The 144,179-nt window shown below is 36.0% G+C and overlaps 2 protein-coding genes across 2 annotated transcripts; both read right to left on the reverse strand.

Annotated features, from left to right (window-relative positions):
- Positions 1–30,986: 30,986 nt before the first annotated feature.
- Sytalpha (Synaptotagmin alpha) lies at positions 30,987–92,216 on the reverse strand. The gene is made up of 7 exons (XM_073966359.1): positions 91,623–92,216; positions 38,578–39,231; positions 38,403–38,516; positions 38,217–38,337; positions 32,620–32,810; positions 32,250–32,553; positions 30,987–32,163 (listed from the first exon to the last, which is right to left on the reverse strand). The coding sequence occupies exons 2-7, from the start codon at positions 39,160–39,162 to the stop codon at positions 32,012–32,014; spliced, it is 1,467 nt and encodes a 488-aa protein (XP_073822460.1). The 5' UTR covers positions 39,163–39,231; positions 91,623–92,216; the 3' UTR covers positions 30,987–32,011.
- Positions 92,217–107,726: 15,510 nt separating this feature from the next.
- On the reverse strand, positions 107,727–109,046 carry LOC141393357 (cytochrome b5). Its single transcript, XM_073966357.1, has one exon. The coding sequence runs from the start codon at positions 108,679–108,681 to the stop codon at positions 108,280–108,282; it is 402 nt and encodes a 133-aa protein (XP_073822458.1). The 5' UTR covers positions 108,682–109,046; the 3' UTR covers positions 107,727–108,279.
- Between the last annotated feature and the right edge of the window lie 35,133 nt (positions 109,047–144,179).

Genomic DNA, 144,179 nt, shown 5'->3' on the forward strand with positions numbered 1-144,179 from the left:
AAATCCGTTGACCAGTTAGAGTGCTATAGTGCGCTCCAGCCACTACACATGGTACCATAGGGATTTTTACAACTTTCGGGCTATTTTCTCAAAAAGTATTTACTTGCCCCTTGGAAAAATTCTACCATAGTAAAGGGGGTCAGTGAATGCTAGTGTCTTCAACAAAAATTGAAGTGATTCGAGGGCAGGCCTTAAAGTGAACTTATCCGAAATCCGAACCTGATCTATACCTTGTAGATATATTAGGATGTGTAAAGTATGGACTAAATCGGTCACTCCCTTCAAGAGTTATCGTGCGCACAATTTTTATACCCTCAGCCTTTAGGCTAAAGAGGGTATTTACACTTTGATAAGGCAAAAAATGTGCCTCATCGAAATTATGGTTTTAGACCCCAAGTATGTTTGTACGATATTCGTTTCAGACAATTTTGAGTCGATCTAGCAATGTCCGTCCGTCTGTCTGTCTGTCCGTCTGTCTGTCTGGCTGGTGCGCACGACAACTCTCGAACGGATCAATCGATTCGGTTCAAATTTTGGGTATCGAAATATTTTGTCCAGATTTGATTTAAGTTCGCAGATGGGCCATATCGGTCCACTCCTTCAGGTACCTCCCCCACAAAAGTTCAAAAATGTTCGGAAAAATTGTCCGCACGATAACTCTTGAAAGGAGTAACCGAATTAGTCCATACTTTGCACATCGTGACATTTCTACCAGACATAGATGAGGTTCCAATATGGACCCTATTGATTCACTCTTTCGGGTACCTCCCACACAAAATTTTGATTAAGTGCAGTTTAAGGCCTGCTCTCGAATAGCTTTGATTTTTGTTGCAGCCACTTGTATTCACTACCCCCATTACGACGATATAATTTTTTTCAGGAGCAAGTCCATATATCCTCAGAAATCAGCACGAAAACTGCAAACAACCCATATAATACCATGTGTCGTAGTGGAGTGCACAATAACTCTCGAACGGATCAACATATTTGGTTAAAATTTTGGGTCTTTCAATATTTGGTCCAAACTTAGTTTAAATTCGAAGATAGACCCTATCGGTCCACTCCTTCCGGTACCTCCCCCACAAAGGTTCAAAATTTGTCGCCAAGATTGTGGGCATGATAACTCTAGGAGGGAATAACCGAATTGAGCCAAACTTTGCTATTGGTAATATTACTTTCAGGCATAGATCGAGTTCTAATATGGACTATATCGGTCAACTCATTTGAGTACCTCCCACACAAAATTTGGAAAAAGTATAGTTTAACAACTCCTCTGATCTTATTAATTTATGACGCAGCAGGTTGCACTTGCGGCCCCTGTTACGACGTTGTAATTTTTTTTCGTGGGAAAGTCCATACTTCCTGAGATAATGACCCAAAAAGGTCCAGAAAATCCTACCGGCACCACCTAGACTGGCTAATGTGTAAAATAACCCTTTAAGAGAGAAATCGATGTAGCTCAAACTTTGTAAATTGAAAAGTAAAATTGTAATATATTTAAATTCAGAAAATTAAGTACAACATATTTAATTATAAAGTCTGTAAGGAAAATATCCATAGACTAATAAAGAAAAAAAATATTTCCTACAGATTTGTATTAGATCCGAATATGTACTACATCGGATCACTCCTATGGGTACACCCTACCCAAAGTTTGGAAAAAATGAACTCGTCTTGGATCATTCTGAATTTTGTTGCAACATGTAGTTTTTTGCGGCCCTTTCCATCCTGGAAAATTTTCGCAACAGCTAAAAAACCTACAGAAGTATTGTGTTAACTTTTTTTCTTCGGGTACGTGGCTGAGGGTATATCTCTGTCGGCTCAGCTGACTGATACTTTCTTATTTGTTTTTAACATTTTTGAACTTTTGTGAGGGAGGTACTTGAAGGAGTGGGCCGATATGGCTTATCTTGGAACTTAAACTAAGTTTGGACGAAATATTACGAAGGCCAAATCGGCAGATCCGTTCGAGAGTTATCTTGGGCTCCAACAACTACACACAGTGTCATAGAGGTTTTTTTGCACCTTTCAGGCTTTTTTGTTAGGAAGTATGGAACTTGTTCCGTCGTATAGGGGCAGTGAATTCAAGTTGTTACAATAAAAATCAAAGCGATTCGTGAGCTGGTCCTAAACTGATTTTTTTCCGAAATGTTGTGTGGGAAGTACCCGAAAGAGTGGTCCGATTGATATTGGAACCTTATCTAAGTCTGGTAGAAATTTCACGATGTGCCAAGTATGGACTAAATCGATTACTCCCTTCAAGAGTTATCGTGCGCACAAATTTTCCGAAGATCTTCGAACTTTTGTGGGAGAGGTACCCGAAAGAGTGGCCCAGTATGGCCCATCTTCGAACTTAAACTAAGTTTAGGCAAAATATTACGATGCCCAACATTTGGTTTGAATCGGTTGATCCGTTCGAGAGTTATCGTGCGCACCAGCCAGACGGACAGACATTGCTAAATCGACTCCAAATTGTCTGAAATGGATTTCGTCCAAACATACTTGGGGTCTAAAACCATTATTTCGATGAGGCAAATTTTACCCGTATGAATGTGTATATACCCTCGTTAGCATAAACGCTGAGGGTATACTTAATGTATATAAATAACAGCATTTGACATCCATCCGGGGATGCAACAAAAATTCTAAAATTTGTTTTTATTAAATTATATTACCTCGGAGACAGTATAAGCCTCTATATTAAAAGTACGTCCAGAATCTAAACAACGCGTATAAAAATATGAAACCACAATTATGAGGATTGGGTTTATAATATGCATATTACAGCAACAATAAAAGGGGAAAATTTATAGCTGCAAATATATGTTTTGGTTTTATTAGAAAAATAAAAAAAAACATGTAAAAAACGTTAAGTTCGGCCGGGCCGAACTTTTTATACCCTCCACCATAAAATATTCTAAACTTAAACGGAATAATTATTTTCTTTCCTGTCCACAATTTTAGGCGGAGATATTTTGTGACCACTGATACCTAAGTAAGGTAAAAAAGCATAAAAAATGTATTAAACCGGTAGGTACCCTTATATAGGGCTATATCAAAATGAAAATCGGGAGGTACGTTTTCGAAAATTGTCTGCAAAATATTTTTTGAAAGACAAATTAGGTATTTTTTCCAATTATTTATAGTTCAATGCTTCAAGTATAAGAAAAAAAAAAGTTTTAAAAATCCTCTCAGATGAGAATTTACCGTACACATTTTGTGTGTATACATTTCCGGGAAGAGCACATGCTTCCCAAAAAAAGAAAAGATTTCAACACAAAAAGTAATTTTGATTTGCTGAAAGCTAATTTGTCAGGGGTAGTAGTGGTCGGCCCTGTCCTCTATAGCCTGAGCTTACTAGTTTTCATAAAAAAGTGACAACTTTGGTACTGCACCAATTAACGGCAACTAACGGTATTTACAAAAACTAATTACTTTCGGTTGATTTGAAGTGTTTTTTTATTATTCTGCGCAAAAATAAATTAAAATTTTGAAACTTCAAAAAATACTTTTGGCCAAAAAATTCCTGCTTGAAACCATAGTGCAATGGGAAGTTCAGTTGAAAGAGGCCACCTATACAATAAACATCAACACTGCAATATAAACTCAGTCCCTTAAATAGTTTACAAACAATTATATTCATTTAAATTTCTTTACTTTTGATTGATGCTCTTTTTAAAAGATCCTCTAAAAAGTTTCACAAAAATATGAAGCTCTACTCCAACTATTGTCATTTTGTTAGGTCTCTTTGCGGAAATTTCCTCTAAGTAATTCCATTGCTACTTCATCAAACACATAATGTCATGGCTAAGGTGTCACCCGACGCAATTTCCCCCATTAGTAGAAAGTGTGGGTGGTCCTTTTTCTTTGGTCTCTGTATGAAGCCATATCCAGCTGATTGTTTGCATTGACAATGGCTTTCGAAAGATATCGGAAGGTTGGATAATAGAATTTCAGTTGTTCATTCACTTGGATAAGTGCTGATTCGCTTTTCATCGTTTGTTTGCATTGCTGAATGGTTGGCTCTCGGTGGGTAGCTGGATGATGGCTGACTGGTTTGTTGGCTATGAAATGAATGCAGTTAAGTCCTTGGGGTTACTCCACGGCGTTCAATGCTGTTTATCGAATTGAGTTACCGAATGAGCATTTGCTTGAAAATATTTTTTCTTTGTTGGCCAAATAACAACAACAAGAAGGAGAGGAGAATCAAACGCATCTTTGAATCCTTTCTTGGTATTTTAGGCAAGTGTGTTTGTGTGCATCTGATATTGACAAGGTTGCAAAGGCAGCCAACATCTGCCACTTGGTGTTTTTTGGCTACTCCCCGCAATAACACAACCACATGCATGTGTCATTTGGTGAACGTCATTTGGTTGTTAATGCCATTGCCAACCAGTTTGGTACTTCGGTCGCTCGGTCCTAGTCCAAAAGTCAAAGCAAAATAGAAGAAGAATGACGACCATAAAAAACTTTTGGTTTCTTGGCTTTGGTTTTTCACTTTGAAAAAACTCTTCGACTGCTGTGTCGCACCACAAAAAGAAGTCGAAAAGGATGAACACTAAAAAACGCCAAGAGAAACCAACTGTTTGTCGTCTGTCTAAGATTGTAACAAAAATTGAATAAAATCACGGATGAGTTCTTTGCTGAACTATGTTCAGCTAGCTGTTCCAACTGGTATGATGGTAGCAGCTGTACTCGTCTTTGCTTTTCTAGCTATCAGTGACGTTTTTTGTTGTAACTGTTAAACAATTTCAATCAATACACAAAAACTTTTGCCACAACTGAGCTCAGTTATTTTACCATTCCATAGATTTGGTATAAAGGGAACCCAGAACTTGGCTAACAAAGTAATCGAGACGACAATGTTTAAAGGCATTTAATGTCAGTAAGTCATGCGAAAAATTTTCAAGTTAACAAGATTGAAAAATAGGTTATAATAACACACAACTTAGTGGATAATAATATTTATTTTAAAGGGAGGCAGAACGTTTGTTTCAATAGAGGAGCATTGAATAGACTTCCTATATTTTTAGATAAAATCACATATTCCGTGACCTTTGATAACCACGTGAAGTGACAAATGCCTTCTCAAAGGGGGCATCAACATTCGTTCAGTTCCTTACTTGTAGAGCTGTTAGAACTTCGATTATTACCGTCAAAACAAATTGGTTTATTGAATTTTCGAAGATTTATCTCTCAATCACACCAACCAAGATGAGTGAGTGGTGTTCGGTCTTTGTACGACAGAGTTGGTATTACCCTAGCATAGAATGGTTTCGGGTTTGCCAATGAGTTTCCACATTTTCGGATCAATCTTTTAGTCTAATCATAGGGTACTTACTTAGAACATTTGTCGTATAGGCCGAACTAAGAAATTATTCCCATTTCTCTCTATTCGGATCCGTTGGTCATTATATTACCCATTACAAAGTAATGTAAACAAAAACTACTATATTACCCCTTACTAAGTTATGAGAACGGTGGCACAGAGCGTGTGTGTCCGACTACAAATCCTAGGGGTGTGTATTTAACGGTCACCGCCGGCACGCGATTTTTTTGTTACGAAAATTAAGAACAGAGGGTGAACGCGTTACCGAGTGTGTGGTGTGTTCGGCTACAAATCAGAAGTTCGCATGATAAAATATTGCAGAGAGCGAAATAAAATAAAATATAATTAAATAAAATAAAATAAAATAAAATAAAATAAAATAAAATAAAATAAAATAAAATAAAATAAAATAAAATAAAATAAAATAAAATAAAATAAAATAAAATAAAATAAAATAAAATAAAATAAAATAAAATAAAATAAAATAAAATAACATAAAATAAAATAAAATAAACAAGTAAGAAAAGCGTTATGTTCGGCCAGGCCGAACTTTTTATACCCTCCACCACGAACTGTATTGAAGTGAATAGGAACAATTAGTTTTATTTCGTTTATGAGTTTTATTTCCCTTCAAAAATTGGGCAAAACCGACTAGACCTAAACCTGGATATTCTGCATTTGGATAGTTAACAACATCGGGAGCAACGTTCTATGGAGGCTGTATAAAACGTTAACCTGTACCGATAAATTTCTGGAGGAAAGTTTCGTAACTCCAGCGAAGACTAAATACCAAATTTCAGTTATTCCCATTGAATATTGTGGCTAAAACTTTCAAAATACCGAAAATTGGGAGGAATCTTTCTAAGGGGGGTATATAAAAACATGAAACAATACCGGAAATGTACTGGCGGGAAGTTTTATACCACCAACGTAGATTAAATATTAAATTTCATCCGTTTCGATGGGATATTAATGACACAACCTTAAAATACCGAAAATCGGGAAGTACGCTTCTATGGGGGTTATTTGAAAAAAGGCTTAGGGCCATTATTACATGTTGTCTTTTACTATTGGATGGATTTAAAATAGCAAAATAAACCAATTTGGAGGACTTGGAGATATAATTTACTCATTAAAATTTAATGCTTACAAGGTACTCCTTTAATTTTAATGATCACTTTTAATTTTGAGTTAACCGGAACCCTATAAATCTGTTCGAAAAATCCAATAAATAATAAAAGAAGACTTGTAATAATGGGGGTTATACTGATAATTCTCTTCTGCAATATTTTGTACACACATTCAAAATATCTTAAAGTGACGCATACTATATATGGGGCGTTATATGGGGGCTATACCAAAACGTGGACCTATATAAACAAACTTTGGTAGAAAGGTTTTTATACCCTCAGCATTTATGCTAACGAGGGTATATACACTTTCATACGGGCAAAATGTGCCTCATCGAAATAATGGTTTTAGACCCCAAGTATGTTTGGACGAAATGTGTTTCAGACAATTTGGAGTCGATTGAGCAATGTCCGTCCGTCTGTCTGTCTGGCTGGCTGGAGCGCACGATAACTCTCGAATGGATGCACCGATTCTGTTAAAATTTTGGCTTTCGTAATATTTTGCCCAAACTTAGTTTGAGTTCGAAGATGGGCTATATCGGTCCACTCCTTCCGGTACCTCCCCCACAAAAGTTCGAAAATGTTCGAAAAATTTGTGCGCACGATAACTCTTGAAGGGAGTAACCGAGTTGGTCCATACTTTACCCATCGTAAAGTGTGTACCAGACTTAGATAAGGTTTCAATATGGACTCAATCGGTCGACTCCTTCGGGTACCTTCCACACAAAATTTCGGAAAAGTTCAGTTTAGGGCCATATTTCGAATCGCTTTGATTTTTGTTTTATCAACTTGTATTCACTGCCCCCCATACGACGGTGCAAGTTTCCTTAGAGGCAAGTCCATACTTCCCGTGAAAATAGCTTGAAAGTTGCAAAAACCCCCTATGACACCGTGTGAGGTGGTTGGAGCACAAGATAACTCTCTTAGTAATATTTTGTCCTAACATAGTTTATGTTCGAAGATAAGCCATATCGGTCCACTCCTTCAGGTACCTCCCCCACAAAAGTTCAAAAATGTTCGGAAAATTTGTTCGTACGCTAACTCTTGAAGGGAGTGGCCGAATTGGTCCATACTTTACACATCCTAATATATTTACTAGATACAGATCAGGTTCAAATATGGACTATATTTGTCCACTCCATCCGGTACCTCCCACACAAAATTTCGGATAAGTTCACTTTAAGACCTTTTATCGAATCACTTTGATTTTTGTTGAAGCAACTTGCATTCGCTGCCTCAATTATTATGGTGAAAGTTTTTTCAGGGGCAAGTCCAAACTTCTTGAGCAAACAGTCTGAAGGGTGTAAAAACCCCCCATGGCGCCATATGTAGTGGCTGGAGATCCACTTCCATAATGGTCAATGTCGATCCATTCCTTTTAATATCTCCTCCTCAAAACTTTTGATATTTAATCCTAATCAACATTTTTGTCGGTTCAAACGGCCAAAATTTTTAAAAACCCCTAAATACATAGGTTTTTGGGAAAAATTTGTTTCAATTTATACAGGCTGAGGGTATATCTCTGTCAGCAAAGCCGACTGATACTTTTTTACTTGTTTAGCCTCTGGAGACACAAAATACCAAATTTCAACCAATTCAGTGCTCAAGTGGGACTAATACATTCAAAATATCTTAAAATGACGCGTACTATATATGGGGCCTTATATTGGGGCTATACCAAAACATGGACCTATATAAACAAAATTTAGTGGAAATATTTTTTTTGCCTCCGGAGACACAAAATAACAAATTACAACCAATTCGGTGGCCATATGGGACAAATATCTTAAAATTTCCTTAAAACGACGACGCGTCACGCATCACATTGTATGGGGGCTATACGAAAACGGGGACCTACATAGTCCGCTTTCAATACCAAAAGTCATCTATATATATAAAAGAACTTTGTGATGACTGAGTGAGTGACTGACTGACTGACTGGCATATCATCGCCCAGACGAAACCGCTGAAGCTAGAAAGCTGAAATTTTGACTGTGGGTTGCTGTTGGTGTGTAGGGGTGAGATAAGGCTGGGTTTTTGGAAATTCGACCTAGAAGGGTACGGAAAGTACAAAAAGGTACTAAATATGGTACCCTTTGTATTAGGCAAACGGGAAAAGCTAGAATTCTGAAATTTGGAATGAGCATAACTGATGGAGAGTTAGAAAGATGTACCAAAGGGTTTTTCGAAATTCCACCGCTAAGTGTACGAAAAGTACTAAAAGTTACAAAATTTAGTACCAGTTGTATATTTTGAACGGATTTAGCTAGAAACTTGGAATTTGGTATGTAAATGAAAGTTAGGAAGTGGTGTTATAAAAGGAAATGGTTTAGGAAATTCGTACTCATGTGTACGAAAAGTACTAAATGGTACTAAATTTAGTACAATTTGGATTGGGGTGAAAGGATAGAGCTGGAAACCTGAAATTTGGAATTCAGATTACTGACGGAGTATAGGATTGCGATATGGGGGTAGTTTTGGAAATTCGTACTTATGTGTACGAAAAGTACTAAATGGTACTAAATTTAGTACAACTTGGATTTGGGTGAACGGATAGAATTCGAAAACTGAAATTTGGAATTAAAATTACTGTTGGCGTGTAGGATTGAGATAGGTTTGGAAATTCGTAAATTATGTGAACGAAAAGTACTAAATGGTACTGTATTTAGTACAACTTGGATTTGGGTTAACGGAAATAGCTGGAAACCTGAAATTTAGGATTAAGATTAATGTTGCAGTGTAGGATTGAGATATGGGGTAGTTTTGGAAATTTGTACTTATGTGTACGAAGAGTACTAAATGGTACTAAATTTGGTAGAATTTGCAATTGATTGAACGGATAGGTCTGGAAACCTGAAATTTGTAGTTAAGGTTACAGTTGGAGTGTGGGATTGAAGAAGATTTAGAAATTCGTAATTATGGGTACGAAAAGTACTAAATAGTACTAAATTTGGTACAATTTTTATTTGGTGGACGAATAGAGCTGGAATCCTGAAATTTGGCATTATGATTACTGTTGGAGTGTAGGATTGAAGTGGTTTTAGAAATTAGTACTTATGGGTACGGAAAGTTTTAAATGGTACTAAATTTCGTACAATTTCGATTTGGGTGTAAGGATAGAACTGGAATCCTGACATTTGGAATTAAGATTACTGTTGAAGTGTAGGAGGATTGCTGTTGTTTTGGAAATTCGTACTTATGGGTATTAAAAGTTACAAAATTTAGTACACGTTGTATATTTTGAAGGGATTTAGCTGGAAATTTGGTATGTAAATGAAAATTGGGAAGTGGTGTTTATAATAGGAAGTGGCTTAGGAAATTCGTACTTATGTGTACGAAAAGTACTAAATGGTACTCAATTTGTTGTTGGGTATGGGGACGGAGCTGGAATCTGTATTTTTGGAGTTAGGGTCAGTATTGGTGTGTAACATTTGTATATTTACGAAGAGTACTAAAGATGTCTAAATGTTGTATCGGGTGTAGGCACGGGTGGAATTTTAAACTTTGTTTTTAGAGTCACTGTTGGTATGTGGGGTTAACATATTGAGATGGTTTTGGAAATGCATACTATAAAAGGTAGTAAGTAAGTGGTATAGAATTCGATATAATTTGTTATTGTGTAAAGGGGTTAGCAGGAAGTTTTGGAATTTTAGGAGGAGGTTTCGGAAATTCGTTCTTATGTATTTGTAAAGTACTATAATTTAGTTTGGGGGAACTGATAGAGCTGGAAATGAGAATCGCGGTTGGTACAAATGGTTGATATAAGAAAGTAATTTTATGAGGTTATACTCACGTGTATGAAAAGTACTAAATTTGGTACGATGAACGATCACATAAGTAGTTTTTTAATGCGTACAAATTCTGAAATTTGGTATGGGGGTCGTTGATGGCTGAAATGATATTGGAAATATCTAATATTAGGTAACAAAAAAGTACTAAATGGTACTGAAACTTGGAATTGAGATTACTGTTGGAGTGGAGGATTTAAGTAACCTTTGAAATTCGTTCTTATGTGTACCAAAGGTATTAAATTACACTGTGCAACACGAAAATTATTAACCATATTCTGACACCGCAGCGTGATAGAAGACCAAAAAAGAGAGGACACGTGTCTCGCCGTTTTTTCGTATCTCATCAACTTTCGCTGTTAAAGGCCTCCAAAGGTTTGAGGCTTTGATGTAAAAATGGTCATTTAGTCAGGACTATATCTTCGAAACCGTTTGGGAATTTGAATTCATCTCAGAGGCAAAGTTGTAGCTCTTGTCTTAAAGAACAAAAATTGCGAATACATATAATCCATCAAAGTTCATCTGCAAGGTCAAAATCGACATAGTAAAATTTCTTTTAAAATTTTTTCTCAAGTTTTGTTATACAGCTATCAAACCGATCAAATTTGAAGCAAACAACCAACTACAAAAATGTACCTCAGATCTCAATAATCATCTTTCTAGAACATACAAACTTTGTAGAAACGGATCTTAATGGTCAAAATATCAAAACAATTTCGATTTTTATCCTCTTTTCTCGGCTTCTGCTCCATAGATATTAAACCGTTCAAAACTCAAGAAAACAATTAACCACAATAGTGTAGCAAAGACATCAATAAACAACTTTCTGGAACATACGAAATGTCTATGAATGGTTCTTAATGGTTAAAATATCAAAAATCTTTTGAAAATATCCAATTTTTATACTTTTTTCTCCGACCCTGGTCCGAAGACACGCAACCACCCAAAAATTAAGGATACAGTCAACCACAAAAATGTACCTAAGATTTCAATAAACAACTTTTTAGAACATATGAAGATTCTAGAAATGATTCTTAGGGCTGAAATTCACGAACAATTAAATTATTTTTAACATTCCCCTGCTCAGGTTTGGAAATAACAAACTGTTAAAAACTCAAAGAAATTTGAAAGGCTTGTTATTTACGGACCTGAACAGGAAAGAATGATCTAAAATAATCGAATTTTGAGCTTGAAGAATCGTTCTTAGAATCTTCATTTGTTCTAGAGACTTGTTTGTTGAAATCTAAGGTACATGTTTGTAGTTGACTGTATCCTTAATTTTTGGGCGGTTGCGTATCTTTGGACCAGAGTCGGAGAAAAAAAGTATAAAAATTGGATATTTTCAAAAGATTTTTGCTATTTTTAACATTAAGAACCGTTCATAGACATTTCGCATATTCCAGAAAGTTGTTTATTGAAGCCTTTGCTATACTATTGTGATTGACCGTTTTCTTGAATTTTAAACGCTTTAATATCTATGGAGCAGAAGCCGAGAAAAGAGGATAAAAATCGCAATCGTTTTGCTATTTTGACCATTAAGATTCGTTTCTACAGAGTTCGTATATTCTAGAAAGACGTTTATTGAGATGTGAGGTAAATTTTTGTAGTTGGTTGTTTGCTTCAAATTTGATCGGTTTGAAAGCTGTATAACAAAACTAGATAAAAATTTTAAAAGAGATTGGACCATGGCGATTTTGACCTTGCAGATGAAGCTTGATGGATTATATGTGTTCACAATTTTTGTTCTTTAAGACATGAGCTACAACTTTGCCTCTGAAATAAATTCAAATTTCCCAACGGTTTGGAAGATAGAGTCCTGACTAAATGACCCTTTTTACATCAAAGCATCAAACCTTTGGAGGCCTCTAACCGCGAAAGTTGATGAGATAGGAATAAACGGCGAGACACGTGTCTTCTCATTTTTGATGTTCTATCACACTGTGGAGTCAGAATATGGTTAATAAAACATGACTCAAAAAATTACACACAGTGTTATACTTAACGTGATAAAATTTGGATTTGGTTAACGCATCGAGCTAAAGTCGTGAAATATAGGACTAAGATTACTGCCGGAGTGGAGGATTGAGTTAGTCATTGAAATTTGTACTTTCGTATGAAAAGTATTAAATGGTACTAAATTTTATATACGGAATTCGGAAATTTGGAACTATAATTGCTGTTGGTGTGTAGGTTGTAGTTATGGATGTCATTGTGGATATACGTACCATAAAAGGTAGAGCTAAAATTGTGAAATTCGGCATTAGGATGGCGGTTGGGGTATAGAATGGAGATAAGAATCATTAAATAGGTATCGCTGTTGCGATAAAGTTTTTGATATAGGGATGTAAGTTTTGAAACTATTACCTATCATTAGTACTAAATTTGGTACCGCTTTGTTGTTGCATACAGATATAGCTGGAATTTCGCATTTTTGTTTAGGTTCAGTGTTAGTTTTTAGATAAGGAGGTTTTTTATATGCGAAATTAGGTATGGAGGTCACTGAGGGCCAAGGTATTGAGCTGTTGTTGGAAATGCGGAAATACATTTTGATATCACAAATTCCGAAATTACAACTACTTCGGTTGGAAAAAGTGGATACAACTACCCGCACCGTTGTAATGCGACAAGGTTTTCTTTTTTTAGAAATTGGAACTAAAGGTGTACGAACAATATTAAATTAAATTAAAAACAAGTAAGCAAAGGCTATAGTCGGACGGGGCCGACCATGTGATACCCTACACCACAACCTGTAGGAATTAGCTATGTGAAACCGCCTTCACGCTGAATGTCCGGTTCGATTTCCATCAAATTGTCAACGGTGGCAAAATACCCCTTAGTAATGTTGGCAATATTTCCTGAGTATTTCAGCCATGAAAAACGTTTCTACAAGCCGTTCGGACTCGGCGATAAAAACTAGGTCACATATCAATAACTTAATATGAATCCATTGATATAAGGGAAGCCTCCCTTGTCTTTACTGGGATGTTTGTGGAAAAATATATAAATTATACATTTCTAAAAAATATTCGAAATTTGGAAAATTCACATTGATTAGCCCCTCCTGCTACATCTTCAAATTGTCTTTGAATATCAAGTTCCTTTTTGGAATACACCTTAAATAAATAAATATATATATACCATGCAATTTGGCATATTTGATAATTGGTAACTGGGAAAATTGCGAGTTTATTGAAGATCTATCGCCCACAAATTGTGCACTTTTACCTCACAAATGCTTCGAAAATAGTTCATTGTGGGCATATATTGTGATATCAATAATATATTTTATACCGGTAAAAATAACTAACAATGAATAGAATTTCAAAAATTTTGCTTTCAAACAAATTTATAAATCCCAAAATTATTCATATTCAATTATACAACAAAGAAGATAGTATAAGTCAGCTGCGTTAACGGTAATATACCTTCAGCCTCTGCCGTATAAAAATATATTTATTTTGTAACACGAGTTTGCTTCAAAATACGTGGCATCTGTAGGTATCGTAATATGGGGCTATACCAAATCAATTTTAGTAAGCTAAATTCTGAGTTTTGGAAATATTTGAGAATTATTTTTCAGATTTGTAATTTTAGTTGGAGCCGGCAGGGGTTTTTGGAAATTCTGGACTCAGGAAGTATGACTTACCCCGGGAAAGGGACCGGAATAGGGACCGTAAAATAACCTTCTCCAAAAAAATTCAAATAGATCCGATACGGGTCCTCAAACTGCACTTTTCCCAAATTTTGTGTAGGAGGTACTCGAAGGACGGACCGATATAGTCCATATTCCGACCGGACACATGACTGGATGAAATAATACGATGTGTAAAATTTCGAGCAATCATAAAATCCCCTTGAGAGTTATCTTGCGGATTTGCGGCGCAAGTACAATCTGTTGAAAAGAATTCAAAACGATTCGATAGGAATCTTAAATTTCCATTTTCCGAATTTTGTGTGGGAGGTACCCTAAGGTGTGAACCGATCTAGTCTTATCCGATCTATATCTGGAAGGAATAATAATATATGGACAAATCGATTGCTCACTTTGCTAGTTATCGTTCACACAATTTTTCGAATACAATTTTGAACTTCTTTGGGGGAGGTGTGGACCGACATAGCCTACATTCGAACACAAACAAAGTATGGGCAAAATATTACGTTGTATAAAATTTGGTTCTAATCGGTAGATCCGTTCGAGAATTATTGTGCGCACCAGCCAGCTAGACATTAAGAGAGACAGATGAACGGACAGCGCTAAATAGACTCCAAATTGTCTGAAACGAATTTTATTCAAATATACTTTGGGTCTAAAACCAATATTTCGATGAGACACATCTTTGGTCTTATTTTGTTTGTATCCCCTTTACCCTAAATCCTGAGGTATAAAATATGTGCCGAGGCAACCCAATGTTGCAATATTTGTATAAAAATCCAATTTGACAACTGAACTGAAAATTTCTCTGTCATGATAGAGACAATTTGTAGCTTGGGAGGAAATTGTGGTTCTCTACACAAAACACATTATATAACAGGCAGTAGGTGCGTTTTCTAGCTGACACATTATTGCAATTTGCATCAGGGGAAAGATCAGTAGTTATTTTTCCATATGTAGGCTATTTTGCCGGTATATCCCCTCCAGGAATGAAAATATGGTCCAAAAATAAAATTTGTATATTTTTCATACAAAAGTAATGGTTTATGTCAACCGCTAAATAGAATCAGATCATCATGCAGAATTATAGGCATTTTCTTCAACTTAAACTCTTACCTCGTGCAAAATTTCGTGACTATTGAGCTATAATTGCGACCTCTAGCGGGTTTATGATTACACTACAAACAAAAACCTGGATATATTAGGCTGTAACTCTGTTATCTGATCACGTACATCAACATAATTGACATCAATTGAAAGGTCAAGAGATCGTCTTCCAAATATAGCTCACGAGTGGAGAATGTGTCTTTCAGGAACAAAGATATAAGCTGTTTATTAAAAATTTTCACAATTTTCACACAAAAGTTCTGGTCCATTTAACCCTCTAAATATTATCTGATCGCCATCTCAAATCGCAAGCTTCTTCTTTGTCATATACTCTTACCTTATTTAAAATTTCGAGGCGATCGGACTATTATTGCGACCTACAGAGCAGCTACAAAATCGGATAAAAATTATGTTTTTGGTCCATTTCACCCGCTAAATATTTAACGATCATCACCAATAAAAATAGGGATCTATTCTGGTCTGAACCCGACATCCATGCAACATTTCGTGACGACCATAATTGCGGCCTGGAGTTTAATTACAATTTATAATGGACAGACGGACGGACGGACACACATTGGGGGTCTTGGGCGAATATTTCGCGGTGTTACATGATTTTTTTTTTTTCAAAAAAACAAACTTATAATACCCTTTCCACATAGTGGTGTAGGGTATAACAAAATAGAATTATTCTTTGGATTTTATTATTTTTTTCAATTGTTGTCTTATAGTTTTATTATTATTATGATTTTTAATTATTCCTTATGTTGCTGGTGGTTAGTTACAGTCTGTCGCAAAAGTTAGTATACACCGTTGAAACCAAAATGTATTAGGGATAAAAAGCACAATAACTTATTGAAAACAACAGACAATTGGTTTTATTTGATAGACAAGAAGGTTGTCTTCCGTAATAACAATTAAAAGTGCGCAATATTTGCATACATTAGCAAATGTACGGTTCGAATCACAAAAAGACCAAAATTTATGTCACAAAAGTTAGTATACAACGTAGAATCCTCGTGGAACTGTATAAACAGTTCTTGATATTTTTGAACAAAATGAAACTAAATCTGTACTTAAGATCATAACGAGTATATTAATTGGTTTTAAAGGCAGCTATAGTACTTATAGTGACAAGTCCAACGTACACTGGATCGTAAAATCCACAAAAATTGGTCATCTACAAATACAACAACTGTAGCGACAAAATTCCGAGTGTTATGTCCTGTTTATGAATTCTAAAGCCATGAAATGCTCAGAAAAGCTCTAATGTTTGAATATTGGGTGATCTTGATAGAGCTTCGACTTGTCCTGTTGGAAAAACCAGGAATTTCTTGAAGGAAACCCATATTTTTGAGGCCATTGTCCTTTTGAAACATGTATTAATCCTTAATCCTTACACATAAGGACTTTCCTTTTCAGTTAATTTTCTCACAAATTATGTCCCCTTTCACATTCCCACCAAAAATAAATAGTAGGAGAATCTCAAGTTCTGGTGTAAGCCCTACAGTGATACTCCACCACCACAGAAGGATATGATAGCTAATTTAAAATGTTAATACAGAGCTTTCTCTGCTGTTATAACGCGTGGATTGTGCAAAAACGTTCTGAAAAGCTGAATTCGCTTCACTTAGGACCAAAATACAACTAACTGGAACAGTTAGAAGTAGTTCATTAGACATTAGTAGTACATTAGACGCTAGGGACACGAAAAGAATGTCCGATACTGCTACAAGGCCGGTAGGACAGTATATCTGTAGGGCTTACAACGGACCTTGAGGTTCTCCTACTATTTACTTTTGGTGGGAATATGAAAAGGGGCAACATTTGTGAGAAAATTAACTCAAAAGAAAAGTCCTTATGTGTAAGGATTAAGGATTACTACATGTTTCAAAAGGACAATGGCCTCAAAAGTATGGGTTGCCTTCAAGAAATTCCTGTTTTTTCAAACAGGACAAGTGGAAACTCGATTAAGATCACCATATATTGAAACTTTAGAGCTTTTCTGAGCATTTCATAGCTTTAGAATTCATAAACAGGACATAACACTCGGAATTTTGTCGCTACAGTTGTTGTATTTGTAGATGACCAATTTTTGTGGATTTTACGATCCAGTGTACGTTAGACTTGTCACTATAAGTACTATAGCTGCCTTTAAAACCAATTAATATACTCTTTATGATCTTAAGTACAGATTTAGTTTCATTTTGTTCAGAAATATCAAGAACTGTTTACACAGTTCCACGAGGATTCTACGTTGTATACTAACTTTTGCGACATAAATTTTGGTATTTTTGGGATTCGAACCGTACATTTGCTAATGTATGCAAATATTGCGCACTTTTAATTGTTATTACGGAAGACAACCTTCTTGTCTATCAAATAAAACCAATTGTCTGTGGTTTTCAATAAGTTATTGTGCTTTTTATCCCTAATACATTTTGGTTTCAACGGTGTATACTAACTTTTGCGACAGACTGTATATTGCTTCCTCATTCATTTTGTTGTCTTTCGAGTTAAACTCGGCAAAACTTGGACATGTGTAATTCTCATAATATTATGCGTGACATTTATATCAAAATTCTGCCGAAAGTGTATATGACAATTATATACACCCAAATCAAAAATGTCAGTGGCTATAGGTGCTAGCTATAGGCGTAGCTATAGAGTCATGATTTTTTATATTTCAACTATTATTTATTTCCGATATTTCGATTTGAGTCTCCATTTATCTTTAGGGAATTAAAGGAAGTGGTTTAGTGTCCAAACACTTTCTTTGACTTCAAGTTTACATTTTTAATTTCTAAAAATTTAATAACAACTAAAACTGTATCTCTTAGTACTTAACGAAAAAATCTTTACTTAATTTTCAATGCATCTTGGCCCAACTATAAAAATATTTCGAGACGCTTTGATTGACTTCCCGTCCCGAAAAAATGCATTAAATTTAAAATAAACAAAAATTCGGAAAGGATATTTTAACATTTGTCAACATTACATCATTTATAACATTTAAAACATTACCAAGCCAATTTTTTCTGTTTGTTCCTTTTTTTTGTTTCTGGGTGGTTTTCCCCATACAGAACACGAACTGAAAAATCACCAATGGTTAAAAATAGTTTTTTTTCTTTTTTCTTTTCCTTCTTCCGTTTTCCAATGTGGAGGAGTGTAGTTTTGTTGAGTGATTTTTATGTCTTTCTTATTTCAGCGTTATATTGTTTATTGGTTAAAGTTACCTCTTGATCGCCACCACAGAGGGGTTGTTGCATTATGTCAATGCTGCTCTGCTGCTGCTGTCACTACTCGCCGTCCAATTGTTAAGCAACAAAGTCATGTCAACGGAATGGGAGTTGCTTCATGTTCGGTTAGCAAATGTTTGATTTTTTTCTTCCATTGATTTCTTTCGTGCTGAATGTGTCCCCCTGTTAAGAGCAAGACAAAGCCATTCGTACATACGGTCGACAAACTAATGTTTACCCAACTTTTATGTCCAATATGTGTAAAGAAGAAGTAGAAGAAGAGAAAACGAAAAACTAAATGAACTATCATGAAAGCTGTTTGAAAAACTAGCAATTTTTACATTTGGTTTATTCATGCTTTACACGCTACTTTTTATAATTTGGTTATGTGAATTAGTTCTCAGGGTGATATAGAGGTTGATTGGCACCAACGACCTTTTCGCATTGGCTTTAACATTGAAAAATATAGGATTTTCTTGGACCCTCTTTCGTCTCATGTGGACACATACCTCCCATTGCCACTGACTATCTACTTTTTACACTCGAATAAGGTGGCGAGATAACAGGGTCCTGCAGAGAAATATTCACATATACCAACTATAAACACGTAGTTTCTGAAATTAAGCTATTGAGCTAAAAAACGTGGTGCAATGCTTTGTGAAGTTAACTGCGGTGGCTACACCCCTCAGTTAAACGCTATTAACATTTATTGTTTTTTATTACTTAAAAAAAATGTTCTCTAAAAAGTTGTACCGCTTTAAGGTAGCGAACACAGAAGTCAATTTGATCTGCACATAACATAATTTTCACTTTCGCCTTTCATTCTTTATCTTTGTTGATATTTCATCAACATGACTTAAGCCATTTTCTCTTCTATAGGTTTCTTGTCACTTCTTCTCCTGCTTTTCGCATGCTCTACATCTTGAAATCTAAAACTCATCGCCAGTTTTTTTTGTGTGTTGAAATCAATTTCTATTGAACAGAAGTGTAATGATTTGCGGATTGATATGTGGACATGATGGTGTTGCTTTTAGTCTGCGCCAAATGAAGCAAACGTAAGGTCATAAGCAAAAAGTGTCAATGTAATGAATACATGTGAATTGTAATGGTAAATTACAAATACAAATCTACGTGTGTAATTGTAATTCTATACAAGAGATGGACGTTGTGTATTACAAGGACATGTCTTGTTATTGTGTGATTATTTTGTACTGATGCTGCCCATAAGAAAAACTTTTAACTACATATACAGATTTTGTTGACCAACGGTTCCAGAGATTTCTCGCCTTGAAAAAGTTGAATTTTGTAAAAACTGTATGTATTTAATATTGATTCAAATGGAAAAAATCTGTGGATTTCGATGCGATTTAATATTCCAAATCAATTTTTTTTCAATGATTGTACTCTTCGATTTTCTTGAAATTCTTTCATTTAAACTACGATTATTACAAAAATTTGGCTATAAATTAATAAATTTTATACAACAATTTATGAGGCGCAATAACTCTGGAACCAGTGATCAAAATTAGAACCCGATCTATGCCTGAAAGTAATATTACTAATAGCAAAGTTTGGCTCAATTCGGTTACTCCCTCCTATCATGACCACAATCTTGGCGAACAATTTTGAACCTTTGTGGGGGAGGTACCGGAAGGAGTGGACCGATATGGTCTATCTTCAAACTTTTACTAAGTTTGCACAAAATATTGAAAGACTCAAAATTTGAACCAAATAAGTTGATCCGTTCGAAAGTTATCGTGCGTTCCAACTACGACACATGGTCATGGACAATCCCGCGACGGCCTGTTCTATGCACCGGATTGACTCGGAGGAATCTTCGACCAGGGGCCGTCACCTCAACAATTATGTGTTTGTGTTCGTGTATTTTTTTTCACCATGGGAGCGGCAATTTATCCCGGAATGTCTGCTCCGAGCTCTTCTGGTCCGTGCCGGGATAGAAATGAACCCCGGGCCAGTATGGATCTGTTCCGTTTGCCAGATCCGCATCCACCACATGTCAACAATGGTGAGATGTAATGGATGTATGGAATGGGTGCATTTTCGTGGGTGCTCTGGCCTTAGTAGCACCCGGGATTACAGCGACAGGTATGTTGCTGCTTGCTGCGTCAGCGCATCACCCAGTGCGTCTTCTACGTCGTCGTCTGACTCTTCGTCGTCGTCGGAATACGAGACGCCCCCGCAGTCTCCCCAACAACAACAACAAATGCAGCATCTAACACCACATGTTGTTGTTCAACGGCCCGGAAATGCATCATTCCTGCAATTCAATTGCAACGGTTTCCGCAATAAGGTCAGTGAAATTGTGGACTACATCATGGTCGCCGCGATCCAGGAAACAAAGCTCACCGCCACCTGTAGCTTACGTTGTGATGGTTACAACGTTTTGCGGAAGGATCGCACAAGAAGCGGAGGAGGAGGACTTGCTTTCCTAATACACCAGTCTGTCCAGTACAGACCTATCTCGCTTGAGCTTGGCTGTAGTGACCCATACATGGAGTGTATGGGGGTAGCAGTAAAGTGTGGTACTGCCGAGGTAGAGCTGCTTAATGTGTACATACCGTCGATGAATAGCTGTGCCCGACGTTATATGCCCAATATTAGTTTGCTGTTAGAGGGCGATAACCGTCTGGTGCTAGGGGACTTCAATGCTCATCATGAGCTTTGGCACTCCGTCCTAGGTAATGACCAGCGGGGTACAGCGCTGGCAGAGCACATCGATAGCTCCAAGTTTTGCACCAGGTCTGATAAATGACGTAACCTGGCAATCCGTCATTTCCCTTAGTTCGGACCACCTCCCTATCATCGTCTCCGTAAACAGACCACCCGACTTCATAACCTCTGAACGCCGTACTTTCCTGAACCATGGGAAAGCTGATTGGCAAGGTTTCAGAGAATTTACCAATCACCGCTTCACTCAATTGCCCACCCCCTCAGATCCTCGGGTAGCTGAGAGAACTTTCCGAGACATCATCACTAAAGCAGCCGCTCGCTACATACCTGCTGGTCGAATACCCGATATAAGACCAAATTTCCCAGCAGAGGCGATGGGACTAGCAAATGAACGTGATGAGCTTCGTCGTACGAACCCCGAAGACCCAAGAGTTAGAGAACTTACTCTTGAAGTCAACAGGCTAGTGGGCGAACATAAGCGGAAAAAGTGGCTAGACCATCTGAAGCAGTGCAACATTGGTGCAGGAATAAGTAAATTGTGGGCAACGGTTAAATCACTCTCGAGTCCGGAAAATAAGGATGACAGAACGGCTGTTACTTTCAACGGCGTGACAGTAACTGACCCAACGAGGTGCGCGTGTTATTTTAACCGGCAGTTCATAGAGCACCCCGAGAGTGATAGGGCGAAGAGAAGTGTGCTACGCCGTATAAGAAGAACTCTTCCAGCCGAGGAGGTACCACCACAATTTACGATGAGCGATGTTGCCGATGCCATCCGAAACGCTAAATCATCCAAAGCGTTGGGCCCGCTCCGAATATCGATGGTAATGCTTAAGCAGCTGGATGAACCTGGAGTTGAGTATTTAACAAGTGTTCTCAACCTATCGTTAGCCACCCATGTTGTACCGGATGCCTGGAAAGTTGGCATGGTGGTCCCGCTACTGAAGCCTGGCAAGGATGCCAGCAGAGGTGAATCGTACAGGCCGATTTCACTCCTGTCGCCAGTAGCAAAGACCCTAGAGGCGCTACTCCTCCCCACGATGAGAAGGTGTTTTCCAGTTGCCTAACATCAACATGGATTTCGGAAAATGCATAGTACTACAACAGCATTAGACGCCATATCCACACATATCAGTAGAGGACTGAACCAGAAAAGGCCGTGCGACCGAACAGTCATGGTGGCTCTTGACCTATCGAAGGCCTTCGAAACCGTCAACCATGCCAAGCTGTTCGAGGATATAGAGAAAACTAATCTCCAGCCATGTTTGAAACGTTGGGTAATCAACTATATGTGTGGACGCCAGTCGTTTGTAGAATTCAGAAACAAGAACTCCAAAACCCGTAGAGTGAAACAGGGAGTTCCCCAAGGAGGGGTGATATCTCCAGAACTGTTTAACCTCTACCTTTCAGAAATTCCACACCCTCCAAACGGCATAGAGATCGTGATGTATTCGGATGATTGTACGATCTTGGCGTCGGGTCCTATCGCCGATGACATATGTGATAGGTTAAATGTCTACATAGCTGACCTAGTGCAGTTCTTCCATCTGAGGACCTTCTGAGAGACCTTCATGATCTAGAGAGAGAGGTCCAAAGGTATAAAAGAGAACCGCTAGATCAACGAGCCTATCAGGCAGGCTTGAATCGCATTCACACCAACATGGTTGCGCAAGCAGTACGAAGATACAGTGTGAATGCCGTACTTGGAAACCATCCCCCATCCATCGCAGCAGAAGAACGACAGCTGCCAAGGCAAACACGAGTGGTTTTAGCTCAGTTAAGATCCGGACGATGCAGCCGCCTCAATTCGTATTGGGCCAGAATTGACGCCACGATACCCAACATATACCCAGCATGTGGATTGGGACCACACGATACTCTGCATTTATTCAACTGCCCAGCTAACCCCACTCACCTGTCTCCTCATTCTTTATGGACGCAACCAGTCCAGGTTGCAGAATTCTTGAGTCTGGATACAGAGGAACTTGATAACTGAAATAATACACGAACGAACATATATGCGTTGTTACAACAACAACAACAACAACAACGACACATGGTATTATATGGGTTGTTTGCAGTTTTCGTGCTGATTCCTGAGGAAATATGGACTTGCTCCTGAAAAAAATTATATCGTCGTAATGGAGGTAGTGAACACAAGTGGCTGCAACAAAAATCAAAGCGATTCGAGAGCAGGTCTTACACTGCACGTAAGCAAAACTTTGTGTGGAGGGTAGCCGAAAGAGTCGACCAATAGGGTCCATATTGGAACCTCATCTATGTCTGGTAGAAATGTCACGATGTGCAAAGTACGGACTAATTCGGTTACTCCCTTCAAGAGTTATCGTGCGGACAATTTTTCCGAACATTTTTAAACTTTTGTGGAGGAGGTACTTGAAGGAGTTGACCGATATGGCCCATCTTCGAACATAAATCAAATCTGGACAAAATATTTCGATACCCAAAATTTGAACTGAATCGATTGATCCGTTCGAGAGTTATCGTGCGCACCAGCCAGGCAGACAGACAGACGGATGGACATTGCTAGATCGACTCAAAATTGTCTGAAACGGATATCGTACAAACATACTTGGGATCTAAACCCATTATTTCGATGAGGCACATTTTTGGTCGTATCAAATTCTAAATACCCTCTTTAGCCTAAAGGCTGAGGGTATAAAAATACTCTGAAATGTTTCGGTATTGAGTAGCAACAACACACCAAAAATAATGTGAATTTTAAACCACTTCTTGCAAAACTGTCCGATCTCACTTACAATTCCCCATATAAAAGTAGCTTTTGTAAAAAAATATAATATTGAACATTATTTGTAGGGAGCCTGATTCGATTTAAGTATTTTCGTTGCCTTATTTGAAATTTTATGCCACACTTGCCTTGCATTCTACATGCTCAAGTTCGATTCCCAGACCAGGATACACCACATTTTTAATGGTGGCAAAAATACCTCTGATGGCTTTGGTACAGGCACATCCTCCTGTAGAGATCACAAAGGTAATTTGGTATTTGGTAATCGATACAGATAGTGTGCTCAAGATAAAGAAAGAGCATTTTTCCCAAACTCTTGGTGTCCAATAGTAGCGAAGACGACGAACATACCACAGATCCAATCCCAGAAAATGTATTGAATGTATATCGCCCAGCCAAGAAAAGGTAAACCGACTTTAAAATAATAAGGCAGCAGGAGCCGTTGGCTTACCGGAAGATCGCGTACCCGACGATTGAAACCTGAGTATCCTGTGTCCCGTCCACCAGAAAGGAAATACGACTGTATGCTCTAACTATAGAGGCACAAGTCCACTCCCGATTGCCTGCAAGATCATGTCAGGGCTATTGTGCGAACGACAAAAGTCTATGGTGAGCCTGATAATTGGACCATACCTCGTCTACCTCGGCGCCGCCATAAACACAACAAACAACATCAGTTGTGAAATAAAGAGAAGAATTGTATTGGCCAACAGATGCTACTTTGGCTTAAGTCCAAGGCCACATCTCGTCAAACAAAAACAACGCTTTACAAGACACTGATACTACCAGTGCTAATGTATCCGAAGCCTGGGTACTTGCGCAAGCAGATAAGTCAGTGTTTGGTGTGATTGTGTTTATGTGAGAAACGCTACAGTGGCATCATTGTAGAATACACTGAACATACCTCACATAAACGTTGTTCCTCATCACCACCTTTTTCTTATTATCTTTCTCTCTTGTTATTATCGCACTATTATTAGTACAATAACATTGTATAAATATCATAACAGGGAGAAAGAGCAATAAGCAAACAGACATTAACTTGCTCTTGCAAATATTGAACTCGTAAAGGAAGAACCTGTTTTGAAACCGAGTGACGTAGATTACCTTACTTTAAGAAAGAGTCAGAATACAGTAAAACTAGAATAAAGTAAAACTAAATAAATTGTTGGAAATTGCTCGACGGGCAAGATTATTTATTTGGAAATAAATAACATTTGTTTTGAATAAATCTGATGTGATTGCCGTGTACAATTATTGCTGGCCCGGAGTGCAAGTGACGTCTCTGATTAACTGGAATTCCACTGGTTGTTTGCCCATTGGGGCAATTCATAGTCTTGCTCGATTCGGGAAATTTAATGTCTTTGTTGCTGCCTCACGGGTAAGCATTGTTGTTGCCCTATTGCCTTGAGGAGAAGCTGTTCGTTTGTCCCCAGCCAGAGACGGGAAGTTTCAATTGCTCATTATCGGTAATTCACTGCAGGCAAAACGAGTTGGCCAGGGATTGTGAATCCGTGGTGGTCAACTTTGGAAGTGTTGGTGAGTGCCCCCAACAGATTGAGAGAACAATTCTTCGAAAGATCTGCAGGCCGTTCCTGGTTGAGATTGTGTAGCGTGAAGACGTCTTGTTTACTATTCAGAGCTGTAAGGATATAGAAGAGAAACTAAAATTTGTAGTGGAAGATTTGGATTGTTGTTGCCTGCTTGCTGTTTGGTGTGGAGCTGTGAAGAATTGTGTGGTAAATTTAAGAGTGGTAAAAGAAGTATAATTGAAGAGGGTCATTTTTGTTGAAGATCCTGGATGGAGGCCAAGAATTTGGAGGTTAAGGGCGCCATGATGGTGTCGACATCTAATAATGAGTGTGAGATGAGTGTCGATTACAATGATAGTTCCGTGGAAATAAAACACCACTAGAAATGCCGTATCAAAACCTGACAGTGGCACTCGTTGCAGTAGTGTTGCTAATAATGACGATGCACCAACAGTTGCAGAAATGCAAAATGGCATGTTGAAGAAGAGGCGCTTTGATGAAGACCCTGTGTTGTACACAGAAGATCATAAAGGTGAGTTCATAGTGTTGGTTGATACAAGCAGTGCTGAAAATATGAAGAGTAAGAAAATTAAAAATGGCTTATACCTTATGGATAAAATTAAAAATATAAAGGCGGAGGAAATTGAAAAGATTAAGCGTGTGGTAGCGATTGGGCTCACGCTATATAAGCTATTTTTTGATGACGTGGTGTCGGCAAACATGTTTGTGGGCAATGTTGAGTTGAAGGAAAGATATTTGTGGGGCTTTGTCCGAAAAAAAATTTTATTCAAACTTTTGGGGTGATTAGAAACATTCCTTTGTGTTATTCGGAGGACGAGCTTATGGAAGGAATTGTATCTGATAGAAAGGTGGCATCAGTTATGAGGTTCAGGAGAAGAGATTCAAATGAAGCTTCGAGCTTTAAGGAGACAGATACAATTAAGATTGGTTTTTATGGTGACAACCATCCATCGTAGGTCATTTTTCATATCGCTGTTTTGGTGGTAGACACGTATTATCCTGCTGTAAGACATTGCTATAACTGTGGACGTTTGGGGCACCCAATCTGGGATGCAGGTCTAATCCCAGATATCTGGATTGTGATAAGAGTGATTGCAACACTAACTGTACAACAAAATTATGTGTGTTATGTGGTGGAAATTACCATATATACAAAGACAAGATCAAGTCCCCGAAATGGAGTAAGGAAATAGAGACCAACAGGATTATGACGAGGAAAAAGTTGTCGAAGAGAGAGGTGCAGTACATCTATAATAACCAAAATAGATTTGATATTTTGTGGGATGATAAATATAATTTTCCGCCACTTTCGAGAGGTAACAGGAAAAATAATGCAGCGGTTAAGAAACCATCCACAAATAGCATTGATGAGGACACCAATACTATTCTGACACTGACAATAGATTTGATATTTTTTGGGATGATAAATATAATTTTCCGCTACTTTCGAGAGGTAACAGGAAAAATAATGCAGCGGTAAAGAAACCATCCACAAATAGCATTGAAGAGGACACCAATACTATTCTGACACCTAATTGTATAGTGCTGTAGCCAAAAAGCCGAAAAAAACATATGTTCACAGACCAGGTGTACGAGGGCGGTTCGGAAACTTCTTAGCCCATCAATGAAAGAGAATAGTTAGTTTTTCAATATCAATATTTTTATTTTTCAATATAATCTCCTGAAACCTAAATACACTTAGTCCAATGCTTTTCTAGCAATTCTATCCCTTGATTAAAATAGTTTTCCTCAAGGTCTTCAAATAGTGGTTTACAACTGTAATTGCATCTTCATTTGAGGTAAAACGCTTGCCAGCAAGGATTTTTTTTTAGATTTGGGAACAAGTAAAAGTCACTGGGAGCTAAATCAGGAGAATAAGGTGGGTGGTCAAGCAACTCGTACTTTAATTCGTTGATTTTAGACATTGTTAAAACACTCTTGTGCGCTGGTGCGTTGTCTTGATGAAAAATTATTTTTTTGTGTTGTAAGCCAGGACTTTTTTCTCAAATTTGTACATTTAATTGATCCAAAAGGTTGCAATAGTACTCTGAATTTATTGTTTTACCCTTTTGCATAAAGTCAATCAATAAAATACCTTTGAAGTCCCAAAAAACCGTGGCCATAACCTTACCAGCCGATTGAATTGTTTTTGCCTTCTTTGGGGCACTTTCTCCAGCTTCAGTCCATTGTTAGGATTGATCCTTTGTCTCTGGAGTATAGTGGTGGATCCATGTCTCATCAACTGTTATGAAACGACGCTTAAAATCCATTTTATTTTGCTTAAAACGATCCAAACAATCTTGAGAAATGTTCATTCTTATGCGTTTTTGATCGACTGTTAACAAATGCGGCACTCATCTTGTAGTTCTTCATGCAAAATTAAATGGACTCGATCATTTGAGATGCACATAATATTAGCATCTTCACGCACTTTTATTCGTCGATCATTTAATACCATATCATGCACTTTGGCTACAATTTCTGTTGTTGTTGCCATTTTTGGACGTCCACTACGTGGTTCATCTTCAATGCTTGTACGACCACGTTTAAATTCAGCAACCAAATTTTTTACTGTTGCATATGAAGGAGCACTTTCACCTAACACATTCAGCATATCATTATGAATTTCTTGTCCCGATAAACCTTTTTTATGTAAATATTTAATGACAGCACGCATTTCTAATTTTTCCATTGTAAAAAAATTTCGGATGCGTCTTTTTTGAACACCTGTTTCTATATAAACGAGTTGCCAGATCGAAACAAAACATGTGTTCATAACAGAGATGGAAGTTTCCAAAACATTTAACTTTTTTCTGTTTATACCGCGCCTTTTGTGCTAGGCTAAGAAGTTTCCGAACTGCCCTCTTACAGATGGCTAGTTGGATGTTATCAGAACCTAAGCCGTCGTCGTTATTAAGGTATTCCAATTTAATATCCAATCATTTAAAAATCACAAAAACTTTCTGAAATTCTTTCTAAACAAATATAAATATGATGTTGTCATTTTTTCGGAAATTTTTGCTGAAAGCAGAAAATCTATGAACAAACTAATAAATTTTAACCTGATAAATTTTAACCTAATAAATTTTAGACCAGATGGCTATGGTGGTGTGGTAATCGGTTTTAAGAATTGGTAAAGTTTGCAAAAATTGGCTACGAGACAGATCAGGACATTTTCATTGTCAAAACGATGAATTTACGTTGCAATTTTGTTTTTGTTTCCACATATTCCCCCCTCAGTAACATATAATTGCTTCAAGGAAGAAGCTTCTGTGCTTCTTGGATAAATTTGAAAATGTAGTGTTATGTGGTGATTTTAACTCCAGAAATTAGAAATGGGTTGATCATATAACAACAAGGAAGGGCAAAGAGATGGAAATTCTAGCGGTTGAGGCTGGAATGACTTGTTTAAACAATGGCAAACCGAATTTTAGGTGAAATAGAGACTCTGATCTAATATTTTGTAGCAGTGATTTTGGATGTAAATGGGTTATTTTAGAAGGCCACTTTGGTGGAAGTCCTCACTAGCTTATACATTTTGAGATTATAGCTGGTTGTAAGAATGCTGAAATGTTTTTACATAAACAGAAACTGTTAAACAACTTGGAACTGGAGCCGGATCTCTTCAGTATTAGGGAAGCCATTGCGGATGAGGTAAAGGCTGCCACGAGCAGACAAACGGGTAAACGGACACCAAAATATTGGTGGAATGAGACACTATAATTGGCCTACAGAAAACAGCTAGCAGCCGTCAAAAACCAAGAAAGTATTCAAACTATCACAACCTTTTGGAGGCATCGAAGGAAGTGGAAAAATGGAAGCAGTTGATGGCGAAAGTAAAAAGTGAAAGCTTTGCATCCAAGATTGAAGAAGTAAATTCCACGGGTAATATTAGAGAAGCATGAAAATAATGAAAATAATGAGGCATATTTAAGGTTCCTGAAAGAGCATGTACCAGTGTCCCAAGACAGTACAGATGTTGTGCTGTATGCAAGGTTGATAACCAAGAACCCAATCACTTTCGAGTTTGAACATTTGGAGTCCATTTTGGAAAAAAAAAGGAATGGTTCCGCTGGAGGTTATTATGGTATAACATATGAAATGCTGAGGGCATTGCCGGGTGTGTCTCAAAGGTCACTCCTAACGGCCATGTACAACATATTTTGGAAAATATAATTCAGGATGATTTAGGAATTAATATCGTGCCCATCCCAAAGCCTAACAAGGATCTAAGTATCATGGCCAACTTCAGACGAATTTCACTTATATCATTGTTTATGAAATGTTCAAATGTAATGTTGAAAGATATGCTTGTCAAATTTCTAGATGAGAACAAAGACTTGCCAACAAGATCCTTTGCATACAGAAAAGGTATGTCTACATCAACGTGCCTAGACGAATTTTTGCACAGGATTGCCTTATTAAAGCGTATAATTACAAAGTCTTTGTGCTCTCACTGGACATAAGCAATGCTTACAATTATGATGTGAATAGTCAAATAATAATTTGGATCATAAATTTCCTGTCAAAAAGGATTTTAAAATTGGGGAATAGCGAGATTATAGTGACGGATGGCATCCCACAGGGTAGCTGTCCTCGTTAACATATACATATACTACCAGCCGACATGAACTTGAAGACAACAGGACTTTTATCTTTCAGTATGCTGATGATTTTCTAATGATGTCTTTTGATAGGGATTTTGAAGTGGCCCTAGAGAATCTTCAGAGCAAAACTGTTAACACCGAAGGAGATACTTAAGATCAAAACAAGTAATGATTACCTTTTTAACATAATTTCGGACAATGCTCCTGTGCTATCTACAATGAATTTGCAGACATCATACAAAATGTTAGGTTGCTACCTTTCACCCGACAAAATAGTTTGAATATTAGGTTCAAGCTATTGCCTGCAACAAAACAACACACCCCAGATGAAGTCATTGTTTTTGTTTATAATTATGAAATCATGTTTTACATGCAACATGATTTTGTTATATTTGCCACTGATGCTTCGGTGAATGACTGGACCACTGGTTGAGGTATCCTAAATGTAACAAAAGGGCATCGGTTTCTGTTTAAACTGAATTTTAAATCCTCGTCTGTGTTTGGCGAACTTTTCGCAATACGAAAGGCGCTTGAAATAGCGAACGAGGATAGACATGATAATGTTGTCGTTTTCACGGACAGCCTTGTGGCCTGTAAGGCTTTGGGCGCGGATGAGACTGACAACTATTTGGTGGTGGAATGTCATGAAATATTGGAAAAATCGTGTATTAGAAGATTCCATGTTGTTTGGACACCGGGACACAGAGACATAAGAAGTCTAGCCAATCGACTTCTTATGTCTCTGTGTCCAAACTGGGTGCTCAAGTTGGGGCTCCGGTAGAAGTTGGTCTGACGCCAAATGCAGACTGAAACTCGAATAAAAGCTAACTGAAATGAAGACTTTATTACCCAATCTGAGACTAAAGGACGATACTTTTTTCAATTTGTTAATAATATTTTTGACAAGCCATAGTTTTTTAAGGCATATTTTAGCCCTGTGGAAACCAAGCTGAAGCCATTCTGACATAATTTAGGCATTGGAGGTATTCGTGTCAAAAAAATATCTCCACCTAACCTAAAGACAATCTAAAGATTTTTATTGTTACGATTAAATTCGTGCACAACAAATTTACTTACCACTCACTTCGAATACTAGGCCACATAAAAACCACGCAACCACGAATTTATTTTCAATATAATTTTATTTAAACAAATTTCCGTTTACACATTTAAGAATATATAATAATATTATTATTGTTATTTGTTTAAAATATATATTTTAAATGTATGGAGTTTTAGGATAAATGTTTCTAATTATGTGTGTATGTGTATGTATGAATGTAAATACTTAAGGACTGGCAAATATTTGTTTCATTACTTTTTTTGAAAAATATAATTAAAAATCATTCCTAATATTTAAATATTCCTTTAAAAAAAATTATTATAAATTTTACTATAACATCGACAAAAAATACTGAAATTGTTTCATTTAATTTTTGTTTTGTCCCTTCTTTTTCTCTAAAGTTTCAAAGGAAGTTTTTGATTCTACATCATAATGTTGACGTTGACACTTGTGTATGTAAACGTGAGGTACATATGGACATTTAGATAAGCCATTAATAGATTCCGAGTTGAAGTTTATATTTATTTGGTTATTCGATTTTTTTCTACCATATAATAAATATAAAACATTTATATTGTTTGTTGGTAATTGCCTTTTTCTTTGGAAACATTTTTTCAAACACAATATTGGAGCATACTTCAATTTATATAGATTTTATTTAAAGCACATTTATTAATTGGTTTTTTAATATTGCTTAAGGTCAGTGACCACAAATATAGAAATAGGGGGTTTGGTTAAATTGGAAAATTCAGTTTTTCCTAATTTCGCATTTAGTTGACATTTTCAAATATTTTTTTGCTTTTCACTAGAATATCCCTGCAAAAACCTCGCATATTTTTAACATAGGTGTATGTTTTCAAAATCGTTCTTTAAGATACAAAGATTGTTAACATTTCACTGTTACCATCTACAGTTGCTGTTAGTAACATTTATTGGGCCGTAACAACCTGTGCCCATCAAACTGTTTGCGATTAATTTGGATTTTGTCTTTACTTCGAGTCACTAGCAAAGACACCAACCAATTGCTGTGGATTATGGCTTTTTCTTCTTCTGCATCAGCTACAACTCTCCACACGTTTTAACATTTAATTGGAACGTGCTGTATTAACATCCTGTAATGGCACCCATTGCGCTGTGGCATTTTTCGAACGGAACATTTCTTCGAAGAAAATTTTTTCATCTGGACGTACATCAGGACCACTGCCCAATAGGGCTCGACCCAAAATCTCATTGGAACCTTAAAAGAAATTAAAAAAGATACAAATAAATTAAAATTTTATTCCCTAACTTTAAGGGATGACTTCTTATTAATCTTCAACTTACCCAATAACCCATCATGTACCACAGTCAATTCAATTGTGGCATTCTTTAAAGCTTCCTTGCCAACATCGAAAGTCAACGCTTCATTATAGACGGGATTTGTTGTGTTGCGCAAAACTCCAGTTTTACGTTTCTTATTCTTTTTACCCGGTATCATGAGCACCACTTTTATATAGGGATCCGATGAATTACGCGAATCATCAACAATACGTAAATTTCGAGCTTTTATAATAACCACCGTCAGACGCTCAGCTGAGGGTAAATATGCCAAGCTAATCATAACATCACCCAGATCAACTTTCATATCCTGGAAGAAAAAAAAATGAATTCCAACTCAGAGTATTACTCAAATGTTATAGAGAGATAGTCTTACTTGTTCTGCACATGCTCCCAGCGGAGTCCAGAATTTCTCCTTTTTGGTTAAATCCAAATTGGCCAGTGGTATTTGTGCCCCACCAATACAAACGTGTCGTGAATAAGCATCAAAATCATAGATGAGTATTTCTATGGTACGCTTTGCAATCATTTGTGGACTTTCTTCGAAAACGAAATCTTCATCGAAAACTGCAAAACGAATTTGAAAAAAAGGAATTATTTCGGAAAATAAATTAATTTTTGGCCCTTAAAAATACGACTAAAAAAAAAGATAACAAGAATAAAGAAAAAAATCGGTCGAACTGTTTATAGACTCCACCATAAAACCACCTTTATTGGTCTGATCCATGAAAAATATTCTTTGAAAAACACTATGCAACACTGAAAATGCAAACCACTTTTAGTATGCATATTTTTAAAGTACATATTTAGACTACAAAAACCCTAGTAGGGTTTTGTCCTGTCAGATCCAGTTCGGATTTTATGGCCTCATCTAAACCGGGCTAAATCTACACTTTTTTGCATTAATCAGGCCTTTATCTCAGAAACGAATAGGAATTTGGCCTTGCTGTCTTCGGCAATATTGTAGCCCTAAACTAGTAGAACTTATCTTTTGAACAGACCACATAAGAAAAACTCCACCTAGGACATCAAAATCTATAAAATATAGACAATTTTACATAATTGCTGAAAATCTGGGCAGAATCGGCTAAACTATTGGGAGTTGAACAAAGTAACCATCTGCAAAAATCTTCTACATAAAGTTCTCAACAATTCTTTAGAACATTCAGAAACTCTAAAATGCTTACTTCATGTTGTTTCAGCGGTATTTTTCATCATACTTTTACAACACGTATTTCAAACAAAGTTCACACCAACAGTTTATCACCGCATTTCGAATTTCACTACATTATTGACATTTTTATTAAATCGTTGTTGAAAAATGTGCTGACAACAACGGCACAGAGGCATTTTACAACAATGGTATGTTCTGAAGAGTTGTGTATTATATTCCAGGGAATATTTTTCCGAAAGAAAATATTCAGATAAAATTAACGGTTTTGGAGATACGGTGCGAAATGTATAAAAATTGTGGAATTTTTGCATATATTTTGAAATTTGAGGCAATAAATGTAGTTTTTGAGTTCATTATTTCTCCAAATATTTTATTCTTGTTCTTATCTACAAATTTGCTTCAGAGGTCAGAAGAAGATTCACATTGGTTTCAGAGATATAGCCCCGAATTTCTTTAAAAACTCAATATTTAACCATGTTTAGATGGGACCATAAAATCCGAGCTGGATCTGACACAACAAAGCCCAACTAGGGTTTCTTGTCGTTTGGGTCTGTACTTAAAAAAATCTTCAGTTCGAATTGTTTGCACAAGATCACCTTAAAAATGTTGCACAGTGAAATTCACCTTTATCGGTCTGATGGTCCATGAAAAATATTCTTTGAAAAATCCACGTTTATTGGTCTGATGGTCGTTGACAAATATTCTTAAAAATCCACGTTTATTGGTATGATGGTCCATGAAAAATATTCTTTAAAAAATCTAAGTTTATTGGTCTGACGGTCCATGTTAAAATTTGTAATCCTTAAAATACCGAAAAACGGGAGGTACGTTATATGGGGGCTGTACCAAAACATGGACCTATGTTGACAATTTTTAGTGAAAGGGTTTTGCGACCACTGAAGAAACTCAAATGTCAAAACCTAAAACCCTCAAAATACCCAAAATCGGAAGGTTCCGTTCAGCTATATTGCTATATTAAAACACACACACACACACCTATATTGACAATTTTTGGTGGAGAAATATTGTGACCTCTAGAAACCTGGCAAAGCCCAGGATTTATCTTGGTCCCTCTTTCATCTCCAGTGGACACTGACCTCCCCGTGGTGTCACCTGGGGAACTGCGTTTAACACCCGTTAAAGGTAGTGAGCTAATATGGGCTGCGCGTTCACCCATAAGAACGTTAAAAACTTGGGTTTGGGCGTCTGGCTAGTAACCCTCCCCTAGAAAAAACAGCCTACTATGAAAAAACGAAAGAAAAGAAAAACAAACCCCTCTAAAGTTGACGAACCCCGCAAACGTGTTATGGACTATGACCTGCGAATCTGCACCTGGAATGTTCGCACTCTTTATAGAGAAGGTGCAGTCTTCGCATTGGCAGACGTACTTGAAAAGTACAAGGCCGATATTACTGCCATACAGGAAATACGATGGATTGAGAAAGACGTCACAAAAACACCTAAAGGTGACGCACTGTATTATAGCTGCCATGACGTAAAGCATGAGTTTGGTTGCGGATTCGTAGTTAGTCGGAGACTAAAACATCTGGTATCCAGCTTCAACCCAGTGAATGAAAGACTTGCTGCAATTCGAATAAAGGTTAAATTCTTCAACATCAGCTTTATTTGCGCTCATGCTCCCACTGAAGAAAAGGACGATCAGATCAAAGATATATTTTACGAGTGCTTAGAAGGAACATATGACCGTTGCCCTGCCCATGACATTAAAATCATTCTAGGCGATTTTAATGCCAAAATTGGAAAGGAGAATATCTTTGGCCCAACAGTCGGGAAATTCAGTCTCCACAGCGAAACATCTGGCAATGGTATGAGGCTGATAGACTTTGCAGCTGCAAAAAACATGGTAGTTAGCAGTACCAGATTTAATCATCTCGATATTCATAAGGGCACTTGGCTGTCTCCAGATCAAAGAACAAGTAATCAAATTGATCATGTTGTGATAGATGGAAGACATTCATCCTGCGTGTGGGATGTACGATCGTTCCGAGGCGCAAACATTGATTCGGACCACTACCTTGTTGCAGCAAAGGTACGTACCCGTCTAAACGTTGCAAATAAAGCACGAACCGACACAGCACGGAAGTTGGACATCGATAGGCTGCAAACACAACAGATAGCCACAGCATATTCCACTCAACTAGCCCAATTGCTTAACGCGAGCACTCCTTGTCCCGATAACATAATAACACAATGGCAAAATATTGCCCACTCCATGCAAATAACCGCAAAATCCATACTAGGATTCCAGAGACCTCCACAAAAGAATTCATGGTATGACCGGGAGTGTCGTGCTGCTGCCGAAGAGAAAAATGCGGCATATAGAGCTACTTTACAATCAATAGCAACGCGTATCGCACGAGAGAGATATCGGGAGAAAAGGAGAGAAGAGAAACGTCTTTTCCGCAAGAAAAAGAGAGAAATGGAAAAGCGGGAGTGTAAAAAAATCGAGATGTACAGGAGCCAGAATAAAGTCCGAAAATTCTACCAAAGAGTGAAACATCAAACAGATGGCTTTGGTACAGACACATCCTCCTGTAGAGACCAACAAGGTAATCTGGTAACAGATACAGATAGCGTGCTCAGGATATGGAAGGAACATTTCTCCAATCTGCTGGTATCCAATAGTAGCGAAGACGATGATACCACAGATCCAATCCCAGAAGATGGTATAGAATGTATACCGCCCGGCCAAGATGAGGTAAAAACAGCAATCAACCGGCTGAAGAATAATAAAGCAGCAGGGGCCGATGGCTTACCGGCCGAGCTGTTTAAAACCGGAGGCGACGCGCTGATCAGGTGTATGCATCAGCTAGTTAGCACCAGATAGTTAGCACGAGATAGTGTCAGGGATATTGTCCGAACGACTGAAGCCAATGTTCAACGAAATAATTGGACCATACCAATGTGGCTTTAGACCTGGCAAGTCCACCATTCACCAGATATTTACCCTGCGGCAAATCCTAGAGAAGACCCAAGAGATGCAGATCGATCGATTATAAAGCAGCCCCCTCCGATCAAAGGTATTCCATGCAATGTCTGAATTTGGTATCCCCCCAAAGCTCATCCGGCTTTGTATGATGACTTCTACAGATACTAGGTCCTCAGTTAAAATTGGAAAGAACCTCTCCGAAGAATTTTGTACTAAAAGAGGTTTGAGACAAGGAGACAGCCTTTCGTGTGACCTATTCAACATTTTGCTGGAAAAGGTAATACGAGATGCAAATGTCAAAAGAAATGGCACAATCTACACCAATAGTCACATGTTACTTGCTTATGCTGATGACATAGACATCATAGGACGATCAGTAAGAGAAGTAACTGATACCTTTAGGATGGTCGAAGCAGAATCTGCGAAAGTGGGTCTGGCGGTAAACGGCGAAAAGTCCAAATTGATGGTGTCGACTCGCAAAGCGTCCATAGAGCTCGCACCAACTGTGGAAGTTGGTACCTACAATTTTGAGGTAGCTAAAGACTTCGTCTACCTCGGCACTGCCATAAACACAACAAACAACATCAGTTGTGAAATAAGAAGAATAATTGTATTGGCCAACAGATGCTACTATGGTCTAAGTAAGCAATTTAAAAACAAAGCCACATCTCGTCAAACAAAAATAACACTGTACAAAACGCTGTTACTACCCGTGCTAATGTATGGCTCCGAAGCATGGGTACTTGCGCAAGCAGATAAGGCAGTGCTTGGGGTGTTTGAGAGGAAAATTCTTCGAAAGATCTACGGACCGATTTGCGTTGACGGTGAATATCGACATCGTATGAACCACGAGCTATATAAGCTATACAAAGACATGAATGTAGTTAAACGTATCGAGATGCAACGATTGCGTTGGCTAGGCCATATCATAAGAATGAGCGATGATGGCGGTGCACGCAGAATCGGCAGGCCTAAGCTTCGATGGAGCATAGAAGTGGATGAAGAAATGAAAAGTCAAGCGAAAAACAGAGAGGAATGGACATCTTTTCTTAGTTCGGTCTATGGAACAAATGTTCTGTAATGGGCCAACTAAGTAAGTAAGTAAGAAACCTAATGTTGCAAATTTCAGGTAGTCCGGTTAAAAAGTTTAGCTAAAACCATCAAAATACCGAAATGGACCCATGTTGACAATTTTGGCAACGAAGTTTTGTGACCACCGGTAATGTAAAATTACAGGTAGTTCGGTCATAACGTGAAGCTAAATTCCTTAAAACATCGAAACTCGGGAGGTACCGTTATATGGGGCTATTACAAAACATGTCCTGTGTTTGGTGTGGAACTTCATATGTCAAATTGCATATAGTTCGGTCAACTAATGTCACTAAACTCTTCAATCCCCATAAATCAGGGAGATCCGAACTCGACCCCATATTGACAATTTTTGGCGGAGAACTGATGTTCGTCTAAAAAATGTAGCAACAATTCGCAAAATAGCAAAACTCGGATCTATACTGACAATTTTTGTAAAGAATTTTTGTGGCCTCAAGGAACCATTCAATGTCAAATTACACATAGTTTCGTAAAATATTGTACCGAAAATCGGGAGGCACCACTATATGGGAGCTATACCGAACCATGGACCTATATTGGACCAAAATATTTACCTAATCGAATCTTACTAGAGTAAAACAAAACTAAATTCTTGTCATGTTCTACCGTAATCTGATGGCTGATATAGAACAGATTTCTTACGTCCTCGACCTTTTATAGTCGTTAAATATGCGTTGCTAATGTTATGCAAAGTTTGCTGGTGACCTCAGTACGTGTTTTACTCGACATGTGCTTTTACCTGGACATAGTGTCTTCTTGTGTATCCTGGTCTGCCAGAAATTCTTCTTCTCGGGTAGCAAACGTATTTTGGCATAAGGATCAGCGGTACCACTGTGATGACGTGATTGCAAATCTTGGGCCTGTTGCAAAAGAAAAATCCATTTTAAGATATACCCACAAATTATATAATCACATCTATACTCACCTCAATTAAGCGCACCGACAAAATTCCCGCATGGGGATCATAGATAATACTGACATGGATGCTGCCTTTTTGTTCATCATTTGCCGATGTAGAACCATCTTTTTGCAAAGATTTCTAAAAAGAAATAAATTTTTTATTATTTTTCTCGATTAAGTTCAATGTTCTGCCTACTTACCGTCCTATACAATGACATGTCAATTTTTGTGTGATCCAATTTGGCATTCATGGAAGAAACCTTGGGACGACTGGGACCCATGGCAAGCACAACATGTTTATCGTTGCGAGCAATGGGTACCGATGTACACGATGTTATGGAAAATGTATTCGATTTCATGCTACCCGTTGGTGAGGTGGGTGTTGAGGGTGGTGATTCATCTGCTGATGTTGAAACCTGTTGTTGTATTGTCGTCTTTGAGGGGGGTGGTATCCAAAATGATGTATCATCGGTGTTTATTGACGATGGTGTTATATTGCCTTTTCCACCGCCACCAACGCCCCCGGCTAGCGAACGTGAACATTCACTAATATTGTCGACATTGTAACCGGAAGCTGCGGCCACCAAGGAATCACGACATTGTTCATCGCCGTCCTTGGCATCGGCAGACTCTAGCAGGGTTTTTTCATACCAATTTAAACGATAACGTCGCGAACAAGTGGCATATAGGCCAAAACCTATGACCGAAACCACTAAAAAGGATAAGGAGGCATAAACGCCTACTTGCGCCAATGAAATGTCTTCTTCGCGTATTACAATATCCATATCGGTTTTTGGGTGGTTGTTGTCTGTTTCGGTTTGAAATTAAGCGTTGTGTTGTGCGTGGTTGGAAACCTGAAAGTGGTATAAGAATGAATTGTGGATGTTATTAGACAAATGGTTTGAAGATTGGCTAGGGCAATATTTGCTAATAAACAAATTGTACTGTACATTAAGTGGATTCTTGTTTAAAAGTACAGTGATGTGCTTTAATTATTGTTCGTGTCTTGAATAACAATATACCAGTTCTGGGGCCACTCTGGATGGCTGGCTGGCTTCGTTGAATATGAAACATTAAATTTAAATTTGTCACTCTCGAACCCTGGAAAGAATTGATGACGTAACACTGAAGACAGATGGATGATGTTGCGACTGTCACCAGGAAGGCTTAATCATACAAAGCATTGGGCCATCATGGAATATTCATGGTAATACTAAACAATCCGGATGTGCCGGGAGGCGAGTATCTCAATAAAGCTCTCACGCTACCGAAGCCAGGCAAGGATGCCATCAAAGGTGAATCGTAAAGACCGATTTCGCTTTTGTCGCCCCTAGCAAAGACCCCTGAGGCTTTAGTAATCTCCAGCATCAAAAATAGCTATCCAGTTGCGATCACCAGCATGGGTTCCGTAAGCAGTACAGCACGACAGCAGCGCAGCACGCCATCTCCACGCATATTAGTCGAGGACTCAACCAGAGCAACCCGTGGAATTCAAGAACAAGAATTCCAAGCCCCAAAGTGGGGTGATATCTCAGGCACATGAGGTTTCTAGAACTTACAGTATTTCTCCACAATTGTCAACATAGGATTATTATACGGTACCCCCGATATTCGGTATTCTAAAGATTTTAGTTATATATTTTGACAGAACTACCTGTAATCGGACAATAAAGGTTCCTACAGGTCACAATTCTCCACCAAAAAAAATATTCGTGGTTTGATATTGCCCCCATATAACGGTACCTGCCGATTTTCGGTATTTATGGTAATTTTAGCTATATTTTTGACCGAACTATCTGTAGTTTGAGGTTTGAGATTCCCAGTGGTCACATAACTTCTTCACTTAAACTTGTCAACACATATCCATGTTTTGGTATAGCGGTACCTTCCGATTTTCGGAATTTTGAGAGTTTTAGCTAAAATATTTAACCGAAATTTGAGATCGTAGTGCGAGGTCACAACACTTCTCTAGCAAAAATTGTCCAATCCCGCTGAGGGTTCTTCGATACCGGATTGCCCAGGAACAACACAACAGCCGTATTCCGGCCAGATGCTGCCACCTCAGTGTAAACATGTGTGTATTTGTATTGTTGTTCTGTGTTGGTAGCAGCATATCCCGAAATGCCTGCTCCGGATTCTTTTTGTTCTTGCCGGGACGGAGGAAAACCCAGAAGTAACTTTGATGTACTCAGTTTATCACATCCGCATCCTCCACACTCAAATTGTCCAAGAAGTCCAAACCCCGTAGAGTTAAAAAGAAGGGTCCCCAAGTAGAGTGAAACAGCGAGTTCCTGTATTCCGCCCCTTCCAGACGGAATTGAGATCGTAACGTATGCGGATGATTGTAGGATCTTAGTGTCGGGTAGCTTCCCTAATGTCATTTGTGAAGGGCTGAATTGAAATTTGACTACTTTTAGCAACTTTTTCCACGCTAGGAATATGCAAATATGCGGCACTAAATTTACGACCACTTTATCCACCACATGGACAGCAGAGGTGAGAACATAGTTGAATGTCATAGTCGATGGTAGCAGCATTCCAAACACAAACTGCCCCAAAGTCCATGCCACATCTATCTGTGACAAGCTGAGATGTAGGAACAAAGTTGTCAAGTCCTTGCAGTACTTGCTCGGGTGTTAATGAGAGCCATCCCAATCGCCTTATGGTGGATAGGACCTCCCACCTAGGCATGTCAGTAGAGATCTTCGTGAAAGAGAGGTGCAACGTTACAAGCAGGTTTAAATAGCATTCAAATGGATGCAGTCGCGGATGCCATAAACAACTATCGTGTAAATGCGGTCCTCAGAGAATATACCCCATCTTTCACAGCGTCAGCTGCCACGACAAACCAGAGTTATTTTAGTTCACCTACGACGCTAGAGATGGTGCGTCCATCTCAATTTCTACAGAGCAATGATCGATGACACCGCGCAAAAATCTGACTTTTGGAAAGAAACAATTAAAAATAAATTAATAAAGCATAAATGGTATTTTCCAGAAAAAGTCTCTCCTCCCCGTTCGTTACATTTTGTTCTTAGAGAACCCTACAGCAAGCCGGGTTGTAGATCCCTACATATTTTCGTCACTAAACAAATTTCCAAAATGTTATAAAATAACAAAATTATAAAATAAAAGTAATCTACGAAATAAAAATACTTAAAGGACTGCAGTTGGAGTCCATGTCGAAATCTGAACTGGTGATGGGAAGATAATAGAAAAAACCTTTTGTAAGATGAAAGAATATCAGTTGCGGAGAACGGAGGAAGTAATCTTTTGCGTTACAGCGGTGGTATTTCATTGCAATTTTGGATGTAAACTTTTTGCTGATCAATTAATTGTAGTTATTTCGCGAATTCGTTTGAATTAATAAAGGGTTTTGTTTGTCCATATTTCAATAGAGCATTTCCATTTTCCAAACAAGACATGAAAATATCATGCCAAGGGGTTGGTGTAACTGACATGTCAAAGCATTGGTTAAAATGACATGTCAAAAAATGGGTGAAAATGACGTGTCAATGCATTGGTTAAAATGACATTCCAAAGCATTGGTGAAAATGACATGTCAATGCATTGGTTAAAATGGCATGCTTAGGATCCAAAAAAGAACGTCATCTTTTGGGGATCACGCTCATATAAAATTCATGAGTGAAAATGACAAAAAGATGACATGCCAGATCACTTGCACCCATGATTCAACTCATGATTTTTCATCGAAGATTTTACTGGGTTTACATCGTCAATTCCTCGCTCCTTCAAATCACATCCAGGCAAACACAGGTCCCCTTCAATTTTTACCACATTCCGACCCTGGTCACGGTAGATCACCCATTCGTGCATTATAATAAAGTCGATACTCTCGTGAGCCGCAAAGAATATGAAGATATTCAGAGAAATTATCCCCAAACCGACAACGCCCTAGATTCCAGCGAGTAGGATATCTCTCATGAGATCTGCTATAGACTACAGTAGCATTCTCCATTGAGATGTCAAACAGTGTGAAACTCAGGTTTGGCAGTCAATTTGGTCCAGGAAGTAGAAGGTTTTGCTACTTGGCACAAGTAGAAGGTTTTGCTACTTGGCACAAGTAGAAGGTTTTGCTACTTGGCACAAGTTTTGAAATGATAAATATCCCAATTCAAATTCTAAAGATAGACAAATCCGATATCAATCGAGAAGGGTGCAGCTCGATCTCCTTTCATTCATCGGTAGCAAAGGTGCATTGGTCACTTCAATCCACACCTGTCGCGCTTGAACCTGAACCTCCATGTGTGGAACTGCCGACCAAATATCCCGCCAACAAATTTCTGCACTATAGATTATAAGCCCGCTCTTAGAAAGTCAAAACCGACCGGCCATAGGTAATGACAAGAAGGGTTTAGCGCTGATTGAGCAGATTAATAGCTCTTCGTTTTGCAAGATCAATGAGAACGCCCCTACAGCTATTACTAAAGAGTGCAAATAAATTACGTCCCTTTGCAACCTGTCGTTTATCTTGGGTTGAACCATCTCCCTATAATCGTCTTCATCAGTCCACCCCCCAAATTCGTCACGTCTGATAGCCGCTTTTTAATCAATCTTGGTAAAGATAATTGGCCTAAAATTCACTAATCACCACTTCAGAGAACTGCCCAACATCTTTTGTTCGGGCAACAGAAATTAATTTTTGGGACATCGTCAGTTGCAAGCGCTATTTATATATGTGCTGGTCGGATACCCGATGTTATACCAAACTTTCCAGCAAGTGAGCTTCGTCAAGTCAAAGTCAGAGAGCTGTTTTTGATAGTTGAAGATTGGTCGATGAGTCCAAGTGCAACATTGTAGCCTCAAAGTTAATATTTTGTACATTGGCACCTACCCCTCGAAATGATACCGAGATGCATTTCTGGCTACGTCCCTGTAGCCTGATTATGTGAATTGTGCGCAACGATTAAGTTATTCGCAAAACCTTAGAAAAAAGGAAAGTGAGACATCAATCAGGTTACTGATAATACTACGTCGCTCTCTTCTATCCCCTTTTAAATATTTGAGGGATAAAATGGACCAAAAACGAAAATTATATAAATGAGACTTCACCATTCCAACTATGCCAGAATCTTAAACTGTTGCGGAGGAGGTATATAAAGGAATGCCCGACATAGTTTATTTTGGAACTGGATCTAATTTTGGGAGTATGTCGGATTTGGTCTTTACCCTTGCAACGATAATAAAGACTGCATTATCAGCTTTATACGTTCCAAGTACATCTGTTCCTAATAAGTTCCCCGTTTATTCAACATTAAAGGGTTTATGCGCCCACTCCTTCGTCACCATATTTTATACCTTCTACCATAGTATAGAGGGTATATTAAATTTGTTTTTCCCTTTGTAACACATTTAAGTTATAACGTGCAACCCTATAAAGTATATAATCTTGATCAGGATAAAATTCTCAGTCGATATAGCCATGTCTGTCCGCTGCAATCACTCTAGCCTCCACAATAATTGAGCTAGAACGCTATATTTTTGCACCAGAGTGTATTTTTTGACATAGGCAGATCAAGTTCGAAAATGGGTTACGTTTTGGTATAGCCCCCTTATAACTGTACCTCCCGATTTTTGCTATTTTAAATATTTTAGCCACAATTTTAACAAAACTGCACCAAAAATCGTCAACATAGGTCCATGTTGTGATATAGCCCCACTATAAAAGTACCTCCCGATTTTCGGTATTTCGAGAATTTTAACTACAATTTTTAACCGAACTATCTGTAATGTGATATTTGAGTTTCTCTGTTGTCACGAAACGTCTTCACTATAAATCGTCAACATAGGCCCATGGTTTGTTATAGCCCCCATATAACGGTACCTTCCGATTTTCGGTATTTTGAGAGTCTTAGCTATATTGTTTGCCGGAACTACTGGAAGTTTAACATTTGAGGTTCCCTGCAGTTACACAAATTTTCCTTCAGAAAATTTCAGGATAAGTCCAGATTATGATATAGCCCCATAATAAGGTACCGCCTGATTTAATACATTTTTAAGATTATATTAAATAAATAATAAGATTATATTATATAATATAAATGAAAGCTCTTGGTGAGTATATACAGAACCCAGAAGGTCCGCCGTGAGTCGAACTTTTGAGATATGGCGTGATGAATATCTTGCTGGAGACGCTATAAGCCCTCAGATATTAGCGTTATATTTTTGTCCGCTGTTGTTTTAGCTTATTTTTGAGATCACATTTCTTCAGCCAAATTAAATGAGGATTATTTTCGTGGAGCATTTTGACCTTCTATCTCGCTTCCTTCAATGTCCTTTTCGTCCTTTATTATAAGAGCCGCTATAAAAGTACCACGAGATGACGTTTTTCAGCTTCGAAATGTTCTGCAAAAATGTCGGCCAGAAAATTTTAGGTACGGCTTTCATTGACAGCAAATCGATTTTGTCGCGTTTTCGTGGTCGTTTTGTGCATGTACCCTGTTTTTGTTCAGAAAAAGACTATATCTGTTTTTTTGTGTATTCGTTACAGAACATACAAAAACACAGAACACAGTTTTTTTCTGAGCAAACAGGGGTTAATGTAAAAAATGACTATGAAAACGAGACAAAATCGATTTGTTGTCAATGAGAGCCGTACCTATAAGCCCTCAGATATTAGCGTTATATTTTTGTCCGCTGTTGTTTTAGCTTATTTTTGAGATCACATTTCTTCAGCCAAATTAAATGAGGATTATTTTCGTGGAGCATTTTGACCTTCTATCTCGCTTCCTTCAATGTCCTTTTCGTCCTTTATTATAAGAGCCGCTATAAAAGTACCACGAGATGACGTTTTTCAGCTTCGAAATGTTCTGCAAAAATGTCGGCCAGAAAATTTTAGGTACGGCTTTCATTGACAGCAAATCGATTTTGTCGCGTTTTCGTGGTCGTTTTGTGCATGTACCCTGTTTTTGTTCAGAAAAAGACTATATCTGTTTTTTTGTGTATTCGTTACAGAACATACAAAAACACAGAACACAGTTTTTTTCTGAGCAAACAGGGGTTAATGTAAAAAATGACTATGAAAACGAGACAAAATCGATTTGTTGTCAATGAGAGCCGTACCTAAAATTTTCTGAGCGACATTTTTGCAGAACATTTCGAAGCTGAAAAACTTCATCTTGTGGTACTTTTATGGCGGCTCTTAAAATAAAGGACGAAAAGGACATTGAAGGAAGCGAGATAGAAGGTCAAAGTGCTCCACGAAAATAATCCTCATTTGATTTGGCTGAAGAAATGTGATCTCAAAAATAAGCTAAAACATCAGCGGACTAAGGTAAACCTTGTTCCACAACATCCCATAAGGGACAAGGGAGACTTCTCTCATATCAATGAGTGCACCCCGATTCATATTTAGCTCAATGATATGGGACCTACTGTTTATCGCCGAGTCCGAACGACGTGTCTTAAGACACCACTTATGGAGAAGTTTTTCAAGGCTGAAATACTCAGGAAATGTCGCCAACATTACTGAGAGGTATTTTGCCACCGTTGAAAAATGTTTGATGTTGCTTGGCCGGGGAATCGAACCCCCGACCTTCTCCGTGCAAGGCGGGCGTGCATAATATTTCAGAACGGTGGCACCCAGCGGACTAAGATATAACGCTAATATCTGAGGGCTTATAGGGTCTCCAGCAAAATATTCATCACGCCATATCTCAAAAGTTCGACTCACGGCGGATCTGTTCTTCTGGGTTCTGTATATACTCGCCAAGAGCTTTCATCCCCAAAAGGAATTTTCCACCCCCCAAAATTTCGGTTCACAGTGTAATTTAAGCATTGGGATATCCGAGGTCGAAAAATGTTTGCACCTATTCATTATTCCAATTTAGTTAAGAATATTTTATGGTGGATGGTCATGGTAGAACAAACAAGGTAAAGTAAATACTACTACAAATACATCTCAGCAACAACCACATAGAAATTTATTTTTGTTTGTAATGTTAGTGTCATGTAAACAAAACAAGGATATGTCTATAAATTATTGGAATTTAAAAAACTAATAATTTTTGACATGAATGAAAATCGTTACATTTTCAATGTTTCCATATCATTCCACTAAATGCATAATTTCTCACAGATAGTAGAATTCTGGCAAAAATGTTTGCGATCGCTGGAAATCAAATGAAAAAGGAGACGCTGCTTCAAACTTTTGTCTTTGAAATCAAAGTACCAAAACCATTTGGTCCTTATGGCTACGTTATTATTTCCATAGGTTTGGTTCAATCAGCTGATTGATATGGGCTTATGGCGTTATGGTTATGCCATAAATTATACCTTTAAGGTATGCCGTTCGGTCTCGGCTATAATAGAAATGTCCTCTCGGCTATGTTGGTGGGAACGATAATATAACAATGTTGATATTGTTGCTGTGTGTAAATGTTTTCTAAGAAAAAAAAACATAACAATTGCTGCCCAAAATCGTAACTTTTTTACAAAATTGATTTTCAACCCAAAATCTAATACATAAATGTTGTCAATAAAGTTTGCTTCACTAATGAATTGATTTTAAATCATTTTTTAACATAAAATCCTTTCATCCTTTCTCCAAATTTAATATATTTTGAGTGTTATTTACAATCCTGTTGAAAGCAAACCACTTTAATCTGTGGCCTGATATCTGGCACACAATTCAATTCTACAACAGAAAATTCCATCACATAACGTTGGCCATATTGAAAAAGGCCTAGCAAAAAGCAATAAAAATGCAGAACAACACACAAACATGCATTGGAGCATAGATAACACATTCAACCAGCCAAGCGACCGACCAAGCAGTCATTCATTGATTTTCATCTACCACCAACTATCGCTACTCAACTGTAGCAGCAATTCTGTTAAAATCAAAATTTAATTTTAGATGAATGCTTTTGCTGTTTCTGCTGCTGATGGATATTGACTGTCGGTCGGCTAGTCAAATCCTGGCACATCTATTTTTCAATCTCTTAGCTGTTTTAATTGTAACAATTTTTCATTCTTGTTTGTTTCCTCTTGCTTTGATTCGTAGTAAAACAATGTTGATTTTTTTCCCTTGTTTCTTTTGTTCTGCCAATGATGGGAAACCATTTTGTGCGCAAAAAGAAAGAAAGTCAATTTCGTTTCTATGCTGAGAAATTACTGCAGATGACAGAATTATGATGCGATTAAAAGGAAATCCAAAAGTTTTCTATGAACAAAGAAAGACAATTTGAAAAGGATAAACAATGTATCCTTAACGATTAAAATAAATTGCACTTGAAAATTTATGATGTTGTTAAAAACTCGTTACATGTTGCAAATTACACCAGCAATTCACAATAATTCTGTCTGAGAATTTAACTTTGAAAGAATTTTTTATATTTCAAATAACTTAGAAAGAGGATAAGTAGTTATTTAATGAGACAGATTAGTGATTACATACATATAAAGATGCAAAAGATTTACGTGGAATCTGTGTTGGCATCAATATAGAAAAATGAGTAAAAATGGGTTGAAGCCAACAAGTTTTTTATATTGCCTTCCGATTTCTGGCTTAACCCTACCTTTATAGACCTATGCCCAAGGAAAGAATCACGGAATACTGGTGTATGATTTTCCGATATATGCACTGCATCCACCTGAAATTTATGCTGACATTTTGAAACAGGAATTTCAGGGCTTTTTGATTTTTTTAATAATCCGGACGCGAAAAATATAATATTTAAAACTCAAAATAGAATTATAGAACTCGTGATTTTACGTCGTTTAATGCATATCTCTTGAGTGTGCTCCTTACAGCATCCTAGTAATTGGAGTCTAAAGGCCAGAATTTGATGTGTGAATTTTCTCCAAAACCTATTTTTTGAGTGTAAAACCTACACGTGTTATTCAATTTTTTCAGTTTCTTACGCAACGGATCTAATCAGCCCTTCCGCGATCTAATCCATTCACTAAAACCAAAAAAAAAAAATAAACTAAAATAAAATAAAAATAAATGACAAATCCAAATACATAAATGGAATGCTTTATACGCGATTATAATATTGTTGCGCACCAACTGATTTTAACCTATTAGCGAATGTCAGGCTTTTTAGTTTTCATATTTTTTGAATGATTATAATTTCAATATTACTCTTAATTTTCTATCACAGTAAGCAGTTAAAATTTCGTGATGGTAAACCGTATTTCTTAATGAAGTTTTATCAGCATACATTAATTATTGGATGGAATTTTAGCGAAATTCTTGGAGAACTACCAAATATGTTTTCTAATTTTTCTAATCGAACCAAAAAATATATTTGGAATTATATTTTAACAATAAGTTGTTTTCTCTTTTGTTGTTGCTATAAGATGCAATTTATATGCCCAATATCTCTGGGGCAGGATAATTCGGATTTACTTCAAGATTTTTTTATTATTTTTTGACTTTTCGCGAAAATAAAAATAAATTTAGTAAATATTTTAACATCTACGAATAGATATGGAATGCTATTAGCGATTTATACATGAATTTTCTTATTAAAATAAATAAGACATTTTAAAATATTTTTTCTTTAAATGATAATGAAAACCGTTATAACTTTTGCTCGCATCGGCGAAATTTGTGAACGCGAACAGATTTGAAACCATAATTTTTTCTTAACTTCTATACCAAAAATCGTAGATGTGCTCACAATTTTTTTTTAATTTTTTTTTTTTTAAATGGGGTTGCATATCCATATGTATATGAATAGTTTCTTGCTAGTAAGTTTTCTATCTATTTGGAACGCAAAATTTCATTTAACAACCAATTCGGTAGGAAAATAAGACTCACATCTTCAAAAAATGTTAAATCGGGTTTAACCCTTACATGGGCCTTTAGTGTATCTGTCTAATTTTTTCAAGAGGTGTTTTGTACCCCTGGCTAAAACTTTTAATATCGAAAATCCGCTAGTGCCGTTCTATGGGGAATTTATGAAGACATATGCCCATAAATTTCTTTTGGAAGGTTTTGTACCCCCAACGAAGACTAAATACCAAATTTCAGCCCCTTCGGTGGAATATTGAGAAAACAACTTTCAATATACCGAAAATCGGAAATTACCGTTCTATGGAGGCTATATGAAGACTTTGACTTATGCCGACAAACTTCATGTGGTTTTATACTCCCAAAGAAGGTTAAATACCAAATTTCGTGTATTTCAGAGGGATATTGAGGCTAAAACCTTCATTCCGTACCATTCTATGGGCCTACAGGAAGACGAGGACCTGTACCGACAAATTTTTAGGTAGAAAGTTTTATACGCCCCAACGAAAGTAAAGAAAGACTAAATACCAAATTTTAACTATTTCGAAAAACAGGAAGTAACATTCTGTGAGGGCTATAAAAAAGCGTGGACCTATAGTTAAAAATTTCAGGTGGACTGTTTATACCTCGCAGGAATAGTTTATAACAAATTTCAGTAATTTCGGTGGGGTAGTAAGGCTATAACCTTCAAAATACCGAAAATCGGGAGGTACCTATGAGAGCTATATAAAGACGTGGACTTATACCGACAAATTTCGGGTGGGAAGTTTCATACCACCAACGAATCCTAAATCGAGAGTTACCGTTCTAGGGGGCGCGCTGTATTTTGATTTCAACAGATGGATGGACGGACAGACATTTCTATTTCGATTTTATCGGGTCTCCGACGAATATTTCGATGTGTTACAAACGGAATGACAAATTTAATTATACCCTCCATATTATTGTTGAGGGTGTATAACAATAAAAAAGCGTTAAGTTCGGTCGGTCCGATTTTCCCTTTAATACCCTCAGCCATGTCCATCCGTCTGTCTGTCGGGCACATCGGTTTTTCCTTGCAGCTCCCTCTACGACGGTACAATCTGTTTCATCCGCAAGGCTGTACTTCCTGAGGTATTGGCCTAAAAGCTCCATGAAACCTTGACGGCACCAACCAAAATCTCACAGAGATTTTCTGAATTTTGCAAACTTTGCACATCGTATTATTTCTGCCAGTCATGTATAAGGTTGGAATATGGTATTATCGGTCCGTCCACTCCTTCCGATACCTCCCAACAAAATTCGGATAAAGTGAAACTTAAGAGCTTCTCTCGCATCGTTTTGATTCTTTTTTCAGTAGGTTGTTCGGCCGTCCTCTTTTTCATTGGTACTTTTTCCGGAGTAAGTCAATACTTCCTATTATAATGGCATAACTATTGTGTTTGGTTTGGTTTTGTGGTTTTTTGGTCAGTGGCTGAGGGTATATCTCCGTCAGCACAGCTGACTGATACTTTCTTACTTGTTTTCTTATTAAAATTGTATACCTAGATATATTCTGAAACTCATAGTGAAATTTTGTTTTGAATTTTTCTTCATTTGACACTTTTTACCTACAACCAGGTTTCATATCACTTCCATATATCAACTCGAAAGAAGAAGGAAGAAATTTTCATAAAAAAAAAATTGGGAAATATTTTCATGTATTTTCAGCGAAATTGATACTGATATTTTTATGATATATAATGTAAATAGACATTTCATTTCTTTGATGACCCATAGTGAAATTTGTCGAAAGATATTTTTTCTTTGACGTCATCTCTCTAAAATTATGCTTTGTGCGACAAGTTTGAATAAACTCAGACTAAAACTTTAAACCTAGAACGTGGTTTTAATTTTTAGAGATTCCTGACGATTAGATAAGATTTACAGAGTTGGTGTATTCTGAGACCTATAGTAAAATATTATGGCGAAAAATTTTGTAGAATATTTGGATTTGATATGATCACTTTTTAAAGGAGTTTTTGAAAAATTTTCGATGAACCGCTTAGGGTTAATATTTCTAACAAAAATATTCCCCTGTAAAGTTGCCAAAGACACTATATATCAAAAATGCACGGATTCTAAGATATCATAACTCGAATATTTCGAAAAAATACTAGAATTGGGCAGTACTTGTCCCGCCTACTTTGGTTACTTTCCGATGTAAACTTTAAAAACGCCGATGCAGATGTCTCACAGTTTTAGCTCTACTTTCATAACTTACTCAGTTTTTTCCATAATTTTGAAAACAATTGAACTTTGTTGCACGGTATAATTAACTAAATTTGTCGGAAAATTAACTAACCCCTATCAATCCCGCAGGTGTTGTCAATTTTTAATTCAATTTTTCATTCATAACTTTGCGTTTAATTTTACCGATTTTTGTCAGTAAAGACAAAAAATGTTACCAAATTCCACTACAGGTTGCGGAATTTTTGAATCTGGATACAGAGGAACCGGGTAACGAAATAAAACATACCAAAGAGCATTTTTGCGTTCCTAAAACAACAACCCCTTTAAAATACATCAATATTCTTTAAAAATATATTTTCCTCAAAATCTTAAATACTGTATTTATCTTTAGTTTTTTTATGACACAACAAGAATCACATTCAACCCTACAAACTGTCAATATGTTAATTTATTTAAATATATATTTTAAAGGTCTTCATTAAATTTATTGTTTCTACACACATAATTCACCAACAAACCCTTGTTATTGTTTCTAACCGTATCAAGAAAACAACAACAACACATAACAGACCACTTGTGGATTGGGTTAGGCGACAATCTTAGTTAAAGTGGCGCCAGTCTGCCAGACAACAAAATGCAAAATAATATGTAGTTGATTTAAATTCTCTTCTTCTACCGTGCAGTGCTAGAATAACGTCTTAACAACTCTCGGCTTAAATCCTGGCAATAATTTATAAAAACAAAAAAGGGTTGATTTTCCTATGGAAACCATTAGCAATTCAAAGGACTTCATAAAAAAATGTTTTAAAATATTTCATAGAGAAAAAACTTACAATGGATTTGATTTAAATTATAGGGATTTTGTATGTAATGATAGCAATTATAAGATAGGAAAGTTAGGTTAGAAGTGGTATTTAATGCTAGCAAGCAATGTTGTTGGGAGGTAATTTGCAGCAACACAAAGTCTTTTTTGGAGCATGAATGTATATTTGCCATTCGAAATAAATAAATCCTTTCTGTTTATATGTATATGTAAATAATTTATATTTTCTCCTCTGCCTACCTACATTGTAATTTCCTTGGGCATAAAAATCTCACCTGAATAAATAATCAATGAAGTTAATTAATTTCTTGCTCTCTTCTCCCTCTGTTGCAATTAACATTCGATTTACATAGCCATAAATTTTTATCACTTTTACAGTGGCCTGCACGTGCCATATTTGCGAATATATCGATTAATGTCAATAAAGTTTATTTTTGCAGAGGTATGATTCGGGTGAACCATATTTCACAATGAAAACCTTTTTATCATTTTCTAACAACAAATACTAAAAACACTATGCCTATCAATTACCCTGTGATTTTGTTTTCCTTTGTTATCAACGAAATGCCAAATTAGGATTTTTATGGATAAAATGTTAATAGAGCCCAAATAACCTTTGATCTTTAGATAATGTTGACTCGAATATGTATGTATATTCACATACACACTTACACAATGAGAAGGGATAATGATGTATTATGAATGTACGTGACACATAATTGGGTAGATAGATTATTAAGATGTTAACAATACTGTTCAGGTGATTGATGCTAGCGATATATGAACAGATATGTATTACTTAACAGTGTTCACACACAGAGGGGGTGACGTAGGGGGATGAATGATACCAAGCAACGGCCTTGGCCGGCTTTAACATACATATTGAGAATTCGAAATACCAAGTAACAGTCGCTACAGTGACATCGAGCGCAATCGTTGTAGCTTCCAATCTGAGAACCCACGATACCTCATCTATGTGGGCTATATCAAAATGTGGATATGTGTTGATCATTCTCAGCGGGGTCGTTTTGTATCCAAACGAAAACTAAAATGTGGTTAAAACCTTCAAAATACCAAACATTGGCCTATACCTAAACATGGTCATATACTCACAAATATATGAGGGATGCCCCAAAGAAGACTAAGTACCAAATTTCAGTCATTTCGGTGAGATATTGAGGCCACAACCTTTAAAATAGCGAAAATCGGGAAGTACCGTTCTACGAGTGCTATATAAAGGCGTGGACCAATACCGACAAATTTCCAGTGGAAAGTTGTGTACCCCCAATGAAGACAAAATATCAAATTTCAGCCACTTCGGTGGGATAATGATGCCACAAACTTCAAAATACCATAAATCGGGAGGTACTCTTCTATGGGGACTACATTGTGTGCTCCAAATTCTTAATCAAAGCACTCTTTGTCCCGAAAAGATATCAGCACAGTGTAACGTGGTTTTCTCGTCGGCTGGGGTAAGTTCAGTTGCGTCCAGGTTCTTCATAAGGACCCACTAAACCTTACGAAATGAAAGACTAGTATTCTCTCTTTCCTGGGAGCTAAATCGGGGATTTATTGATTAAATACTAAATTACAATCTACTTGTGTTTAAATGCGATAAGAATGAATTCGATGGGTATATACTTTGATTAATAGTTGGCATAAGGATTACGTAGACGCGATGGGGTTTGGCAGCTGGGGAGCTCGTGTTGAATTAGCGGGTTCTTATTCGAGGGAAACGGTGTTGTTTGTGTTCGGGTGTGAATGATCAGGAATACGATATATTCTGTGTTCGGCTGTAGATAATCGGGAAGACGATGAATTTGGTGTTCGGCTGCAGATGATCGTTAAGGCGATGTATTCGGGAATACGGCATTCGGGTGTTGATTCTCGGGTACGGGTGTTGACACGCTGAATTCGTCGTTCGGGTGTTATTCTAGGGCTACGGTCTAGTTTCTACAGTGTACTACTTGTACCCAAACAGTGGAACAACTGACCCGAAGGCCCTGTAGAACTGAAAAACCCGAAGGTCAGGTGCCGAATGGAACAGATGACCCGAAGGCCCTGTAGAACTGAAAAACCCGAAGGTCCAGTGCCGAATGGAACAGATGACTCGAAAGTCCTGTTCAACTGAAAAACCCGAAGGTCCAGTGCCGAATGGAACAGATGACCCGAAGGCCCTGTAGAACTGAAAAAACCCCAAGGCCCAGTGCAATTTATTAGCCACCACAATTTAATGGGGAGCTTACAAAAGGTTTTCCCAGCTCGGTAACACCAAGGTGTACGTTGGCGGATGTAGAACAACATTTAGTTCCAACCCGTGTAGCTAATTCTCTGCAGTAGCCAGGTCACCATCAGCAACCAACTTTAAAATATATGAGTTAATCGAAGTTGAAAGTGAATGCAAATTATTCGCCTTAAGCACTGACTACGATGGTTGCAAAAATACACTGGGTTTAAGTTTACCAGAGTGTGGCATGTTATACTACTAGTCCACTAGTGTCAGGTAGAGACAATGTATTGTGGAGTGTTGTCAAAGCGCTGTTTACCCATGACTGTAAGGTGTTTCTTGGTAGTAGTTGTTGTGTTATGTACGTGTTGCCCACTCCATGCAAAGAGCCGCGAAATCCATACTTGGATACCAGGGACCTCCACCAAGGAGCCCATAGTAGGGCTAGGAGTGTATTGCTGCTACCGAAGAAAATGTGATATATTTGACTACTCTACAATCTGTAGCAACGCGTAGCGCAAGAGAGAGGTATCGGAGAAAAGGAGAGAAGAGAAACGTCTCCTCCGAAGGGAAACGAGAGAAATCGATAAACGGGGTGTGAAAAAAATCGAGGTATGCAAGAGCCAGAATGAAGTCCGAAAATTGTACCAAAGAGTGAAAAATTGTAGAGAGCAGCAAGGTAACTTGGTAACTGATACAGCTAGTGTGCTCGGGATATGGAATGAACATATTTCTAAATTTTTGGTATACAATAGTAGCGTAGACGACCACAGATCCAATCCGAGAAAATGGTATTGAATGTATACCGCCCGGCCAAGATGAGGTAAAGACTGCATTAAACCGGCTGAGAAATTTTAAGGCCATAAGAGGCGTTGGCTCACCAGCCAAGGTAGTAAAACCCGGAGGCTAGTTAGCACCATCTGGCAGGAAGAAGTCCGTTGAGTATATTCCATCCACAGGAATGGAGATAAAATTGTGTGCTCGCACTATAGGGACATAAGTCTTACCCCTATTGCTAACAATATAGTATCAGGGATATTGTGCGGAAGACTAAAGCCTATGGTCAACGCAATAATTGGTTCATATCAATGCGTCTTTAGACATGAAAAATTCACACCACTTACCAGATATTTACCCGCCGGAAAATCCTAGAAAAGACCCAAGACACTTACCATATTTTTGACGATTATAGAGCAGCCTTCGACAGCCGCTTATGTTTAAAGGTATTCCCAGCCATGTCTGAATTTGGTATCCCCGCAAAGCTCATTCGGCTTTGTAAGATGACTTCAGTTAAATAGGAAAGTACCTCTCCGAGCCGTTAGTGGGGTTATTCGTATTCATATGAATATAGGAATTATGATTGTTGTCTTGCTCAATATTGCTTATACGTTCGAAGTTTTGTTTCCATAGATGGATTTGATCCTCCGGATTGGTGATTATTTCGCCGTTAAGATCTTTTAGCCCTCGACTAGCTCGTAAGTTGTTGTTGCATAGTCGGCCTATTACCTGGTGGACTTTCCTGGCATCGTTCGCTCCTGCTGCAGCCTCAGCTTCTATGGCTATGTTTTCAAGATATTTTCTTTTATCGATTCTGGCTGCTTTTTACTGCCTTTGCTTTTATTTTGTATTCCTGGTTGGTATTGGCGTCTGCGAGTAGTTTTTCCTTTAAGGTATTCCTTTCCTGTATTAATTTCCAGGTGTTGTCAGATATCCAGATCTTTCTTGCCTCTTTTTGTCTGTATCCTATTTCCTTTTCCGCAATTGTTTTCAGCACGTTCACTGTTTCCTCCCATGGTTTGTTGTTGGTGGGTAGGCATGTTTCCAAGAGTTCACTGATCGTCTCTCTCTTCTGATTATTGTTGTTGAGTACCTTCACATCGAGTTGCCTATCTATCTTTTTCGATTTTCCTTTATAATTACGACGAAGCTTTATTTTAATAGTACCAACTAAAAGTTCGTGGTCTGTGTCAATATCTGCTCCTCGCTTTGTGCGCACGTCCTGTAACGAGCCTCTCCATTTACGACTGATGCATAAATGATCGATTTGATTACGGGTTTGATTATTTGGGGATGTCCACGTGTATTTGTGTATGTTTTTGTGGGGAAATATAAATCCACCAATTATGAGATCGAAAGTTTGGCAGAGATCTATAAGACAATAACCGTTGTTGTTCTTTAAGCCTAGGTCGTGTTTTCCTATTACGTGCGTAATGCCCTTATTTTCGGTTCCGATTTTTGCATTAAAGTCTCCTATGAGCACAATAATGTCGCGGTTAGGGATGTTTCGTAGTGTTGCGATCAGTTGGTTGTAGAACTCGTATTTTATTGAGGAGTCAGCATCCTCTGTCGGAGGTAACATTGTATGGTGGAGACACTTTTTTTGAAGTAGCTTCGGAATCTTGCAGTAATTATGCGATCTGATATGGCACGCCAGGAGATGAGAGATGTTTGATTTTGTTTTGACATTACTAATCCGACCCCGCTTTCGCCTCTAGACTCCTTACCGCAGTATATAACCAGATTCCCTTCTTCAGTTATTAGTTGGCTACTTCCATTCCATCGCATTTCACTGATACCTGTGATATCCAGTTTGAACTTAGCAATTTGAGCTTCTACTCGTAATTGTGCTAGCCTTGATGGCTCCCGTAACGTCCTTACATTCCATTGAGCGATTCTTATCCGTTTCCGTGTGCTTAAGGTCGTCACCGTAATTTTGGTGTTGTTTTCTGTATTATTTGAAGTTTCAGTAATCGATTAAGTTTCGGGTAAGAGAGTGATTGGCCCTCTGTACCCTATGACGATGTTGGGGCTGCCAACTTGCAGGTGCCGTCCCACATGTTTTAGTGAGCACTCTTGTATAGCGAATCGCTTGATCCAAGCAGACATCCGCTTTCCGCTGTACAGAAGCCGTAGATGTGGATCCCACAACGCCAACTGTTTTTCAAACGCAACCAGCTTTCTAAGCCTCTGCCTGCCATTTGTACTAAGGAACAGCTGTCGTCCCTTAGGCTAAGTTTTGGTCACCCTCTGGTATTTTATTTCCCCGATGTCCGCCATAGAGAACTATGATGAACGTTCCCCAATTCGCCAATGGGAGGGTCCCGATGGAGGATGTAGCAAACCCCACACGGGGGAAAAGGTTATACGAGATGCAAATGTCAAAAGAAATCGCAAAATATTAACCAATAGCCCCATGTTACTTACTTATGCTGATGATATTAACATCTAAGGTCGATCAGTACGATAGTACCTATACCTTTAAGATTGTTAAAGAAGAATTTGCTGAATTGGGTCTGGCAGTAAACGGCGACAAGACCAAGTTGATGGTGTCCACCGGAAAAGCGCCCTAGAACTCGGACCAACTGTGGCTGTTGGTTCATATAATTTTGATTTAGTTAAAGAGTTCGTCTACCTCGGCACCACCATAAACACAACAAACAACATCAGTTGTAAAATAAGAAGAAGAATAGTCAAACAAAAACAACACTTTACAAAACGCAGATGCTCCCCGTGCTAATGTATAGTTCTGGCGGTACTCGTAGAACTGGAAGGCCAAGACTTCAAGTGGAACAACCTGAAGCAATGCAACATTGGTAAGTAAATTAATCCTTCTTAAACTTTGAACATTATTACCGTCTCTCACATTGCAATTTTCATTGACTTTCATCTTTATTATGCAACAAGTATCTTTATTTATTTACTTGCAATATCGTGCTAAAACTAACTATACTCTGTGTTTTCAATTATTTTCCTCAGATCCCCATTGGCCAACAAGTTAAATGTTCTCTTCATTATCCTTTGCTATCTACGCTATCCAATTAATTGGTATTTGAAAAAAAGTGATAAAAATTTATAGTTTTATTTTCCTTCAGTGAACGTGTTTAGAATTTACAAACAATGCAGAGCTTAATCATATCCTCATAAACACATTCGTACAAACTAACACGATGCAGAACAACAGCAACAAATGAAACTCTGAAAAAATAAAGACACGTAAACAAATTGTGCTTATTTTTGCCCTTTTTACATTAGCAAAACACAGCAATTAAAAGTAACATAACAATTTGACAAACTAATACAATGGCCACTACTATAAACATGCATAGGTAACAAGTAGTTATATACATATGTAAACTAATGTATACCCAGATATGTACATATGTATGTATATATCGGCGCGTTTGTAAAATAGTACATATGTATGTATATACTAATGTTTATCACGTCCATGCAAACATTTATTTGAATGTGTGTCAGAAGTAATTGTATGTGGCAGGGTAATAAGATTTCGCACAGTGTTTCGAACTCTAAGGCATGTTGGATGTAACAACTAAAAAACTATTTACCACGTACATAACCGAAAGGAAAAAAAGAGATTTATGTATTTAATATTAATAAACGCAGTTCGCATCTATTTTTAGCTCAATTATATGGGTCCTCCTTTTTATCTCCTCTCTTTAGTGATGTTATACACATACAAAATACTAAACAAAATGTGAATGCTGACGGAAATATCGGAAATGCCACAACGCTCACAGCCGTTTCAACAGAAGGTTAGTGTTACAAAAGGCCATCTTGGGCGCGGCTGTATGTTTCTAACAAAAACACTAAATGTGGGTATTTTAAAGGAAATTTATTTTTGGAAGACTATCACAGACAACGCTGTGAGCCTTGCACAGAATGCATTTCAGAGTTCAAAATTGTTTGTTTGTGTGTATAGAATTACATTCAACCGCATACAATTACAAGTGTGTGGCGTGTAATTTGTAAGCTATTTGGCAGCTGATGCAAACAAAACCGCATTTTGTAATATGCCGTAATATGCTCAGAGATGTTACACAAAGATGAGTATGTGTTGTATGTATTGTTGTGTAATGTCGTACTTCATAACATTTTTCCATTTGCCGGCATTATGAAGGTTATGTGTATTTCTCTAGAGCCTATCGGCAAAAATGTAACAAAACAGGATTACAAACATACATACATATGTATTTTCTCATGTTTATGAACGCGAAAATAACAAGCTCTAAAATTATATATTTGCAGCCAGTTTTTTTGTTCGTAGCACAAAAATGCTTTCATCAGATATGACCTTGAAAGTTTTCTTTTCTCATTTTACAATGTATACCAGACTTTGATTCAAATCAATCAATTTGATTCAGTCAATTGACACAAGCATTTATTTATACTGATTGTAAAGAATATATAAAAAAGGATAGAAAGTCAAAGGAAGAAAATCAATAAATGTTGACAATTTAATTACCATAATAAATGTAGCCGATAAAAAAATAGTGAACAGCGGTAATAAATGTTCACATGACATTTAACTAGCAATTAAGTGCAAAAAACATTAATATTTCAAGGGGGTGCAAAATGCTAGGAGGGTGGGCAACTATAATAAATTATTAAAATAATAATAGGATTTGAAGCCAACGTGGTCTAATGATTAACATGTCAATGTTTTAATTATAAAATAATAACTATACAAAATATCTATATATATAAAGTAGAAAAATTTTTGTTTGCAATTTTTGGACTCAAAAACCGATCTTGCTGAAATTTTCAGGGTATATTACTACATCGCCTGAAAGTAACATATGCTGTAAAAAATTTTGGCATACCGCTCTGATCTGGAGATATAGCATCAGAATCGGAGGTACCTCCAAAAAACTTAAACTTAAATGCAAATATCTATAGAACGGATACAGTCTCCAAATTTAGAATGTGTGACGGAATTTGGCCTATAACTAAATGTGCCAAAATATATTGAAATCGGTTCAGATTTCGACATAGCTCCCATATATTTTTTCGTCCGAATTCAAGTATTTAATGCACCAAAAACGCTATTTCAATGAAATTTGGAATGTGTGTCGGAATTTGGCCTATAACGAAATGTGCCAAAATATTTCGAAATATTTGATGCACTAAACACGTTATATATGCCCGTTTACAATGAAATTTGGAATGTGTGACGGAATTTGGAGTACAAGTAAATGTACTGCGGGGTAGCGAAGTGCACCGGGTTCAGTTAGTAAAATAAAACATATAAAATTCATCTTTTTTAACTTCGTTCGGCTCGAGGTCATGTAAAATAAAAACAAAATTTTTGTTTTTAAATTTTCAGATTTTTATTTTGCTTATATTCCGATCGTAATCTACGATCATCATCAGGGCGTTTGAATTTTGAAATGAAAATAATAAAAAAATTGTATATAAATATATTAAATATATTAGCAAAAACTTTTTCACATTAAAATAATTACGTTGGTTCTTTTTTATTAGCAGCACATTACGCGTCTTGTTCTTTTTTGATTCAGAATTCAACTAAATTTTTGATGTTTTTAAATTGTGCTTCTGTATATTTCATGCGCTTTCGGCAGAAATATTTATAATATGCAGCATTTCCTGCATATATCTTCTGTCTGTAGTTGTTTTCTTGCGTTAAGATTTCTACTTCATCAAAGTTGGGCGTGTGTCCTGTTAATGAACAGTGAGCTGCTAAGGCTGTTTTTTGTTCTAGAGGTTTGTTTTTGGCTTTTTTGGTCCGATTTATGACCACTTAACCTGGTTTTAAGCTTGGTATTTGTAGTGGGTGACGTAGGGGATAGAAGATATCAAGGAACGGTCCTGAACGGCTATAACATGGCAAAGCCCAGGATTTATGTTGGTCCCTCTTTCATCTCAAGTGGACACTGACCTCTCCGTGGTGACAACTGGGGAACTGCCTTTAACACCCGTTAAAGGCAGTGAGCGTTTACCCATAAGAACGTTAAAAAAATGGGTTTGGGCGTCGCACAGTGTTGTGTTCTTGACTTTTTTATAATTTTATGGTTTTATTTTATTGAGAACACTTCAAATAGGACAAACCTCAAAGATGTTGTCGATATTTGGTGTTACTATAAAGTTATAGCTCGTTAAACATAGAACATTTTTCGTATGTGACATTTACTAAAATGTATTTAAAAAGGAAATCCATGTTCATGGAAATTTTTTAAAGAAGTTATTGACATATTCCACAACTTTGGAATAGGGAATTAAAGAGTGGTCGATAGTCTTGCAATTTATGAAAAAAGTTTACATATAATGTGTATATATAAAAAAGTACCGTTATGTTGATTGAAACAGTAACGTGTTATACAAAACTCACGAATTTCGCTTCTTTCATGGAGTGTATCTAAAAATTGCAGCAAATTGCAGTTTCGACCATTTGGTACATGAAACAGACATCCCTTTCGAATTAAAAAATGCAAAGTTTACATCCTATAAAATCCGATTCTCGGAGCCACAACCATATCATCATAAACAATTTGTACGAAAGGAGCAAGAATCCTTGTTTTGCCTCAGTGAATAAATTCACTTTATTTGACTGCTTCGTTTTATATATCCAAATATGAACCGATTTTCAACAAAATCGGTAAAACTGATCAGAGGCCCAAGCAAATATCGCATATTAAATTTGAAGGCGTTTCAATTAAAATTTGAAGGCGTTTCAAGCAAAATCGGGGAAATATATATATGTGGGGGCTATATCGAAATCTGATCCGATTTTTAACAAAATCGGTAAAACTGATCACAGGCCCAAGCAAATATCGCATATTAAATTTGAAGGCGGTTCAACTAAAATTGGCTGAGTTATAGCAGAATCGGAGAAATATATATATGGGGGATATATCCAAATCTGAACCGATATGGACCAAAATGGGAATTTTTCATTCCTATGCCCGCATAAGTACTTGTATAAAAATTCATAGACCTAGGTCAACTCCTTCTATTTTTGTCCACGTTTACAAGGAAGCGGCAACACTGTGCGTCGGGTTAGTAACCCTCCCCTAGAAAAAACAGCCTATTATGAAAAAACGAAAGAAAATAAAAACATATCCCTCAAAAGTTGACGACCCCCGCAAACGTTTAAAGGACCATGATCTGCGAATTTGCACCTGGAATGTTCGCACTCTTTATAGAGAAGGTGCAGTTTACGCATTGGCAGATGTACTTGAAAAGTACTAGGCCGACATTACTGCCACACAGGAAATACGATGGAACAGGAAAGGCGTCACAACAACACCTAAAGGTGACGTACTGTATTATAGCTGCCATGACACAAAGCATAAGTTTGGTTGCGGATTTGTAGTTGGTCGGAGGTTAAAACATCTGGTCTCCAGCTTCACCCCAGTGAATGAAAGACTCGCTGCAATTCGATTGAAAGCAAATTTTTTCAACATCAGCTTTATTTGCGCTCATGCTCCCACTGAAGACAAGGACGAACAGACCAAATATATATTTTACGAGCGCTTAGAAGAAACTTATGACCGTTGCCCTGCCCATGACATGATGAGGCTGATAGGCTTTGCAGCTGCAAGAAACATAGTAGTTAGCAGTACCAGATTTAAGTATCTCGATATTCATAAGGGCACCTGCCTTTCGCCAGATCAAAGAACAAGAAATCAAATTGATCACGTTGTGATAGATGGAAGACATGCATCAAGCGTGTTGGATGTACGATCGTTCCGAAGTGCAAACATAGACTCGGACCACTAACTTGTTGCAGCATATGTACGTACCAAATTAAACGTAGCAAACAAAGTGCGAACAGACACAACACGGAAGTTGGACATCGGTAAGCTGCAATCACAACAGATAGCCACAGCATATTCCACTCAACTGGCCCAACTGCTTAATCAAAGCACTCCTCGTCCCGATAACATATCAGGACAATGGCAAAACATTGCCCACTCCATGCAAACAGCCGCAAAATCAATACTTGGATACCAGAGACCTCCACCAAGGAATCCATGATATGACCAGTAATGCTACCGAAGAGAAAAATGCGGCATATAGGGCTACTTTACAATCAGTAGCAACGCGTAGCGCACGAGAGAGGTATCGGTAGAAAAGGAGAGAGGAGAAACGTCTTTTCCGCAGGAAAAAGAGAGAGATGGAAAAGCGGAAGTGTAAACAAATCGAGATGTACCGGAGACAGAATGAAGTCCGAAAATTCTACCAAAGAGTGAAACATAAAACTGGTGGCTTTGGAACTGGCACATCCTCCTGTAGAGACCAGGAAGGTAATCTGGTAACTGATACAGATAGTGTGCTAAGGATATGGAAAGAACATTTTTCCAAACTGTTGGTATCCAATAGTAGCGAAGTCGACGAAGATACCACACATCCAATCCCAGAAGATGGTATTGAATGTATACCACCCGGCCAAGATGAGGTAAAGACAGCAATAAACCGGCTGAAGAATAATAAGGCAGCAGGAGCTGATGGCCTACTAGCCGAGCTGTTTAAAGCCGAATGCGACACGCTGATAAGATGTATGCATCAGCTAGTTAGTTCCATCTGGCAGGAAGAAAGCGTACCCGACGATTGGAACTTGAGCATCCTGTGTCACGTCCATAAGAAAGGAGATAAGACTTTATGCTCCAACTATAGGGGCATAAGTCTTCTCCCTATCGCCTACAACATAGTGTCAGGGATATTGTGCGAACGACTACAGCCCATGGTCAACGAAATAATTGGACCATACCAATACGGCTTTAGACCTGGCAAGTCCGCCATTGACCAGATATTTACCCTGCGGCAAATCCTGGAGGAGACCCAAGAGATGCAGATCGACACGTATCACCTTTTTGTCGATTATAAAGCAGCTTTCGACAGTCCCCTCCGATCAAAGGTATTCCATGCAATGTCTGAATTTGGTATCCCCGCAAAGCTCATCCGGCCTTGTAAGATGATTTTAACTGACACTAGGTCATCAGTTAAAATTGGAAAGAACCTCTCCAAACAGTTCAGTACCCAAAGAGGTGTCAGACAAGGAGACAGCCTTTAGTGTGACCTATTCAACATTTTGCTGGAAAAGTAATACGAGATGCAAATGTCAAAAGAAATGGCACAATCTACACCAATAGCCACATGTTACTTGCTTATGCTGATGACATAGACATCATGGGACGATGAGTAAAAGAAGTAACCGATACATTTATGAAGGTCGAAAGAGAATCTGCGAAAGTGGGTCTGGCGGTAAACGGCGAGAAGACCAAGTTGATGGTGTAGGCGCGCAATGCGTTCATTGAGATCGGACCAACTGTTGAGGTAGTAAAATACTTCGTATACCTCGGCATCGCCGTAAACACAACAAACGACATCAGTTGTGAAATAAAAAGAAGAATTGTATTGGCCAACAGATGCTACTTTGGACCAATCTGCGTTGACGGTGAATATCGACGTCGTATGAACCACGAGCTGTATCTGCTATACAACGGCATCATATAGTTAAACGTATCGAGATGCGGCGATTGCGTTGGCTAGGCCATATAATAAGAATTAGCGATGATGAACCCGCTAAAAGGCGTATAAATTCGGGCCACATGCGGGGCACTCAGAATTGGCAGGCCAAAGGACAAGTCGCGGTATTCCAGAAAGCGAAATACTAAACAACATTTATCGAAAAAAAAACATCATATTTGAATTGTAAATTCTTGTGTAGCCAATGGAGAATAAACGAAACTTGATTCTGTTGAAAATAATGAATGTTTATGCTAATTATTAGCTTATCTAGCAAAATGTTTGTGTTTCAAAACCAACACAATAACAAAATATGTTTGTAGTTGTATGAGCAGCCCTACTCTAAATATCAATGTAATACAAGGTAATTCTTATATAATAAGCTTAATCGGGGTTGCGAAGCGCACCGGGTTCACCTAGTAAAATATAAAATATAACATATAAAATATATGTAACTCAGATTTTCCAAAATTGACTGCTACTTTTACTCCTGCATGAAATAAGCCTGTAACATTACCTAACTTATTTAATAAATCATCACAAATAAAATATGGCCAAAATATATTTAATATAAAATTTTAATTTTTTTATAAAATAAATCCTATTTGCATTTTTAATGGCCTAGATAAAAAGGTAAACCTTTTCCAACGACGATGCTGACAAATATTTTTCAATCTGTTACTTTGTGAATGTCATAAATCATTTTGAACAAAATCCCTTCTTAGAATAAACACAAGCGCACATACATACGTATGTGTTTGGATTAAAACATTTTACTTTATTATTAAAGTGAGGAAAATATACAATTTAGCTAGAGACTCCTTTCAACATAAACTAATCCTAGCCTGTTGCCGACATCAGTAAACTTTGTTGATATTTAGTAGCTCCTTTACTTGCCCAAATGTCTACTTTGCTACAAGCAAATTAATTTTCTTCTTCTTCGTTATTTGCTTATCAACAAACACTCCGAAATTGGCATACTCTTAAGGGTTTGACACGTGGATTAAAAAAGGCGGAATATTAACAAATAGCAAAATGTCTATTTTGACACACCCTTGTTGGCTAACATAAGTGTTGTCTAAGGGATAACAAAGTCATTATTATTTTCTCTTTATTTTACCGCAAATGAGTTGGCCACATACCACCACTTGGCGTAGTTGCTTGCGGTAAACATTTGTTTATTATGTCATTTGGGGAATATTGTTGGGCGAGGGAAGGAAGAATTTAAATTGCATAAATTTTAGAAATATGTAATATGTTTTTGTGTCGATTTTAACCTTACATATTTTTTTTGTATTTCCGGTTATTTTAAGAAGTAAAAAAAGAATTAGTTGGTTTTGTCGACAGATAAGTACCCCGAGGCACATAGGAGTCATTTCTACCTTCAGCTGCCGAAAGAAACATTCTGCTATGGCCTCTTGAATAAATATTTATTTACTCTTCTCTCAAAATGTCTCCACGTGGCGATACATCTCTGCCAGTCAATGAATCATTTATCTAATCATCGGTAGTTTCAAACTGTGACGATTTAATCCCAATTCAAGGCTATTTAATCCTTATCATTCAATCTCTTCACCATTACCATTTGAACTTGTAATTCTGCTTAGGAAAAATCTCCCACATACCCTGTCAACACAACTGCATTGCAGAGCCACCCCCTGCATCCATCAATGTAAACTAAACTCATTGATGCTTATTAGACCATTTAATTAATTTGCATTTCGTCACCCCTTTTTCGCCTCAGGGTCATTGTTTGTTGAATGGACAAAAGAGATTTACCTTTTCCCTGTAATTAGCCTAAGCCAATATTTAGTTTTCTTTGTAATTGCTTTTAATTAATTGTTTGAGAATTTAAATTAATTAGAGAAATATATTTTGATGACCTTGTGCAGATGCCTTTCCTTTCGTTGGGAGGTGAAAAGCACTACGGAAAATATGCATTATTTATAATAAAGTTACTTTACTTCATCTTGGAAATAGTTTTGAAACTATGCATTAATGCCACCTTAAAAAGCTTTCTTCTTCGTTTGCTAGCGGGTGGCAACTGTTGCAAGCAAAATGGCAAAATTTGCATGGAAGAAGGAAAGTTACTTCATAATGTTTATAAAATGGTGTTCAACAAATGGTACTTCTTCCTGTTGTTACAGTATTCATAAATTTGAACTTTATGATATTATTCCAGAAGTTTCCAATAAATACAAAGATATAGACATTGAGCTACAACGATAGAAAGGGATTTTATGTTTACTTCGTTAGGAAATTTTAAATTTCTGATGGTATATAATACAAGGAGCCTAATCACAGACAAATTTGAAAAAAAAAATCGTTTACCCTATACACGGTGCTCTTGAAGCAATATTAAATGGAAAGTGCTTATACCTGGAAAGTTTTTGCGGATTCTGAAACTACAATGTTCATAGATGAGAAAAAAAAAATATATATGGAACGCTTTTAAATAAATCGCGATTCAAGTTGACATTTTTAGGGTTTGTTTTTAAGGTTTTCATATCGAAATAGGACTAAAAAAATGTAGTAGCTTTGAAAATTCTCTACAAGATTGACCTTTATGACAATTTCGTAGGTTTTACCGTTATTGAGATATATAAGTTAAAATTGGGACAATGCATTGACTCTATAGCTACCTTATAAAACAATGTCATACATGGTGCGCCTTAACTAACTTTAAGTGAAAACCGCGTACACCTTGAAAGTTTTTGTCGATTTTGAAACATCAATGTTGATAGGTGAGAAAAATCCAAAAACAAGATAAAATAGCTGGAGGGATTTTTAAATAAATTGCGGTCAAAGTTCACATTTTTAGGTTTATTTTCGGCTTTCGCGATGTTGCTTGGAAACCACAAGTCCTATCGAAATGGGACTAAAGAAAATTTTGTAGCTGTGAAAATTCTCTACAAGACTGTCCTTTATGATGTTTTCGTAGGTTTTACCGTGTATGAGATATAGAAGTTCATGTCACATTTTCAGGTTTTTTTGTTAGGTTTTCACGATTTGCTTGAAAACGAAAAGGGACTAGAGAAAATTTTATAGCTGTAAAAGTTCTCTATAAGATTGGTCATAGTAATTTTTTCCTAGGTTGTACCATTTTTGAGATATATAAGTTTAAGTTGGGATATTACAGTCATGACCTTGTTTTATAAAGAGACGATACAGTCAATGCATTGTCCCAATTTGATCTTCTATATCCCAATAACGGTAAAGCCTACGAAATGATCATGAAGGTCATCTTGTAGAGAATCTTCATAGCTACAACATTTTCTTTAGTCCTATTTCAATAAGACTTACGGTTTCCAAGCAAAATCGTGAAAACCTAAAAACCCTATGTCTACTTGAATCGCGATTTATTTAAAAAGCCCTCCGGCAATTTTTTTGTTTTTTGATTTTACTCATCTATGAGCATTTTAGTTTTAGAATCCGCAAAAACTTCCCAGGTGTAAACACCTTCCATTTAAAGTTGCTTCAAGAACACCGTGTATATGAAGTGGGCGTGGTCTGCAAGGGAAACCAAACATTAAAAAAGGGCGATTTATGAAGAATTGTCAGATAATTTTAGAAGCTCAGAAGCGGGTATTGCGAAATGTTATAAACACTTTCTCTTGGAATATTTCTTGATTTCATATGAAAATTCTTGGTAACTTTTCCAGGTTGAGATTTGAACCCACGTAACTGATAAAGTGGGTCAAACTTTTTGTAGGATTTACGGGAATATTCCATTTTACTAGAATAAAGCAAAAAACTAGGCAAAATTTGCATAGGTAGTACCTTTTTCAATTTTTAATTTGATTCAAACCTATTCAGATGAGCCAAAAATTGAGCGCTTTTTTGGTACATTTTTAATATAACAGGGATATTTGCCGAAAATATGGCAACATCGTTATGATGTTTCTTGCGAATGCTGTCATAGTATAGGACTCTCAAAAGTATATAGTATGGACCTGTAATCCAAACACAGCCGAAGAGACCTTAACATATACAAAGAAAACATTTCAAACCTATCCAGAAGAGCGGGAGTGTATATAAAAATCTGAACTGATATCGATTTAATTTGGCACATTTATTTTTAGACCGAATTCAGTCACACATTTCAAATTTCATCGAAATCGGAGGTATATAGCGTGTTTGGTGCAGCAAAAACGTGAAATCGGTCGAAAATATATATGGAAGCTATAGCCATACCTTAGCGCATTTCGATATAAATTCTCACATTTATTTCTTGACTGAATTCAGTCATACATTCCAAATTTCATCAAAATCGGACGTATATGCCGGGTTTGGTGCAGCATAAACGTGAAATCGACCGAAAATATATATGGTAGCTATATCCAAATCTGAACCGATTTCTATAAAATTTAGCACATTCATTTGTAGACCGAATTCAGACACACATTTCAAATTCTATTGAAATTGGACATATGTATACAGCGTGTTTGGTGCATCAAATACCTGAAATCGGTTGAAACATATATGGGAGCTATATCCAAGTCTTAACAGATTTCGATATAATTTGACACATTTATTTTAAGGCCGAATTTAGAACCGATTTTCACCAACAGCAATAGCCTTCTTCCTATGGATAAATGGATAAAAATGGATAAAAATGATATCGGACAATAAATGCCACCTGTACGTTGCGAACGGACGCACGCACGGACGGACGGACATGCATAAATGGACTCAGAAAGTGATTCTATGTACATACAGTGGTGGCCAATACATTTGCAACAAAAATTACCTTTATACCAAATTCTGTGTAAAATTAGTTTTTGTGAATAAAACTTAATTTTTTTTGCGGTTATATATTATTTATTGGCTAAATAATATGAAATTAATGTATTCTCCAAAGATATTTAAATATAATATAAAAAAAAATTAAAAATACTTGACATGTCTCATTTTTCAATGGACAAAACATATGCAACTCATAAAACGAATCGAACTTTTTTCGAAAATAATCAATATTTCGTAGCAAATCCTTTGTTTTTGATTACAGCTTGACATCTGCGAGGCATTGACGCTATAAGATTGTCGATAACCGTTCTTGGAATTGCTTTCCAAGCTGCTTCGAGTCTTTGAAACAAAATAGTCGAATTTGTGCAATTTTCTCGATCAATTTTGTTGTTTACGATTTCCCATAGGTTCTCAATGGGATTTAAATCCGGCGATTGTGGAGGCCAGTCCATTACCGTAACCCAATTTTCAGTAAACCACGACCTAACCAGTCTTGAGGTGTGCTTAGGGTCGTTGTCTTGCTGAAACACCCATGGTAATGGCATCTCATTTTCGGCATACGGAAGCATTACCTCTTCTAAGATCGTTTTGTACACATGCTGGTCCATAATACCATTAATTCTATGCAGCGGACCAACTCCAGCAGCCGAGAAACAGCCCCACACCATGACACTTCCTCCACCATGTTTGACTGTCTTTTTGCAGTAACGTGCCTCAATCCCTTTTCCAGTTGGTCGTCGCACGTAACGCATACCATCGCTGCCAATTATGTTAAATTTTGATTCGTCGCTGAATAAAACCGACCTCCACTCACTTTCAGTCCAATTTAAGTGGAGTTTAGCAAAATCTAATCGCTTTTTCCGATTACGTATAGAAATGAGCGGTTTTTTCACTGGCCGTCGTGCTTTTAGGGAGGCGTGTACAAGGCGTCTACGAACTGTTCGAGCGGATATTGACATTTTTAACTCTTCGACAATTCTAGAGGAACCAATAAATGGATTTTTTTTCACATGTCTGATTATCAGAGCGTCCGTCCGGTCGCTGGTCTTACGAGGACGCCCTCCACGGTGTACGACAGCAATCTCCTCAGTTTTCTTAAATTTGGAAATAATGCGGGATATCGAACTTTTATGAACACTATATTTCTTAGCAATATCTCTTTGTGATAAACCGTTCGAAAAATCATTCACAATTCGATTTCTGAGTTCAAAACCGAACTTATCAGGTGCCATTTTAAGGCAGAGGCTTTCGAAAGACTAAATATCAAATAACACCAAAAATTCAGAAAATATTATGCACACTTTTAAAGCGAAGGCTCTTAAATAAGCAATATAAAGAATAACACGCGAAAAGAAATTACAAAAATACCGTTATTTGAAACAAAATTGAAAAGTTGCATATGTTTTGTCCACGCCGATTTCAAAATTTATCGATAAATGGCCGATAACAGAAAAATGTAAACAAAACATATGCTTTTTCAAAACTAGTTTAACCCACAAGAGCCCACCAATAAATTATAAAAAGTATTTGACTTGTTTTTGCTATAAATTTACCGATTTACAGCATGGGTTTTATTCAATCAATATTTGTTGCAAATGTATTGGCCACCACTGTATATGCCTAGAAGGAACTATGGGTCTATCTCGTTTTCTTTTGTATGTTACATACAAGTGCACAAAGCCATAATACCCCTCACCACAGAGTTGTGTAGGATAAAACAATAACAACAAAACGAGCTATTCAACACTAACGTTCTAACTAACAGTGGAAAGCCATTTAGCAAAACCGCTTATATCGGCACGACTAGAGTTAGTAGAAAGTGCATTACTCACATCCCATTGGCCACCTTGATGTTAATCTCACTGATTGTAACCATGCCCTCATCTTTGTGGGTGCACTCACACATCACATGCAGCTAGTTTTTGACTGAAGTCCTACAACTGTAGTGTCAGAAAGGTGGCCCATACTCATACCATACCCTGTAACTGAAGTGTTCTCCCACTTCAATCACCGCGTAAAAGTACGTCCTACTGGACTAACAGCACCACACATTTTCTCTTAGAGCCACTCTAAGTGTGTGATGAAATTTATCATCTTAACCATTGTGATGTCCAAAGACTCAATTAAGTTTCATAAGAGACCTCCATCATCGAAGATGATCCTTAAGTTTCAATTACTTCTTCTTAATAACTTGGACACCAAACCAGGTGTACCAAGTGCAAACAATAGATATAATTCTCCGAAATTTATATTACCTCAATGATATGGCGATACTGTTTATCGCCAAGTAAGAACTGTGTGCCTAAAAACACCACATATAGTGAAGTTTTACATGGCTGAAATTCTCAAGAAATATCGCCAACTTGTACTGAAGGTTATTTTGCCACCGTAGGAATCGAACTTTCGGCAGACGAGATACTTTTTTTTCTAATTCTGGACACTTCCACGAACATTTAAATAAAAATAACGTGAGGATCCGCGAGGATCCAAGGTACTAAAAGTATATTTCTTTTCACAATATTAAATAAAAAACACTCACAAAAATACATTTCAAAAGAGATCAATTTTACTACAAAATAAAGATACAACATTATGATGTTATCAATTAAAAACAATAACAATACCATTAACTTTAACTTCCATTTCTTACTATAGTAATTTTACACATTACGTTTTATACCCTACACCACTATGTGTGGGGAGGGTATTATAAGTTGGTTTTGGGCAAAAAGTTTGTAACTATGTAGTGTTGTGCCAAAGGAACTATATGGAACTATATAGTTCACTTCGCAATTCCAATGGCGTATAACTAACATTAGACGTTATATTTCATGATGTTACTCATACGTTTTGAAACTAGTACAAGGAACTAGGAACTAGATTACCCAACTCTATTTGTAAAGCATCGAAACAATGGTCGTAGACCCATACATATATATACCAAAATGAATGTCTCTACGAGCTGAGTCGATCTGGCTATGTGTGTCCGTCCGTCGTACGTCCGTCTGTCCACCTAAACCTTGTAATCACGCTACAGGTCGCAATTTTAATCCGATCGTCACCAAACTTTGGGTGTGGATGAGTGTCCCGGAGAGGAAGAAGCCTGTTGATTTTGGTAATATTCAAGGGTCGGAATGGGCAAAAAACTTATTTGGAGAAAAAGTCAACATTTTATTTCGAAGCGAATATCTCCGCTTCTATATAGTGTATCAAAAGCAAAACCTGCTAATGAAAGAAGAAAATATCACCTTTGCAACGAGGTATCGTATGTTGTCGTAGGTGGTCAAACAACGAAGATATCGCAATAGCCGCTAATAGAACACAACTTTTCATTTTTTGCAATTTTAAAAATAATGACGAATATCACAGCTTTGGTTGGGGACCTTCAAAAAGCCAATTCCGAATATGAAAGTAGAAAATCTCATCTTTACAATGATGCAAAGTAGGTTGGCGTAGGTGGCCAAATAACGGAGATACCGCAATAGTCGGTAATACATCCCATTTTTCATTTCTTTATTTTTTTTTTAATCACGCTACACGTCGCAATTTTGATTGGATCGTCACGAAATGGGGGTCCCACAGAGGAAAAAACCTATTGATTTTGGTAAAGATCGGAATGTGAAAAAAACTTATTTGGAGAAAAGGCCAACGTTTTATTTCAAAGCGAATATCTCTACTCTGTATCGAAAGCAAAACCTGGCAAGGAAAGTAGAAAATATCACCTTCACAACGATGTGAAGTAGGTTATCATAGGTGGTCAAAGAACAGAGATATCGCAATAGTCGGTAATGCAATCACACTACAGGTCGGAATTTTGATTGGATCCTCACGAAATTTTGGGGGTTGATGGAGGTCTCACAGAGAAAGAAGCCTGTTGATGGTTGGCGTACATCCCACTTTTCCATTTTTTTATTTGAGATCGTCAGTACAATGCACTTAAATGCGTTTCAACAAAATTGACCTATATTAATGAAGACATTCAGAGCAAATGCGCTAAACTATCCCAATTATAATATTTTGAATATTTGTGGTGTAGGGTATCACATAGTCGGCCCCGACCCGACTATAGACTTGGCTCACTTGTTTAGATTAGATTAGTTAATTTAGACATTTGGGTATCCATGTTCGAAAATTTGCTCCCCCTAAAATTGTGAAAGGAAACTAATTGTTCCATTTTAATAAGGACTACTTCATGGTAGAGGGTATAAAAAATTCGGCCCGGCCGAACTTAACGAATTTTTACTTGTTTTTTCATTGTGCGTTGCTTTTTGAGGGGATGTGTTACTAACCCAACGCCCAATCCATGTTTTTATCGTTCTTGTGGGTGAGCAAGCGACACATGTTAACATGCTACATTTAACTAGAGTTAAAGGCAACTTCCCTGGTGATCCCACGGTGAGATCAGTGTCCACTTGAGATAAAGGAGGGACCAAGATAAGTCCTGGGCTTTGTCATATTAAAGCCGGTCACCACCGTTACTTGTTATCCTTCATCCCCTAGGTCATCCGCCCCATTAAAATTACTATGGGAGTAAAGATTGCTCTTTAGGCAAGTGTTATCGTTTCTTAATCAAATTGAAAATAATCGAAAGGTATCCATTTCAATATTTATACCCTATACCACAATGTGGAAAAGGGTATTATAAGTTTGTTTTGCTAAAAATTCATGTAACACCGCGAAATATTCGTCGGAGACCCCCAATGTGGTATACCAATCTTCATATCTCGACGAGATAAAGCGATTTTGAGATGTGTGTCTGTCCGTCCGTCCGTCTGTCAATTGTAAACATGCTCCATGCCGCAATTATGGACCGATCGTCACGAAATTTTGTATGGAGGTCGGGTTCAGATCAGAATAGATCCCTATTCTTATTGGTGATGATCGTGAAATATTTAGCGGGTGAAATGGACCAAAAACATAATATTTATCCAATTTTCTAGCGGCTCTGTAGGTGTCAATAATAGTCCGATCAACGCGTAATTTTAAATAAGGTAAGAGTATATCACAAAGGAGAAGCTTGCAATTTGAGATGGCGATCGGATAATATTTAGAGGGTTAAATGGACCAAAACTTTTGTGTGAAAATTGTGAAAATTTTTAATATACAGCTTATATCTTAATTCCTGGAAGTGACATTCCGGACAAGTGATATATACTTGAAAGTGGAACGCTTGACATTTCAATTCATGCCAATTATGTTGGTGTGCATGATCAGATAACAGAGTTACAGCCTAATATATTCCGTTATTTGTTTGTAGTGTAATAATAAACTCGCTAGAAGCCGCAATTATACATCAATAGTAACGAAATTTTGCACCGGGTAAGAGTATAGGTCGAAAAAGATATGTACAATTTTGAATGATGATCTGATATTCTTTAGCGGGTGAAATGGACCATTGCTTTTGTATGAAAAATATAAAAAATGTATTTTTGGTCGATATTTTAATTCCTTGAGGACATATATATTTCGCAAAGTAGCCTACATATGGAAAAAACGACTGACATTTCCTCTGATGTAAACTGCAATAAAGTGTTTACTAGATAACGGGCCTACTGCCTAATATATAATGGGTTCTGTGTAGAGAACCACATTTTTATCCCATGCTACATATTGTCTCTCCAAAAGTTTATGTAACACCACGAAATATTCGTCCTAGACCCCTTATTTGGTATGCCAATATTCATATCTCGACGAGATAAATCGATTTAGCGATGTGTGTCCGTCAATTACAAATTGTAAACATGCTTAAGGCCGCAATTATGGACCGATTGTAACGAATTTTTTAAGGAGGTTGGGTTCAGGCCAGAATAGAAATGATTAGTTTTTGGTGATGATCGTGAAATGTTCAGGGGATGAAATGGACCAAAAACAAAATTTTAACCAATTTTGTAGCGGCTCTGTCAAAATAATAACCCGCAACATTTTAAACAAAGTTTGAGTTTATGATGAAGAAGAAGCGTACAAACCAACGTGAATATCAGATATTACTTAGCGGGTTAAATGGACTGAAACTTTTGTGTGAAATTGGTAAAAATATAATAACGTAGCGTAGTATAATAACAACGGAAGTAGTAGTACTACATAAGTGGGTTTCATTACATTTTAGTTTGTGTGAACTAAATTTTCTTTTCCTGCTACAAAAATGTCTTTGTCATGCTAGATAACTTTTTGGTTTTGGTTATAAGTATTAATTAAATTTTCACAATCATTGAAAAGAAGTTCCGTGAAGAGCGATTGTCTAGGGATAGTGGTATAGGGTATCCCATAGCCGGCTCCGTCCGACTATAGACTTTTCTTACTTGTTTTTTTTCTCATTTTTGGGACCTTCTAATGGGCCCAAACTTCAAGCCAATAACGTTTTTAGTGTTTTTTTTTTACATTTGTACGAATAGCTTTACTTAAAGATTCCATTGTACATTTTCCCAAAAAAGTATAATAATGCCTGTTGAGTATCTGATAAAACTAAACTCTTCATTGAATTTTACCTTCAAACAACCATTTCAAAAGCATAGTATGTATGGCTCTTTAACTTTTGTGTGAGGTGTTGCTCGTTACACATAATGTGATGCCACACCCTACTATCGATGGGATTTTCATTTCCATTCAATTCTCTTTCATCTTTTTATTGCTTTTGTTGACGGTACAATGTACAGTCAATATGTGCGTCGTATAAATATGTTCTTCACATCTCACACACACATCATAATCATGTTCGCACAAATACTTATCAGTTCATATTTTTAGCTTCAATGGTTAAATATGCTCCAAGGTCTTTGCAGAGTAGTGGCGACCATTTCTCGTGATTAAACTCATCGACAGGCAGAACGAGTGTGTAGATATTCTGGATGTTGTTGGAGGATAGGTTAGCAAGAGAATGCCAACCAAGGGCACCACCAACACCAAATTATGCCAAATGGCATTTTCTATTGGCAATTTGCCAGACTGATTTATATTTATTTTTCGGCGGATATTAAAATTCTTTTATTTATGCTAAAAATACATTTTATTGGGCGTTAGATTTATGGTAGAATATTAGTTAATATGCTTAAATTTACATTTCGTAATAAAGTTTTAACGGATCCTCATAAAAGATGACTTTGGACTATAAAGGCAGGCCTAAAATGTCAATTTGTTGTTGATAACAACTAAATGAAGAACTCATTCCTACGTCCCATCGGAAACGTTTTGTCGTAGTCTTAATTTATAACCTTTGTTTTATATAAATATTGTTTTTTTTTTTGCCAAAACCGAAGGTTACATTTCCACCTGAAGAAAAAAAAAAACTAAATAAACATCAATTTACCACTTTGTTGTTACGTTATGTATTTTCCTTGGTAAACAAGAGAAACAGGAAATTGAGACAAATATTTGACATCTTTAAGACATCGCAATTTATTACCGTTACAAAGTTGAAATGCAAGTGGGACTTGATTAATATTTTATGATAGATGGAAAAACGCAACAATATGAATGATTGCACAGTGAGTTGAACTTGTTTTTTCAGAACTATTGTTATTCTCTTTATTATTATTTTACATGTGAATGAAAGAATAAACAAGTATATCTCAGTCAGCTGTGCTGACGGAGATATACCCTTAGCCACTGACAAAAAAACCAAATACATTAATTATGCCGTATATAAAATATATTGATTTTGTATCACGAGTTTGCTTTAAAATCTGTATGTACCGTAATGTGGGGCTATACCAAATCATGGACATATACCAAACATTTTTAGTAACCAAACTTCTTCATAAAGGACTCGAAATATTAAACTAATACCCCGGTTACACTTAACCGGAATAACCCAGTGGATTTCGATTTAAAATGTCAATTCCATAGCGCAAACTTCAAATAAATCCTCTCGAAGTGGGTTAACTCGGCAAAAAACTCTAGTGTAACCGTATTATAAGTTTGATAGAATTTTTTGAAAAAGTTTTAGAGTTATCTTGCACAATAGCCATTTTAGCTTGAGCCGGGAGGGTTTTGGTGCTTGGACCATTATCTCAGGAAGTATTGACTTACTTCGGAAAAAGACAGTAGCATTGAAAATGGGGCCGCTAGAATAACCTACTGAAAGAAGAATCAAAATGATGCGAGAGGAGAAGAATCAAAATGATGCGAGGAAGTCAATAACTTCACTTTTTTTGTGGGAGGTACCAGAAAGAATGGACCGATATGGCCCATATTCCAACCTGATACATGACGGGATAAAATAATATGATGTGCAAAGTCTGCACCAATCAGAAACTCCCTGCGAGAATTACTTGCGGATTTGCCATTTTGGTTGGTGCCGTCAGGGTTTCTTGGAACTTTTAAGCCAATATCTCAGGAAGTATGGTCTTGCGCAAGAAAAAAATTGTATCGTCGTAAGGGGAGCCGCAAGGACAACTTACTGAAACAAATTACAAAACAATCCGAGAGGAGCTCTTAAACTTCACTTTAACCGAATTTTGTGTGGGAGGTACCCGAAAACGTGGACCAATATACTCCATATTCGAACCCGATATATATCTAGAAGCAATAATGCGATGTGCAAAGTTTGGACCAATTGCTCCTTTCGAGAGTTATCGTTCACACCATTTCACCGACAAATTTTGAACTATTGTGGGAAAGGTACCCGAAAGAGTGGACCTATATGGCCCATCTTCGAAGTTAAACTAACTTTGGACAAAATATTACGATACCCAAGATTTAGTTCGAATCAGTTGATCCGTTCGAGAGTTATCATGCGCACCAGCCACCAGATAGACGGACGGACATGGCTAAATCGACTCCAAATTGTCTGAAACGAATTTCGTCTTTGGGTCTAAAACCGTTAATTCGATTATGGAAATTTTTGGTCGTATCAAAGTGTATATACCCTTTCTAGCCTAAAGTCTGATGGTATAAATATATATATTTATTTTATAATTGCATGCCCAAATTAAGGATTTCATAGTAATTATACCCTCAGCCTTTAGGCTAAAGAGGGTATTTACACTTTGATACGACCAAAAATGTGCCTCATCGAAATAATGGTTTTAGACCCCAAGTATGTTTGTACGATATCCGTTTCAGACAATTTTGAGTAGATCTAGCAATGTCCGTCCGTCTGTCTGTCTGTCTGTCTGTCCGTCTGTCTGTCTGGCTGGCTGGTGCGCACGATAACTCTCGAACGGATCAATCGATTCGGTTCAAATTTTGGGTATCGAAATATTTTGCCCAGATTCGATTTAAGTTCGAAGATGGGCCATATAGGTCCACTCCTTCAGGTACCTCCCCCACAAATGTTCAAAAATTGTCGCAAAACTTGTGCGCACGATAACTCTTGTAGGGAATAACCGATTTGGTCCATACTTTGCACATCGTGTAATTTCTACCAAACTAAGATGAGGTTCCAATATGGACTCAATCGGTCTACTCCTTCGGGTACCTCCCACACAAAATTTCGGAAAAGTTCAGTTTAGGACCAGGTTTCGCATCGCTTTGATTTTTGTTTACTTAAGTTGTATTCGCTGTCCTCTATACGACGCTGTAAGTTTCATTAGGGGCAAGTCCATACTTCCTGAGAAAATAGCCTGAAAGTTACAAAAACCCTATGACACCGTGTGTAGTGGTTGGAACGCAAGATAACTCTCGAAAGGATCTGCCGATTCGGTCCAAAATTTGGCCTTCGTAATATTTTGTCCAAACTTAGTTCAAGTTCAAAGATGGATTATATCGGTCCACTCCTTCCGGTACCTCCCCCACAAAAGTTCGAAAATGTTCGGAAAATTTGTGCGTACGATAACTCTTGAAGGAAGTAACCGATTTGGTCCATACTTTGCACATTCTCATAATATCTACCAGATATAGATCAGGTTCGAATATGGACTATATTTGTCCACTCCATCCCGTACCTCCAACACAAAATTTTGGATAAGTTCACTTTAAGACCTGCTATTGAATCACTTTGATTTTTGTTGAAGCAACTTACATTCGCTGCCTCAATTACGATGGTAAAAGTTGTTTCAGGGGCAAGTCCATACTTCTTGAGAAAACAGCCCGAAGGGTGTAAAAACCCCTATGGCAACCCCATGGTCTATGTCGGTCCATTCCTTTAAGTACCTTTTCCGCAAAATTTTTGAACTTTAATCCTAATCAACAATTTTGTCGGTTCATACGACCAAAATTTTGAAACCCCCTAAATACATACGTTTTTTGTAAAAAAAAAAGTGTTTCAATTTGCACAGGCTGAGGGTATATCTCTGTCGGCAAAGCCGACTGATACTTTTTTACTTGTTTTTTATTAATCTAATGAGATATAAGTACTTTAATCACAAAGGAAGGAAGAAGATTCTGTTAAGCTGACCAAAGACACAAGTAAAGTGAGGACGGATCAACTCTTAAAAAATAAAAAATAAATAAGCGCACTGCCTGCCACTAACTTGACTATCTTCACTGCAGTTATGCACAAATAAGTACCAAAACGTTATCTCTAAATAGCAGCCATAGTTGAGACAACCACATATAGAAATAAACGCATGGTTTATACATATTTTATATATACCCTCAGCTTTTAGGCTAACGAAGATATAATCGATCAAAATGTACCTCATCGAAATAACATTTTTAGCCACCAGATGTTTGGATGAAGATGGACGATATCGAACAATTTCCTTCAGTACATACCCCAAAAAACTCACACATTTTAGCTAAAATGCTGCGCCCATTCCCACAAAGCTTAATTTTGATGGAGACTTGGGTTTGCCATTAGAAGCAACGTCCTAAAAGTCCCCATCGATCCATGTGAATGCTAAGAAAGTTATTCGGGATCAAAGGTCAAATTTAAAGGGGTTTTTAAGTTTACGGATTTGTTTTTTTGAAAGCGGTTGGTCTAACCAAAAAGTGGCTAGAGTAAATATTGTAGACAGAAAAATTGTCTACAAATTTGATCTTTATAATTTTTTCCTAGAAGGAACCATTCTTGCGAATCGGCTAAAATAACCTGGGTAACCGGTTCTGTCCCCCCAAAAATATTTATCTAATGTCTTAAAAAAATTCAAGAAAACTGGAAAGTCTTTAGTAGAGTTATTCTAAGTTAGGAGGACCAATGATTGAGGCCATCCAGGTCAACCTCCATCGGAGTGAGACGGGAACACTAGCCCTGATGGAAAAAATAACTAAACGTAATATACATATTAGTTTAGTCCAAAAACCTTGGACCATAAAAAACAAGGTTTCTGGACTGAACCATATAAATTTTGAACTTTTACGCAAATACGAGATTCCGCCCGTGGACCTGCATACCACAAAAACTTATGCTTTATTATACCCTCAGCCTTTAGGCTAGAAAGGGTATATACACTTTCATACGGGCAAAATGTGCCTCATCGAAATAATGGTTTTAGGCCCCAAGTATGTTTGGACGAAAAGTGTTTCAGACAATTTGGAATCGATTTAGCAATGTCCGTCCGTCTGTCTGCCTGGCTGGCTGGTGCGCACGATAACTCTCAACTCTCACACAGACGAGCCGATTTGGTCCAAAATTTGACTTTCGTAATATTTTGTCCAAACTTAGTTTAGGTTTGAAGATGGGCCATATCGGTCTACTCCTTCCGGTACCTCCCCCACAAAAGTTTGAAAATGTTCGGAAAATTTGTGCGCACGTTAACTCTTGAAGGGAATAACCGATTTGGTCCATACTTTGCACATAATGAAATGTGCACCAGACTTAGATTAGGTTTTAATATTGACTCAATCGGTCCACTCCTTCGGGTACCACCCACACAACATTTCGGAAAAGTTCAGTTTAGGACCTGCTCTCGAATCGCTTTGATTTTTGTTGCAGCAACGTGTATTCACTGCACCCCATACGAAGGTATAAGTTTCATCAGGGGCAAGTCCATACTTCCTGAGAAAATAGCCTGAAAGGTACAAAAAAACCTATGACACCGTGTGTAGTGGTTGGAGCGCAATATAACTCTCGAACGGATCTGCTGATTCCGTCCAAAATGTGCCTTCGTAATATTTTGTGTAAACTTAGTTTAAGTTTGAAGATAAGCAATATCGGTCCACTCCTTCAGGTACCTCCCCCACAAAGTTCTAAAATGTTCGGAAAAATTGTGCGCACGATAACTCTTGATGGGAGTAACCGATTTGGTCCATACATTACACACCCTAATATATATATATACCAGATGTATATCAGTTTTGAATATGGATTATATTTGTCCACTCCTTTGCGGGCAAGTCCATTCTTCTTAATAAAACTGCCCGAAGTGTGTAAAAACCCCATGGCACCATATCGACACCTCCAAACAATAGTATGCTAAGTCAAAAAAGTGAGTTTTGCAGGAGAAGCTCTCAAAGTTTGGACATTTTTTTGAACTTCAGTACTATGCTAAGTCAATATTTGTTTATAACTTCTGTTCGGATTGACCGATCATTACCAAAATTAGACAGAATTTAAGTTAAAGGACGTCCGACACCTCCAACTAATAGTTTGCTAATTCTGAAAAGCGAGTTTTGCAGGACAAGCTCTAAAAGTTTGGAAATTTCTTTGACCTTCAGTACTATGCTAAGTAAATATTTGTTTATAACTTCTGTTCGGATTGTCCGATCACTACCAAAATTTGACAGAATTTAAGTTAAAGGACGTTAAATATAAAAATGTAAAGAACTTGAAAACATACTAAGTTGACTTACAATACTATTGTTTGGAGGCGTCGATATGAAGTCGCTGGAGAGCACTATAACTCTCAAACTGATTAACCGATTTGGTCCAAAATTTGGCTTTCGTCAAATTTTGTCCAAACTTAGTCTCAGTTCGAAGATGGGCAACAACTTCCGGTACTTCCCCCTCAATATTTAAAAAATTTCACTAAAAATTCAAAATGGAATGCACGATGTCTCTTGAACGGGGCAACCTATTTGTTCAAAACTTTGGATCTCCTAATATGTTGTCCAAATTTAGTTTAACTTTCAAAATGACCGATATCGATTTTCTGGTTCAAAATTTTTGCGATCCCCCACTGAAATGACTATTGGGCGCGATATCTATCAAAAATAAGATCAACTTTCGTAATGGACTATGTCGGTCCATTCCTTTAAGCACCTCCTCCGCAACACTTTTGAATTTTAACCCTAATCCACATTTTTGTCGGCAAATATATAAATAATACTTTCGATCTGTCCGTAGATGATAGTATAAATTCAGATAGACTGAGGGTATATCTCTGTCGGCAAAGCCGACGGATACTTGTTTACTTGTCACAGTGTTTTTATTTAAATTGCATTTAAAATCTGATAACTCATTTTTGACAAAGTTGCAGTTGACCAATCGAACTAAAACTTTGCACACTTTTCAGATTTGGATGAAAAAACATGAATATGAAACCAAATCCAATATGGGTCCATTTTTTCCTATAGTCCACTTATAGCGGTACCACCCGATTTCAAGTATTTTGAGGATTTTATTTTCATTTTTAGTCCGAATTAACTGTCATTTGGCATTTGGGATTCCCAATGATACAGACATTTCCGCATCAAAAATTGTGAACATAGATCCAGGTTTTGGTATAGCCCCCATATAGCGGTACCACCCGATTTCAGTTATTATGAGGATTTTATCTTCATTTTTAGGCCGAATTGGCTGTAACTTGGCAATGGGACCCCCATTGGTACAGAAATTTCTTCAAGAAAAATTATTGACATAGGTAAAGGTTTTGGTATAGCCGATTTCAAAAAGCACCCGATTCCAAATTTTTTTAAGGATTTTATCTTCATTTTTAACCCGAATATGCTATAATTTGGCATTTGGGGTTCCAGGTTTCGGTATAGCCCCCATATAGCGGTACGACCCGATTTCAAGTGTTTTAAGAAAATTATCTTAACTTTTAGGCAGAATTGTCTGTAACTTGGCCTTTAGAGTTCGTTATCAATGGTACAGAAACTACCCCAAAAAATATTATGGACATAAGTTCAGGTTTTGGTATAGCCTTTATATAACGGTACCACACGATTTCAGGCCTTAAAGCTTTTATCTACATTTTCGGCCTAAATTGAATATAATTTTGTTCACAGTGGTCAAACAAATTTATTTACTACAAAGTTAAAAATAAAAAATAATTAAAAAAAAAGTTTTAGTGTTTGATATTTTTTCGGCTTAAGGTCAGTAAAAAACGTTGTTTATTTTTGTTTTCAAATTTTTATTCCAATATTTCGGTTGACATCGTCAACCATCTTCAGGGATAAAATTTAATGAGAAAAGCAACAGGTTCAGGTGCCGTTTTGAGCTAAACTAACTATTAGTGTTTTATTTATAAATGCACTTAAAAAAGACAGACAGACGAAGGGACATGGCTAAATCAACTCCAAATTTTCTGAAACGGATTTCGTTCAAACATACTTGGGGTCTAAAACCATTATTTCGATGAGGCACATTTTGCCCGTATTGGAGTTGATTTAGCCATTGATTTACTTATTGTAATTTGACATTTGAGGTATACAAGTGGTTACAAAACTTCTTCAACAAATATTGTTAACATTGACCCACACTTTGATATAGCTTCCATATAAAGTTAACGCCCGATTGAAAACATTTGTAGATATATTTTCTGACCTAAACTTCTCCACCTAAAATTGTGCACAGGAAAGGAAACTAATAATTCCATTTTAGTTTAGAATATTTTATGGGGGAGGGTATAACAAAGTTCGGTCCGGCCGAACTTAACGATTTTTTTTTACTTGTTGCTTTGTGATTTTGTATATAAAAATGTTTTTTCCAGAAATATTATCGAATGTTTGGGGTGGAAATTCCAGCACTAGCATTTAAAGCAGCACTAGCATAAACGTAGACTGAAACGAGATACGTGGTAGTCTTTAATGAGCTGCAATATTCTCCAAACTTAAATGTTATCAAACATTTTCCAAAAAATAGCTCTGTGAAGAAGCTAAGCATTACATTTGATTATACAAAAATGGAATTTCCTCTTATTGAATATTATGGAAACTTCTTCGTTCTGAATATACATTAATTATGCATACTTTAATGAAATCTTTATGTAACCGCTTTACGGGCGGTGCTATTCAAATGAGCCAAATATTTTACTTGTTGGCCTATATCTTTTATATAAATGCAAATTTTAAAAACATGAAATATAAAATATAAATATTTTTTAAAGTGAAGTTAAAATAAACACTAAAGATTATTCATTTTTTGATTTGCTTAATGTTTACTTTTTATAAAAAGAAATTTAAATTATTTTAAAACAAGTAAGAAGTATACCATCAGCCTCTGACAAAAAGAGGCAAACGCAATAAGCATGCGGTATATAAAATAATATTGATTAGGTATCACAAGTGTGCTTTATAATACATGGAATCTGTAGGAGTCGTAATAGAAGTCATTGACATATCGTCGGTGTCATGCTTAAGTGTTCCATACGCCATTTTTGACTTTTCGAGATATGGATGGTTTCCAAGGGTTTCCACGTCTTCTCCCGAAAGCCTGAATTTTTTCAGGAATGAAATGAATATTTTAGTATTTTACATTTTTAAAACAAATTTAAAAAATTAGAACTTTCAGCCCCCCTATTCAGTAACTTTTTAACAACTTTACTCATTGTTTATTTTACAACAATTTCATTTGTTTGTTTTGTAGTTGTTACAAAAACAAAAGCAATTTTAACAACTTTTCAATCGATAAAATGTACAGAATAGGCCAACTGGACCTACAGGGCCTGTTTCACTATGTCGATAGAAAATGATTGCCAACGATCGTTAGATCCAGCAAAATTAGTCAATCGCTCAAAAAAGGGTATTGTGGATTGGTACAAAGAAGAAAATAATCGCGGTGCTTCACAGAACATTTATAAGATCGTCACAGACGACGAATCTTGGATCTTTGCTTAGAAACCCGAAAAAAAACAGGAATCGACCGTTTGGGTCTTCGAAAGCGAGGCAAATCCAACAAAAGTTGTTCGTGGAAGAAGTCCTTCAAAGCAAATTGGCGCCTGTTTCTTTGGCAAAACTGACCATGTGGCGACTATACGGCTTGAGAAATGTAGGACAGTTAATTCTGAGTAGAACACTACAATTTGTTTGACTGAAGTCTCCTGAGAAATTCGAAAAACGGGCAAGGGAAGACAAATCATTATTTAAATTTCACTTTTCCGAATTTTGTGCGGGACGTACCCGATGGTGTGGATCGATATAGTCTCACCCGATCTATCGATCGATTGCTCACTTCGCCAGTTATCGTTCACACAATTTTTCGAACAATTTTAAAATTTTGTGGGTTAGATGTGGACCTATAAAGCCAATATTTGTACTTAAACTAAGTTTGGGCAAAATATTATAATAATTGTTCCACAAACATCCCATTCGGGACAAGGGGGACTTCTCTCATTTCCCTTGGGCAAAATACTACGAAGTATAAAAATAGGTTAGTATCGGTAGATCCGTTCGAGAGTTATAGTGCGCACCAGCCAGCTAGACAGTAAGAAAGAGAGAGATGAACGGACAGGGCTAAATCAACTCCAAATTGTCTGAAACGAATTTCGTCCAAACATACTTGGGTTCTGAAACCATTATTTCGATGAGACACATATGTGGTCTATTTTGTATGTATCCAATTTACTGTAAATTCTGAAGTATAAAATAAGTGGAAAGGGGACCCTATACTGCAATATTTGTATAAAACTTCCAATTGGACAACTGAACTGAAAATTTCTCTGTCATGATAGAGACAATTTGTAGAATGAGAGGAAATGGTGGTTCTCTACACAAAACCCATTATATATTAGGCAATAGGCCCGTTATTTAGCAGAAACATTATTGTAATTTGCATCAGGGGAAAGGTCAGTAGTTATTTTCCCATATGTAGGCTACTTTGCCGGTATATGCCCTCCAGGAATTAAAATAAGGACCAAAAACACGTAAAAAAGTGTTAGTCGACTTTGCCGACAGATATATACCTCAGCCAATGTGAAGCGAAACTTTCACCTCCGGACAGATCGAATGTATTTAAGGTCTCTTCAGAATTTTGTGGTCCTTTTTGGACATTTGAACTTGCCGACATAAATGTGGATTAGGCATTAACTGCACTAAGACACAAATGTTGAACCTATGTAGGGCAGGTACCCTTAGGGAAGACCGATTTTAGAAGTTAAACTACATTTTGATTAAATATTACGAGATCCAAAGTTTGGACCAAATTGGTTGCCCCATTCAAGTGATATCGTCCTAGCATTTTATTGACATTTTTTAAATATTGGAGAGATGTACCGAAAGTTGTGGACCGGTATTGCCCATGAACCTAAGTTGGGATATAACATGACGAAGACCAAATGTTGGACCAAATCGGTTAAACAGTTCGAGAGTTATCGTGCTCTCAGACCGGCACATATGGTGACATAGGGGGTTTTTACACCTTTCGGGCTGTTTTCCCAAGAAATATGGACTTGCCTCTGAAAAACTTTTACCGTAATGTAGGTAGCGAATGAAAATCGCTTCAACAAAAATCAAAGTGATTCGAGAGCAGGTCTTAAAGTGAACTTATCCGAAATTTTGTGTGAGAGGTACCAGAAGGAGTAGACAAATATAGTCCATATTCGAACGTGATCTATATCTGGAAGATATATTAGGATGTGAAAAGTATAGATTACATCGGTCACTCCCGCCAAGAGTTATCTAGCGCAAATTTTTTCCGAACATTTATGAAGTTTTGTGGGGGAAGTACTTGAAGGAGTGGACCGATATAGCCCATCTTCGATTTTAAACTATGTTTTGATCCGTTCGAGAGTTATCTTGCGCTCCAACCACTACGCAAGGTGTCATAGGGGTGTTTGCACCTTTCCGGCCATTTTCTCTGAAAGTATGGACTTGCCACTGATGAAACTTGAAGTGAATACAAGTTGTTGCAACAAAAATCAAAGCGATCCGAGAGCATATCCTAAACTAAACTTATCCGAAATTTTGTGTGGGAAGTACCAGAAGGAGTGGGCCGATTGAGTCCATATTGGAACCTCATCTAAGTCTGGTAGAAATTTCACGATGTGCAAAGTATGGACCAAATCGGTTACTCCCTTCAAGGGTTATCATGCCCAAATATTTTTCGACAATTTTGGAACTTTTGTGGAGGAGGTACCAGAAGGAGTGGACTGATATAGCTCATCTTCAAACTTAAACTAAGTTTGGACAAAGTATTACTTACTTACTTAGCTGGCCCATTACAGAACATTTGTTCTATAGGCCGAACTACGAATTCTCTCTATTTGTTGCTTCGCACTCTGGAATACCGCGCCTTTTCATCTCATCATCCACTTGTTTGCGCAATCTATTCCTTGGACAGCCAATTCTGCGTGCACCGCCAAGCGGTCCGTATTTATACGCCTTTTTAGCGGGTTCATCATCCTCATTCTTATGATATGGCCTAGCCAACGCAATCGCTGCATCTCGATACGTTTAACAATATTGATGTCGTTGTATAGCAGATACAGCTCGTGGTTCATGCGACGTCGAATTCACCGTCAACGCAGATTGGTCCGTAGATCTTTCGAAGAATTTTTCTCTCAAACACACCACGCACTGCCATGTCTGCTTGCGCAAGTACCCAGGCTTCGGAGCCATAGATCAGCACGGGTAGTATCAGTGTTTTGTAGAGCGTTATTTTTGTTTGACGAGATGTTGCTTTGTTTTTAAACTGCTTACTTAAACTAAAGTAGCATATGTTGGTCAATACATTTCTTCTTTTTATTTCACAACTGATGTCGTTTGTTGTGTTTACGGAGGTGCCGTGGTAGACGAACTCTTTTACTACCTCAATATTATAGGAACCAACTTCCACAGTCGGTCCGAGCTCAATCGACGCGTCGACACCATCAACTTGGTCTTCTCATCGTTTACCGCCAGACCCACTTTAGCAGATTCTCCTTCGACCTTCATAAAGGTATGAGTTACTTCTTTTACTGATCGGCCCATGTTGCCTATATTATCAGCATAAGCTAGTAACATGTGGCTATTGGTGTAGATTGTGCCACTTCTTTTGACGTTTGCCTCTCGTATAATCTTTTCCAGCAGGATGTTGAAGAGATCACACGAAAGGCTGTCGGAGAGGTTTTTTCGCATTTTAACTGAAGACCTCGTGTCAGTTAAAGTCATTTTACAAAGCCGGATGAGCTTTGCAGGGATACTCAGACATGGCTTGGACAAAAAGGTTGTAGGTGTCGATCTGCATCTCTTGGGTCTTCTCCAGGATTTGCCGCAGGGTAAATATCTGGTCAATGGTGGACTTGCCAGGTCTAAAGCCGCATTGGTATGGTCCAATTATCTCGTTGACCATAGGCTTTAGTCGCTCGCACAATATCCCTGACACGATCTTGTAGTCAATAGGGAGTATACTTATGCCCCTATAGTTAGAGCATACAGTCTTATATCCCTTCTTGTGGACGGGACACAGGATACTCAGGTTCCAATCGCCGGGTACCCGTTTTTCCTGCCAGATGGTGTTAACTAGCTGATGAATACACCTTATCAGCGTGTCGCCTCGGGTTTTGAACAGCTCGGCTGGTAAGCCATCGGCCCCTGCTGCCTTATTATTCTTCAGCCGATTTGTTGGTGTCCTTATCTCATCTTGGCTGGGCGGTATACATTCAATACCATCTTCTGGGATTGGGACTGTGGTATCTTCGTCGTCTTCGCTGCTATAAGATACCAACAGATTTGAAAAATGTTCTTTTCATGTTCTTTTGCCATTGCGCAGATATGTTATCGGGATGAGGAGTGCTTTGATTAAGCAATTGGGCTAGTTGAGTGGAATATGCTGTGGCTATCTGTTGTGATGTCTAACTTTCGTGTTGTGTCTGTTCGTACTTTGCTTGCTACGTTTAAGCGGGTGCGTACCTTTGCTGCAACAAGGTAGTGGTCCGAATCAATGTTTGCGCCTAGGAACGATCGTACATCCAACACGCTCGATGAATGTCTTCCATTATCACAACATGATCAATTTGATTTCTTGTTTTCTGATCTGGAGACAGCCAGGTGCCCTTATGAATATCGAGATGATTAAATCTGGTACTGCTAACTACCATGTTTTTTGCAGCTGCAAAGTCTATCAGCCTCATACCATTGTCAGATGTTTCACTGTGGAGACTAAATTTCCCGACTGTTGGGCCAAAGATATTCTCCTTTCCAATTTTGGCATTAAAATCGCCCAGAATGATTTTAATGTCATGGGTCATATGTTTCTTCTAAGCGCTCGTAAAATATATCTTTGGTCTGTCCGTCCTTTTCTTCAGTGGGAGCATGAGCGCAAATAAAACCGATGTTGAAGAATTAAGCATTTATTCGAATCGCAGCAAGTCTTTCATTCACTGGGGTGAAGCTTGATACCAGATATTTTAGCCTCCGACTAACTACGAATCCGCAACCAAACTCATGCTTTACGGCATGGCAGCTATAATAGAGTACGCCTTTCCCAATCCATCGTATTTCCTGTATGGCAGTATTATCGGCTTAGTACTTCTCAAGTACATCTGAAAATGCGTAAACTGCACGCTCTCTATAAAGGGTGCGAACTTTCCAGGTGCAGATTCGCAGATCATGGTCCTTAAAACGTTTGCGGGGTTCGTCAACTTTAGAGGGGTTTGTTTTTCTTTTCTTTCGTTTTTTCATAGTAGGCTGTTTTTTCTAGGGGAGGGTTACTAACCCGACGCCCAAACCCAAGTTTTTAATGTTCTTATAGGTGAACGCGCTGCACATGTTAGCTCACTAACTTTAACGGGTGTTAAAGGCAGTTCCCCAGGTGACACCACGGGGAGGTCAGTGTCCACTTGGGATGAAAGAGGGATTAAGATAAATCCTGGCCTTTGCCATGTTAAAACCGGTCAGGACCGTTGCATGGTATCTTCCATCCCATACGTCACCCTCTTTTACCTTATTTAAAATTTCGCGTTGAAATCTCACAATCGCTTTAACTCGTCGAGATATGAGGATTGGTATACGACATTGGGGGTCTCCGTCGAATATTTCGCGGTGTTACATGAATTTTTAACAAAACAAACTTATAATACCCTTTCCACATAGTGGTGTAGGGTATAAAAAAGTCAAGAAAATCAAAGACTACAATCATTAATCAAAATTGATTTTAAATTATTAACCGCGAAAATTGCATCCAAGCCCACTGTGCAATTTTTTTCTTCTATTTTTTATTAAATAGCTGATTAAACATAAAAATACAAAAAGAGTTTTGCTACTATTTGGACCAATATTAAAGATGTTATTAGTATTTCTTTGCATATAGTTTGTATTCTAATTCTCAGGAACCTTTAGTCAAAAAAATCTGAAAATGAACTAAAATATTTTGCTGATGACCAGTATCACCACAGCAAAAAATAAAAGAAGTCAAAAACCTCATTTTTAAAGTGTTCGACTTCACTCAGAAATCCACTACCATAAATTGTTATTTGGTTTAGTCTTTTAAAGAGTTTTGCTACATTTTCTTTCTGAAGTGGATGTAACTTTTTATTTTGGAATCCGAGTGGGTAGAAACCTCCTCTTTAGTGATAATCATCAGCTAGGATATTATTAGTTAGCAATTACTAATTGTTCGCATTTACTTCAATACAATGTTGGTGGATGTTATAAAAAGTTCGGCCGAACTTAATTGCGTTCTTACTTGTTTGGGAATATTGGAATATACGATTATATTCGCGAAACCGGTCGGTGGAATGATAAAGTCCAGTCGTTAACGTACGTTTTTTTTTTATTATTTTATTGTCTTCGTTTGTCTGAAGGTGTATTTTTCTCAGAAAATCAAACTGACACTTTCTAATCTTTTTTAATAAAAATAAAGTCCAAACAATTTACAACCACTGTATTTTGCTAGAAATCCATTTGTCTAAGGTAGAAGGCAAGCGAGCATATGGGACTAAAAGTTTTTCTAATGCAACAACTTACAACCAGTTGCTGGTTTACTAAACTGACAACTAAGTGGCATGTGTACATACGGAGAAAATACACACTCTTTCCTGGTATATAACCTTAAGGATTCATAAAATATTCAGTAATAAATAATAAAGTTCCATTATTGCTCTTTTCCTTGTTGGGGAATAAAGATTTTGTGAAAATAAATCAGGAAACATTTAAAGATTTCTTTATTCTCAACAAAAAATAACTGTTTAATAATTTATTTTGGTTTTATAGTATTTTATTTAATAATACTTACCCTTATTGTTGGTTGATGTTTTGAAATTGCTTTCAAAAAAAATTCCAATAGCAATCAACAAAATTATTGTATTTTCAGCATTTAATCCTTACAATATGTTAGCATTCGTGTTGTTGTTATCAAAATTCCAATGAATTTGTTTTTTTTTTCTACTGAGGAACATACAAAACAAAATTCACCCCTTAACGTTTTTGGCCCAAACCATAATTATTTATTGGCATTTATCGTTATTTAGCGCAAAACAAAAAAGCTTTCCGTTTTAAGCCCACCCGTCACATCAATGAAATGCGATATTGACAAATTTTATTTGTTAATAAACACTTTGGAAATAATTAATATATTTATTTTGTTGTATTTTTGCCACCGAGTGTGGGTATGTAAGTGTGTGTATGTTGGTATTTATAAATGTAACCGGGCTTGTGTTGTGCGAAACAAAATCTTTTTTTTTTTTTTTTGGTATATCTGGTGTTCTGTGTGCCACTGAGGTAGAAACTAAACTACCAGATGTCAGAACAGAAACGGAACTGCTGTTTAGTGTATATGTCCGTATGTTTTACTCCTCTTCTTCTTCTTATGGCTATTCTCAGTCACTCTGTGTAATATTTCATAAGGAATTTGTTGAGAGCTTACTTTTTACATGTTTTTGGCAATGGCAATGATGTTGAGGATGGTTGTGGTGGTGTTAGACCAAAACAAATACATACTCCCTCACTCACATAGCTTTGCCATATTGTGGTCGTAATGAATGAACCATTGACTCTCTCCGAGTTACAGCAAAATAAAAGCTTTTGATATTTATTTGGCAAATGCCATATGGAAGATTTTTTGTTTTCAACATTTCGTTACTGAGAGTGTACTAAAATGAAAGCAACAGTGTTTCATAATGCAACTAGGTCGTTTATTTATTTCTGGCTTGGCAGTGTATCAAAGGGTTATGTTACAGGGTGTCCCAAAATTAAATCAAACAAGTGAAAAATCGTTAAGTTCGACCAGGCCGAACTTTTTATACCCTCCACCATGAAACACATATCAGTTAATTTTCCTTTCTGTCCACAATTTTAAATGGAGATGTTTTGACCACGGAAACCCAAATGCCTATATAAGATCAGAAATTGTATGAAAAAATCCTTCACTCGGACGCCACCTATATGTGAGGGCTATATCAAAGTGTGAACCTTTACACAGAAAAAAAGACCTCTCTAGCATATGTCCCAAACATATTTTGCAGCAAACATATATTTGTTTGCAAGCACACAACATATGTTTGGGTACTGTAAACAAATATATGTTTGGGTGCAAACAAATTAAATGTTTGGGTGCAAACAAATACAAACCCAACAGTCACAAAAAAACAAACACATGCGGGAAATCGGCATCTGGAATTAAATGTTTATATAATGTAGTAAATAGGTACATCCATATTTCAAATATACATATGTATGTATATGGAAATTGTATTGATGTAGTTACCAATATTTAATGTGATTTCTTCCTTGTCCAATAAAATATTTCCATTCACCTTTTTGATTCAATTATAAAATATATTGGACATTTAATTAACTAAAAAGCACAATTTCTTAAAAAAAAAACACTGAATTATTCACTCTATAAAGCCGACTGGCGCTGAGGCGACATTTAATATTGTTATTGTTATTAGATGAAATAAAGAAATACAAAAAAAAAAAAAAAATTTCCCGTCTTTACTAAACGTTTGTCTCTAGAACACTGAAGAAATAAGACCAATACAATTAACATTTTTTTCTTTTCCTCTTCGCTTGCTGCGTTGGTTATAGAGCTGGCAAACCAATTTTTGACGCTAATATCGATGAATAGTTTTTTATATCGATATTATCAAAAATTTTGACATCACTGTAGAACAGCCGTAGAAGCAATAGCCAAAATTTACGCGATTGATTCTATAAACTTTTTGTTTGAACGAATAAAAAGATTTCATAAAATGTTCTACAAGCTTAAAGAGAATGGCGTGGATGAGATCGATGTAGATGTGACCAACACTTTCAGGTGGCTATAGGGCTTGGAGTGGAATAGAAACGAGCTGTGCCGCCATTACCAACATCAGCTCAAATATCGAGGAGGTTGTAGTTACCAAGTTACGTTTGAATTTAACGGCCAACATTTGTGCAAGATGATGGGAATGTTTTAGGTGTAAAACAGTTTGATGACATATCTGCTATATTGAACGCAATAACACGAATGCCTTGAAAATAGATGCAAACGGCAAAGACGAGAACGGTGGACTATAAGTTCATCAAGATGGTAAGTTTTGCCGGTAGAAGGCTTCACCCAAAGCACGAATCTTATCGTTACGGGTGGCCATCAAGTGGAACAAGGCAATAACGGCCCCTCGAAATCATAACCCGGCAAATAATTGTATGATGTTCAAAAATCAAACAGCAACATCTATTTCGGACGGACCACGATACATGCCAGTCATGACATAAACATTGGCTTGGGAGTGGCACCAACCCATTTTGGCACCAGCTAACAATTTCATAAACAATTCAGCTGAGTCGGAACTCATGATACCGAACAGAGGCATGGAAGTATACTGCAGAAGGACTTTATGACTTTGAGCAATTTAATTCCCATGATCAATTTTTGTTTTGTATTAATTAAAACTGCTTCTCTATATTTTGTTAACTATTCTTCGCACTCGATCGACCAGTCAGTAACAATAGAAAGTGAAATATGTAAAATTATCGTCAAATTGGGATGGAACAAATCTCTACACCTCCCCGAGATCACGCAAACATTACGTACCGACGTTCTAAAATTTAAGTGTTCAACAACATTTCAATGACATATGAAATGTAAACATGACACATTTGTCGGCCATTTTGGATTTTAAATAAATAGGGCTAAAAAATCCACGATAGTATCGATTTTATCGATATTTTGAAATTTAAATATCGAAAAAATCGAATGGGGCCGATATCGATAGTTTGCCAGCTCTAGTTGGTTAACAACAACAAAGCACGAAACACACGTGTTTTACGCATACACATCATAAAACTTCTGCCTCTCCTATTACACCATGCACACAGCTCTTTGTTATAAACCAGCATTTCGCAGCTGCGAGAGCCCTTTTGTTACTCTCTATGACAAAAAATCTTTCCGCCCATAAAAATATCGCTCGCTTACTCAAAGAGTGACACATCTCAAAAAATACAGTTCCGAGAAAAACGCGTTTTAAATTGGCGAATGAAATTTGACTTCTCAACTTAAAACGATTATCACACAAAAACTAAGATAACTACTTGCTTCATATTTTACAAATAGCTAGCCAGATATCAGTTCAAAATACCGAAAATCGGGAGGTACCGTTCTATGGGGCCTATATGAAGGCATGGACCGACAACGACAAAGTTCTGGGGGAAAGTTTTATACCACCAACGTAGACTAAGTACCAAATTTCAGCCATTTCGGTGTGATAATGAAGCTAAAACCTTCAAAAGCTAAAACCAAAAAAAGGTACCGTTCTATGGGGGGCTATATGAAGGAGTGGACCGATACCAACAAAATTCTGGGGGAAAGTTTTATACCCCTAAAGAAGACTACGTACCAAATTTTAGCCATTTTGGTAGGATAATGAAGCTAAAACCTTCAAAATACCGTAAATCGGGAGGTAAGGTTCTATGGGGGCTATATGAAGGTGTGGACCGATACCGACTAAATTCTATGGGAACGTTGTATACACCTAAAGAAGACTACGTACTAAGTTTCAGCCATTTTAGTAGGATAATGAAGACAAACCCTTAAAAATACCGAAAATCGGGAGGTACCGTTCTATGGGGGCTATATCAAAACGTGGGCCGATATACACGATATACATCTAAAATCCTCAAAATATCAAAAATCGTGGGGAACCTTTATACCAAAACATGGGAATATGTTGACAATTTTCGGTGGAGAAGATTTGTGAGCACTGGGAACCTCAAATGTCAAAGAACAGGTAGTTCGGCAATAGTAAAATTCTTAAAATTTCGTGAGGATTCGATCAAAATTCCGACCTAGTGTGATTGCACAAAAAATGGAAAAAGGGATGCATTGCCGACTATTGCGATATCTCTGTTGTTTGACCACCTATGACAGCCCACTTCACATCTTTGTAAAGGTGATATTTTCTACTTTCCTTATCAGGTCTTGCTTTCTGCTCTTACAGAAGAGAGATATTCGCTTTGAAATAAAACGTTGGCCTTTTCTCCTAATATTTTTTTTTCAAATTCCGACCCCTGAATAATATCGTTGTTTGAGCAGCTACGATATCTTCTACTTTCGTTGACATGTTTTGCTTTTGATATACCCCATATAGAAGCGGAGATATTTGCTTTGAAATAAAATGTTGACATTTTCTCCAAATAAGTTTTTTGCCCATTATCCGACTATCACCAAAATCAATAGGCTTCTTCCCCCAGGACCTTCATCAACACCCATAATTTGGTGACGATCGGATTAAAACCTGTAGCGTGATTACAAGGTTTAGGTGGACAGATGGACAGACTGACGGAGGGACACATATAGCCAGATCGACTCAGCTCGTCGAGACATTAATTTTGGTATATATATGTATGGGTCTACAACCATTATTTCGATGCGTTACAAACTTTTTAGCCAAAACCAACTTATAACACCCTCCCCACATAGTGGTGTAGGGTATAATGAAGATTGTATTGCAAAATATCAATTACATTTTAAAAAGGACATAAATCTCATTGGTGTTTATTTCCGCTATGTTGGGTCAGACATAGCTCCCAAAAATTTTGGGACTTATGTCCGCACACTAAGCTGACATAACTCCCAAAATAGTTTTTTGGAATGCAGTAGGTAATCAATGTGCATTTTTTTGTCATTTGCATTCTTTTCCCGATTACAAAGGTAATGCATTCCAATTTCCCACTGGGATGCAGCAAATTCATGCAATAGTCTTTATTGTTGAGATTTGATGTGTAGTATGGTAATGTAATTATTTCTTAGTGATGTAAAGCACACAAAAAACATATGTGAAAGCCAGTAATTTATCCGCACCTCTTACCACCACATTGACTTGTATTCAACAGCTGTCTATTAAATTATTAAATCAGAGAGAATTTTAGTACATGATTCCAGAGAAAGAAAGCTTCTGTAAAAGCTTTGTTATAATTGACGATGCCACATATTTAGGTGTACTAAAGACCAACTGGGATCTGGCATCACAATTAGAGGTTTTTTTTCGATACATCAACTTCAAATTCAAATGTGTTAATATTATATTAGGATATGAAACCAGATTATGTGTAATTTTCTAGTCCCATAATATCAGCCATAACCAATATGATATATATTTATTTTGGGCGTAAGAATAAACTAAATAATGTGAGTGCAATGTCAGTTTATTTTTGTTTAATGACATTGCTATTCCGTTGTTGCAGAGTTCTAACGGCTTTTGAAACATATTGAGAGAGAATATATACATAGATAGCAACTACATGGCTGAATTAAGAAGAAAATATATCCAATATTACGTTAACGGATTCTTCTAGTAATTACCAGGCGCCATATGATTTTTTTTTTTTTTTGAAAGTTTGACATTTTTAAGCCTAAACCTACTCAGGACAGTTTGACATACGACCACGTGTTGTGGATAATCACGGCAAGAGTGCATCGATCAAATTAAAAATTTTTATGTCGATAAAGGACCATCCTATAGCACTATGAAAATGGTTTAATGAAGTCATTCGTGGCCGACACTCGCTAAAAAACGAAGGTGGTGAGGGTCGTCCAGAAACGTCCGTTGTACCAGGAAAAAATTAAGCTGTGCGTGAACGGACAGTGCAAGATCGCCATATTATACCGCGAAATAGCGGCTTCCTTGGGCACTTCTTCCACCAACTAAAATTTAATATGAACAACTTTAGTGCGATTCTCTAACTAATTTTTATACTCTCCACCATAGTATGGAGAGTATATTAAGTTTGTCATTCCGTTTCTAAGACGATCTAGCCATGTCCGTCTGTCCGTCTGTTGTAATCACTCTAGCGTCCGCAATAATTGAGATAGAGTGCTGAAAATTTTCACCCGAGGGTCTTTTTTCCATAGGCAGGTCAAGTTCGAAGATGGGCTATATCGGTCCACTTTTTGGTATAGCCCCCATATATCGGTACCTCCCGATGTTCGGTATTTTGAGATTTTTAGCTACAATTTTTAACCGAACTAGCTGTAATTTGCCATTTGAGGTTCTCAGTGGTCGCATAATATATCCACTAAACATCGTCAACATAGGTCCATGTTTTGGTATAGCCCCCATATAACGGTACCTCCCGATTTTCGGTATTTTGAGAATTTTAGCCACAATTTGTGACCGAACTATCTGCAATTTGACATTTGAGGTTCTCAGTGGTCATGAAACATCTCCACCAAACATCGTCAACATAGGTCCATGTTTTGGTATGGCCCCCTTATAACCGTACCTCCCGATTTTCGGTATTTTGAGCATTTTAGTTACAATTTTTAACCGAATTAGCTGTAATTTGACATTTGAGGTTCTCAGTGGTCATGAAACATCTCCACGAAACATCGTCAACATAGGTCCATGTTTTGGTATAGCCCCCATATATCGGTACCTCCAGATTTTCGGTGTTTTGAGAATTTTAGCTACAATTTTTAACCGAACTAGGTGTAATTTGCCATTTTAGGTTCTCAGTGGTTATGAAACATCTCCACCAAACATCGTCAACATAGGTCCATGTTTTGGTATAGCCCCCATATAACCGTACCTCCCGATTTTCGGCATTTTGAGAATTTTAGCTGCAATTTTTAACCGAACTAGCTGTAATTAGACATTTGAAGTTCTCAGTGGTCATAAAACATCTCAAAAAGAACATCGTCCACATAGGTCCATGTTTTGGTATAGCCCCCATATAACGGTATCTCCCGATGTTCGGTATTTTGAGAATTTTAGCTGCAGTTTTTAACCGAACTAGCTGTAATGATCGGTATTTTGAGAATTTTAGCTACAAGTTTGTCTATTCAAAAATAATCGTCAATATAGATCCATGTTTTCGAATATCCCCCATATAACAGTACCTCCCGATTTTCGGTATTTTGAGAATTTTAGCTGCAATTTTTAACCGAACTAGCTGTAATTTGGCATTTAAAGTTCTCAGTGGTCATAAAACATCTCAAAAGGAACATCGTCCACATAGGTCCATGTTTTGGTATAGCCCCCATATAACGGTATCTCCCGATTTTCGGTATTTTCAGAATTTTAGCTGCAATTTTTAACCGTACTAGCTGTAATGATCGGTATTTTGAGAATTGTAGCTACAATTTTGTCTATTCAAAAATAATCGTCAATATAGAGCCATGTTTTGGTATATCCCTCATATAACAGTACCTCCCAATTTTCGGGAATTTTCAGTGGTCACGAAATTTCTTCACTAAAATTCGTCAACATGGGTCCATTTTTGAGGGTCTACATTGTTTTGATGAAACTACCCTCAATTTGACTCTTGAAGTTCCCTGCAGCTATAAAACTTTTCCGCCAAAAAATTTAAAGATAGGTTGACTCTTTGATATAGCCCCGTTGGTGGTACCTTTCACCTAGCTTAACACATTTTTTTAGATTAGATTAGATAACACTGTGCAACAAAATGGAGGTGAAAGTCTGGGACACGGAAAATTCCTCTTGGGGAAAAAAGACCTTGGTGAGTATATTATGAACCCCGAAGGACAGATCCGCCGTGAGTCGAACTTCCGCGTTATGGCGTGATGAAATTTTTATTAGAGACCCTGTGGGCCATCTTTGTTCACTGTTGCTTAAGTGCTCTACAAAAACAACAAATAAAGATATAATGCTAATTCATGATGGCTTACAGGGTCTCTTGCAAAAACTTCATCACGCCATAACGCGGAAGTTCGACTCAGGGCGCATCTGTCCTTCGGGGTTTTTCTGTCACCAAGGGCTTTCATCTCCAAAGGAATTATCTCTGCCCCATCATTTGTGTTCACAGTGTAATTTTAGCAATAGTGGGAGGCAGTAGGATTCCATCCATTGTCGAAAAGTTGTTCCACCTTAAATTGTGAAAGGACCCTAATTATTCCATTTTATTTAAGATTTTTTTCTGGTGGAGGGTATAAAAAGTTCGGCCCGGCCGAACTTAACGACTTTTTACTTGTTTGAGTTACCAACAATTGTGGGTAAATTTAAAATGTTTATAATTTCGTTAATTACCGATGTTTTTCGGTAAGTTAGCGACGAATAAAAATCAGTCGCTAAGGTATACTGATAGCAAGAGTGTTGTCAACTTTTATTTGTACTTTTTATTCATAATTTTACGTTTTATTTTACCAATTTTTGTTGGTAACTGTAAAAATGAGTTGGAGAATCGCTCTATTGGTCGTAAAAATGATTTTGTTTTTTTTTTCTTTAGATCCAGTACAATTTGACAAGCGGTCAAAAAAGGATCTTGTCTATTGGTGCAAACAAATTGTGAATAAATACAAAGCAGTGCTTCAAACGATAATCAAAGTCTATGAATATTGGATCTATGCGTATGAGCCCGAAAGAAAACAGCAATCGACCGTGGGAGTCTTCGAAGGCGATCCAAATCCACTTCGAAGCACATGGTCGTCCGTTTCTTCGATAAAACAGGCTATGTGGCGACTATACGGCTGGGTGGTACACTACAATTTGTTTGTCTGAAGTCTCCTGAGAAATTCGAAAAACTATCAAGAGAAGACGAATTATTGTGCATAATGACAATGCGACCTCTCACATATCGAATCAAAGTAGCGGCTATTTTGACGGGACAAAACGTGGAATTGATGAGTCATATGCCGTACAGCCCTGATTTGGCACCCAATAACTTCATTTGTTTCCAGTACATCAAGAAAAAAAGGTGTGGTCAACGATTTTACTAGCCAGAAGATGCTGCGTTCAAAAACCATGTTTTGGAGGTGTCTCAGTCGGAGTGGAAAGAGTGGGTTGAAAAAATCATTTGCGTTCATATAAAGTGTATCTATATATCCTTCATCAGGATAAAATGTTCAGTCGATCTAAACATATCAGTCTATTCGGCTGTTGTAATCATTCTAGCGTCCACAATAATTGAGCTCAAACGGTACCTCCCGATTTTCTATATTTTGGAAATTAGCTTCCTTTTTTGACCGAGCTACCTGTAATTTGACATTTGTCGGAACTATCCCTTGCTAGTAGCTTTAATTGGAGTGATTTGACTTATGTATAATAATTATGTATCCTAGCAAAAAAAGTCCAACCAAAATCATGGGTTTTGTAAGGAATTTTTGGCAGCCGTAACTACTCGCAAACCCCCTTTCTTCCCCATTATTTTTACAAGGGCATGTCGCACTCAGTTTGTAGTTATTTTATGACCACTAGAATAACTAGTTATTCTGTGGCTACTAGAAGTTGAAAAGTAAGTTGAAAAAAATCTATTTTTAGAACAGTTGATGTAGAGATTTTTTTTAATTTCATCACACTTCTTACTTTTATTTTACTTTATTTTATTTCGCTCGCTGTGCGAGTTGAACACACGAACCCTCTGATTTCTAGCCAAAGACACTACATACTATGCCACGCACACGAACATTAAGGGTTGCTTAAGAAATTAAATGTGCAGTGCACATGTGCACCACGAACTGTTATTTTTTAATTAAAAAAAATCGCGTGCCGACAGTGAGCGTTGAACACACAACCCTAGGATTTATAGTCGGACACACACTCACTGTGCCACCGTCCTCATTACTTAGTGAGGAGCAAAGTAAGTAGGTTTGCCTTGTAATTTTTTAAGAAGTATCCCATTACTTTTCAGATTACTTGTAATAGGAAAAGAAGCTTGTTTACATTACTTTGTAATGGGTTACGTAATGACTAATGGATCCGAATTTTTTCTGGGATGTAAGTAAATTAACTAAAATAAAAAAAACGTAATATGTCATTTGAAGTTCCCTGCAGTTACGAAAATTCTCCACCAAAAATTTACAACTTAGGTGCATGTTTTTGGTATAGCTCCCATATTTTTAGGTATTTTGAGCATTTTACCTATATTTTTTAACCAAACTAGATGTAAATTAACATTTAAGTTTTTTTTATGCTCACAAGACTTCTTCAGTAACAGCTGTCGACATAGGTCCATGCTTGGGTATAGTCCCCATATAACGGTACCTCCCAGTTTTCGGTATTTTGAGAATATTGGTTACATTTTTGACCTAACTACCAGTAATTTTACATTTGAGATTCCCAGTGGTCACAATATTTCTGTATTAAAATCTGTCAATATATGTAGGTCTATGTTTTAGTAAAGGCCCCATAGAACCGTACATCGCAATTTTCGGTATTTTGAGAATTTTAGCTCCATTTCTTATTGGGAATACCAGCAACTTTACATTTGAAGTTCTAAGTGATCACAAAACTTCTCCACCAAAAATTGTCAACATAGTTCTATGTTTTAGTAAAGGCCCCATAAAACCGTACATCCCGATTTTCCCAATTTTAATACCTGCAATTTTACATTTGAGATTCCCAGAGGTCCCAAACCTTTTTCACTAAAAATTTTCAACATACGTCCATGGTTCGGAATAGCCCCCATATAACGGTACATCCCCATTTTCGATATTTTGAGGATCTTATCTAATTTTTTGACTGAACTAACTGTAATTTTACAGTTGAGATTCCCAGTGAATACAAATCTTCTTCACCAGAAATTGTCAACATAGCTCCATCTTTTGGTATATATCCGTATAATTGTACCTCCCGTCAATGGACATACCATATTTTTGGAGAATTCGGAGTTGATTTAGACATGTCCGTCCGTCTGTCTCGGTGGAGCACACGATAACTCTCGAACGGGTCAAACGATTGGGTCCAAAATTCAAAGATTTTCGCTAAAATGGTGGGCACGATAACTCTCGAAGGAAGTTACTGATTTCGTCAATACTTTGCACATCGTAACATTTTTACGAGGCATAGATCAGTTTCGAATATGGGTTATATATGTCAACTCTTTCGGGTACCTCCCACACAAAATTGCGAAAAAGGCTAGTTTAAGTTTTCTACCGAACCTTTTTGAATGCCCTTTGATGTTTGTTGTAACAACTTGTAAACCGCTGCCCCCATTACAACAGTGCACGCTTTTCAGAGGCAAATCCATACTTCTTGAGAAACGGATCAGATTATTCAGTCCAAATTTAAGTTCGAATATTGGCAATATTGGTGCACACCTTTCGGTACCTCCCGCTAAAAGTTTAAAAATGTCACTAAAATGTTATGCGCTGTATCTGTTGAACGGAGAAACCGATTTGGTCCAAACTTTGGATTCCCTAACATGTTGCTCAAATGTAGTTTAACTTAGAAAATGGCCCAGATCGGTATTCTCCTAAGGGTACCTCCCCCACAAAAGTTCAACATATTCGTTTATGTACAGTAGGGTTATGACATTTTTACAACCTCATATCCCTGTACCATATTTTGATGAACTTTTGCCTAAGATTAGATAAAATCTTAATTATAAGTTGATTCGACAAAAAATCTTACGCACAAAAAGCTTTCAAAATTTTCATATATGAGATTTAAAAAAAAAAATTTGGAGTCACTTTAAATACATATATGACTTAAAAAAGCTTTAAAACCACACGACATAACCAAAATGACATAAGCTTTTTTTAACATATCACGGAGTTCTTCAATCAAATTTAAATGGAAGGTGCTTACACATGGGAAGTTTTTGCGGATTCTAAAAGCACAATGTTCACAGATGAGAAAAATAAAAAAAATCGGCCGAGCGCTTTTTAAATAAATCGTGGTTCAAGTTTTGCTTGGAAACTGCAGTTCTTATTGAAATGGGACTGAAGAAAATGTTGAAGCTATGAAAATTCTCAACTAGATTCCACGATGTCTTCGTAGTTTTTACCGTTATTGAGATATAGAAGTTCAAATCCATTTAAATTTGGTTCAAGAATTAGGAATTTTTAAGATGTTAAGCGAATATCTGTTAGAATATCGATTATGATATTTGTTATGTATTGGATGAAGGCCAATATTATCAGGATTAGAGTCTTCATATATAATAGAAAATAATTTTCAAACGCTTTACTCTGAAAAATGTCAATATGAGCATTTCAAGTTATATGAACACCACCATATACGTCAATAACTCGGTAAATTTTGATCGAATAGCAAATTTCAAATTTAATATGTGATATTTTGTTAGGCCCCTTAGTAGCTCTACCGATTTTCACAAAAATCGGTTCATATTTGGATATAGTCCCTTATCCCACCTCTACACTTTAACAGCGGGCTACATTTTAAATTCCAGTCAATGTTTTATTAGAACGGTTTGACAATTTTATCCGCATTTTTTATCCCCATTTTCCCACCGAATTTTAGAATATGTGGTATCAAAATGTAGAAAATCTTTATTCAAAAGATGTTACCCTATATAATAGTTAATTTTTGAGGCATTTTATTTTAGGCCTTTTTATTCTCAGGTTGTAAAAACCTTTTTGTAAAACATTAGCCGCATAGATCTACCTTTTCAAATGAACTTACTATTACGTTCAGAATAGACAACAACAATAAGAACAAATTTTGTTGAAACGATACTTTTGACTTTTTGATTTCAGTACATGATTTAGAAACCGAATTCCTGGTATTACATGTAGAAACCTTTCATACATTTAAAGGCGGATTTTAATAAACATTCTGATCAAAATCTTAACAGTACGACCACCTCTAACAATGAACCTGACAAATAAATAATAAAAAGGAATTCCACTTCTATTCCTTACCCCAATACCAAATTTATTGCAATTTTCTACTTTTCACACACAGTATTAATATAATTTCAGTTTCTTTGCTACACCCAACGTCAAATTTAATAACATTTAGTACATTTGGTATTTCTTAATAAATCAGCCAGCCCTGCCTAATTTCATAATTTGTATGCATTTCAAAAAATCCTTATCTAAACACCAAATTCCGTACCCTTATTGTACGTATTTCCACAACCACATTCATATCTCAACCCCACACACCAACAGCGGCTTTAATACCAAATTTCCGAATTCCATCTCTATCCATAATACCATTAATACACGAAATTCAATAACTACGAATTTCAACAACTATCCACAACAGTAACTCCAAATTTCGGGATTCCATCTCTATCCGTTCACCAAAATCTAAAATGTACCAAATTTAGTACCATTTAGTACTTTTCCTAACAATAAGTACGAACTTTCAAAACTTCCAAAACTCTCAGTCCTACACTCCAACAGTAATCTAAGTTCCAAATTTCAGGATTCCAGCCCTCTCCGTTCGCCAAAATCGAAATTATATTTAGAACTATTTAGTACTTTTCGCATACATAGGTTCGAATTTCCAAAACCACCTCAAACCTACACTCCAACAGTAATCTTAATTTCAAATATCAGGATTCCAGCTCTATCCTTTCAAGCAAATCCAAATTGAACCGAATTTAGTACCATTTATTACTTTCCGTACCCATAAGTACGAATTTCCAAAACCAACTCAAACCTACACTCCGTTCACTCAACTCCACATTGTACCAATTCTAGTACTTTTCGTACCCATAATTACGAATTTCCAAAACTTCCTCAATCCTACACTCGAATACAAACTTTAACTCAAAATTTCAGGATTGCAGCTGTACATTGTAAAAAATTTAGTACCATTTAGTACTTTTCGTACCCATTAGTACAAATTTCCAAAACTACCTCAATCCTGCACTGCATAAGTAATCTTAATTATAAATTTCAGGATTCCAGCTCTATCAGTTCACCCAAATGCAATTGTACCAAATTTAGTACCATTTAGTACTTCCCGTAACCATAAATACGAATTTCCATAACTACTCAATTATAAGTTCGAATTTCTAAAACTACCCCATATCTCAATCCTATACTCCGTCAGTAATCTTAATTCTAAAATTCAGAATTCCCGCTCTATCCGTTCCCCCAAATTCAAATTGTACTAAATTTAGTACCATTTACAACTTTTCGTAGACATGATTACTAATTTCCGAAACCATTTCCTTTTATAAACACCACTTCCTAACCTTGAGTTCCATACCAAATTCCAAGTTTCTAGCTAAATCCCTTCAAAATATAAAATTGGTACAAAATTTAGTACTTTTCGTACACTTAGAGGTCGAATTTCCTAAAACCCTTTGGTACATTTTTCTAACTCTTCATCAGTTACCCTCATTCCAAATTTCTAGCTCTTCCCGTTTTTCTAATACAAAGGGTACCATATTTAGTACTTTTCGTACCCTTCTAGATCGAATTTCCAAAAACCCAGCCTTATCTCACCCCTACATACCGACAGCAACCCACAGTCAAAATTTCAGCTTTCTAGCTTCAGCGGTTTCGTCTGGGCGATGATATATATGTCACTCACTCACTCACTCAGTCATCACAAAGCTCTTTTATATATGTATATAGAAATTTTCGTAGGCCCCTGAGTGGCTCTACCGATTTTCACAAAAATCGGTTTAGATATGGATATAGTTCCCATATATATCTTTCTCCGATTTTGCAAAAAATCGCTCAATTTTTGATGAATAGCCTTCAAATTTAACATGGTATGTTTCCTCGGGCCACTGTTCAGTTTTACCGATTTTGATGTGATTTCGCAAAAATCGGTACAGATTTGGATATAGCCTCCATAAATATCTTTCACCGATTTTGCTATAAATCGATCAATAGATATATATGGGGGCTATATCCAACTCTGAACCGATATATCTCAGAAGGTTGCAGGGATGGGCAAAATGTTTTTACACATTTCGCTTCGGAAGAGATGTCCAATTAACGGAAATCAAGAGCCAAGGTGGCAATAGGTGGCAATCAAAAATATACTCTACGAAATATTAAGAATTTATATATTTTTATCAAATTAAAATTTTTAATTCTTGATAACGGTACTTTGTCCATGTGCAGTTGATGTCAATTTGTTGTACTAAAATTTTATATTTATAGTCCACCCATCAAATCCCCATCCAAAAAAAATTCTTTCAGATTCGTTGTATCGGATGTGTTTGCTGTAAGAAAAAAACATAAACATATGTAAAAGTTAACATCACATTTTTTGATTTTTGTCCACGCGGCAACACTGTGCATCATGAATAATAAAAAATGTAACGATAATGCAAAGGAATTGATACGAATTTTTTGCATAAAGAACTTATTTTTGCGACTACTAATCATAATAAATACGAAAAATATTTGTATCTCTACGGAAAACAATTCGGGGTTCAAAGGGTTAATAGGTCAAAGGTCATTCATTCATGCAACAGGAAATATTTTTTTTTTTTTTTTTTTTTTTGAGAAAAAAATGTTGTTCATTTCATATGATTTTGCAAAAAATCATTTTTTTTCAAAGTGGTTTGTGCGTGACGTTTTTAATCATTAAATGGAATGAATGTTATTTTTTGGCATTAATAGGCAAAAGTTCATTCATTATCGCTACAGGAAATTATTTTTGAGAAAAAAGGTCAAAAAGTCATAACCCTAATGTACAGTTTATGATCTGTTCCAAGACCTTTTGGAAAATTATACCGATGCTACTCCTTGTGGCCCTGTTTACAGCCCTATTATATTTTTCGCGAGCAAGTCATAGTGCTTCAAAACCTCTAATTTATACGATGACCAACGACAATGACTGAAGTGCGCGCTATCTATCGGAAAGCAATAAAAAATAAAAAAAACACATCCAAAATGGACTATGTCGATGCATTCCTTCAAGTACATCCTCCGCAACACTATTAAGCTTTAATCCAAATACATATTTTTCTCGGCAAGTTTAGACGTCCAAAAAAGGCTATAGAATCTACCTCCTAAATACATAATTATTGCGGAAAGGGATTTTCGTTGCGTAGCCGGTTTCGATTCGATATTGTCAATAGAAGGAAGTTTCAATTCACACAGGCTGATGATATATCTCTGTCGACAAAGCCAACTGATACTTTTTTACTTGTTTACTTGTTCAAACATTTTGTACCCAATAGTAAGAATTGATTCACTGGGAAATACCTGAGCGAATAACTGTGTAAATAAAACATATAAAAATTTTTATTTTTTGTTTTTTATATTTATAATTTATTATTAAGGGATAACCCATTAACCTCTCCTTGATTTGGAATTTATATTAAAATACATATTTACATAGCAATATCAATTCTAAACATGTGTGTGAAGTACAAATGGCAATGTTTTCTACACAATATTGCAATAAGAATATCAGTCAAATATATGGAGTTTAAAATCCTGTCGGCTTATAACAGTACTCCAAACTAATGCAAAAGTTTAACTGAGGTGTTGTTAAAAATATAAATAAATATAATCTTTAAATAATTTTGGGTAAATTAACAAACTCTGTATATGGTACGTTGGTATACTTAAAAATAAATAAATATGTAGAGGACACAGAAATATTAACAAAAATTGCACACACATACATACAACTGTGGGGACATGGTGTCACAAATCACTAGGAAAAAATAAATAGTGCAACATTGCTTCCTTTCTTTGGGTACTTAGAACATAAAACTGAATACTCATAGATATGTTTTCCAGTCAAAGTCACGAAAAAAACCATCTTCGTTCGTTCATCTTTTTGAAATTATTCCGGTATTCCAGATTTCAAAACTTGACTATTTGTTGTACGAAAAATTCTTTCCTTTTCCGGCAATTCGCCAATTAAATAATCGCGCATTTGTTCAATGGCATCACGTGAATGTCCCGTGCCATGAAACGCCAGTGTGGCATCGCGTCCCGCATAATCCATAATAACATCAGCACCACCGGGATGATCTTGAAGGAAACTGGTGACGTCGTAAACGCGATCATAGATTACAACCCAACAATCGGAATAATCATCATGGTGGGCCACAGCATCCAATGAGATTTCTGGAAGCCGTTCGTTTAGTGTTTTAAGTGTGGCTTTTTGTTGTGATTTCTTTTCGGCTGGTGAGAGGGGTACAATACGCAATGCTTGAAGTAAAGTCGTAATTGATGTTGTCATGTTAAGGAATGTTTTTTGGTTTTTCTTTATTTTTTTTTAATTAGGAAATTATTTTGCTTATATTGCGGTTATTAGAAATAAATATTTTTTAAGACGTCACTTGTTTTGATTTTGTTGGCGTTTTTTCGCTAGATTGCTATTCTCAAATTTCCCTTTCGTTTTTACAATTTTGTTTGTGGTTTACACGCTTAGCGTTTGTTTTATTCCGCCGTTGTGTTAGCTTGAAGCCCGGTTTAGTTAATGCAATGAGTGCAGACACTGATGAATTTATTTATAAAGTAATAGCAGTCAAATACAGAGGAATTGATAAAGCGTAGATTAACAATGAGAGAGATAATGTGTGAGAGTCTGATGTTAGTGAGAATTTTTCTGAGATACAGTTTTATTTGGTAAAGTCATGATATTACGTATCAATATCAATAAAGTAAATATAAAATTTTGAGGGTAGGCAATAAACTACGCTACGCACATATATTTGGTGGATTTTAAAAAATCCATTAAAAATCCACGCAAATAATGAATTGGGTTGGAAATAAAAATCTTTAAAAAATAACGCCAAATAACGACATTGGTTGGATATAAAAATCTATTAAAAATCCACGCCTAATAATGACTTTGGTTGGATATAAAAATCTATTAAAAATCCACGCCTAATAATGACTTTGGTTGGATATAAAAATCTATTAAAAATCCACGCCTAATAATGACTTTGGTTGGATATAAAAATCTATTAAAAATCCACGCCTAATAATGACTTTGGTTGGATATAAAAATCTATTAAAAATCCACGCCTAATAATGACTTTGGTTGGATATAAAAATCTTTAAAAAATCCACGCCTAATAATGACTTTGGTTGGATATAAAAATCTATTAAAAATCCACGCCTAATAATGACTTTGGTTGGATATAAAAATCTATTAAAAATCCACGCCTAATAATGACTTTGGTTGGATATAAAAATCTATTAAAAATCCACGCCTAATAATGACTTTGGTTGGATATAAAAATCTATTAAAAATCCACGCCTAATAATGACTTTGGTTGGATATAAAAATCTATTAAAAATCCACGCCTAATAATGACTTTGGTTGGATATAAAAATCTATTAAAAATCCACGCCTAATAATGAATTTGGTTGGATATAAAAATCTATTAGAAATCCACGGTTAATACTGACTTTGGTTGGAAATAAAAATCTATTAGAAATCCACGGTTAATACTGACTTTGGTTGGAAATAAAAATCTATTAAAAATCCACGCCTAATAATGACTTTGGTTGGAAATAAAAATCTATTAAAAATCCACGCCTAATAACGACTTTGGTTGGAAATAAAAATCTATTAAAAATCCACGCCTAATAACGACTTTGGTTGGATATAAAAATCTATTAAAAATCCACGCCTAATAATGACTTTGGTTGGATATAAAAATCTATTAAAAATCCACGCCTAATAATGACTTTGGTTGGAAATAAAAATCTATTAAAAATCCACGCCTAATAATGACTTTGGTTGGATATAAAAATCTATTAAAAATCCACGCCTAATAATGACTTTGGTTGGAAATAAAAATCTATTAAAAATCCACGCCTAATAATGACTTTGGTTGGATATAAAAATCTATTAAAAATCCACGCCTAATAATGACTTTGGTTGGAAATAAAAATCTATTAAAAATCCACGCCTAATAATGACTTTGGTTGGATATAAAAATCTATTAAAAATCCACGCCTAATAATGACTTTGGTTGGAAATAAAAATCTATTAAAAATCCACGCCTAATAACGACTTTGGTTGGAAATAAAAATCTATTAAAAATCCACGCCTAATAATGTCTTTGGTTGGAAATAAAAATCTATTAAAAATCCACGCCTAATAATGACTTTGGTTGGATATAAAAATCTATTAAAAATCCACGCCTAATAATGACTTTGGTTGGAAATAAAAATCTATTAAAAATCCACGCCTAATAACGACTTTGATTGGAAATAAAAATCTATTAAAAATCCACGCCTAATAATGTCTTTGGTTGGAAATAAAAATCTATTAAAAATCCACGCCTAATAATGACTTGGGTTGGAAATAAAAATCTATTAAAAATCGACGCCTAATAATGACTTTGGTTGGATATAAAAATCTATTAAAAATCCACGCCTAATAATGACTTTGGTTGGATATAAAAATCTATTAAAAATCCACGCCTAATAATGACTTTGGTTGGAAATAAAAATCTATTAAAAATCCACGCCTAATAATGACTTTGGTTGGAAATAAAAATCTATTAAAAATCGACGCCTAATAATGACTTTGGTTGGATATAAAAATCTATTAAAAATCCACGCCTAATAATGACTTTGGTTGGAAATAAAAATCTATTAAAAATCCACGCCTAATAATGACTTTGGTTGGATATAAAAATCTATTAAAAATCCACGCCTAATAATGTCTTTGGTTGGAAATAAAAATCTATTAAAAATCCACGCCTAATAATGATTTTGGTTGGATATAAAAATCTATTAAAAATCCACGCCTAATAATTACTTTGGTTGGAAATAAAAATCTATTAAAAATCCACGCCTAATAATGACTTTGGTTGGAAATAAAAATCTATTAAAAATCCACGCCTAATAATGACTTTGGTTGGATATAAAAATCTATTAAAAATCCACGCCTAATAATGACTTTGGTTGGAAATAAAAATCTATTAAAAATCCACGCCTAATAATGACTTTGGTTGGAAATAAAAATCTATTAAAAATCCACGCCTAATAATGACTTTGGTTGGAAATAAAAATCTATTAAAAATCCACGCCTAATAATGACTTTGGTTGGAAATAAAAATCTATTAAAAATCCACGCCTAATAATGACTTTGGTTGGATATAAAAATCTATTAAAAATCCACGCCTAATAATGACTTTGGTTGGAAATAAAAATCTATTAAAAATCCACGCCTAATAATGACTTTGGTTGGATATAAAAATCTATTAAAAATCCACGCCTAATAATGACTTTGGTTGGAAATAAAAATCTATTAAAAATCCACGCCTAATAACGACTTTGATTGGAAATAAAAATCTATTAAAAATCCACGCCTAATAATGTCTTTGGTTGGAAATAAAAATCTATTAAAAATCCACGCCTAATAATGACTTGGGTTGGAAATAAAAATCTATTAAAAATCCACGCCTAATAATAACTATGATTGGAAATAAAAATCTATTAAAAATCCACGCCTAATAATGACTTGGGTTGGAAATAAAAATCTATTAAAAATCCACGCCTAATAATAACTATGATTGGAAATAAAAATCTATTAAAAATCCACGCCTAATAATGACTTTGTTGGATATAAAAATCTATTAAAAATCCACGCCTAATAATGACTTTGGTTGGATATAAAAATCTATTAAAAATCCACGCCTAATAATGACTTTGGTTGGAAATAAAAATCTATTAAAAATCCACGCCTAATAATGACTTTGGTTGGAAATAAAAATCTTTAAATAATCCACGCCTAATAATGATTTTGGTTTGAAATAAAAATCTATTAAAAATCCAAGCCTAATAATTACTTTCGTGGGAAATAAAAATCTATTAAAAATCAACGCCTAATAATGACTTTGGTTCGAAATAAAAATCTATTAAAAATCCACTCCTAATAACGATTTTGGTTGGAAATAAAAATCTATTAAAAATCCACGCCTAATAATGAGTTTGGTTGGAAATAAAAATCTATTAAAAATCCACGCCTAATAATGAGTTTGGTTGGAAATAAAAATCTATTAAAAATCCACGCCTAATAATTAGTTTGGTTGGAAATAAAAATCTATTAAAAATCCACGCCTAATAACGATTTTGGTTGGAAATAAAAATCTATTAAAAATCCACGCCTAATAATGAGTTTGGTTGGAAATAAAAATCTATTAAAAATCCACGCCTAATAATGAGTTTGGTTGGAAAAAAAATCTATTAAAAATCCACGCCTAATAATGAGTTTGGTTGGAAATAAAAATCTATTAAAAATCCACGCCTAATAATGACTTTGGTTGGAAATAAAAATCTATTAAAAATCCACGCCTAATAATGACTTTGGTTGGAAATAAAAATCTATTAAAAATCCACGCCTAATAATGACTTTGGTTGGAAATAAAAATCTATTAAAAATCCACGCCTAATAATGACTTTTGTTGGAAATAAAAATCTATTAGAAATCCACGGTTAATACTGACTTTGGTTGGAAATAAAAATCTATTAAAAATCCACGCCTAATAATGACTTTGGTTGGAAATAAAAATCTATTAGAAATCCACGGTTAATACTGACTTTGGTTGGAAATAAAAATCTATTAAAGATCCACGCCTAATAATGACTTTGGTTGGAAATAAAAATCTATTAGAAATCCACGGTTAATACTGACTTTGGTTGGAAATAAAAATCTATTAAAAATCCACGCCTAATAATGACTTTGGTTGGAAATAAAAATCTATTAAAAATCCACGCCTAATAATGACTTGGGTTGGAAATAAAAATCTTTAAAAAATAACGCCTAATAACGACATTGGTTGGAAATAAAAATCTATTAAAAATCCACGCCTAATAATGAGTTTGGTTGGAAATAAAAATCTATTAGAAATCCACGCCAAATAATGAGTTTGGTTGGAAATAAAAATCTATTAAAAATCCACACCTAATAATGACTTTGGTTGGAAATAAAAATCTATTAAAAATCCACGCCTAATAATGACTTTGGTTGGAAATAAAAATCTATTAAAAATCCACGCCTAATAATGACTTTGGTTGGAAGTAAAAATCTATTAAAAATCCACGCCTAATAATGACTTTGGTTGGATATAAAAATCTATTAAAAATCCACTCCTAATAATGACTTTGGTTGGATATAAAAATCTATTAAAAATCTACGCCTAATAATGACTTTGGTTGGATATAAAAATCTATTTAAAATCCACGCCTAATAATGACTTTGGTTGGATATAAAAATCAATTAAAAATCCACTCCTAATAATGACTTTGGCTGGAAATAAAAATCTATTAAAAATCCACGCCTAATAATGACTTTGGTTGGATATAAAAATCTATTATAAATCCACGCCTAATAATGACTTTGGTTGGATATAAAAATCTATTAAAAATCCACGCCTAATAATGACTTTGGTTGGATATAAAAATCTATTAAAAATCCACGCCTAATAATGACTTTGGTTGGATATAAAAATCTATTAAAAATCCACGCCTAATAATGACTTTGGTTGGAAATAAAAATCTATTAAGAATCCACGCCTAATAATAACTTTGGTTGGAAATAAAAATCTATTAAAAATCCACGCCTAATAATGACTTTGGTTGGAAATAAAAATCTATTAAAAATCCACGCCTAATAATGACTTTGGTTGGAAATGTAAATCTATTAAAAATCCACGCCTAATAATGACTTTGGTTCGAAATAAAAATCTTTTAGAAATTGGCGCCTACTGCTGCTATTGGGTTTTGTGTAGCTGATTGCTACGTCGACCACAATCATTATTTTGTACTCATCTCTTGCCAGTCTTCTCTCAATTTTATAAGTGAATCTCTCAAATTACATTAAGAACGACGATAGCATCTAGAAATCAATCTATCTCTTCCGATTGAAATGATCGATGTATCTCCGTATCATCGTTGAATTTTAGTAATTTTCAGTTATGATTCCGACCACAAATAGTTGTTCCTTATCTTATCTTCTTCTTCTGTTCATGTATACCAACCACATCTAAGCTGATAAAAGATTTTCCGTTTTATGTGGCGGGTGTGTGGCTCTAGCTGTTGTTGAATGTGTGAACTACATAATATCATAATTTTGTTGTGTGGTCTGTGGTCGGAACATGAGTATTGAATGTGGGAAATATTGGATGTGTTTACGTTGTCCGAAATTATTTCCTATTCTACCTCGGAATGCAATATAATATTGATTTTAGATTACAGAGTATTATATTATATTATTAATCAGACAAACGAAGCTGATTTCCCAGTAAGACTAATTCGTTTTCAATTCGATGATATGATGGAAATTCTTAACATATCTTCACAATAATACTTTTAATTGCTGACTTTTGATTATGTATCTTATTTTTTATTTACTTATTTTCTATTTATTTCTTTTTTTTTTTTTTGTTCAAAAACCACGATTAAAAAATACTTACTGACCATTTATGGGTTAATAGAAATCTTAGTAAATATATTAAAATTAAATTTTTTGTGGTGATGTTTTTTATTATCAGCTATGTATTCTATCGAACACACGCTTTTAGAATTAATAGAAATTGAAAGGGGCTCGCTCGTACTTCTTTAAATACGCATACATACATACATATGTGCCAGACATAGTCTAATAATTTTGCGTATAAAAAAAGACGAAAAGTTTTCAATGGCATGAACACGCAGATTTCTTATCAAATGTACGGATTTTGTTAATCTATGGTTTCACCTAGACATACTTATGCGAAAGATCAGCAAAGGTCAGCTTAAAGCTGAAAATAAAACACACAAAAGCAAATATTATATAACATTAAATATTTTGTTTCGGGATCCAAGATATTCTTTGACCACATATAAGGGAATGTAGTGGAACCCAATGGAATTTTGTAGATTTTAAGTGGAAACGAAGTTGACAGTAAGCATGGGGTTTTAAAGGAATTTTAGGTGGACCCAAAGTTAATAGTGTTTTAGTGGATTTCTGACAGATTTTTCATGACCCAAATTCATTATTAGGTGAATTTTTAATAGATTTCTAGCTGTACCCAAAGTAATTTTTAGGCGTAGATATTTAATGGATTTTTAGGTGAACATTTATTTGATAACTAGCAAAGTGCCCGCGGAAAGCATATAAAAACAAATAAGCAATATTTAATATGGAATAGGCGAACACACATTTTGTTGTACTAATACCATTTTTAATCAATGTTTATTTTTATTTAAGTACTGTTCAAACCACATTTGTTCGATTTTCAAAAAAAAAAAAAAAAAAAAAAAACAGCCGTATCTCACACTTACATATATAAAGCAAGCCACTTTTTTGATGCATTTTAATTAAGGGATTTCTGTTCTCAGAAGGTAAACATTAATTCCACATTTCTGTTTTTCAGGTCTATCTGTTCACCCAAATCTAAATTGTACCAAATTATCCGACAAAGTCTCCCCAAATCATCTTCAAACCAATAGGGAGCAAACAAAATCAGAGTTTGTAGCTAGTCTCTTGAAAAGAGATTAAAATCTTGAGAGACTAGCTCCACAACGTTAATGGTAATTAATTATGCTATGTTTACTACTGATTCCATTTAAAAAATCCTAGTCATCAACATTGTGAGATAATCTATGACACTTTATTATTTTTTGGTATTAAAAAATTCTGATATTAGTTCAGAACAAAAATATAGATAACATTAAAAACTTTATTTCTGAAAAATTATAAGCCAAGGGCGTGAGAAGACTTTTCATTTCATATGGCAATTTCTGCCTAACCAACAATGTCAAAATACGATTAAAATGATTTATATGTTTGTACAGTGTTTTATTATGTATGTTTTATGTTTTTATACCATCCACCGAAATATTAAGTGTATAATTAAATTTGTCATTCCCTTTGTAACACATCGAAATATTCGTCGGAGACCCTCTAGAGTATATATATTCTTGATCAGTATAAAATTCTAAGCCTATGTTCGTCGGTCTCTGAAAAAAGAGACACTTGATTTTAATTTACATAGATTTATTTATTTTTTATTGATCTTGTTTTTAAAAAATACTAGGTACTATGGGAATGGTGGACAGAAAAATTTAAAAATTTAAATTTTTGGCTTAAAGAAATGAAGTTTTGTGGTCAAAAACGGGGTTAGTTTTCGAGCTACAGTTGTCACCGTTTGCTACTCATACATTCGAACTTCTCTATGACGAACTTCCTTGTAACGAATTTTTTTAAGGCACTAGTGGAAATTCTCATACAAAATATTATCTTCTCTCATACACAATATGCTCGGTCCCCAAGTCCAACGTTATAGAGAAGTTTGACTGTGCTTTAAAATAAGCCAATACAAGTGGGGTCACCACATAAGATAGAGCTTTATATTTTGATATAGAAGTTTCTTTTACCCGTGGGATGTTTGGTACTGAAAATTGGTTATATCCGCCACCTTTTGATATAGCCCCCATAGAGCGGTACCTCCAGATTTTCTTTATTTTGAAGATTGTGGCCTCATTATCCCACCGAAATTTCGGACATTTTGGTATTTAGTCTATGTTAATGGAATAAAACTTTACACAGGTACAAAACATGTCTTGCAAAAAATCAGACAGTATAGATCCACGCTTAGGTCTACCCCCATACAAGGGTACCACCCGATTTAAGTTTTTTGTAGATTTTAGTCATATTTTTCTACCAAATTGAAATAGTTAATTGAAATTATGTGTTCCCAGAAGATAGAAAACAATGAGTGCAGCCCGATTCATATTAGCTAAGTGATTTGGGACCTACTGTTTATCGCTGAGTCCGAACAGCGTGCCTTAAGACACCACTTGTAGAGAAGTTATACTGAAATACTCAGGAAATGTCACCAACATTACTGAGGGGTATTCTGCCACCGTTTAACATTTAATGTTATCTGGCCGGTTAATCAGCATGCAAGGCGGGTGTGCATACCATCGCACCACGGTGGCTGGAAGATCCACATAAATCATTAATTAATAATGAATTCCCTGAAGAATGAAACTATTTAATTCGCGGGAATAAGGTATACACGCATACACATGAAAATTGTCGCCTGCTTTCACTTTCATCCACTCATTTTTTTCACATCACATGGATTCTGTAAAAGTTATAATCATGCGACGACAATCGCTTGTTTAATAATCACATTATTGAATTCAATTAAAAAACAACAATCAACGGTAATTGTATTAATTCGCGTTATTTAATTCATTTCCCGTTTTGGAGATTCACTAACAATTATTATCAGTTAACAAATCAAAACAAACAATTATTTAGTAAAACAAAAACAAACTATTTTTCATTTTTATTAGGTAAACCAGCAACAATAAATAATAAAACTAAGAATAATAGTCCAATGTATAGCGTCATTGTCCAATGAAATTGCATCATGTATAATAAATTTAAATATATAATTGGGGATTTTTTGACACGAGTAGGAGTAACACTTATATACATATGTATGTACATTAGGGCTGCCCAAAAAAAAAAAAACAAAAACATTTTTTGAAACGTCTATCCCACAATTTTTTCTAATTTGATCCCAAAAACCTTATACATACAATTTCATAGCGAACTGTTTTTTCATCGAATGGGCCATAAATGGGGCCTTTAGAGCATTTTCGTGCAAATCTACTTTCGGTCTCATTCGAATTACTATGTAAACAATGATCTCTCTGGTGGCACGAACGTTAACCGGTCGCCATAAAATGTCATACATAAGGTTTTTGGATCAAAGCGAAAAATGTATGTGGTAGGCGCTTCAAAAATGTTTTTGTCATTTTATGGGCCACCCTAATGTACATTTGTATATCAAAGAGTTCAGTTATCAGTAACTGTTGAATAATACAATACAAAACTAATTCATATTTTTTTTCGATATAACCATTTATAAAATAGACTTTCGTGCGATTTAGTTTTCTGCACTACAATAACCGTCACAAGCATCGATGCAGGAGTGTGCACTGAGAGAAATTTCGAGTTGCAGAGAAACGATGTTGATAAAAACAGCCTATGAAACCAGCAATGCAAATTGAACCTAAAATGTTAGGTTTCGATAAAATCGTATAGGTAATAAGACATCTCCAGCCCGCATCGAGTAAATCAAATTACAAATGAAAACAAGTGAGCAAAGGCTATAGTCGGGATGGGGCCGACCATGTGATACCCTACACCACTACCCCTGTGTATATGTATATGCCTCTTTCTCTCTGGGACCCCCATAAGCAACCAAAATTTCGTGACCAGCCGATCAAAATTACGACCTGTAGCTTGATCGCAAAAAATGGAAGAATTGGATGCATTACCGACTATTGTGGTATCTGCCTTGTTTGACCACCTTCGCCAACCTGCTTTACACCAATGTAAAGGTAATATTTTCTTCTTCCATTGACATGTTTTGCTGTTGGAATACCACTACTAGAAGCCGATATATTCACAAAGAATAAAACTTTGAATTTGTCTCCAAATGAGTTTCTCCCCATTCCGACCCCTAAATATTATCCGACTATCACCAAAATCAATAGGCTTCTTCCTCTGTGGGGCCCCCATCTACCCCCAAAATTTTGTCACTATCCGATCAAAATTCCAACTTGTAGCGTGATTACAAAAAATGGAAAAATTGGGTTTATTACTGAATTTTGCAATATCTCGGTTTGCTCACTAACGCCAACATACTTTGCATAAATATAAACGAGATCTTTTCTTCTTCCATTGACGGGTATTCCTTTTGGAATACTCCAACCAGAAGCGGAGATATTCGCATAAGAAAAAAAACGTTGACTTTCCTCCACATAAGCTAGTCGCTTATTCCGACTCCTGAATATAATCCCACCATCACCAAACTAAATTGGCTTTTCGTGACGATCCGATCAAAATTGCGACCTGTAGCGTGATTACAAAAAAATCGGAAAATGGGATGCATTACACTGGTCAACACGACTTTTGTTTCAACCGAAGTTGTTGTTGTTTCTATATGAAATCGGCGAGCTATTTTCAAATCTGGTCACGGTTTTTCTCCATCAGCTCTTGTTCTTAAGATATAGCTCAAAATCGGTTTTTACGAGTTTTACCCAGAATTTGGTTATTTTCGGATACAAACAAATATTTATTGCGGCTTTTTCGACACTAATATATTAAGAAGATGTTGTGCGCTCGATACAAAAAGTTTTTTGAAATAATTATGGCGAATATTTATCAAAAAATATAGAAAACATACGATGAATCTTGTAAAAATTGCATATTTTGAGTACTTTAAGCTGTAATTACGTCATCGGGGGAAGTCATAGAAGCTTCATATGGCATTCCGGATATGCTCGGGGTGTCTGCTATATAGTCCTGTATTCAAATATTTAATACAAAGTTCATAGCGCCCACGATTCGCCCATAACATAAAAATTGTCATGAAGACTGCCATTGAAAAGTAAATGGCATATCGACAAAAATTTCTAAAATCGTCTTTTCCATTTCAAAAAAATCAAAAAAAAATTTTGATACTACATCTATGATTTTTGGTACATAGATTAAGAAAAAAATCGTCATTCCAAATCTGGTTTCGTTACCAACTTTGATCGTTGCGCGCAAAAGATATGACCGTTTTAGTTATGCTAATTAGAAAAAATTCTAAAAAAATCGCGGCTTAATATAGTAAGCTGTTATATCCTATTATCGTTAACTGAATTCTCACCCTTTGCGACGATGCAAAAAAAATTCGAAAAGTTTCAATGGATTCGCGAAAAATTAAATTTGTTAAATAATTTCACGTATTTACAAACATATTTTTGAAATAATAGCGCTTATACTTACAAAAAAATATATATAAAAAATTATAGCAGCATCCAGACATTGTGAGGAATAAAATGAAACCTAAGTCGTGAAGTTTGGAGCTATAGTATTCATGTTATTTGCAAAAATACAAAGAAAATATGACGAAAAAAATAAAAATCATGTTATTCTAATTTTATTTTTTTATGGTTTTATAGGAAAGGTTGAAGAAAAAATATTTGAGTTCTTCGTCATTTTCGTCCAAATTCCACGCAATAATGAAAATATTCCGTTGCAACAAATTTTTCGCTTATAGTTTTCCTATTGGCGAATATTATTAGAACCTTATATTAAATCACAAGGAATTCCAATTGTGGCATAACATTAAAATAATGTTATATTGAATATTACAACATTTGCAACGCATAGAAACCGCGTAATAGTGGAAATCACAAGATGCGCATCCGATTTTCCAAAACAGCGAATCAATCCCTCTTATTTGATATACACTTTGTGAAATTCCATTTGACGACCACGATGTAGCATCAGTTGCATGTTAGGGTGCAAAAAACAGTAAAATGCCCATAATTTCTACGAAGTACATTTGCATTTTATGCGCATCCGATTTCAATGATCACCATTAAAAAATACATCATCCTATGTCATTTCAATGCGATCCATCAAGAACCTTGGATGTAGCATCGCACTCAGTTTTTAGAAAAAATCTATTATATCTCCGGATTCGCGAACGTTTTTCAATATCTGTTTTCGCACATTTTAAATATGCGTTTCGCTCTATTTATCTAAGTAGGAATAACACATCTAAAACGCGTCTAAATACGCGATATTTTCAAAAATATTTTTTGCATATTTTCGAAATTTGAGGGGTATCATATCCGCCGATCTAGTGGATGGATTTAGACGCGCAAAGGCTTGTTAGATTTAGAACGTAAAAAAACTAAATTCACGCGGGTTTCCACTGAAATCGAAAGGCATTTGTAAGTTTTGAATCCAAAAAACTGGTTTTTTAAAAAAAAAATACGCACAAAAATTTCGACTTTAAGCTGAGATTGTTGTGAACCTTTGAAGGCTACACTCCCGAGTTATACATCAAAAAATGCGTAATCGCGAGTACTACAATTTCATAATCAGTTTTTAAACGAGTACAGTTGCGCGTTCCGATTAGAGCAAAATTTAAAAAAAAAACCCAATTTTTCAGTCTTCAAAATGTCCGCATCCGTTTGAGATTGATGCGGTGGTTATATTAAAAAATCATACATTAGAAACTTCATCTCTGAAGTGTATTCTTTAACTTCTTCTTTGAACATTATACTCTACATTGTATTGTAAAGCCACTAATTGAAAATTGACTTAAAAAAACTCGTTTCCTTCAACGATTTTTTCTATTTTTTTACATTAATATGACCACAGCTTCCGCTCAAATTATAATTTTAAGAAATCCATCGGTGAATCGTGCTAAAACAGTTTATTTTACCTAAATGCGTTCAAAAGTTATGGTATATTACAACAATTCGCGAGATACAATACCCCATACCTCAGTTTCAACAGAAGTAAATTTTCTACAAAAAGGCCGATATACCCTTTCTAGCCTAAAGGCTGAGGGTATAATAAAGATGCAATGCAAACTTCATTTTTCTTTATCAATCGAATAAAAATATCTAATTGTAATATTTTTGTAGTTTAATTGTAGTATTGTAATGTTTGTTCCTATTTGGTGTATGTATATCTTTTCATCAAGCGAACGATTAAGAGCCCAAATGATTGAACTGGATAGTAAACTATGAACTAGATTACTGAACTAGTTCAGTTAAAAGAGCTTAGCTATTGAACTAGAACTTTTAACTGAACTAGGTTGTACAGCTCTAGTTGACAGTAAGCATGGGGTTTTAGAAGAATTGTAGCAGTGATTTCGTGGATTTCTGGCAGATTTTTCAAGACCCAAATTCATTATTAGTTGTAAATTTTTAATAGATTTCTGGCTGGACCCAAAGTCATTATTAGGCGTAGATATTTAATAATTTTTTTAGGTGGTTATTAATATGATAATATTCTACAAAGTCTTCCCAATTCATCTTCAAACCAATAGGGAGCAAACAAAATTACACCAGTAGTGCTCAGAGTTTGTAGCTAGTCTCTTGAAAAGAGATTAAAATCTTGAGAGACTAGCTCCACAACGTTAATGGTAATTAATTATGCGATGTCTATTACTGATTCCATTTAAAAAATGCTAGTCATCAACTTTGTGAGATAATCTATGACACTATAGTATTTTTTGGTATTAAAAAATTCTAATGTTAGTTCAGAACAAAAATATAGATAACATTAAAAACTTTATTTCTGAAAAATTGTAAGCCAAGGGCGTGAGAAGACTTTGCATTTCATATAGCAATTTCTGCCTAACCCACAATGTCAAAATACGATTAAAATGTTTTATATGTTTTTACAGTGTTTTATTATGTATGTTTTAGTTTTTATACCATCCACCGAAATATGAAGTGTATAATTAAATTTGTCATTCCCTTTGTAACCCATCGAAATATTCGTCAGAGACCCTCTAGAGTATATATATATTCTTGATCAGCATAAAATTCTAAGCCGATGTTCGTCGGTCTCTTGAAATCAGTTGTAAAGATTTTTTTCTTCTCTGAAAAAAGAGACACTTGATTTGTATTTACATAGATTTATTTATTTATTTTTTTATTGATCTTGTTTTTAAAAAATACTAGGTACTATGGGAATGGTACTATGGGAATGGTGGACAGAAAAATTTAAAAATTTTAATTTTTGGCTTAAAGAAATTAAGTTTTGTGGTCATAAAACGGGTTTATTTTTCGATCTATAGTTGGCACCGGTTTCTACTCGTATACTTTGCAACTCATACATTCGAACTTCTCTATGGCGAACTTCTCTGCAACGAAGGCACTAGTGGAAATTCTCATACAAAATATTATCTTCTCTGATACAAAGCATACTCGGTCCCCAAGTCCAACGTTATAAAGAAGTTTGACTGTGCTTTAAAATAAGCCAATACAATTGGGGTCACCCCTTAAGATAGAGCTTTATATTTTGGTATAGAAGTTTCTATTACCCGTGGGATGTTTGGTATTGAAAATTGGTCATATCCGCAACCTTTTAATATAGCCCGCATAGAACGGTACCTCCAGATTTTCTGTATTTTGAAGATTTTGGCCTCAATATTCCACCGAAATTTCGGACATTTTGGTATTTAGTCGATGTTAATGGAATAAAACTTTCCACATGTACAAAACATCCCTTGCAAAAAATCAGACATTATAGATCCACGTTTTGGTCTACCGCCATATAAGGGTACCACCCGATTTAAGATTTTTTTGTAGATTTTAGTCATTTATTTCTACCAAATTGAAATAGTTAATTGAAATTTTGTATTCCCAGAAGATAGAAAACAATGAGTGCAGCCCGATTCATATTAGCTCAGTGATTTGGGATCTATTTATCGCCGAGTTTGAACGGCGTACCTTAAGACACCACTTGCAGGGTAGTTGTACATGACTCAAATACTCTGGAAATGTCGCCAACATTACTGAGGGATAGTTTGCCACCGTTGAACATTTTATGTTGTCTGGCCGGTTAATCAAACCAACGACCTTCAGCGTGCAAGGCTGGTGTGCATACCATCGCAGGAGGATCTACATAAATCATTAATTAAATTATGAATTCCCTGAAGAATGAAACTATTTAATTTGCAGGAATAGGGTACACAAGCATACACATGAAAAGTGTCGCCTGCTTTCACTTTCATCCACTCATTTTTTTAAATCACTTGGATTCTGTAAAAGTTATAATCATGCAACGACAATCGCTTGTTTAATAATCACATTATTAAATTCAATTAAAAAACAACAATCAACGGTAATTGTATTAATTCGCGTTATTTAATTCATTTCCCGTTTTGGAGATTCACTAACAATTATTATCAGTTAAACAATCAAAATAAACACTTTTTTAGTACAACAAAACAAACTATTTTTCATTTTTATTAGGTAAAACAATAAAAACAACAATAAATACTGGGACTAAGAATAATAGTCCAATGTATAGCGTCATTGTCCAATGAAATTGCATCATGAATAATAAATTAAAATATATAATTGGGGATTTTTTGACACGAGTAGGAGTAACACTTATATACATATGTACGTATATTAGGGCGGCCCAAAAACGACAAAAACATTTTTTTAACCGTCTACCCCACAATTTTTTTTTAATTTGATCCAAAAACCCTATACATACAATTTCATAGCGAACTGTTTTTTTCATTTTCGATTGGGCCATAAATGGGGCCTTTAGAGCATTTTCGTGCAAATCCACCTTCGGTCTCATTCGAATTACTATGGAAACAATGATCTTTCTGGTGTCACGAACGTTAACCGATCGCCATAAAATGTCATTCATAAGGTTTTTGGATCAAAGCGAAAAATGTATGTGGTAGGCGCTTCAAAAATGTTTTTGTCATTTTTTGGGCCACCTTAATGTACATTTGTATATCAAAGAGTTCAGTTATCAGTAACTGTTGAATAATACAATACAAAACTAATTCATATTTTTTTTCGATATAACCATTTATAAAATAGACTTTCGTGCGATTTAGTTTTCTGCACTACAATAACCGACACAAGCATCAATGCAGGAGTGTGCACTGAGAGAAATTTCATAACGAGTTGCAGAGAAACGAAGTTGATAAAAGCAGCCTATGAAACCAGCAGTGCAAATTGAAGCTAAAATGTTAGGTTTCGAGAAAATCGTATAGGTAATAAGACATCTCCAGCCCGCATCGAGTAAATCAAATTACATATGAAAAAAACTGATATCAACTAGAATAATTATAATTAAAATTTTAAAAATGTTTATATCAAAATTATATATGGAATTCGATAGTAAGTAAACAAATTAGGTCAAGGTGTATCCCTCTCGCGCCCCTAAATACGAATATATATAAATAATAGATATAACTTTCGTATTTTGACAAGATGAGCTCTTTTATTGCCTTTGAAGTCCAATTAAAATTTTAGTAGACTAGAACTTCTGAGGCCCACAAGACCCGGAATGGTGTAGTCGTAGAAAGATAGCTAATGGTATACTTTCTCAGCAGCAATATACAGTTGTGCCTGCCCCACAGTGTCACGACCGTGGCCAAAATTTATTGATGAGAGTTGATAGTAAACATTTCAATTTGAAGGAATTTGAATTATGGTGTTGATTTGTCAAGTAGTTTTGTCCATGTGAAGGTTCAAACCCGATAATTGTTGGAAATATGCATTTTTGTCCTTATTTTACTAAAATTAATAGCTGCTATTATGCTCCAATATTTTCATATTTAAAGTTATTTATCGTTCTAAAATAAATTTTTACAGTTGCTTTGGATGTAATAAACGCGGATTTAATTTTGTTTGAAAGTAAATAGTGATCATACGGTGTTTACAGGTACGCAAGTCTGTAGTAATTAGACCAGGGTTGCGGGGGCGGAGTCGGAGTCTAGGAAATTTTGCTGGAGTCTGAGTCGTGAAAAAAATTTGTTTTTTCTAGATTTATGAAACAACATTTTTATTTTATTTTTATGTGGTACGGTGATGGACATTAATAAATTTTAGGAATCGTTTATTAATTTTATAAGAAAACAATGAGACAACGTGTAAGCAACGGCTTTATTATAATTATTTTTTTGGTCAAATTAATGTTAAGTTCCATGAAAATATAATTATAATTCCACCTTTGGCTTAAGTGTTCAAGCTGAGTCGATTTTTTAACATACCGCCACATTTATGGCAAAATTTATATACACTTTGGTTTCCACATTAGAATTTCACTTTAATGTGGAAAGTGTATTAGAAATTTGTTTTGACCAAAATTCATGTAACACGAAATAGACTCCTTTTTAGTATGCCAATTTTAATTTATTTTTATTTTAATCAAACTGCAGGCAAAATTAAAGATCGATCGTCACGACATTTTGTATTAAGGACGGGTTCAGATATGAATACAAACACATACAGTAAATCGCACTGAAACTGGACCATCTTCATTACCAACAATTTTTTGCATTTAAAATATATTAAAAAAGATATTTTAAATACTAAATTTTTCTAAGTTTGATTATTATATGGGAAAATATATAACGAAAACTAATAAAGGAGACAATTCACCGAGATTACAATCAGGGCTTCGGAGTCGGAGTCTGGAGTCGGAGTCTAGCAAATTTTTCTGGAGTCGGAGCCGGAGTCGTGAAAAAACTTACAATCGAAGTTAACCAATTTAATGAAACCTCAATTTTGTTGCTATTGAACATTCTATAGGATGGGTGACTTTTGGTTAGAAAACTTAAGTATTATTCACTTGACATCGACTTTAAGAGATAAGTTGCATATTATAATTTACAGCGTGTCAATGTTCTTGCTATAGTCTTGAAAGGCTTTTAATGAAAGAAGAAAACACTATCGGTCTAATTCTTGGATCTTTACTGAAGTTAGGTGCTTGAAAACTTTACATAATATTTCAGCCACATGACTAAGAATTCCTGACAGATAAAGTCAATTATATAAGACGGATTTGGTAGTAATTTTGTTACATATACAAATCCTGACTGCAGGAAATGCTACAAACAGTTCGTAGATGATGATCCGAGCATTGCCGTAATTGTATAAAAGTCAAGAACCTTGCTAGGGCTCATGCTTAAAATATTATGTAAAGTTTTCAGGCACCTTATTAGAATTTCAAAAAGTAAGTCTTTAAATAAGGACCTGTATAGTATAACAAGCGCTTCTAGTATGCAACAAATTTTGTAGTTGGTGTTGTTTCAGTTTGACTGTGTGTCCTTTATTAGATTTCGTTATATGTCCTCCAACATAACATTGACATTATATGAACAATATTTTGGGATCAAAGTGTTGTCCTTATAGATCTAACTTAGAAGTATACAACATTTAAAATATATTTTTTAATATAATTTAAATTCAAAACATTTCGCGGAAAGTCAGTGTCGAGGAGTAGTGGTGTAGGATATCACATGATCATCCCCTTCTTACTTTGGCTCTCACTTGTTTTGACTTATTTGTTTTTTTTTATAGAATTCCTGCAAGTCTTCTGCTAGAAGTCCACTGGTTTTTTCATCTTGTTGTCTTCTATGAGAAATCCTACTGATCATCAATATGATGACCAACATATTTTCTACATAAGTCCTAAGATCTTCTAAGAGGAAACATACAAAGAAGAGATTAGAACAATTTCTATGAAAAGACCTATTGGTCTGCCTATGTTTTGGCTGGTGTTCACGATAAATCTGGAATATTTTGATACAATTTTTCATTTCACTCCTTCGGGTACAATTTCACAAATTTTCAAAATGTGTGGGTTTATTTTAAGTACTACAAACATTTGGATTGGATCCAGTTTAAAGACTGGTCTTGACTTGCTTACCCTAATGTAGTACTTATGATTCGGATTACACTTACATAAATTTTGTCATTTGCATTAAACAGTCCGAAGAAGATTTTGTTAACATATACCATATTCTTGAACAAAGTATTTCTGCTTCAGAACTTCTTATACAAGCGATAACATTTTGATGAAATACGTATGCAGAGAAATGCTATTACATCATTCCCTTCTTGCATGTTAAATTATCGGCATTGCTTTCATTCGCCGTCAAGCATCTATCTGTGAAATTAGTATAGAACTTATTCAAATATTCAAATTTAGAAGGAATTTTTATCCAACCTAATTTTAAAATGATCATCTGAAGGCATATACCCTTACATATATTTCGCCAATACCGACTAAAACTTCCTAACTTGTTTCTGTTGCAATTTTTCGATGTAAGATACAGCAGAAACAATATGGAACATACATTACAAATACCTTAGTGAAAGTAACATATAAGCATATGTGGTCCAAGTATAGGAACAAGTTAAAAATGGTGCATGTTTTATTAATTTTCAGTGGTATATGAAATTACCCCCGGAGTCGGAGTCGTGAAAAAAACTGGCCTGGCGTCGGAGTCAAAGGAAAAATGGCTCGACTCCGCAGCCATGACTAAGACTTGTCCACGGATAACATAATAGCAGTAAAAAACGTATCACGTATCAGCCCTTAGAGATACACCCTCAGCCTATGTGAATTGAAACTTCCATCTACGGACAGATCGAATGAAATTAGGGTCTTTTCAGAATATTGTAGCCCTTTTTGGACATTTGAACTTGCCGACAAAAATGTGGATTAGGATTAAAGTTCAAAAATTTTGCGGATCGACATAGTCCATTTTGGAAGTGGACGTTTTTTGGGAGTCATATCTTTTCGATAGATATCACGGCCACTAGTCATTTCAGTGGGTCATATTATAAGTCTTGGACCAGTATGCCAGGAAGCATGGACTTGTCCACGGATAACATAATATCGCTGAAAACAGGACCACAACGAACAGCATCAGTATTCGGCAGGGGCGATTTGAAAACCTTCATGGGCCCTTCGCGTTTCTTATTCCTGGGATTGAACTGAGCAAAAAAGTCCACTGGACCATATATCTACCGTGAAAATCGAGCCTCCCGATTTTGACTTTAAGTTTTTTATTGACGTTTTTTGGATACTTTGGCATATAACAGCCAAACCATTGAGATTTTCGAACCAACACAAAGGCAAACATTGTAGCCAAGACAGTAATTGACCTTATGAATGTGCAAGCTTTTCGGAAAATGTCTATAAATGACATTGTGCTATAAAATTTGACCCGAAAAATATTCAAGTGTTCTGATGCAAAATTATATCGTGTTGGGATCCATGGACAACGACAATGCCTTTAGTTCGTTTGGGTCACTTCGTTCTATTTTTTTATAACGGTAAAAGTAGAGAAAATCTGGGTTTCTTACATTTTCAAATTTAAACGGACATATCTTCTTTTTTTCACAACGGATTTCTATTGATTCTGCTTCCTTTTAAAAGGGTGAATAATATCTTTAGAACAAAACTACAACTGAATTTCTCATAATTTTGAAAATAATTATTGAACAAAACAAAAAACATTATATTTTTGAAAATTATGAGAAATTCAGTTATAGTTTTTTTGAGGGGGTTTTCAGACTTCAACCACTATAACTTAGCCATTTGTTGCCATATTTCAGTAATTTTAAATAATTAATGAGGCTAAAAATTTCAAAATACCGAAAATCGGAAGGTACCGTTCTATGGGTGCTATATGAAGACTTGGATCTATACGCGCAAAATTTCTAATTGAAAGTTCTTTACTCCTAACGGAGATTATATGCCAAATTTTAGCCATTTCGATGTGCTATATTAAGACGTGGACATGAAGACGTGGATCTCTACCGATAAATTTCTGCTTGAAAATTCTTTATATAAGCCAGGCCGTTTATGTACCGATGCCTTTATGGCTGAGGGTATAAGCATTTGACTTTTCTTTTGCGGTTTAAACTGCCTTTTTCAAATCAGCATCGTAAAAGAAATAAATAAGTATTTTTTATTGTCATTTTTCTAGTTCAAGGGTCTAAACAAATTAAAAACCAAAAAGAAAACAACAACAACTTATCTCTCCTCGTACTAATGGCCTTGATTATCACAAAAAGAAATGGATTGACGTTTTGTTGTCATATAATTATTGTTATTGCGATTTGTATTTCTTTTGCGTACAATAATAAAAATATGAAATCAATTAGGCGGAACTTCTTGCAATATTAAAATACATTGTTTATTTTATAAAAACGCATATAAAGTATAATACAAAAATAATAATAAACGGTTTCAAACAATTGAATTACGTATCTAATAAGACAAATATGGACAATGAAGGCAAAGGCTACATTATTTCAATAATTAGAGTTACACTTCTAAAATAACAGTATCTTCATAAATGTACATCGATTACTTCAACATTATTATATTTAAATATTGTCTGATGAATAGACTTTTTCCTTACTGGTACCACCATCTCCACAAAAAGTTTTGTAACTATCCGATAAGTATTGGGATCTGTAGCGTTATTGGAAGTTTTGGATCGGCTCACATAGTATATTTACAGTATCCATATCCAACCGAAGCTTAACGGTTCGGCCCGGTATATACTTATAACATTGGTCATGGAGACAAAGAGGTAACTTAAGTAATGCTTGGTTTACATTTACGAAATTCACTCGATTTCAACTGTCAATTCCATTGCTTAAATGTCAAATGAAATGCAATGGATTTGAGATGAGTTTTCATTTGACGTATACACAAAGGACAGTTGATATCAAATGGGTTTCGTAAATGTAAACCAAGCATAAGATTATTGAAATTGTCAGTTGAAAGCCCCATGGAGGAAAATTGAGACATTTTTTTCCTTGAGCCAGGGGACATAATTTTTGTAGATTAACCATTTCGGCAAAAACACAATCAGGGGATGTCCGCAATTTTTTTTATTTTTAATTTACATTTACATTTTTATTTACATTTTTTAATTTACTGTAATTTAATTTTGACCCACTGTATGTACATCTATCTCCGATTAAATATAAAAGTAAGTCTAAAAACCCATGCAAATCGTACCACCGCCTTCTTTTAAAATTATCATTTTCAATCAGCTTTTATTGTTGTTGTTTATGGCCTACGTCTGTTGAGTATGTATCTCAATATGTCATTATACGTATACATCAATTGAGTTTTATTTTTCACTGTTTAATCTCTTTTTGTCAATTGTCTTTAATGACTCAAGGCAATTTAATTATCAATCTTTTCTTGAAGTCATCATCTGATGTGATAAGGAGTTTTGAAGAAAATACATACAAGTACATAAAAATATTTTTTATTACTTCTTAAATAATTGCATTTTGTGCAACATTGTATTTGTTAAGTGTGCAACAAGGCATATTGAAAAGGTAGTGGTATCACCAGCTGTTCGAATATGAAGTGTCAAACGTATTTATAATAAAATTATTTTTGTTGTAATTTCCCCATTAACATAAAGAAAATGTTGACATAACATATTCAAAATTTTACGACACCACTACGTCTTCAATTTGCCTTGGTGTGAAACAAAAATGAAACAAATTTTTGAAAAACAAGTAAGAAAGTATCAATCAGCTGCGCCGACAGAGATATACACTCAGACTAGGACCTAAAAAACAGAAGCAAACACAATACTTCTGACATCTGAAGTTTTTTTGGAGTTTTTGGGCCAATTTCTCGCATACGCAAGGTGTTGTCAACAATTTAAAAACGATCTCAGACGAACCCTTAAACTGCACTCCTTCCAAACTGTGTGTGGAAGGTACCCGAAAGAGTGGTCGGATGTAGGCGATATTCGAGGCTTTAAGAAACAATACGATGGAAAATTTGGACCTAAGCGGTTCCTCACTTCGAGGGTTATCATATGTATTACCCAGTTTAGTTGGTACCGTCAGGCTTTTTTGGTGATTTTGGTCCATTATCTCAGGAAGTATGCTCTTGCCCCTAGCCGTCGCGCAAGAAGAAAGTTTTGGAAACATTTTCAAAACAATCCGAGATGTTTTCCCAAACTTTGTGTGGGAGGTACCCGAAAGAAGAGACCGATATAGTCCTTATTCCAACCTAATACATGACAAGATAAAATAATACTTTTCTTTTCTGAGGAGTACAAGGTGAAAATAAATCTTTTGAGTTTTTAACTATTTTTCATCAAAATATGAGTTTTTAAACCACAATACAAAAAAAGCAAGTAAAAGAGGGCAATAGTCGAACGGGGTCGACCATGTGATACCCTACACCACGGAATTCATTTATATGATTGCGAAGTCTCCCTTTTTCCTTCGGGGATGTTGTGGGAATATATGTATGTATGTTTGCGACACTTTGACCATTTGGCAACATACACATACATATTTCTTCAAAAAATTAAAAATTGATGTTAACCAAACGCATTCAGAAATATCTTTTGGTGAATTTATTCGATTCGATCAATGAAAGAGGTCAATATTCTATCATGGTTGCAAAATTTTTTAGCATGGAAGGTAAACGTAGTTCTTATAAACAAACCAAAATTATGAAGACAAACACACTTATATGTCATGGTGCGCCGGAACCAACTTTACCCAGGAAGTTTTTGCTGATTTTGAAACTACAATGTTCAAAGATGAGAAAAATTAAAAAAAAACAAGTGGGCCAAGGCTATAGTCGGGTCGGGACCGACTATGTGATACCCTACACCACTACTCGTGTGCATAAGCTTTTGACTGGTAAAATTCAAAATAGTAAAATTGGGATAGCTTAGCGCCTTTGCTCAGAATGTCTCCATTAACCCACTTAGCGCCAGATTTTTTTGGAAAATTCAAAATTTTTTTATTGAATGCATTTTCATTTTTAAGCATTTTTTATTAAATAACTTTTTTTCTCAAAACTTATAGTTTTTCCGGAATCGGGTGTCCGTTAAAACGGACAGTGGTAAAATCCACTACTGTAAATTTGTATGGGAAATTGGTGATTTTTACAAATATGTATAAAGTAAACTTCATTTTTAGTCGTACGCACAAAGCCAACTCACAACAAGTGAGCCAAGGCTATAGTCGGGTCGGGGCCGACTATGTGATACCCTACACCACTATCTCTGTTCATAAGCTTTTGACTAATAAAATTCAAAATATTAATTTTTTTAATCGAGCTTTATGATCTATTATGCAAGTGAAAAAGGAAAGCCGACGATTCGAACCCACACACCCACCACTATGTGACATGCATGTTTCGTCTTCGGTAAAGACTCTTCAGACATATCGGATGTGCAGCGGCTTCGATGTCCTCGAACTTTTCTTCTTTCAAATGCATGTCACATAGTGGTGGGTTCGAATCGTCGGCTTTCCTTTTTCACTTGCATAATAGATCATAAAGCTCGATTAAAAAAATTAATCTTATAAAATGATCTTCGCCTAAAAAGGCAAAAATTTTCAAATCAAAATATTAAAATTGGAATAGCTTAGCGCCTTTGCTCTGAATGTCTTCATTAACACAGGTCAATTTTTTTTAACGCATTTAAGTGCATCGATAGTACAACCGAAATAAAAAATGGAAAAGTGGGATGTACGTCAACTATCAATAGGCTTCTTTCTCTGTTAGACCCCCACCAACCCCCAAAATTTCGTGAGGATCCGATCAAAATTTCGTAGTGTGATTGCACAAAAATGGAAAAAAGGGATACATTACCGACTATTGCGACATCTCGGTTGTTTGACCACCTATGACAACCTACTTCACAGCGTTGTAAAGGTGATATTTTCTACTTTCCTTGCCAGGTTTTGCTTTCGATATACCTCCTACAGTAGGGAGATATTAACTTTGAAATAAAACGTTGGCCTTTTTTTCAAATATTTTTGTTTGTCACATTCCGACTTCTGAATAATATCCGACCATTATCAAAAATCAAAAGGTTTTTTACTCTGTGGGACCCCCAATAACACCCAAAATTTCGTGACGATCCAATTAAAATTGCGACGTGTAGCGTGATTAAAACAATTAAAAAATGGGATGTATTACCGACTATTGCGATATCTCCGTTATTTGGATACCTACGCCAACCTGCTTTACATCATTGTAAATATGGGATTTTTTACTTTCATTGTCAGACTTTGCTTTTGGAAAGTCCCGAACCAAAGCTGTGATATTCGTCATTATTATTAAAATCGCAAAAATAAAAAGTTGTGTTCTATTAGCGGCTATTGCGATATCTTCGTTGTTTGACCACCTACGAGAACCTACTTTACATCATTAGAAAGGCGATATTTTCTGCTTTTGGTATACCCCATATTGAAGCTGAGATATTCGCTTAGGAAAAAAACGTTGTCTTTTTCTCCAAATAAGTTTTTTGCCCATTTGGTGCATTATTATCCGACCATCACCAAAATCAATAGGCTTCTTCATCTGTGTGACCCTCATTAACCCTCAAAATTTCGTGACGATCCGATCAAAATTGAGACCTGTAGCGTGATTTCCAAAAAAGTGATAAAATGAGATGTATTACCGACTATTGCGATATCTCCGTTATTTGGTCACCTACGCCGACCTAGTTTACATCATTGTAAAGATGGGATTTTCTACTTTCATATCAACATTCAAAATTTCGTGACGATCCTATCAAAATTGCGACCTGTAGCGTGATTACAAGGTTTAGATGGACAGACGGACGGACTGACGGACGGACACACATAGCCAGATCGACTCAGCTCGTCGAGACATTCATTTTGGTATATATAGTTATGGGTCTACGACCATTATTTCGATGCGTTACAAACTTTTGGCCAAAACCAACTTATAATACCCTCCCCACATAGTGGTGCAGGGTATAAAAATTGAAAAGTGGGATGTACGCCAACCATCAATAGGCTTCTCTGTGAGACCCCCATCAATCTCAACATTTTTTGAGGATCCGATCAAAATTCCGACCTGTAGTTTGATTGCACACAAAATGGAAAAAGGGGTGCATTACCGTCTATTGCGATATATCTGTTGTTTGACCACCTATGACAACCTACTTCTCATCGTTTTAAATGTGATATTTTTTACTTTTCTTGATAGGTTTTGCTTTCGATATACCTCTAACAGAAGAGAGATATTCGCTTAGAAATAAAACTTTGGCCTTTTCTCCAAATAAGTTTTTTGCCCATTCCGACCCCTGAATATTATCCGACCATCACCCCTCCGGAATCTTCATCAACACACAAAACTTGGTGACGATCGGATCAAAATTGCGACCTGTAGCGTGATTACAAGGTTTAGATGGACAGACGGACGGACGGACAGACACACATAGCTAGACCAAAAAGCATGAAATTAAGAAATGTTGTGTAAAGCTATTTCAAAGGGTTTTTAGTTGATTTGATATGAAATATTGACACAAAGTATATAATTTCAATAGAGAGAGTTTACAATATTATAGATGTAAGTTTGAAATTTGGAATAGAGTAAAATGCAGCATATCATAATACGTTCAGTATAGTCCCCATACAAAAGTTCAGCCTCGTATTTTGAAGTATTTAAGCAAATTCTCCAACAGAATTGACGCAATAACAAACAAATCTTTCAAATGAATATTACACATGTAAGTTTACGTTTTGGTGTATCCCAGAATTTTTAACCACAGTAGCTCTTATTTAGCATTTTCGATTCTATTTTAAAGATTTACAGTATTTCTTATTCTTCAAAGCCCATACCCATATATCACACATTAACTTCAGTCCCATTAAAAAAAATTTTGTGTTAATTTTGCCTTATTAGTTATCAATTGGACACATTTTACCGCGAGGACTGATGCTGATAAGAAGATCTATCTAAAAAATAGAGATGGGCAGTGGGTAAATACCCAATGGGTAAATACCCGGTAAATTGGGTAAATACCGGGTAAATACCCATTTGTGGGTATTTATTTGGGTATTTACTATATTGAATCGCTAATACAACATCTTAGACCCTATTTCTGGGTTTAGGCTATGAAATCAATTCAAAATGGATAGTTTTACAATACTTTAAACAAGTGGGTAAATACTTGGGTAAATACCCGAGTATTTACCCAAGTGTTGGGTAAAAACTCATTAACTGCCGATCCACTTGACGTAGGCTGACAAAATTAGGCTCAAATCTTACTTATGTCAAGAGAATATCTAGCATTGAAAATGGGGTCTCTGGGTCCATGTTTTGATATAGCCCCCATATAACCGTACCTCCCGATTTAAGGTATTTTTTTGTCTATTTGCCTCATTGTACAATCATAGTGGCTGAAATTTGGCACAATGAGTTCTCAATATGTAGAAAATACCCTTGCAAAAATTTGTCAACACAGGTCCACGTTTTCTAATAGCCCCCATATAAGGGTACCCCGATTTCGAGTATTTACCCAAATGTTGGGTAAAAACTCTTTAACTGCCGAACCACTTGACGTAGGCTGACAAAACTTGGAATAAATCTTACTTATGTCTAAGGAACTTTTGGTAGTGAACATGGGGTCTCTGGGTTCATGTTTTGATACAGCCCCCATATATCCGTACCTCCCGATTTAAGGTATTTTTTACCTATTAGCCTCATTGTACAATCATATTGGCTGAAATTTGGCATAGTGAGTTCTCAATATGTAGAAAATACCCTTGCAAAATCTTGTCAACGTAGGTCCACGCTTTCTTATAGCCCCCATATATGGGTACCCCGATTTCGAGTATTTACCCAAATATTGGGTAAAAACTCCTTATCTGCCGAACCACTTGACGCTGGCTGATAAAATTTGGCTCAAAACTTTCTTATACCAATAGTAGTAAACGTATTGAAAATGGAGTCCCTGGTCCATGTTTTGGTATAGCCCCCATGTAGGCGTACCTCCCGATTTAAGGTTTTTTTTCATCTATTAGCCACATTTTACAACCAAATTGGCTGTAATTTGGCACAGTGAGTCCTCAAGGAGTATAATATATCCTTGCACATATTTGTCAACGTAGGTCCACGCTTTCTTGTAGCCGCCATATAAGGGTATTGAAAATGGAGTCCCTGGGTCCACTTTTTGATATAGCCTCCCGATTTCAGAAACCCATATTGGGGCTACAAGAAAACGTGAACCTACGTCGACAATTATTTGCAAGGATATTTTATACATATTGGGAACTCACTGTACCAAATTACAGTCAGTATGTTGTAAAATGTGGCTAATAGTTAAAAATACCTTAAATCGGGAGGTACGGCTATATGGGGGCTATATCAAAACATGGAACCAGGGACTCCATTTTCAATACCTTTATTACTATTGATATAAGAAAGTTTTGAGCCAAATTTGTCAGCCAATGTCAAGTGGTTCAACAGTTAATGAGTTTTTACCCACTTTTGGGTAAATACTCGAAATCGGGGTACCGTTATATGGGAGCTACAGGAAAAAGTGGACCTACGTTGACAAATATGTGCAAGGCTACAGATGAAAAAACCTAAAATCGGGAGGTACGGCTATACGGGGGCTATATCAAAACATGGATCCTGGGACTCCATTTTCAATACCTTTATTACTATTGATATAAGAAAGTTTTGAGCCAAATTTTGTTAGCCAACGTCAAGGGGTTCGACAGTTAATGAGTTTTTACCCACTTTTGGGTAAATACTCGAAATCGGGGTACCCTTATATGGGGGCTACAGGAAAACGTGGACCTACGTTGACAAATATGTGCAAGGATATATTATACTCCTTGAGGACTCACTGTGACAAATTACAGCCAATTTGGTTGTAAAATGTGGCTAATAGATGAAAAATACCTTAAATCGGGAGGTACGGCTATATGGGGGCTATATCAAAACATGGACCCAGAGACCCCATGTTCAGTACCAGAAGTTCTTTTGACATAAGAAATATTTATGCCAAGTTTTGTCAGCCTTCGTCAAGTGGTTCGGCAGTTAAAGAGTTTTTACCCAAAATTTGGGTAAATACTCGAAATCGAGGTACCCTTATATGAGGGCTATTAGAAAACGTGGACCTATGTTGACAAGTTTTTGCAAGGGTATTTTCTACATATTGAGAACTCACTGTGCTAAATTACAGCCAATTTGGTTGTAAAATGTGGCTAATAGATGAAAAATACCTTAAATCGGGAGGTACGTCTATATTAAGGCTATATCAAAACATGGACCCAGAGACCCCATGTTCAGTACCAGAAGTTCTGTTGACATAAGAAAGATGTAAGCCAAATTTTGTCAGCCTACGTCAAGTGGTTCGGCAGTTAATGAGTTTTTACCCAACGCTTGGGTAAATACTCGGGTATTTACCCAAGTATTTACCCACTAGTTTAAAGTATTGTAAAACTATCCATTTTGAAACGAATTTACAACCTTAACCCAGGAATAGGGTGTAAAATGTTGTATTTGCCATTCAATATAGTAAATACCCAAATAAATACCCACAAATGGGTATTTACCCGGTATTTACCCACCGTGTGGGTATTTACCGGGTAAATACCCGGTAAATACCATGTCTACTAAAAAACCTATTAAAGTTATTTGTATACCATTAATTAATTGAAATAAATAACTCCAAAAAAAGAATAACTCGAACCCCTAGTGCAGATTAGACTTGTACCGAATATTTCCAATCAAACATTACCAGAAAATAATATTCTTTTATGTCATAAAAACACGAAAACTTTACTTTTTTACCAGAGTCCATGCAACTGAACAATTCAGAAAATTACATTTATGGTCTGTTCCAGTACTGCAAGAATCTACTCATTTTCAGTAGTAAAAATTTTTAGATTCTTGAAGGTTCTAAGAGGCTTTTAGAACAGTAAACATTTTTATCAGAAGTCGGGCGATACCAACTACAATTCATATACTCCGAATTCTACACGCAGTACTGTTTGAGACTACGGAACCCACATTCGGGCTCGGCAAAATTTTAGGTAAGTCCTGACAAAATAGATTCAGTCGGATAAACTCCATCTGATATCCCAATGGTTGTTCCGCCCTATTTCTACCTTAATTATAATTAAACTTTGCAAGGACTATGACTTATGCACTTCTGTCGGCACCAACTTATGAAAATTAATAACTTCTGTTTTCTCGAAAACAAGTAAAAAAGTATCAGTCTTAAAAGTATAGACTTTAATTTATAGACAGATCGAATACGGGCTTCATAACCAATATCTCTGTCCTAAAAAACTACACGATTGTGAGCGTTGCGAATAAATTTTTATGTTGTGATCATAAATTTGACTTCGATAAGAGCCCAAAAGTTTTGCACTTTCGTGGAGAAGATACTTGCAAGAATGGTCCATTTTGGAAGTGGACCTAACTTTGGAAGTCATTCCTTTTGATTGGTGGCAATGGACACTCACGGCGTTTTTAATTATAAGTTGTTTTTTGTAAATGTTTTCCACATCTGACAGAGGAATTGTACAAATTGGTGGTTCTATCCTGGTGAACCATTAAAACGTGCTAATATTTTGACATTTTTTCATAAATGAGAAAAAACAAACTACCATTATAACCAGGGTTTCGGAGTCGAGGTATTTTTGACTCGACTCCGACTCCAGACCAGTTTTTTTCACGACTCCTGCTCCGACTCCGACTCCGGGTCGACTCCGAGAGTGAATTGCTGTAACACTAAAATTAAGAAAATGTGCACAAATTTTTGACTTTTTACTATATTTTAGCCTATATAGGCTAATCAGTTGGTTTTTCCTTACATATACTTTATAAAGGTCATTCGTTTGAAAATAATACTCAACTAAGGAACAGAAATATGAAGTAAAATTCATATCTATATTGAAAAAAGTAAGACAGTGTTTGCGGTTTTTTTTCCACGAGTATATTCTGGACGGAATATGGAAATATGAAAATAAATGGCCAAGTTTTAAACTGGATATAAGTCAATGTGCTTAGCCCCCCAATATTTCTCCAAACGACTTGAAAATTTGACCACATATTCAGAAATTTACATGTGGGGATCACCCCTTAAACTAAAATTTATCGCACACATTTTAAACTTTGGTGTCCTTTATGACTTTTACCTGTAGTGGAATTCTATAACCCATTTTTTGAGTTACCGACCAAAACCGGTAAAATTAAAATGCTTATAACAAGCAAGATAACAATGAAAATAAAGCTGTCGCTAAGTCCTACCGATAGCAACAATGTTGTCAACTTTTTTTTACAATTTGCATTCATAATTTTGCGTTTTAATTTTACCGACTTTTGTCGGTAACTCAGAAAATGAGTTACAGAATTCCACTACTGATCCTACATAAAATGTTCGGTTAACATTTTTGTATAAAATTTAATCTTGTGTTACTTTTCCAGTTCATGAACAAAAAGGACGTGGAAGGAACTAAGCTAGAAGGACCATATATTAGACTATTTAACCGAAAACATGTCATCTCAAAATGATGAGATAATATCTCCAAACAGATATATCAAGCTATTTTGTCAATCATTGTTGGGGGTCAATTCAGAAATTTCAGCTATGTAATCCTTTGGGGTTCTTGATATACTCAATAGGGGTTTTCATTCCGGAAGGAAATTTTGCATCCCAGACCTTCCTTGACTTCCATTTTGTGACACAGGGTATTCAGTAGGATTTCCCATAGAGACCACAATGTCTTTAATAAAATACAAGGGTGACTTTTCATACAAACAATATCAGAAGACCAGTGGACTTTTGTGAGAAGACCAGTAAGCCTTCTGGCAAAAGCGATTATCATAGATAATTTACTTTTGTTTGATGAGTAGAGTAGACTTCAGAGGATAGTAAATATCCTGTGAATTGTCCTCTAACTTAGTATAATATACCGTTTGTATGTATGTTTTCTTATAGCTTTCTTTTAAAATAATGATTTTTGAAAAAAATATTGGTGTGCCGAATTTAATGTTATATTTCTATAACGTTGAAAAAAAATTTTGCCCGAAGTCGGAGTCGAGATATTTTTTTCGACTCAGACTCCGACTCCAGCAAAATTGCTCGACTCCGACTCGTAGACTCCGACTCCGAAACCTGATTATAACGCATATGTGAAACATGTTAGGTATTGAAAATATCGGCTACTATATGCTCTACATGACCACAAAAATATAACTTTCGATTCCTCTCCTAATGTTAGATATAACGGTATTTGTAGGCAAAATGGGTTGGTTCTATTCAGATGAACCGGAGTGTATGTTACAGTTTCCGAGAAATAGCTATTTTTTTCTCCAGAATTTTTTCCAAAATTACGAATTTTCCAAAATTGGAAAAATTTGCGGGCTTTAGGAGCACCCACGTCTTCCAATAGTTTGACCTATTGTTTTGGTTTTCTTAGTTTCAATATGACTACTATTTAATTCCATATAGAAAATAATAATCGGCGAAGACTAAAAATTAAGGTTTTGGTCAGGAAAATCGATTTCTGAACCATTGTGCGACGTTGATATCATTCTTATAATGACATGGGTATTTATTTTTAATTCTTTTTTTCACTCGAATACTTGACTTGTTTTTTTACGAATCATCTCAACAAATCTTCCGGGTAATTTGTGCAATATACCTACATGTAAGTGTTATATGTGTGTGCACGTAGGCATTTAAGGCACTGATATTATTGGATTGTCTGCTGGTAATTATAGTATCATCATATATTTACTAATTACGTATTGACATGTAAACAAATTCACACAATGCATTTCCCTATACAGAGTTCTTTTCAATATTGTTTGTTTGTTTTTTGCTATTGCACCCAAACATCGTCAAGCACATGTAATTTCGCGATATTTTGCTTTTGATATTTATTTATTAATTTCGTGTTTGCTTTTGTTTACAATTTGTATTATTACTTATTAAATTTACTTTGCATTTTTATATTAATTTTTATTTTACATTTTTTATTATATTTTTTGCAATTATGTGGTTTTGCCATAACTGTTGTTTTGTTTGTTGGTAATGCAATCATTTTTAATTATCTCATCTAAGTCGGTTTCGATTCTTTTCGCTTTTCACAGATTTACACTTCCAAATGGAAATGGAGCTGAACGGCTTGGATCGGATCAATCAGTCAGTCAGTAGGTATCACTTACATTTTCTGTGACAATAAACCGGTTTGCCTACACATCGCGTCATCTGCTTGGCTTCCATAATGGCGCATGCCGTGAAATCATTGAATTATAAATACTAACAATTTTGTATTCAATGATGAGCAGATTTCTGTGAATACCATAAAATTGAAATTTTACTTTTAACAAATTTGTTAACACAATCACCATCAAGCAGACGGGCAGTCAGCATGACAGACAGACATTGTGGCATAGATATGTTCTACAGTGTTACGCTACATTTGCATTGCTGAAGGTTTACATTGGTTTGTGACATGGTGACTCGCACTGGCTATCGTTTTACTAAAAATTGCACAGAAGACACAAGATCTTCAACAAGAAATTGCATATTACATATACGTGTATAGATGTGTGTTATGTTATGCCAATAAGCGTGGCTTTATGTTGACATTCCAGTTATGCAATTGACATAATTACACATCGAAATTGAGGCCGCTTCAAAGAAATGGAATACAATTCGCATTGATACAGAAGCCCCACAAATGATGAAGTTGAAGGCGCCAAATATGTATAGCAATGTCAATATAAAATGTATACCCCGCTAATAACCAAGAAGCAAGTTTTCTGCGTACATCTTTAGGCGTTTGTGGGGTAGGTATTATAAACAGTGCGCCTTTTATTCCACTTAGGAGAACACGGGCCATTATCGACAGAAGTATGGACAATAAAATTGTAGCGTTGTAAAAAGGCCACAAATTTAGTGCCAGTAGTGTAGGATATCAGTAAATATTGGGATGCAACCGTAGTTCGCCTCCTCGTGGTGCATCCTGGGTAATGCTAAATGAACTATAGCGGTAGGTACCGTTTTTTGGGGGCTATATTAAGTCGTGAACCTATACCGGAAAAATTCTGGGGGAAAGTTTTATACCTCCAGCTATGATTAAATACCAAACATGGCTAAAGTTTTAAACCACAAATGATGACTAAACACCAAATTTCAGCCAATTCGGTGGAATATTGAGGCCACAACCTTCAAAATACCGAAAATCTGGAGATGCCGTTCTATGGGGCTATATGAAGGCGTGGGTCTATACCGACAAAAGTTGTATACCTCCAGCTAAGATTAAATACCAAACTATAGCCATTTTGGAGGAATATTGAGGCCACAACCTTCAAAATACCGAAAATCTGGAGATGCCGTTCTATGGGTATATATGAAGGCGTGGCCTATACAGACAAAATTCTGGGGAAAAGTTGTATTCCCCAAATGAAGACTAAATACAACATTTCAGCCATTTCGGAAGAATATTAGGGCCACACCCTTCAAAATACCGAAAATCGGGAAGTACCGTTCTATGGGGGCTAAATGAAGGCGTGGACCTATACCGACAAAATTCTAAGGGAAATTTGTATACCTCCAGCGAAGACTAAATACCAAACTTCAGACATTTCGGTGGTTCAAAATACCAAAAATCAGGAGGTACCGTTGTTTGGGGGCTATATGAAGTCGTGAACCTATACCGGAAAAATTCTGGGGAAAAGTTTTGTACCTTCAGCTAAGACTAAATACCAAACATGGCTAAATTTTTAAACCACAAATGATGACTAAACACCAAATTTTAGCCATTTCGGAGGAATATTGAGGCCACAACCTTCAAAAGACCGAAAATCGGGAGGTACCGTTCTGTGGGGGCTATATGACACAATTCTAAGGGAATGTTGTGTACCCATAACGAAGACTAAGCTCCAAATTTCAGTCATTTCGGTGTGATAATGAAGCCAAAACCTTCAAATACCTAAAATTGTGTGGTACAGTTATATGGGGGCTATATCAAAACGTGGACCGATATAGCCCATTTGAATGTCAAACATGATAGGAGTAATAGAAACTTTTATACAAACCTCTATTATAAAAATTGCGAGCTGTATCTTGATTTCAACAGACGAACGGACGGACAGACGTACAAGGTTATATTGACTTAGAATTTTACCGTGATCAAGGATATATATGGTAACATGGGGCGCCTTCGCCACCGGGGCGGCTACGCCAGCGCCGATTTTCTCGCAAACTACAAGTGCTAGAAAAAATCCGTTAAAGGCAAAATTGTGAGTTTAATGAAGACCTACCATCTCCCAATAGTTGGCAGTTGTGTCATAGGTGTAATAGCGGATGTACGCGGTTTTGTGTTTTCAGGGTGTTGGGAAAAATAATTATGGTAGATATGTTTTGTGATATCTTCTTTACCTTTTGTGATATCAAAAACATATTTTATACCGTTAGAAGACAACTACTGAAGAATATAAATCACAATAATTCGCATGAAAAAAGCAATTACAAATGTCCTTATATTAATATTATGAATTATGTAAGGGGTGGGGCGGCTACGCTAGAAATTTGTCATGTTTAACTTAAATTATTTATGCCATAGGTATAC

Source organism: Musca autumnalis, unplaced genomic scaffold (assembly GCF_047663935.1).
Source record: "Musca autumnalis isolate F117 unplaced genomic scaffold, ASM4766393v1 scaffold_2, whole genome shotgun sequence".
Classification (NCBI taxonomy): Eukaryota; Metazoa; Arthropoda; class Insecta; order Diptera; family Muscidae; genus Musca; species Musca autumnalis.

Bases quoted from the DNA above. Each gene is read 5' to 3' on its own strand.
- LOC141393357 (XM_073966357.1), bottom strand. From the start codon at position 108,681: ATGACAACATCAATTACGACTTTACTTCAAGCATTGCGTATTGTACCC.
- Sytalpha (XM_073966359.1), bottom strand. From the start codon at position 39,162: ATGGATATTGTAATACGCGAAGAAGACATTTCATTGGCGCAAGTAGGC. The intron at 38,517-38,577 runs GTAAGTAGGCAG...ATTTCTTTTTAG, and splicing joins ACATGTCATTGTATAGGACG to AAATCTTTGCAAAAAGATGG. The intron at 32,811-38,216 runs GTAAAAGCACAT...TTCGTTTTGCAG, and splicing joins CAAGAAGACACTATGTCCAG to TTTTCGATGAAGATTTCGTT.